This window comes from Pongo abelii, chromosome 18 (assembly GCF_028885655.2).
Source record: "Pongo abelii isolate AG06213 chromosome 18, NHGRI_mPonAbe1-v2.0_pri, whole genome shotgun sequence".
NCBI classification, from domain to species: domain Eukaryota; kingdom Metazoa; phylum Chordata; class Mammalia; order Primates; family Hominidae; genus Pongo; species Pongo abelii.
In genome coordinates this window covers 38,524,070-38,668,248 of record NC_072003.2, presented here as the reverse complement: position 1 = coordinate 38,668,248, position 144,179 = coordinate 38,524,070, and positions in this window count along the sequence as shown.

Here is a 144,179-nt window from a genome sequence, read left to right as displayed (position 1 = left end):
TTTCTTTTATTATTGTTATTATTATACTTTAGGTTTTATGGTACATGTGCGCAATGTGCAGGTAAGTTACATATGTATACATGTGCCATGCTGGTGCGCTGCACCCACCAACTCGTCATCTAGCGTTAGGTATATCTCCCAATGCTATCCCTCCCCCCTCCCCCCACCCCACAATAGTCCCCAGAGTGTGATGCTCCCCTTCCTGTGTCCATGTGTTCTCATTGTTCAATTCCCACCTATGCTCTTTCAAAAGAAGCGTTCAAGTCTGTGAGTTGAATGCACTCGTCACAAACAAGTTTCTGGGAATGCTTCTGTCTAGTCTCTATCTGAGGATGTTTCCTTTCCCAGCATTGGCCTCCAACAGCTCCAAATATGCATTTGCAGATTCTACAAAAAGAGAGTTTGAAAACTCTTCTACCAAAAAGAAGGTTCAACTCTGCGAGTAGAATGCACTCACAACAAAGAAGTTTCTGAGAATGCTTCTGTACAGTTTTTATTTGAAGATATTTCCTTTTCCAGCATAGGCCTCAGAGCGCTCCAAATAAACACTTGCAGATTTTACAAAAGGAGTGTTTCGAAACTGCTATATCAAAAGGAATGTTCAAGTCTGTGAGTTGAATGCACTCATCACACAGAAGTTTCTGAGAATGCTTCTGTCTACTTTTTAGGTGAAGATATTCCATTTCCCAGCGTAGGCCTCTAAGCATTCCAAATATCCACTTGCAGATTCTACAAAAAGAGTGTTTCAAAACTGCTCTTTCAAAAGGAAGGTTCAAGTCTGTGAGTTGAATGCACTCATCACAAAGAAGTTTCTCAGAATGCTTCTGTCTAGTTTTTAAGTGGAGACATTACATTTCCCAGCATAGGTCTCACAGCGCTCCAAATATACACTAGCAGATTCTACAAAAAGAGTGTTCCAAAACTGCTCTTTTAAAAGAAACGTTCAAGTCTGTGAGTTGAATGCACTCGTCACAAACAAGTTTCTGGGAATGCTTCTGTCTAGTCTCTATCTGAGGATGTTCCCTTTCCCAGCATTGGCCTCCAACAGCTCCAAATATGCACTTGCAGATTCTACAAAAAGAGAGTTTGAAAACTCTTCTATCAAAAAGAAGGTTCAACTCTGCGAGTAGAATGCACTCATCACAAAGAAGTTTCTGAGAATCCTTCTGTCTAGTTTTTATTTGAAGATATTTCCTTTTCCAGCATAGGCCTCAGAGCGCTCCAAATAAACACTTTCAGATTTTACAAAAGGAGTGTTTCCAAACTGCTCTATCAAAACGGATGTTCAAGTCTGTGAGTTGAATGCACTCATCACATAGAAGTTTCTGAGAATGCTTCTGTCTAGTTTTTAGGTGAATATATTTCATTTCCCAGCATAGGCCTCATAGCACTCCAAATATCCACTTGCAGATTCTACAAAAAGAGTGTTTCAAAACTGCTCTTTCAAAACGAAGGTTCAAGTCTGTGAGTTGAATGCACTCATCACAAAGAAGTTTCTGAGAATGCTTCTGTGTAGTTGTTATTTGAAGACATTTCCTTTTCCAGCATAGGCCTCAAAGCGCTCGAAATAAACACTTGCAGATCCTGCAGAAAGAGTATTTCAAAACTGTTCTATCAAAAGGAACGTTCAAGTCTGTGAGTTGAAAGCACTCATCACACAGAAGTTTCTGAGAATGCTTCTGTCTAGCTTTTAATTGGAGACATTACATTTCCCAGCATAGGCCTCACAGCGCTCCAAATATACCCTAGCAGATTATACAAAAAGAGTGTTCCAAAACTGCTCTTGCTTTTTTTTTTTTTTTCTTTTTTTATTTTCCAAGAATTTCCTTTTTTTTTTTTTTTTTTCTTTTATTATTATTATTATTATACTTTAGGTTTTATGGTACATGTGCGCAATGTGCAGGTAAGTTTCATATGTATACATGTGCCATGTTGGTGCGCTGCACCCACCAACTCGTCTTCTAGCATTAAGTATATCTCCCAATGTTATCCCTCCCCCCTCCCCCCACCCCACAATAGTCCCCAGAGTGTGATGTTCCCCTTCCTGTGTCCATGTGTTCTCATTGTTCAATTCCCACCTATGCTCTTTCAAAAGAAGCGTTCAAGTCTGTGAGTTGAATGCACTCGTCACAAACAAGTTTCTGGGAACGCTTCTGTCTAGTCTCTATCTGAGGATGTTTCCTTTCCCAGCATTGGCCTCCAACAGCTCCAAATATGCATTTGCAGATTCTACAAAAAGAGAGTTTGAAAACTCTTCTACCAAAAAGAAGGTTCAACTCTGCGAATAGAATGCACTCACAACAAAGAAGTTTCTGAGAATGCTTCTGTACAGTTTTTATTTGAAGATATTTCCTTTTCCAGCATAGGCCTCAGAGCGCTCCAAATAAACACTTGCAGATTTTACAAAAGGAGTGTTTCGAAACTGCTCTATCAAAAGGAATGTTCAAGTCTGTGAGTTGAATGCACTCATCACACAGAAGTTTCTGAGAATGCTTCTGTCTACTTTTTAGGTGAAGATATTCCATTTCCCAGCATAGGCCTCTAAGCATTCCAAATATCCACTTGCAGATTCTACAAAAAGAGTGTTTCAAAACTGCTCTTTCAAAAGGAAGGTTCAAGTCTGTGAGTTGAATGCACTCATCACAAAGAAGTTTCTGAGAATGCTTCTGTCTAGTTTTTAAGTGGAGACATTACATTTCCCAGCATAGGTCTCACAGCGCTCCAAATATACACTAGCAGATTCTACAAAAAGAGTGTTCCAAAACTGCTCTTTCAAAAGAAACGTTCAAGTCTGTGAGTTGAATGCACTCCTCACAAACAAGTTTCTGGGAATGCTTCTGTCTAGTCTCTATCTGAGGATGCTCCCTTTAGCAGCAATGGCCTCCAACAGCTCCAAATATGCACTTGCAGATTCTACAAAAAGAGAGTTTGAAAACTCTTCTATCAAAAAGAAGGTTCAACTCTGCGAGTAGAATGCACTCATCACAAAGATGTTTCTGAGAATGCTTCTGTCTAGTTTTTATTTGAAGATATTTCCTTTTCCAGCATAGGCCTCAGAGCGCTCCAAATAAACACTTGCAGATTTTACAAAAGGAGTGTTTCGAAACTGCTCTATCAAAAGGAATGTTCATGTCTGTGAGTTGAATGCACTCATCACACAGAAGTTCCTGAGAATGCTTCTGTCTAGTTTTTAGGTGAAGATATTTCATTTCCCAGCGTAGGCCAAATAGCGCTCCAAATATCCACTCGCAGATTCTACAGAAAGAGTGTTTCAAAACTGCTCTTCCAAAAGGAAGGTTCAAGTCTGTGAGTTGAATGCACTCATCACAAAAAGTTTCTGAGAATGCTTCTGTGTAGTTGTTATTTGAAGTCATTTACTTTTCCAGCACAGGCCTCAAAGCGCTCTAAATAAACACTTGCAGATACTGCAGAAGGAGTGTTTCAGAACTGTTCTATCAAAAGGAACGTTCAAGTCTGGGAGTTGAATGCACTCATCACACAGAAGTTTCTGAGAATGCTTCTGTCTAGTTTTTAGGTAAAGATATTTCATTTCCCAGCATAGGCCTCAAAGCGCTCCAAATATCTACTTGCAGATTCTACAAAAAGAGTGTTTCAAAACTGCTCTTTCAAAGGGAAGGTTCAAGTCTGTGAGTTGAATGCACTCATCACAAAGAAGTTTCTGAGAATGCTTCTGTGTAGTTGTTATTTGAAGACATTTCCTTTTCCATCATAGGCCTCAAAGCGCTCGAAATAAACACTTGCAGATTCTGCAGAAAGAGTGTCTCAAAACTGTTCTATCAAAAGGAACGTTCAAGTCTGTGAGTTGAAAGCACTCATCACACAGAAGTTTCTGAGAATGCTTCTGTCTAGTTTTTAAGTGGAGACATTACATTTCCCAGCATAGGCCTCACAGCGCTCCAAATATACCCTAGCAGATTCTACAAAAAGAGTGTTCCAAAACTGCTCTTTCTTTTTTTTTTTTTTCTTTTTTTATTTTCCAAGAATTTCCTTTTTTTTTTTTTTTTCTTTTATTATTGTTATTATTATACTTTAGGTTTTATGGTACATGTGCGCAATGTGCAGTTAAGTTACATATGTATACATGTGCCATGCTGGTGCGCTGCACCCACCAACTCGTCATCTAGCGTTAGGTATATCTCCCAATGCTATCCCTCCCCCCTCCCCCCACCCCACAATAGTCCCCAGAGTGTGATGCTCCCCTTCCTGTGTCCATGTGTTCTCATTGTTCAATTCCCACCTATGCTCTTTCAAAAGAAGCGTTCTAGTCTGTGAGTTGAATGCACTCGTCACAAACAAGTTTCTGGGAATGCTTCTGTCTAGTCTCTATCTGAGGATGTTTCCATTCCCAGCATTGGCCTCCAACAGCTCCAAATATGCATTTGCAGATTCTACAAAAAGAGAGTTTGAAAACTCTTCTACCAAAAAGAAGGTTCAACTCTGCGAGTAGAATGCACTCACAACAAAGAAGTTTCTGAGAATGCTTCTGTACAGTTTTTATTTGAAGATATTTCCTTTTCCAGCATAGGCCTCAGAGCGCTCCAAATAAACACTTGCAGATTTTACAAAAGGAGTGTTTCGAAACTGCTATATCAAAAGGAATGTTCAAGTCTGTGAGTTGAATGCACTCATCACACAGAAGTTTCTGAGAATGCTTCTGTCTACTTTTTAGGTGAAGATATTCCATTTCCCAGCGTAGGCCTCTAAGCATTCCAAATATCCACTTGCAGATTCTACAAAAAGAGTGTTTCAAAACTGCTCTTTCAAAAGGAAGGTTCAAGTCTGTGAGTTGAATGCACTCATCACAAAGAAGTTTCTCAGAATGCTTCTGTCTAGTTTTTAAGTGGAGACATTCCATTTCCCAGCATAGGTCTCACAGCGCTCCAAATATACACTAGCAGATTCTGCAAAAAGAGTGTTCCAAAACTGCTCTTTTAAAAGAAACGTTCAAGTCTGTGAGTTGAATGCACTCGTCACAAACAAGTTTCTGGGAATGCTTCTGTCTAGTCTCTATCTGAGGATGTTCCCTTTCCCAGCATTGGCCTCCAACAGCTCCAAATATGCACTTGCAGATTCTACAAAAAGAGAGTTTGAAAACTCTTCTATCAAAAAGAAGGTTCAACTCTGCGAGTAGAATGCACTCATCACAAAGAAGTTTCTGAGAATCCTTCTGTCTAGTTTTTATTTGAAGATATTTCCTTTTCCAGCATAGGCCTCAGAGCGCTCCAAATAAACACTTTCAGATTTTACAAAAGGAGTGTTTCCAAACTGCTCTATCAAAAGGGATGTTCAAGTCTGTGAGTTGAATGCACTCATCACATAGAAGTTTCTGAGAATGCTTCTGTCTAGTTTTTAGGTGAAGATATTTCATTTCCCAGCATAGGCCTCATAGCACTCCAAATATCCACTTGCAGATTCTACAAAAAGAGTGTTTCAAAACTGCTCTTTCAAAACGAAGGTTCAAGTCTGTGAGTTGAATGCACTCATCACAAAGAAGTTTCTGAGAATGCTTCTGTGTAGTTGTTATTTGAAGACATTTCCTTTTCCAGCATAGGCCTCAAAGCGCTCGAAATAAACACTTGCAGATTCTGCAGAAAGAGTGTTTAAAAACTGTTCTATCAAAAGGAACGTTCAAGTCTGTGAGTTGAAAGCACTCATCACACAGAAGTTTCTGAGAATGCTTCTGTCTAGTTTTTAAGTGGAGACATTACATTTCCTAGCATAGGCCTCACAGCGCTCCAAATATACCCTAGCAGATTCTACAAAAAGAGTGTTCCAAAACTGCTCTTTCTTTTTTTTTTTTTTCTTTTTTTATTTTCCAAGAATTTCCTTTTTTTTTTTTTTTTTTTTTTTCTTTTATTATTATTATTATTATACTTTAGTTTTTATGGTACATGTGCGCAATGTGCAGGTAAGTTACATATGTATACATGTGCCATGCTGGTGCGCTGCACCCAATAACTCGTCATCTAGCATTAGGTATATCTCCCAATGCTATCCCTCCCCCCTCCCCCAACCCCACAATAGTCCCCAGAGTGTGATGTTCCCCTTCCTGTGTCCATGTGTTCTCATTGTTCAATTCCCACCTATGCTCTTTCAAAAGAAGCGTTCACGTCTATGAGTTGAATGCACTCGTCACAAACAAGTTTCTGGGAATGCTTCTGTCTAGTCTCTATCTGAGGATGTTTCCTTTCCCAGCATTGGCCTCCAACAGCTCCAAATATGCATTTGCAGATTCTACAAAAAGAGAGTTTGAAAACTCTTCTACCAAAAAGAAGGTTCAACTCTGCGAGTAGAATGCACTCACAACAAAGAAGTTTCTGAGAATGCTTCTGTACAGTTTTTATTTGAAGATATTTCCTTTTCCAGCATAGGCCTCAGAGCGCTCCAAATAAACACTTGCAGATTTTACAAAAGGAGTGTTTCGAAACTGCTCTATCAAAAGGAATGTTCAAGTCTGTGAGTTGAATGCACTCATCACACAGAAGTTTCTGAGAATGCTTCTGTCTACTTTTTAGGTGAAGATATTCCATTTCCCAGCGTAGGCCTCTAAGCATTCCAATTATCCTCTTGCAGATTCTACAAAAAGAGTGTTTCAAAACTGCTCTTTCAAAAGGAAGGCTCAAGTCTGTGAGTTGAATGCACTCATCACAAAGAAGTTTCTGAGAATGCTTCTGTCTAGTTTTTAAGTGGAGACATTACATTTCCCAGCATACGTCTCACAGCGCTCCAAATATACACTAGCAGATTCTACAAAAAGAGTGTTCCAAAACTGCTCTTTCAAAAGAAACGTTCAAGTCTGTGAGTTGAATTCACTCGTCACAAACAAGTTTCTGGGAATGCTTCTGTCTAGTCTCTATCTGAGGATGCTCCCTTTCCCAGCATTGGCCTCCAACAGCTCCAAATATGCACTTGCAGATTCTACAAAAAGAGAGTTTGAAAACTCTTCTATCAAAAAGAAGGTTCAACTCTGCGAGTAGAATGCACTCATCACAAAGAAGTTTCTGAGAATCCTTCTGTCTTGTTTTTATTTGAAGATATTTCCTTTTCCAGCATAGGCCTCAGAGCGCTCCAAATAAACACTTACAGATTTTACAAAAGGAGTGTTTCGAAACAGCTCTATCAAAAGGGATGTTCAAGTCGGTCAGTTGAATGCACTCATCACATAGAAGTTTCTGAGAATGCTTCTGTCTAGTTTTTAGGTGAAGATATTTCATTTCCCAGCATAGGCCTCATAGCACTCCAAATATCCACTTGCAGATTCTACAAAAAGAGTGTTTCAAAACTGCTACATTGAAAAAAAGGTTAAACTCTGTGAGTTGAATGCACATATCCCACAGAAGTCTGTCAGAATGCTTCTGTCTTGTTTTTGTGTGAAGATGTCCCGTTTCCAACGAATTACTGTAAGCGGTCCAAATTTCCACGAGCACATTCTACAAAAAAAGTGTTTCGAAACTTCTCTGTCAAAAGGAATGCTCAAATCTGTGAATTTAATGCATGCACGAGAAAGAAGTTTCAGAGAATGCTTCTGCCTAGTTTTTATGTGAAGATATTTCTTTTCCACCACAGGCCTCAAGGCGCTCCAACTGTCCACTTGCAGATTGTAGAAAAGGAGTGTTTCAAAACTGCACCATCAAAAGAAAGGTTGAGCTCTGTGAGCTGCATGCTCACATCACACAGAAGTTTGTGAGAATGCTTCTGTCTAGATTTTCTGCGACGGTGTCCCGTTTCCAACGAATTCCAAGAAGCGGTCCAAATATCCACTTGCAGATGCCATAAAAAGAGTCTTTCAAAACTTCCCTGTCAAAAGGAATGTTCAAATCTGTGAGGTGAATGCACACACCACAAAGAAGTTTCAGAGAATGCTTCTGTCTACTTGTTATGTGAAGATATTTCCTTTCGAAAACAGGCCTCCAATCGCTCCAAATGTCCAATTGCATATTTTAGAAAAAGGTGGTTTCAAAACTGCTCTACCAAAACTAAGGTTCACATCTGTGAGTTGAGATCACACATCAGAAAGGAGCTTGTGGGAATGCTTCTGTCTCCTTTGTGTATGAGGATGTCTCGTTTCCATCAAATTGCTATAAGTGGTCCAAATATCCACATGGAGATTCTAGAAAAAGTGTGTTTCAAAACTGCTGTAACAAAAGGAATGTTCAACCCTGAGAGTTGAAGGCACACATCACAAAGTGGTTTCTGAGAATGCTTCTTTCTAGGTTTTATGTGAAGACATTTCGTTTTCCACAGCAGGCCTCAGAGCTCTCCAAACGTCCAATTGCAGATTATACAAAAAGAGTGTTTCGTGGCTGCTGTAACCAAAGGAATGTTCCGCTATGTGAATTGAATGCAAACAACACAGAGTCGTTGCTGAGAACGTTTCTTTCTAGGTTATATGTGAAGACGTTACCTTTTCGACCACAGGCCTCATAGCTTTCCGAATGACCACTTGCATCTACTGCAAAAGGAGTGTTTCCAAGCTAATCCAGTAAAAGACAGTTAAACTCTGTGAGTTGAATGCACACATCGCAGATAAGTTTGTGAGAAAGCTTTTCTCTAGTTTTTGTGAGAAGTTGTCCCGTTTCCAATGAATTCCTATAAACGGTCCAAGTTGCCACTTGCAGTTTCTACAAAAAGAGTGTTTCACAACTTCTCAGTCAAAAGGAATGTTCAACTCTGAGGGTGACTGCATGCACCACGAGGAAGTTTCAGAAAATGCATCTGTCTAGTTTTTTAGTGAAGATATTTCCTTTCCACCACAGGCCTAAAAGCGCTCCAAATGTCCACTTGCAGATTCTAGAAAAAGAGTGTTTCAAAACTGCCTTATCAAAAGAAAGGTTCAGCTCTGTGAGCTGAATGCTCACGTCAGAGAAGCATTTGTGAGAATCCTTCTGTCTAGTTTTTGTGTGAGGCTGTCCCGTTTCCAACGAATTCCTATAAGTGGTCCAAATATCCACTTGCAGATTCTATGAAAAGAGTGTTTCAAAACTTCTCTGTCAAAAGGAATGTTCAACTCTGTGAGCTGAATGCACACACCACAAAGAAGTTTCAGAGAATGCTTCTGTCTACTTGTTATGTGAAGATATTTCCTTTGCACCACAGGCCTCAAAGCGCTCCAAATGTCCACTTGCAGATTCTAGAAAATCAGTGTTTCAAAACTGCTCTAGCAAAAGAAGAGCTCAGCTCTTTGAGTTGAATGCACCCATAACACAGAAGTTTGTGAAAATGCTTCTGACTAGTTTTTGTGTGAGGGTGTCCCGTTTCCAATGAATTCCTCTAAGCGGTCCAAATATCCACTTGCAGATTCTACAAAAAAGAGTGTTTCAAAACGGCTACATGCAAACGAAGGTTCAACTCCGTGAGTTGAATGCACATATCACACAAAAGTTTGTCAGAGTGCTTGTCTATTTTTTGTGTGAAGGTGTCCGGTTTCCAACGAATTCCTATAAGCCTTCCAAATTTCCACTTGCAGATTCTACAAAACAAGTGTTTCAAAACTTCTCTGTCAAAAGGAATGTTCAACTCTGTGAATTTAATGCACGCACCACAAAGAAGTTTCAGAGAATGCTTCTGTCTAGTTTTTATGTGAAGATATTTCTTTTCCACCACAGGCCTCAAGGCACGCCAAATGTCCACTTGCAGATTCTAGAAAAAGAGTGTTGCAAAACTGCTCTATCAAAAGAAAGGTTCAACTCTGTGAGCTGAATGCTCACATCACAGAGAAGTTTCTGAGAATGCTTCTGTCTAGTTTTTGGGTGAGGGTGTCCCGTTTCCAATGCATTCCTATAACAGGTCCAAATATCCACTTGCAGATACTAGAAAAAGAGTGTTTCAAAACTGCTACATTGAAAAAAAGGTTAAACTCTGTGAGTTGAATGCACATATCCCACAGAAGTCTGTCAGAATGCTTCTGTCTTGTTTTTGTGTGAAGATGTCACGTTTCCAACGAATTACTGTAAGCGGTCCAAATTTCCACGAGCACATTCTACAAAAAAAGTGTTTCGAAACTTCTCTGTCAAAAAGAATGCTCAAATCTGTGAATTTAATGCACGCACGAGAAAGAAGTTTCAGAGAATGCTTCTGCCTAGTTTTTATGTGAAGATATTTCCTTTCCACCACAGGCCTCAAGGCGCTCCAACTGTCCACACGCAGATTGTAGAAAAGGAGTGTTTCAAAACTGCACCATCAAAAGAAAGGTTGAGCTCGGTGAGCTGCATGCTCACATCACACAGAAGTTTGTGAGAATGCTTCTGTCTAGATTTTCTGCGACGGTGTCCCGTTTCCAACGAATTCCAAGAAGCGGTCCAAATATCCACTTGCAGATGCAATAAAAAGAGTCTTTCAAAACTTCCCTGTCAAAAGGAATGTTCAAATCTGTGAGGTGAATGCACACACCACAAAGAAGTTTCAGAGAATGCTTCTGTCTACTTGTTATGTGAAGATATTTCCTTTCGAAAACAGGCCTCCAATCGCTCCAAATGTCCACTTGCATATTCTAGAAAAAGGTGGTTTCAAAACTGCTCTACCAAAAGTAAGGTTCACATCTGTGAGTTGAGATCACACATCAGAAAGGAGCTTGTGGGAATGCTTCTGTCTCCTTTGTGTATGAGGATGTCTCGTTTCCATCAAATTGCTATAAGTGGTCCAAATATCCACATGGAGATTCTAGAAAAAGTGTGTTTCAAAACTGCTGTAACAAAAGGAATGTTCAACCCTGAGAGTTGAAGGCACACATCACAAAGTGGTTTCTGAGAATGCTTCTTTCTAGGTTTTATGTGAAGACATTTCGTTTTCCACAGCAGGCCTCAGAGCTCTCCAAACGTCCAATTGCAGATTATACAAAAAGAGTGTTTCGTGGCTGCTGTAACCAAAGGAATGTTCCGCTATGTGAATTGAATGCAAACAACACAGAGTCGTTGCTGAGAACGCTTCTTTCTAGGTTATATGTGAAGACGTTACCTTTTTGACCACAGGCCTCATAGCTTTCCGAATGACCACTTGCATCTACTGCAAAAGGAGTGTTTCCAAGCTAATCCAGTAAAAGACAGTTAAACTGTGTGAGTTGAATGCACACATCGCAGATAAGTTTGTGAGAAAGCTTTTCTCTAGTTTTTGTGAGAAGTTGTCCCGTTTCCAATGAATTCCTATAAACGGTCCAAGTTGCCACTTGCAGTTTCTACAAAAAGAGTGTTTCACAACTTCTCAGTCAAAAGGAATGTTCAACTCTGAGGGTGACTGCATGCACCACGAGGAAGTTTCAGAAAATGCATCTGTCTAGTTTTTTAGTGAAGATATTTCCTTTCCACCACAGGCCTAAAAGCGCTCCAAATGTCCACTTGCAGATTCTAGAAAAAGAGTGTTTCAAAACTGCCTTATCAAAAGAAAGGTTCAGCTCTGTGAGCTGAATGCTCACGTCACAGAAGCATTTGTGAGAATCCTTCTGTCTAGTTTTTGTGTGAGGCTGTCCCGTTTCCAACGAATTCCTATAAGCGGTCCAAATATCCACTTGCAGATTCTATGAAAAGAGTGTTTCAAAACTTCTCTGTCAAAAGGAATGTTCAACTCTGTGAGCTGAATGCACACACCACAAAGAAGTTTCAGAGAATGCTTCTGTCTACTTGTTATGTGAAGATATTTCCTTTGCACCACAGGCCTCAAAGCGCTCCAAATGTCCACTTGCAGATTCTAGAAAATCAGTGTTTCAAAACTGCTCTAGCAAAAGAAGAGCTCAGCTCTTTGAGTTGAATGCACCCATAACACAGAAGTTTGTGAAAATGCTTCTGACTAGTTTTTGTGTGAGGGTGTCCCGTTTCCAATGAATTCCTCTAAGCGGTCCAAATATCCACTTGCAGATTCTACAAAAAAGAGTGTTTCAAAACGGCTACATGCAAACGAAGGTTCAACTCCGTGAGTTGAATGCACATATCACACAAAAGTTTGTCAGAGTGCTTGTCTATTTTTTGTGTGAAGGTGTCCGGTTTCCAACGAATTCCTATAAGCCTTCCAAATTTCCACTTGCAGATTCTACAAAACAAGTGTTTCAAAACTTCTCTGTCAAAAGGAATGTTCAACTCTGTGAATTTAATGCACGCACCACAAAGAAGTTTCAGAGAATGCTTCTGTCTAGTTTTTATGTGAAGATATTTCTTTTCCACCACAGGCCTCAAGGCACGCCAAATGTCCACTTGCAGATTCTAGAAAAAGAGTGTTGCAAAACTGCTCTATCAAAAGAAAGGTTCAACTCTGTGAGCTGAATGCTCACATCACAGAGAAGTTTCTGAGAATGCTTCTGTCTAGTTTTTGGGTGAGGGTGTCCCGTTTCCAATGCATTCCTATAACAGGTCCAAATATCCACTTGCAGATACTAGAAAAAGAGTGTTTCAAAACTGCTACATTGAAAAAAAGGTTAAACTCTGTGAGTTGAATGCACATATCCCACAGAAGTCTGTCAGAATGCTTCTGTCTTGTTTTTGTGTGAAGATGTCACGTTTCCAACGAATTACTGTAAGCGGTCCAAATTTCCACGAGCACATTCTACAAAAAAAGTGTTTCGAAACTTCTCTGTCAAAAGGAATGCTCAAATCTGTGAATTTAATGCACGCACGAGAAAGAAGTTTCAGAGAATGCTTCTGCCTTGTTTTTATGTGAAGATATTACCTTTCCACCACAGGCCTCAAGGCGCTCCAACTGTCCACTCGCAGATTGTAGAAAAGGAGTGTTTCAAAACTGCACCATCAAAAGAAAGGTTGAGCTCTGTGAGCTGCATGCTCACATCACACAGAAGTTTGTGAGAATTCTTCTGTCTAGATTTTCTGTGACGGTGTCCCGTTTCCAACGAATTCCAAGAAGCGGTCCAAATATCCACTTGCAGATGCCATAAAAAGAGTCTTTCAAAACTTCCCTGTCAAAAGGAATGTTCAAATCTTTGAGGTGAATGCACACACCACAAAGAAGTTTCAGAGAATGCTTCTGTCTACTTGTTATGTGAGGATATTTCCTTTCGAAAACAGGCCTCCAATCGCTCCAAATGTCCACTTGCATATTCTAGAAAAAGGTGGTTTCAAAACTGCTCTACCAAAAGTAAGGTTCACATCTGTGAGTTGAGATCACACATCAGAAAGGAGTTTGTGGGAATGCTTCTGTCTCCTTTGTGTATGAGGATGTCTCCTTTCCATCAAATTGCTATAAGTGGTCCAAATATCCACATGGAGATTCTAGAAAAAGTGTGTTTCAAAACTGCTGTAACAAAAGGAATGTTCAACCCTGAGAGTTGAAGGCACACATCACAAAGTGGTTTCTGAGAATGCTTCTTTCTAGGTTTTATGTGAAGACATTTCGTTTTCCACAGCAGGCCTCAGAGCTCTCCAAACGTCCAATTGCAGATTATACAAAAAGAGTGTTTCGTGGCTGCTGTAACCAAAGGAATGTTCCGCTATGTGAATTGAATGCAAACAACACAGAGTCGTTGCTGAGAACGCTTCTTTCTAGGTTATATGTGAAGACGTTACCTTTTCGACCACAGGCCTCATAGCTTTCCGAATGACCACTTGCATCTACTGCAAAAGGAGTGTTTCCAAGCTAATCCAGTAAAAGACATTTAAACTGTGTGAGTTGAATGCACACATCGCAGATAAGTTTGTGATAAAGCTTTTCTCTAGTTTTTGTGAGAAGTTGTCCCGTTTCCAATGAATTCCTATAAACGGTCCAAGTTGCCACTTGCAGTTTCTACAAAAAGAGTGTTTCACAACTTCTCAGTCAAAAGGAATGTTCAACTCTGAGGGTGACTGCATGCACCACGAGGAAGTTTCAGAAAATGCATCTGTCTAGTTTTTTAGTGAAGATATTTCCTTTCCACCACAGGCCTAAAAGCGCTCCAAATGTCCACTTGCAGATTCTAGAAAAAGAGTGTTTCAAAACTGCCTTATCAAAAGAAAGGTTCAGCTCTGTGAGCTGAATGCTCACGTCACAGAAGCATTTGTGAGAATCCTTCTGTCTAGTTTTTGTGTGAGGCTGTCCCGTTTCCAACGAATTCCTATAAGCGGTCCAAATATCCACTTGCAGATTCTATGAAAAGAGTGTTTCAAAACTTCTCTGTCAAAAGGAATGTTCAACTCTGTGAGCTGAATGCACACACCACAAAGAAGTTTCAGAGAATGCTTCTGTCTACTTGTTATGTGAAGATATTTCCTTTGCACCACAGGCCTCAAAGCGCTCCAAATGTCCACTTGCAGATTCTAGAAAATCAGTGTTTCAAAACTGCTCTAGCAAAAGAAGAGCTCAGCTCTTTGAGTTGAATGCACCCAAAACACAGAAGTTTGTGAAAATGCTTCTGACTAGTTTTTGTGTGAGGGTGTCCCATTTCCAATGAATTCCTCTAAGCGGTCCAAATATCCACTTGCAGATTCTACAAAAAAGAGTGTTTCAAAACGTCTACATGCAAACGAAGGTTCAACTCCGTGAGTTGAATGCACATATCACACAAAAGTTTGTCAGAGTGCTTGTCTATTTTTTGTGTGAAGGTGTCCGGTTTCCAACGAATTCCTATAAGCCTTCCAAATTTCCACTTGCAGATTCTACAAAACAAGTGTTTCAAAACTTCTCTGTCAAAAGGAATGTTCAACTCTGTGAATTTAATGCACGCACCACAAAGAAGTTTCAGAGAATGCTTCTGTCTAGTTTTTATGTGAAGATATTTCTTTTCCACCACAGGCCTCAAGGCACGCCAAATGTCCACTTGCAGATTCTAGAAAAAGAGTGTTGCAAAACTGCTCTATCAAAAGAAAGGTTCAACTCTGTGAGCTGAATGCTCACATCACAGAGAAGTTTCTGAGAATGCTTCTGTCTAGTTTTTGGGTGAGGGTGTCCCGTTTCCAATGCATTCCTATAACAGGTCCAAATATCCACTTGCAGATACTAGAAAAAGAGTGTTTCAAAACTGCTACATTGAAAAAAAGGTTAAACTCTGTGAGTTGAATGCACATATCCCACAGAAGTCTGTCAGAATGCTTCTGTCTTGTTTTTGTGTGAAGATGTCCCGTTTCCAACGAATTACTGTAAGCGGTCCAAATTTCCACGAGCACATTCTACAAAAAAAGTGTTTCGAAACTTCTCTGTCAAAAGGAATGCTCAAATCTGTGAATTTAATGCACGCACGAGAAAGAAGTTTCAGAGAATGCTTCTGCCTAGTTTTTATGTGAAGATATTTCCTTTCCACCACAGGCCTCAAGGCGCTCCAACTGTCCACTCGCAGATTGTAGAAAAGGAGTGTTTCAAAACTGCACCATCAAAAGAAAGGTTGAGCTCTGTGAGCTGCATGCTCACATCACACAGAAGTTTGTGAGAATTCTTCTGTCTAGATTTTCTGCGACGGTGTCCCGTTTCCAACGAATTCCAAGAAGCGGTCCAAATATCCACTTGCAGATGCCATAAAAAGAGTCTTTCAAAACTTCCCTGTCAAAAGGAATGTTCAAATCTTTGAGGTGAATGCAGACACCACAAAGAAGTTTCAGAGAATGCTTCTGTCTACTTGTTATGTGAGGATATTTCCTTTCGAAAACAGGCCTCCAATCGCTCCAAATGTCCACTTGCATATTCTAGAAAAAGGTGGTTTCAAAACTGCTCTACCAAAAGTAAGGTTCACATCTGTGAGTTGAGATCACACATCAGAAAGGAGTTTGTGGGAATGCTTCTGTCTCCTTTGTGTATGAGGATGTCTCGTTTCCATCAAATTGCTATAAGTGGTCCAAATATCCACATGGAGATTCTAGAAAAAGTGTGTTTCAAAACTGCTGTAACAAAAGGAATGTTCAACCCTGAGAGTTGAAGGCACACATCACAAAGTGGTTTCTGAGAATGCTTCTTTCTAGGTTTTATGTGAAGACATTTCGTTTTCCACAGCAGGCCTCAGAGCTCTCCAAACGTCCAATTGCAGATTATACAAAAAGAGTGTTTCGTGGCTGCTGTAACCAAAGGAATGTTCCGGTATGTGAATTGAATGCAAACAACACAGAGTCGTTGCTGAGAACGCTTCTTTCTAGGTTATATGTGAAGACGTTACCTTTTCGACCACAGGCCTCATAGCTTTCCGAATGACCACTTGCATCTACTGCAAAAGGAGTGTTTCCAAGCTAATCCAGTAAAAGACAGTTAAACTCTGTGAGTTGAATGCACACATCGCAGATAAGTTTGTGAGAAAGCTTTTCTCTAGTTTTTGTGAGAAGTTGTCCCGTTTCCAATGAATTCCTATAAACGGTCCAAGTTGCCACTTGCAGTTTCTACAAAAAGAGTGTTTCACAACTTCTCAGTCAAAAGGAATGTTCAACTCTGAGGGTGACTGCATGCACCACGAGGAAGTTTCAGAAAATGCATCTGTCTAGTTTTTTAGTGAAGATATTTCCTTTCCACCACAGGCCTAAAAGCGCTCCAAATGTCCACTTGCAGATTCTAGAAAAAGAGTGTTTCAAAACTGCCTTATCAAAAGAAAGGTTCAGCTCTGTGAGCTGAATGCTCACGTCACAGAAGCATTTGTGAGAATCCTTCTGTCTAGTTTTTGTGTGAGGCTGTCCCGTTTCCAACGAATTCCTATAAGCGGTCCAAATATCCACTTGCAGATTCTATGAAAAGAGTGTTTCAAAACTTCTCTGTCAAAAGGAATGTTCAACTCTGTGAGCTGAATGCACACACCACAAAGAAGTTTCAGAGAATGCTTCTGTCTACTTGTTATGTGAAGATATTTCCTTTGCACCACAGGCCTCAAAGCGCTCCAAATGTCCACTTGCAGATTCTAGAAAATCAGTGTTTCAAAACTGCTCTAGCAAAAGAAGAGCTCAGCTCTTTGAGTTGAATGCACCCATAACACAGAAGTTTGTGAAAATGCTTCTGACTAGTTTTTGTGTGAGGGTGTCCCGTTTCCAAAGAATTCCTCTAAGCGGTCCAAATATCCACTTGCAGATTCTACAAAAAAGAGTGTTTCAAAACGGCTACATGCAAACGAAGGTTCAACTCCGTGAGTTGAATGCACATATCACACAAAAGTTTGTCAGAGTGCTTGTCTATTTTTTGTGTGAAGGTGTCCGGTTTCCAACGAATTCCTATAAGCCTTCCAAATTTCCACTTGCAGATTCTACAAAACAAGTGTTTCAAAACTTCTCTGTCAAAAGGAATGTTCAACTCTGTGAATTTAATGCACGCACCACAAAGAAGTTTCAGAGAATGCTTCTATCTAGTTTTTATGTGAAGATATTTCTTTTCCACCACAGGCCTCAAGGCACGCCAAATGTCCACTTGCAGATTCTAGAAAAAGAGTGTTGCAAAACTGCTCTATCAAAAGAAAGGTTCAACTCTGTGAGCTGAATGCTCACATCACAGAGAAGTTTCTGAGAATGCTTCTGTCTAGTTTTTGGGTGAGGGTGTCCCGTTTCCAATGCATTCCTATAACAGGTCCAAATATCCACTTGCAGATACTAGAAAAAGAGTGTTTCAAAACTGCTACATTGAAAAAAAGGTTAAACTCTGTGAGTTGAATGCACATATCCCACAGAAGTCTGTCAGAATGCTTCTGTCTTGTTTTTGTGTGAAGATGTCCCGTTTCCAACGAATTACTGTAAGCGGTCCAAATTTCCACGAGCACATTCTACAAAAAAAGTGTTTCGAAACTTCTCTGTCAAAAGGAATGCTCAAATCTGTGAATTTAATGCACGCACGAGAAAGAAGTTTCAGAGAATGCTTCTGCCTAGTTTTTATGTGAAGATATTTCCTTTCCACCACAGGCCTCAAGGCGCTCCAACTGTCCACTCGCAGATTGTAGAAAAGGAGTGTTTCAAAACTGCACCATCAAAAGAAAGGTTGAGCTCTGTGAGCTGCATGCTCACATCACACAGAAGTTTGTGAGAATTCTTCTGTCTAGATTTTCTGCGACGGTGTCCCGTTTCCAACGAATTCCAAGAAGCGGTCCAAATATCCACTTGCAGATGCCATAAAAAGAGTCTTTCAAAACTTCCCTGTCAAAAGGAATGTTCAAATCTTTGAGGTGAATGCAGACACCACAAAGAAGTTTCAGAGAATGCTTCTGTCTACTTGTTATGTGAGGATATTTCCTTTCGAAAACAGGCCTCCAATCGCTCCAAATGTCCACTTGCATATTCTAGAAAAAGGTGGTTTCAAAACTGCTCTACCAAAAGTAAGGTTCACATCTGTGAGTTGAGATCACACATCAGAAAGGAGTTTGTGGGAATGCTTCTGTCTCCTTTGTGTATGAGGATGTCTCGTTTCCATCAAATTGCTATAAGTGGTCCAAATATCCACATGGAGATCCTAGAAAAAGTGTGTTTCAAAACTGCTGTAACAAAAGGAATGTTCAACCCTGAGAGTTGAAGGCACACATCACAAAGTGGTTTCTGAGAATGCTTCTTTCTAGGTTTTATGTGAAGACATTTCGTTTTCCACAGCAGGCCTCAGAGCTCTCCAAACGTCCAATTGCAGATTATACAAAAAGAGTGTTTCGTGGCTGCTGTAACCAAAGGAATGTTCCGCTATGTGAATTGAATGCAAACAACACAGAGTCGTTGCTGAGAACGCTTCTTTCTAGGTTATATGTGAAGACGTTACCTTTTCGACCACAGGCCTCATAGCTTTCCGAATGACCACTTGCATCTACTGCAAAAGGAGTGTTTCCAAGCTAATCCAGTAAAAGACAGTTAAACTCTGTGAGTTGAATGCACACATCGCAGATAAGTTTGTGAGAAAGCTTTTCTCTAGTTTTTGTGAGAAGTTGTCCCGTTTCCAATGAATTCCTATAAACGGTCCAAGTTGCCACTTGCAGTTTCTACAAAAAGAGTGTTTCACAACTTCTCAGTCAAAAGGAATGTTCAACTCTGAGGGTGACTGCATGCACCACGAGGAAGTTTCAGAAAATGCATCTGTCTAGTTTTTTAGTGAAGATATTTCCTTTCCACCACAGGCCTAAAAGCGCTCCAAATGTCCACTTGCAGATTCTAGAAAAAGAGTGTTTCAAAACTGCCTTATCAAAAGAAAGGTTCAGCTCTGTGAGCTGAATGCTCACGTCACAGAAGCATTTGTGAGAATCCTTCTGTCTAGTTTTTGTGTGAGGCTGTCCCGTTTCCAACGAATTCCTATAAGCGGTCCAAATATCCACTTGCAGATTCTACGAAAAGAGTGTTTCAAAACTTCTCTGTCAAAAGGAATGTTCAACTCTGTGAGCTGAATGCACACACCACAAAGAAGTTTCAGAGAATGCTTCTGTCTACTTGTTATGTGAAGATATTTCCTTTGCACCACAGGCCTCAAAGCGCTCCAAATGTCCACTTGCAGATTCTAGAAAATCAGTGTTTCAAAACTGCTCTAGCAAAAGAAGAGCTCAGCTCTTTGAGTTGAATGCACCCATAACACAGAAGTTTGTGAAAATGCTTCTGACTAGTTTTTGTGTGAGGGTGTCCCGTTTCCAATGAATTCCTCTAAGCGGTCCAAATATCCACTTGCAGATTCTACAAAAAAGAGTGTTTCAAAACGGCTACATGCAAACGAAGGTTCAACTCCGTGAGTTGAATGCACATATCACACAAAAGTTTGTCAGAGTGCTTGTCTATTTTTTGTGTGAAGGTGTCCGGTTTCCAACGAATTCCTATAAGCCTTCCAAATTTCCACTTGCAGATTCTACAAAACAAGTGTTTCAAAACTTCTCTGTCAAAAGGAATGTTCAACTCTGTGAATTTAATGCACGCACCACAAAGAAGTTTCAGAGAATGCTTCTGTCTAGTTTTTATGTGAAGATATTTCTTTTCCACCACAGGCCTCAAGGCACGCCAAATGTCCACTTGCAGATTCTAGAAAAAGAGTGTTGCAAAACTGCTCTATCAAAAGAAAGGTTCAACTCTGTGAGCTGAATGCTCACATCACAGAGAAGTTTCTGAGAATGCTTCTGTCTAGTTTTTGGGTGAGGGTGTCCGGTTTCCAATGCATTCCTATAACAGGTCCAAATATCCACTTGCAGATACTAGAAAAAGAGTGTTTCAAAACTGCTACATTGAAAAAAAGGTTAAACTCTGTGAGTTGAATGCACATATCCCACAGAAGTCTGTCAGAATGCTTCTGTCTTGTTTTTGTGTGAAGATGTCCCGTTTCCAACGAATTACTGTAAGCGGTCCAAATTTCCACGAGCACATTCTACAAAAAAAGTGTTTCGAAACTTCTCTGTCAAAAGGAATGCTCAAATCTGTGAATTTAATGCACGCACGAGAAAGAAGTTTCAGAGAATGCTTCTGCCTAGTTTTTATGTGAAGATATTTCCTTTCCACCACAGGCCTCAAGGCGCTCCAACTGTCCACTCGCAGATTGTAGAAAAGGAGTGTTTCAAAACTGCACCATCAAAGGAAAGGTTGAGCTCTGTGAGCTGCATGCTCACATCACACAGAAGTTTGTGAGAATGCTTCTGTCTAGATTTTCTGCGACGGTGTCCCGTTTCCAACGAATTCCAAGAAGCGGTCCGAATATCCACTTGCAGATGCCATAAAAAGAGTCTTTCAAAACTTCCCTGTCAAAAGGAATGTTCAAATCTGTGAGGTGAATGCACACACCACAAAGAAGTTTCAGAGAATGCTTCTGTCTACTTGTTATGTGAAGATATTTCCTTTCGAAAACAGGCCTCCAATCGCTCCAAATGTCCACTTGCATGTTCTAGAAAAGGGTGGTTTCAAAACTGCTCTACCAAAAGTAAGGTTCACATCTGTGAGTTGAGATCACACATCAGAAAGGAGTTTGTGGGAATGCTTCTGTCTCCTTTGTGTATGAGGATGTCTCGTTTCCATCAAATTGCTATAAGTGGTCCAAATATCCACATGGAGATTCTAGAAAAAGTGTGTTTCAAAACTGCTGTAACAAAAGGAATGTTCAACCCTGAGAGTTGAAGGCACACATCACAAAGTGGTTTCTGAGAATGCTTCTTTCTAGGTTTTATGTGAAGACATTTCGTTTTCCACAGCAGGCCTCAGAGCTCTCCAAATGTCCAATTGCAGATTATACAAAAAGAGTGTTTCGTGGCTGCTGTAACCAAAGGAATGTTCCGCTATGTGAATTGAATGCAAACAACACGGAATCGTTGCTGAGAACGCTTCTTCCTAGGTTATATGTGAAGATGTTACCTTTTCGACCACAGGCCTCATAGCTTTCCGAATGACCACTTGCATCTACTGCAAAAGGAGTGTTTCCAAACTAATCCAGTAAAAGACAGTTAAACTCTGTGAGTTGAATGCACACATCGCAGATAAGTTTGTGAGAAAGCTTTTCTCTAGTTTTTGTGAGAAGTTGTCCCGTTTCCAATGAATTCCTATAAACGGTCCAAGTTGCCACTTGCAGTTTCTACAAAAAGAGTGTTTCACAACTTCTCAGTCAAAAGGAATGTTCAACTCTGAGGGTGACTGCATGCACCACGAGGAAGTTTCAGAAAATGCATCTGTCTAGTTTTTTAGTGAAGATATTTCCTTTCCACCACAGGCCTAAAAGCGCTCCAAATGTCCACTTGCAGATTCTAGAAAAAGAGTGTTTCAAAACTGCCTTATCAAAAGAAAGGTTCAGCTCTGTGAGCTGAATGCTCACGTCACAGAAGCATTTGTGAGAATGCTTCTGTCTAGTTTTTGTGTGAGGCTGTCCCGTTTCCAACGAATTCCTATAAGCGGTCCAAATATCCACTTGCAGATTCTATGAAAAGAGTGTTTCAAAACTTCTCTGTCAAAAGGAATGTTCAACTCTGTGAGCTGCATGCACACACCACAAAGAAGTTTCAGAGAATGCTTCTGTCTACTTGTTATGTGAAGATATTTCCTTTGCACCACAGGCCTCAAAGCGCTCCAAATGTCCACTTGCAGATTCTAGAAAATCAGTGTTTCAAAACTGCTCTAGCAAAAGAAGAGCTCAGCTCTTTGAGTTGAACGCACCCGTAACACAGAAGTTTGTGAAAATGCTTCTGACTAGTTTTTGTGTGAGGGTGTCCCGTTTCCAATGAATTCCTCTAAGCGGTCCAAATATCCACTTGCAGATTCTACAAAAAAGAGTGTTTCAAAACGGCTACATGCAAACGAAGGTTCAACTCTGTGAGTTGAATGCACAGATCACACAAAAGTTTGTCAGAGTGCTTGTCTATTTTTTGTGTGAAGGTGTCCGGTTTCCAACGAATTCCTATAAGCCTTCCAAATTTCCACTTGCAGATTCTACAAAACAAGTGTTTCAAAACTTCTCTGTCAAAAGGAATGTTCAACTCTGTGAATTTAATGCACGCACCACAGAGAAGTTTCAGAGAATGCTTCTGTCTAGTTTTTATGTGAAGATATTTCTTTTCCACCACAGGCCTCAAGGCACGCCAAATGTCCACTTGCAGATTCTAGAAAAAGAGTGTTGCAAAACTGCTCTATCAAAACAAAGGTTCAACTCTGTGAGCTGAATGCTCACATCACAGAGAAGTTTCTGAGAACGCTTCTGTCTAGTTTTTGGGTGAGGGTGTCCCGTTTCCAATGCATTCCTATGACAGGTCCAAATATCCACTTGCAGATACTAGTAAAAGAGTGTTTCTAAACTGCTACATTGAAAAAAAGGTTAAACTCTGTGAGTTGAATGCACATATCCCACAGAAGTCTGTCAGAATGCTTCTGTCTTGTTTTTGTGTGAAGATGTCCCGTTTCCAACGAATTACTGTAAGCGGTCCAAATTTCCACGAGCACATTCTACAAAAAAAGTGTTTCGAAACTTCTCTGTCCAAAGGAATGCTCAAATCTGTGAATTTAATGCACGCACGAGAAAGAAGTTTCAGAGAATGCTTCTGCCTAGTTTTTATGTGAAGATATTTCCTTTCCACCACAGGCCTCAAGGCGCTCCAACTGTCCACTCGCAGATTGTAGAAAAGGAGTGTTTCAAAACTGCACCATCAAAGGAAAGGTTGAGCTCTGTGAGCTGCATGCTCACATCACACAGAAGTTTGTGAGAATGCTTCTGTCTAGATTTTCTGCGACGGTGTCCCGTTTCCAACGAATTCCAAGAAGCGGTCCGAATATCCACTTGCAGATGCCATAAAAAGAGTCTTTCAAAACTTCCCTGTCAAAAGGAATGTTCAAATCTGTGAGGTGAATGCACACACCACAAAGAAGTTTCAGAGAATGCTTCTGTCTACTTGTTATGTGAAGATATTTCCTTTCGAAAACAGGCCTCCAATCGCTCCAAATGTCCACTTGCATGTTCTAGAAAAAGGTGGTTTCAAAACTGCTCTACCAAAAGTAAGGTTCACATCTGTGAGTTGAGATCACACATCAGAAAGGAGTTTGTGGGAATGCTTCTGTCTCCTTTGTGTATGAGGATGTCTCGTTTCCATCAAATTGCTATAAGTGGTCCAAATATCCACATGGAGATTCTAGAAAAAGTGTGTTTCAAAACTGCTGTAACAAAAGGAATGTTCAACCCTGAGAGTTGAAGGCACACATCACAAAGTGGTTTCTGAGAATGCTTCTTTCTAGGTTTTATGTGAAGACATTTCGTTTTCCACAGCAGGCCTCAGAGCTCTCCAAATGTCCAATTGCAGATTATACAAAAAGAGTGTTTCGTGGCTGCTGTAACCAAAGGAATGTTCCGCTATGTGAATTGAATGCAAACAACACAGAGTCGTTGCTGAGAACGCTTCTTCCTAGGTTATATGTGAAGATGTTACCTTTTCGACCACAGGCCTCATAGCTTTCCGAATGACCACTTGCATCTACTGCAAAAGGAGTGTTTCCAAACTAATCCAGTAAAAGACAGTTAAACTCTGTGAGTTGAATGCACACATCGCAGATAAGTTTGTGAGAAAGCTTTTCTCTAGTTTTTGTGAGAAGTTGTCCCGTTTCCAATGAATTCCTATAAACGGTCCAAGTTGCCACTTGCAGTTTCTACAAAAAGAGTGTTTCACAACTTCTCAGTCAAAAGGAATGTTCAACTCTGAGGGTGACTGCATGCACCACGAGGAAGTTTCAGAAAATGCATCTGTCTAGTTTTTTAGTGAAGATATTTCCTTTCCACCACAGGCCTAAAAGCGCTCCAAATGTCCACTTGCAGATTCTAGAAAAAGAGTGTTTCAAAACTGCCTTATCAAAAGAAAGGTTCAGCTCTGTGAGCTGAATGCTCACGTCACAGAAGCATTTGTGAGAATGCTTCTGTCTAGTTTTTGTGTGAGGCTGTCCCGTTTCCAACGAATTCCTATAAGCGGTCCAAATATCCACTTGCAGATTCTATGAAAAGAGTGTTTCAAAACTTCTCTGTCAAAAGGAATGTTCAACTCTGTGAGCTGAATGCACACACCACAAAGAAGTTTCAGAGAATGCTTCTGTCTACTTGTTATGTGAAGATATTTCCTTTGCACCACAGGCCTCAAAGCGCTCCAAATGTCCACTTGCAGATTCTAGAAAATCAGTGTTTCAAAACTGCTCTAGCAAAAGAAGAGCTCAGCTCTTTGAGTTGAATGCACCCGTAACACAGAAGTTTGTGAAAATGCTTCTGACTAGTTTTTGTGTGAGGGTGTCCCGTTTCCAATGAATTCCTCTAAGCGGTCCAAATATCCACTTGCAGATTCTACAAAAAAGAGTGTTTCAAAACGGCTACATGCAAACGAAGGTTCAACTCTGTGAGTTGAATGCACATATCACACAAAAGTTTGTCAGAGTGCTTGTCTATTTTTTGTGTGAAGGTGTCCGGTTTCCAACGAATTCCTATAAGCCTTCCAAATTTCCACTTGCAGATTCTACAAAACAAGTGTTTCAAAACTTCTCTGTCAAAAGGAATGTTCAACTCTGTGAATTTAATGCACGCACCACAGAGAAGTTTCAGAGAATGCTTCTGTCTAGTTTTTATGTGAAGATATTTCTTTTCCACCACAGGCCTCAAGGCACGCCTAATGTCCACTTGCAGATTCTAGAAAAAGAGTGTTGCAAAACTGCTCTATCAAAAGAAAGGTTCAACTCTGTGAGCTGAATGCTCACATCACAGAGAAGTTTCTGAGAATGCTTCTGTCTAGTTTTTGGGTGAGGGTGTCCCGTTTCCAATGCATTCCTATGACAGGTCCAAATATCCACTTGCAGATACTAGTAAAAGAGTGTTTCAAAACTGCTACATTGAAAAAAAGGTTAAACTCTGTGAGTTGAATGCACATATCCCACAGAAGTCTGTCAGAATGCTTCTGTCTTGTTTTTGTGTGAAGATGTCCCGTTTCCAACGAATTACTGTAAGCGGTCCAAATTTCCACGAGCACATTCTACAAAAAAAGTGTTTCGAAACTTCTCTGTCAAAAGGAATGCTCAAATCTGTGAATTTAATGCACGCACGAGAAAGAAGTTTCAGAGAATGCTTCTGCCTAGTTTTTATGTGAAGATATTTCCTTTCCACCACAGGCCTCAAGGCGCTCCAACTGTCCACTCGCAGATTGTAGAAAAGGAGTGTTTCAAAACTGCACCATCAAAGGAAAGGTTGAGCTCTGTGAGCTGCATGCTCACATCACACAGAAGTTTGTGAGAATGCTTCTGTCTAGATTTTCTGCGACGGTGTCCCGTTTCCAACGAATTCCAAGAAGCGGTCCGAATATCCACTTGCAGATGCCATAAAAAGAGTCTTTCAAAACTTCCCTGTCAAAAGGAATGTTCAAATCTGTGAGGTGAATGCACACACCACAAAGAAGTTTCAGAGAATGCTTCTGTCTACTTGTTATGTGAAGATATTTCCTTTCGAAAACAGGCCTCCAATCGCTCCAAATGTCCACTTGCATGTTCTAGAAAAAGGTGGTTTCAAAACTGCTCTACCAAAAGTAAGGTTCACATCTGTGAGTTGAGATCACACATCAGAAAGGAGTTTGTGGGAATGCTTCTGTCTCCTTTGTGTATGAGGATGTCTCGTTTCCATCAAATTGCTATAAGTGGTCCAAATATCCACATGGAGATTCTAGAAAAAGTGTGTTTCAAAACTGCTGTAACAAAAGGAATGTTCAACCCTGAGAGTTGAAGGCACACATCACAAAGTGGTTTCTGAGAATGCTTCTTTCTAGGTTTTATGTGAAGACATTTCGTTTTCCACAGCAGGCCTCAGAGCTCTCCAAATGTCCAATTGCAGATTATACAAAAAGAGTGTTTCGTGGCTGCTGTAACCAAAGGAATGTTCCGCTATGTGAATTGAATGCAAACAACACAGAGTCGTTGCTGAGAACGCTTCTTCCTAGGTTATATGTGAAGATGTTACCTTTTCGACCACAGGCCTCATAGCTTTCCGAATGACCACTTGCATCTACTGCAAAAGGAGTGTTTCCAAACTAATCCAGTAAAAGACGGTTAAACTCTGTGAGTTGAATGCACACATCGCAGATAAGTTTGTGAGAAAGCTTTTCTCTAGTTTTTGTGAGAAGTTGTCCCGTTTCCAATGAATTCCTATAAACGGTCCAAGTTGCCACTTGCAGTTTCTACAAAAAGAGTGTTTCACAACTTCTCAGTCAAAAGGAATGTTCAACTCTGAGGGTGACTGCATGCACCACGAGGAAGTTTCAGAAAATGCATCTGTCTAGTTTTTTAGTGAAGATATTTCCTTTCCACCACAGGCCTAAAAGCGTTCCAAATGTCCACTTGCAGATTCTAGAAAAAGAGTGTTTCAAAACTGCCTTATCAAAAGAAAGGTTCAGCTCTGTGAGCTGAATGCTCACGTCACAGAAGCATTTGTGAGAATGCTTCTGTCTAGTTTTTGTGTGAGGCTGTCCCGTTTCCAACGAATTCCTATAAGCGGTCCAAATATCCACTTGCAGATTCTATGAAAAGAGTGTTTCAAAACTTCTCTGTCAAAAGGAATGTTCAACTCTGTGAGCTGAATGCACACACCACAAAGAAGTTTCAGAGAATGCTTCTGTCTACTTGTTATGTGAAGATATTTCCTTTGCACCACAGGCCTCAAAGCGCTCCAAATGTCCACTTGCAGATTCTAGAAAATCAGTGTTTCAAAACTGCTCTAGCAAAAGAAGAGCTCAGCTCTTTGAGTTGAACGCACCCGTAACACAGAAGTTTGTGAAAATGCTTCTGACTAGTTTTTGTGTGAGGGTGTCCCGTTTCCAATGAATTCCTCTAAGCGGTCCAAATATCCACTTGCAGATTCTACAAAAAAGAGTGTTTCAAAACGGCTACATGCAAACGAAGGTTCAACTCTGTGAGTTGAATGCACAGATCACACAAAAGTTTGTCAGAGTGCTTGTCTATTTTTTGTGTGAAGGTGTCCGGTTTCCAACGAATTCCTATAAGCCTTCCAAATTTCCACTTGCAGATTCTACAAAACAAGTGTTTCAAAACTTCTCTGTCAAAAGGAATGTTCAACTCTGTGAATTTAATGCACGCACCACAGAGAAGTTTCAGAGAATGCTTCTGTCTAGTTTTTATGTGAAGATATTTCTTTTCCACCACAGGCCTCAAGGCACGCCAAATGTCCACTTGCAGATTCTAGAAAAAGAGTGTTGCAAAACTGCTCTATCAAAAGAAAGGTTCAACTCTGTGAGCTGAATGCTCACATCACAGAGAAGTTTCTGAGAATGCTTCTGTCTAGTTTTTGGGTGAGGGTGTCCCGTTTCCAATGCATTCCTATGACAGGTCCAAATATCCACTTGCAGATACTAGTAAAAGAGTGTTTCAAAACTGCTACATTGAAAAAAAGGTTAAACTCTGTGAGTTGAATGCACATATCCCACAGAAGTCTGTCAGAATGCTTCTGTCTTGTTTTTGTGTGAAGATGTCCCGTTTCCAACGAATTACTGTAAGCGGTCCAAATTTCCACGAGCACATTCTACAAAAAAAGTGTTTCGAAACTTCTCTGTCAAAAGGAATGCTCAAATCTGTGAATTTAATGCACGCACGAGAAAGAAGTTTCAGAGAATGCTTCTGCCTAGTTTTTATGTGAAGATATTTCCTTTCCACCACAGGCCTCAAGGCGCTCCAACTGTCCACTCGCAGATTGTAGAAAAGGAGTGTTTCAAAACTGCACCATCAAAGGAAAGGTTGAGCTCTGTGAGCTGCATGCTCACATCACACAGAAGTTTGTGAGAATGCTTCTGTCTAGATTTTCTGCGACGGTGTCCCGTTTCCAACGAATTCCAAGAAGCGGTCCGAATATCCACTTGCAGATGCCATAAAAAGAGTCTTTCAAAACTTCCCTGTCAAAAGGAATGTTCAAATCTGTGAGGTGAATGCACACACCACAAAGAAGTTTCAGAGAATGCTTCTGTCTACTTGTTATGTGAAGATATTTCCTTTCGAAAACAGGCCTCCAATCGCTCCAAATGTCCACTTGCATGTTCTAGAAAAAGGTTGTTTCAAAACTGCTCTACCAAAAGTAAGGTTCACATCTGTGAGTTGAGATCACACATCAGAAAGGAGTTTGTGGGAATGCTTCTGTCTCCTTTGTGTATGAGGATGTCTCGTTTCCATCAAATTGCTATAAGTGGTCCAAATATCCACATGGAGATTCTAGAAAAAGTGTGTTTCAAAACTGCTGTAACAAAAGGAATGTTCAACCCTGAGAGTTGAAGGCACACATCACAAAGTGGTTTCTGAGAATGCTTCTTTCTAGGTTTTATGTGAAGACATTTCGTTTTCCACAGCAGGCCTCAGAGCTCTCCAAATGTCCAATTGCAGATTATACAAAAAGAGTGTTTCGTGGCTGCTGTAACCAAAGGAATGTTCCGCTATGTGAATTGAATGCAAACAACACAGAGTCGTTGCTGAGAACGCTTCTTCCTAGGTTATATGTGAAGATGTTACCTTTTCGACCACAGGCCTCATAGCTTTCCGAATGACCACTTGCATCTACTGCAAAAGGAGTGTTTCCAAACTAATCCAGTAAAAGACAGTTAAACTCTGTGAGTTGAATGCACACATCGCAGATAAGTTTGTGAGAAAGCTTTTCTCTAGTTTTTGTGAGAAGTTGTCCCGTTTCCAATGAATTCCTATAAACGGTCCAAGTTGCCACTTGCAGTTTCTACAAAAAGAGTGTTTCACAACTTCTCAGTCAAAAGGAATGTTCAACTCTGAGGGTGACTGCATGCACCACGAGGAAGTTTCAGAAAATGCATCTGTCTAGTTTTTTAGTGAAGATATTTCCTTTCCACCACAGGCCTAAAAGCGCTCCAAATGTCCACTTGCAGATTCTAGAAAAAGAGTGTTTCAAAACTGCCTTATCAAAAGAAAGGTTCAGCTCTGTGAGCTGAATGCTCACGTCACAGAAGCATTTTTGAGAATGCTTCTGTCTAGTTTTTGTGTGAGGCTGTCCCGTTTCCAACGAATTCCTATAAGCGGTCCAAATATCCACTTGCAGATTCTATGAAAAGAGTGTTTCAAAACTTCTCTGTCAAAAGGAATGTTCAACTCTGTGAGCTGAATGCACACACCACAAAGAAGTTTCAGAGAATGCTTCTGTCTACTTGTTATGTGAAGATATTTCCTTTGCACCACAGGCCTCAAAGCGCTCCAAATGTCCACTTGCAGATTCTAGAAAATCAGTGTTTCAAAACTGCTCTAGCAAAAGAAGAGCTCAGCTCTTTGAGTTGAACGCACCCGTAACACAGAAGTTTGTGAAAATGCTTCTGACTAGTTTTTGTGTGAGGGTGTCCCGTTTCCAATGAATTCCTCTAAGCGGTCCAAATATCCACTTGCAGATTCTACAAAAAAGAGTGTTTCAAAACGGCTACATGCAAACGAAGGTTCAACTCTGTGAGTTGAATGCACAGATCACACAAAAGTTTGTCAGAGTGCTTGTCTATTTTTTGTGTGAAGGTGTCCGGTTTCCAACGAATTCCTATAAGCCTTCCAAATTTCCACTTGCAGATTCTACAAAACAAGTGTTTCAAAACTTCTCTGTCAAAAGGAATGTTCAACTCTGTGAATTTAATGCACGCACCACAGAGAAGTTCAGAGAATGCTTCTGTCTAGTTTTTATGTGAAGATATTTCTTTTCCACCACAGGCCTCAAGGCACGCCAAATGTCCACTTGCAGATTCTAGAAAAAGAGTGTTGCAAAACTGCTCTATCAAAAGAAAGGTTCAACTCTGTGAGCTGAATGCTCACATCACAGAGAAGTTTCTGAGAATGCTTCTGTCTAGTTTTTGGGTGAGGGTGTCCCGTTTCCAATGCATTCCTATGACAGGTCCAAATATCCACTTGCAGATACTAGTAAAAGAGTGTTTCAAAACTGCTACATTGAAAAAAAGGTTAAACTCTGTGAGTTGAATGCACATATCCCACAGAAGTCTGTCAGAATGCTTCTGTCTTGTTTTTGTGTGAAGATGTCCCGTTTCCAACGAATTACTGTAAGCGGTCCAAATTTCCACGAGCACATTCTACAAAAAAAGTGTTTCGAAACTTCTCTGTCAAAAGGAATGCTCAAATCTGTGAATTTAATGCACGCACGAGAAAGAAGTTTCAGAGAATGCTTCTGCCTAGTTTTTATGTGAAGATATTTCCTTTCCACCACAGGCCTCAAGGCGCTCCAACTGTCCACTCGCAGATTGTAGAAAAGGAGTGTTTCAAAACTGCACCATCAAAGGAAAGGTTGAGCTCTGTGAGCTGCATGCTCACATCACACAGAAGTTTGTGAGAATGCTTCTGTCTAGATTTTCTGCGACGGTGTCCCGTTTCCAACGAATTCCAAGAAGCGGTCCGAATATCCACTTGCAGATGCCATAAAAAGAGTCTTTCAAAACTTCCCTGTCAAAAGGAATGTTCAAATCTGTGAGGTGAATGCACACACCACAAAGAAGTTTCAGAGAATGCTTCTGTCTACTTGTTATGTGAAGATATTTCCTTTCGAAAACAGGCCTCCAATCGCTCCAAATGTCCACTTGCATATTCTAGAAAAAGGTGGTTTCAAAACTGCTCTACCAAAAGTAAGGTTCACATCTGTGAGTTGAGATCACACATCAGAAAGGAGTTTGTGGGAATGCTTCTGTCTCCTTTGTGTATGAGGATGTCTCGTTTCCATCAAATTGCTATAAGTGGTCCAAATATCCACATGGAGATTCTAGAAAAAGTGTGTTTCAAAACTGCTGTAACAAAAGGAATGTTCAACCCTGAGAGTTGAAGGCACCCATCACAAAGTGGTTTCTGAGAATGCTTCTTTCTAGGTTTTATGTGAAGACATTTCGTTTTCCACAGCAGGCCTCAGAGCTCTCCAAATGTCCAATTGCAGATTATACAAAAAGAGTGTTTCGTGGCTGCTGTAACCAAAGGAATGTTCCGCTATGTGAATTGAATGCAAACAACACAGAGTCGTTGCTGAGAACGCTTCTTTCTAGGTTATATGTGAAGATGTTACCTTTTCGACCACAGGCCTCATAGCTTTCCGAATGACCACTTGCATCTACTGCAAAAGGAGTGTTTCCAAACTAATCCAGTAAAAGACGGTTAAACTCTGTGAGTTGAATGCACACATCGCAGATAAGTTTGTGAGAAAGCTTTTCTCTAGTTTTTGTGAGAAGTTGTCCCGTTTCCAATGAATTCCTATAAACGGTCCAAGTTGCCACTTGCAGTTTCTACAAAAAGAGTGTTTCACAACTTCTCAGTCAAAAGGAATGTTCAACTCTGAGGGTGACTGCATGCACCACGAGGAAGTTTCAGAAAATGCATCTGTCTAGTTTTTTAGTGAAGATATTTCCTTTCCACCACAGGCCTAAAAGCGCTCCAAATGTCCACTTGCAGATTCTAGAAAAAGAGTGTTTCAAAACTGCCTTATCAAAAGAAAGGTTCAGCTCTGTGAGCTGAATGCTCACGTCACAGAAGCATTTGTGAGAATACTTCTGTCTAGTTTTTGTGTGAGGCTGTCCCGTTTCCAACGAATTCCTATAAGCGGTCCAAATATCCACTTGCAGATTCTATGAAAAGAGTGTTTCAAAACTTCTCTGTCAAAAGGAATGTTCAACTCTGTGAGCTGAATGCACACACCACAAAGAAGTTTCAGAGAATGCTTCTGTCTACTTGTTATGTGAAGATATTTCCTTTGCACCACAGGCCTCAAAGCGCTCCAAATGTCCACTTGCAGATTCTAGAAAATCAGTGTTTCAAAACTGCTCTAGCAAAAGAAGAGCTCAGCTCTTTGAGTTGAACGCACCCGTAACACAGAAGTTTGTGAAAATGCTTCTGACTAGTTTTTGTGTGAGGGTGTCCCGTTTCCAATGAATTCCTCTAAGCGGTCCAAATATCCACTTGCAGATTCTACAAAAAAGAGTGTTTCAAAACGGCTACATGCAAACGAAGGTTCAACTCTGTGAGTTGAATGCACAGATCACACAAAAGTTTGTCAGAGTGCTTGTCTATTGTTTGTGTGAAGGTGTCCGGTTTCCAACGAATTCCTATAAGCCTTCCAAATTTCCACTTGCAGATTCTACAAAACAAGTGTTTCAAAACTTCTCTGTCAAAAGGAATGTTCAACTCTGTGAATTTAATGCACGCACCACAGAGAAGTTTCAGAGAATGCTTCTGTCTAGTTTTTATGTGAAGATATTTCTTTTCCACCACAGGCCTCAAGGCACGCCAAATGTCCACTTGCAGATTCTAGAAAAAGAGTGTTGCAAAACTGCTCTATCAAAACAAAGGTTCAACTCTGTGAGCTGAATGCTCACATCACAGAGAAGTTTCTGAGAACGCTTCTGTCTAGTTTTTGGGTGAGGGTGTCCCGTTTCCAATGCATTCCTATGACAGGTCCAAATATCCACTTGCAGATACTAGTAAAAGAGTGTTTCAAAACTGCTACATTGAAAAAAAGGTTAAACTCTGTGAGTTGAATGCACATATCCCACAGAAGTCTGTCAGAATGCTTCTGTCTTGTTTTTGTGTGAAGATGTCCCGTTTCCAACGAATTACTGTAAGCGGTCCAAATTTCCACGAGCACATTCTACAAAAAAAGTGTTTCGAAACTTCTCTGTCCAAAGGAATGCTCAAATCTGTGAATTTAATGCACGCACGAGAAAGAAGTTTCAGAGAATGCTTCTGCCTAGTTTTTATGTGAAGATATTTCCTTTCCACCACAGGCCTCAAGGCGCTCCAACTGTCCACTTGCAGATTGTAGAAAAGGAGTGTTTCAAAACTGCACCATCAAAGGAAAGGTTGAGCTCTGTGAGCTGCATGCTCACATCACACAGAAGTTTGCGAGAATGCTTCTGTCTAGATTTCTGCGACGGTGTCCCGTTTCCAACGAATTCCAAGAAGCGGTCCGAATATCCACTTGCAGATGCCATAAAAAGAGTCTTTCAAAACTTCCCTGTCAAAAGGAATGTTCAAATCTGTGAGGTGAATGCACACACCACAAAGAAGTTTCAGAGAATGCTTCTGTCTACTTGTTATGTGAAGATATTTCCTTTCGAAAACAGGCCTCCAATCGCTCCAAATGTCCACTTGCGTATTCTAGAAAAAGGTGGTTTCAAAACTGCTCTACCAAAAGTAAGGTTCACATCTGTGAGTTGAGATCACACATCAGAAAGGAGTTTGTGGGAATGCTTCTGTCTCCTTTGTGTATGAGGATGTCTCGTTTCCATCAAATTGCTATAAGTGGTCCAAATATCCACATGGAGATTCTAGAAAAAGTGTGTTTCAAAACTGCTGTAACAAAAGGAATGTTCAACCCTGAGAGTTGAAGGCACCCATCACAAAGTGGTTTCTGAGAATGCTTCTTTCTAGGTTTTATGTGAAGACATTTCGTTTTCCACAGCAGGCCTCAGAGCTCTCCAAATGTCCAATTGCAGATTATACAAAAAGAGTGTTTCGTGGCTGCTGTAACCAAAGGAATGTTCCGCTATGTGAATTGAATGCAAACAACACAGAGTCGTTGCTGAGAACGCTTCTTTCTAGGTTATATGTGAAGATGTTACCTTTTCGACCACAGGCCTCATAGCTTTCCGAATGACCACTTGCATCTACTGCAAAAGGAGTGTTTCCAAACTAATCCAGTAAAAGACGGTTAAACTCTGTGAGTTGAATGCACACATCGCAGATAAGTTTGTGAGAAAGCTTTTCTCTAGTTTTTGTGAGAAGTTGTCCCGTTTCCAATGAATTCCTATAAACGGTCCAAGTTGCCACTTGCAGTTTCTACAAAAAGAGTGTTTCACAACTTCTCAGTCAAAAGGAATGTTCAACTCTGAGGGTGACTGCATGCACCACGAGGAAGTTTCAGAAAATGCATCTGTCTAGTTTTTTAGTGAAGATATTTCCTTTCCACCACAGGCCTAAAAGCGCTCCAAATGTCCACTTGCAGATTCTAGAAAAAGAGTGTTTCAAAACTGCCTTATCAAAAGAAAGGTTCAGCTCTGTGAGCTGAATGCTCACGTCACAGAAGCATTTGTGAGAATGCTTCTGTCTAGTTTTTGTGTGAGGCTGTCCCGTTTCCAACGAATTCCTATAAGCGGTCCAAATATCCACTTGCAGATTCTATGAAAAGAGTGTTTCAAAACTTCTCTGTCAAAAGGAATGTTCAACTCTGTGAGCTGAATGCACACACCACAAAGAAGTTTCAGAGAATGCTTCTGTCTACTTGTTATGTGAAGATATTTCCTTTGCACCACAGGCCTCAAAGCGCTCCAAATGTCCACTTGCAGATTCTAGAAAATCAGTGTTTCAAAACTGCTCTAGCAAAAGAAGAGCTCAGCTCTTTGAGTTGAATGCACCCGTAACACAGAAGTTTGTGAAAATGCTTCTGACTAGTTTTTGTGTGAGGGTGTCCCGTTTCCAATGAATTCCTCTAAGCGGTCCAAATATCCACTTGCAGATTCTACAAAAAAGAGTGTTTCAAAACGGCTACATGCAAACGAAGGTTCAACTCTGTGAGTTGAATGCACAGATCACACAAAAGTTTGTCAGAGTGCTTGTCTATTTTTTGTGTGAAGGTGTCCGGTTTCCAACGAATTCCTATAAGCCTTCCAAATTTCCACTTGCAGATTCTACAAAACAAGTGTTTCAAAACTTCTCTGTCAAAAGGAATGTTCAACTCTGTGAATTTAATGCACGCACCACAGAGAAGTTTCAGAGAATGCTTCTGTCTAGTTTTTATGTGAAGATATTTCTTTTCCACCACAGGCCTCAAGGCACGCCAAATGTCCACTTGCAGATTCTAGAAAAAGAGTGTTGCAAAACTGCTCTATCAAAAGAAAGGTTCAACTCTGTGAGCTGAATGCTCACATCACAGAGAAGTTTCTGAGAATGCTTCTGTCTAGTTTTTGGGTGAGGGTGTCCCGTTTCCAATGCATTCCTATGACAGGTCCAAATATCCACTTGCAGATACTAGTAAAAGAGTGTTTCAAAACTGCTACATTGAAAAAAAGGTTAAACTCTGTGAGTTGAATGCACATATCCCACAGAAGTCTGTCAGAATGCTTCTGTCTTGTTTTTGTGTGAAGATGTCCCGTTTCCAACGAATTACTGTAAGCGGTCCAAATTTCCACGAGCACATTCTACAAAAAAAGTGTTTCGAAACTTCTCTGTCAAAAGGAATGCTCAAATCTGTGAATTTAATGCACGCACGAGAAAGAAGTTTCAGAGAATGCTTCTGCCTAGTTTTTATGTGAAGATATTTCCTTTCCACCACAGGCCTCAAGGCGCTCCAACTGTCCACTCGCAGATTGTAGAAAAGGAGTGTTTCAAAACTGCACCATCAAAGGAAAGGTTGAGCTCTGTGAGCTGCATGCTCACATCACACAGAAGTTTGTGAGAATGCTTCTGTCTAGATTTTCTGCGACGGTGTCCCGTTTCCAACGAATTCCAAGAAGCGGTCCGAATATCCACTTGCAGATGCCATAAAAAGAGTCTTTCAAAACTTCCCTGTCAAAAGGAATGTTCAAATCTGTGAGGTGAATGCACACACCACAAAGAAGTTTCAGAGAATGCTTCTGTCTACTTGTTATGTGAAGATATTTCCTTTCGAAAACAGGCCTCCAATCGCTCCAAATGTCCACTTGCATATTCTAGAAAAAGGTGGTTTCAAAACTGCTCTACCAAAAGTAAGGTTCACATCTGTGAGTTGAGATCACACATCAGAAAGGAGTTTGTGGGAATGCTTCTGTCTCCTTTGTGTATGAGGATGTCTCGTTTCCATCAAATTGCTATAAGTGGTCCAAATATCCACATGGAGATTCTAGAAAAAGTGTGTTTCAAAACTGCTGTAACAAAAGGAATGTTCAACCCTGAGAGTTGAAGGCACCCATCACAAAGTGGTTTCTGAGAATGCTTCTTTCTAGGTTTTATGTGAAGACATTTCGTTTTCCACAGCAGGCCTCAGAGCTCTCCAAATGTCCAATTGCAGATTATACAAAAAGAGTGTTTCGTGGCTGCTGTAACCAAAGGAATGTTCCGCTATGTGAATTGAATGCAAACAACACAGAGTCGTTGCTGAGAACGCTTCTTTCTAGGTTATATGTGAAGATGTTACCTTTTCGACCACAGGCCTCATAGCTTTCCGAATGACCACTTGCATCTACTGCAAAAGGAGTGTTTCCAAACTAATCCAGTAAAAGACGGTTAAACTCTGTGAGTTGAATGCACACATCGCAGATAAGTTTGTGAGAAAGCTTTTCTCTAGTTTTTGTGAGAAGTTGTCCCGTTTCCAATGAATTCCTATAAACGGTCCAAGTTGCCACTTGCAGTTTCTACAAAAAGAGTGTTTCACAACTTCTCAGTCAAAAGGAATGTTCAACTCTGAGGGTGACTGCATGCACCACGAGGAAGTTTCAGAAAATGCATCTGTCTAGTTTTTTAGTGAAGATATTTCCTTTCCACCACAGGCCTAAAAGCGCTCCAAATGTCCACTTGCAGATTCTAGAAAAAGAGTGTTTCAAAACTGCCTTATCAAAAGAAAGGTTCAGCTCTGTGAGCTGAATGCTCACGTCACAGAAGCATTTGTGAGAATGCTTCTGTCTAGTTTTTGTGTGAGGCTGTCCCGTTTCCAACGAATTCCTATAAGCGGTCCAAATATCCACTTGCAGATTCTATGAAAAGAGTGTTTCAAAACTTCTCTGTCAAAAGGAATGTTCAACTCTGTGAGCTGAATGCACACACCACAAAGAAGTTTCAGAGAATGCTTCTGTCTACTTGTTATGTGAAGATATTTCCTTTGCACCACAGGCCTCAAAGCGCTCCAAATGTCCACTTGCAGATTCTAGAAAATCAGTGTTTCAAAACTGCTCTAGCAAAAGAAGAGCTCAGCTCTTTGAGTTGAACGCACCCGTAACACAGAAGTTTGTGAAAATGCTTCTGACTAGTTTTTGTGTGAGGGTGTCCCGTTTCCAATGAATTCCTCTAAGCGGTCCAAATATCCACTTGCAGATTCTACAAAAAAGAGTGTTTCAAAACGGCTACATGCAAACGAAGGTTCAACTCTGTGAGTTGAATGCACAGATCACACAAAAGTTTGTCAGAGTGCTTGTCTATTGTTTGTGTGAAGGTGTCCGGTTTCCAACGAATTCCTATAAGCCTTCCAAATTTCCACTTGCAGATTCTACAAAACAAGTGTTTCAAAACTTCTCTGTCAAAAGGAATGTTCAACTCTGTGAATTTAATGCACGCACCACAGAGAAGTTTCAGAGAATGCTTCTGTCTAGTTTTTATGTGAAGATATTTCTTTTCCACCACAGGCCTCAAGGCACGCCAAATGTCCACTTGCAGATTCTAGAAAAAGAGTGTTGCAAAACTGCTCTATCAAAACAAAGGTTCAACTCTGTGAGCTGAATGCTCACATCACAGAGAAGTTTCTGAGAATGCTTCTGTCTAGTTTTTGGGTGAGGGTGTCCCGTTTCCAATGCATTCCTATGACAGGTCCAAATATCCACTTGCAGATACTAGTAAAAGAGTGTTTCAAAACTGCTACATTGAAAAAAAGGTTAAACTCTGTGAGTTGAATGCACATATCCCACAGAAGTCTGTCAGAATGCTTCTGTCTTGTTTTTGTGTGAAGATGTCCCGTTTCCAACGAATTACTGTAAGCGGTCCAAATTTCCACGAGCACATTCTACAAAAAAAGTGTTTCGAAACTTCTCTGTCAAAAGGAATGCTCAAATCTGTGAATTTAATGCACGCACGAGAAAGAAGTTTCCGAGAATGCTTCTGCCTAGTTTTTATGTGAAGATATTTCCTTTCCACCACAGGCCTCAAGGCGCTCCAACTGTCCACTCGCAGATTGTAGAAAAGGAGTGTTTCAAAACTGCACCATCAAAGGAAAGGTTGAGCTCTGTGAGCTGCATGCTCACATCACACAGAAGTTTGTGAGAATGCTTCTGTCTAGATTTTCTGCGACGGTGTCCCGTTTCCAACGAATTCCAAGAAGCGGTCCGAATATCCACTTGCAGATGCCATAAAAAGAGTCTTTCAAAACTTCCCTGTCAAAAGGAATGTTCAAATCTGTGAGGTGAATGCACACACCACAAAGAAGTTTCAGAGAATGCTTCTGTCTACTTGTTATGTGAAGATATATCCTTTCGAAAACAGGCCTCCAATCGCTCCAAATGTCCACTTGCATGTTCTAGAAAAAGGTGGTTTCAAAACTGCTCTACCAAAAGTAAGGTTCACATCTGTGAGTTGAGATCACACATCAGAAAGTAGTTTGTGGGAATGCTTCTGTCTCCTTTGTGTATGAGGATGTCTCGTTTCCATCAAATTGCTATAAGTGGTCCAAATATCCACATGGAGATTCTAGAAAAAGTGTGTTTCAAAACTGCTGTAACAAAAGGAATGTTCAACCCTGAGAGTTGAAGGCACACATCACAAAGTGGTTTCTGAGAATGCTTCTTTCTAGGTTTTATGTGAAGACATTTCGTTTTCCACAGCAGGCCTCAGAGCTCTCCAAATGTCCAATTGCAGATTATACAAAAAGAGTGTTTCGTGGCTGCTGTAACCAAAGGAATGTTCCGCTATGTGAATTGAATGCAAACAACACAGAGTCGTTGCTGAGAACGCTTCTTCCTAGGTTATATGTGAAGATGTTACCTTTTCGACCACAGGCCTCATAGCTTTCCGAATGACCACTTGCATCTACTGCAAAAGGAGTGTTTCCAAACTAATCCAGTAAAAGACGGTTAAACTCTGTGAGTTGAATGCACACATCGCAGATAAGTTTGTGAGAAAGCTTTTCTCTAGTTTTTGTGAGAAGTTGTCCCGTTTCCAATGAATTCCTATAAACGGTCCAAGTTGCCACTTGCAGTTTCTACAAAAAGAGTGTTTCACAACTTCTCAGTCAAAAGGAATGTTCAACTCTGAGGGTGACTGCATGCACCACGAGGAAGTTTCAGAAAATGCATCTGTCTAGTTTTTTAGTGAAGATATTTCCTTTCCACCACAGGCCTAAAAGCGCTCCAAATGTCCACTTGCAGATTCTAGAAAAAGAGTGTTTCAAAACTGCCTTATCAAAAGAAAGGTTCAGCTCTGTGAGCTGAATGCTCACGTCACAGAAGCATTTGTGAGAATGCTTCTGTCTAGTTTTTGTGTGAGGCTGTCCCGTTTCCAACGAATTCCTATAAGCGGTCCAAATATCCACTTGCAGATTCTATGAAAAGAGTGTTTCAAAACTTCTCTGTCAAAAGGAATGTTCAACTCTGTGAGCTGAATGCACACACCACAAAGAAGTTTCAGAGAATGCTTCTGTCTACTTGTTATGTGAAGATATTTCCTTTGCACCACAGGCCTCAAAGCGCTCCAAATGTCCACTTGCAGATTCTAGAAAATCAGTGTTTCAAAACTGCTCTAGCAAAAGAAGAGCTCAGCTCTTTGAGTTGAACGCACCCGTAACACAGAAGTTTGTGAAAATGCTTCTGACTAGTTTTTGTGTGAGGGTGTCCCGTTTCCAATGAATTCCTCTAAGCGGTCCAAATATCCACTTGCAGATTCTACAAAAAAGAGTGTTTCAAAACGGCTACATGCAAACGAAGGTTCAACTCTGTGAGTTGAATGCACAGATCACACAAAAGTTTGTCAGAGTGCTTGTCTATTGTTTGTGTGAAGGTGTCCGGTTTCCAACGAATTCCTATAAGCCTTCCAAATTTCCACTTGCAGATTCTACAAAACAAGTGTTTCAAAACTTCTCTGTCAAAAGGAATGTTCAACTCTGTGAATTTAATGCACGCACCACAGAGAAGTTTCAGAGAATGCTTCTGTCTAGTTTTTATGTGAAGATATTTCTTTTCCACCACAGGCCTCAAGGCACGCCAAATGTCCACTTGCAGATTCTAGAAAAAGAGTGTTGCAAAACTGCTCTATCAAAAGAAAGGTTCAACTCTGTGAGCTGAATGCTCACATCACAGAGAAGTTTCTGAGAATGCTTCTGTCTAGTTTTTGGGTGAGGGTGTCCCGTTTCCAATGCATTCCTATGACAGGTCCAAATATCCACTTGCAGATACTAGTAAAAGAGTGTTTCAAAACTGCTACATTGAAAAAAAGGTTAAACTCTGTGAGTTGAATGCACATATCCCACAGAAGTCTGTCAGAATGCTTCTGTCTTGTTTTTGTGTGAAGATGTCCCGTTTCCAACGAATTACTGTAAGCGGTCCAAATTTCCACGAGCACATTCTACAAAAAAAGTGTTTCGAAACTTCTCTGTCAAAAGGAATGCTCAAATCTGTGAATTTAATGCACGCACGAGAAAGAAGTTTCCGAGAATGCTTCTGCCTAGTTTTTATGTGAAGATATTTCCTTTCCACCACAGGCCTCAAGGCGCTCCAACTGTCCACTCGCAGATTGTAGAAAAGGAGTGTTTCAAAACTGCACCATCAAAGGAAAGGTTGAGCTCTGTGAGCTGCATGCTCACATCACACAGAAGTTTGTGAGAATGCTTCTGTCTAGATTTTCTGCGACGGTGTCCCGTTTCCAACGAATTCCAAGAAGCGGTCCGAATATCCACTTGCAGATGCCATAAAAAGAGTCTTTCAAAACTTCCCTGTCAAAAGGAATGTTCAAATCTGTGAGGTGAATGCACACACCACAAAGAAGTTTCAGAGAATGCTTCTGTCTACTTGTTATGTGAAGATATTTCCTTTCGAAAACAGGCCTCCAATCGCTCCAAATGTCCACTTGCATGTTCTAGAAAAAGGTGGTTTCAAAACTGCTCTACCAAAAGTAAGGTTCACATCTGTGAGTTGAGATCACACATCAGAAAGGAGTTTGTGGGAATGCTTCTGTCTCCTTTGTGTATGAGGATGTCTCGTTTCCATCAAATTGCTATAAGTGGTCCAAATATCCACATGGAGATTCTAGAAAAAGTGTGTTTCAAAACTGCTGTAACAAAAGGAATGTTCAACCCTGAGAGTTGAAGGCACACATCACAAAGTGGTTTCTGAGAATGCTTCTTTCTAGGTTTTATGTGAAGACATTTCGTTTTCCACAGCAGGCCTCAGAGCTCTCCAAATGTCCAATTGCAGATTATACAAAAAGAGTGTTTCGTGGCTGCTGTAACCAAAGGAATGTTCCGCTATGTGAATTGAATGCAAACAACACAGAGTCGTTGCTGAGAACGCTTCTTCCTAGGTTATATGTGAAGATGTTACCTTTTCGACCACAGGCCTCATAGCTTTCCGAATGACCACTTGCATCTACTGCAAAAGGAGTGTTTCCAAACTAATCCAGTAAAAGACGGTTAAACTCTGTGAGTTGAATGCACACATCGCAGATAAGTTTGTGAGAAAGCTTTTCTCTAGTTTTTGTGAGAAGTTGTCCCGTTTCCAATGAATTCCTATAAACGGTCCAAGTTGCCACTTGCAGTTTCTACAAAAAGAGTGTTTCACAACTTCTCAGTCAAAAGGAATGTTCAACTCTGAGGGTGACTGCATGCACCACGAGGAAGTTTCAGAAAATGCATCTGTCTAGTTTTTTAGTGAAGATATTTCCTTTCCACCACAGGCCTAAAAGCGCTCCAAATGTCCACTTGCAGATTCTAGAAAAAGAGTGTTTCAAAACTGCCTTATCAAAAGAAAGGTTCAGCTCTGTGAGCTGAATGCTCACGTCACAGAAGCATTTGTGAGAATGCTTCTGTCTAGTTTTTGTGTGAGGCTGTCCCGTTTCCAACGAATTCCTATAAGCGGTCCAAATATCCACTTGCAGATTCTATGAAAAGAGTGTTTCAAAACTTCTCTGTCAAAAGGAATGTTCAACTCTGTGAGCTGAATGCACACACCACAAAGAAGTTTCAGAGAATGCTTCTGTCTACTTGTTATGTGAAGATATTTCCTTTGCACCACAGGCCTCAAAGCGCTCCAAATGTCCACTTGCAGATTCTAGAAAATCAGTGTTTCAAAACTGCTCTAGCAAAAGAAGAGCTCAGCTCTTTGAGTTGAACGCACCCGTAACACAGAAGTTTGTGAAAATGCTTCTGACTAGTTTTTGTGTGAGGGTGTCCCGTTTCCAATGAATTCCTCTAAGCGGTCCAAATATCCACTTGCAGATTCTACAAAAAAGAGTGTTTCAAAACGGCTACATGCAAACGAAGGTTCAACTCTGTGAGTTGAATGCACAGATCACACAAAAGTTTGTCAGAGTGCTTGTCTATTTTTTGTGTGAAGGTGTCCGGTTTCCAACGAATTCCTATAAGCCTTCCAAATTTCCACTTGCAGATTCTACAAAACAAGTGTTTCAAAACTTCTCTGTCAAAAGGAATGTTCAACTCTGTGAATTTAATGCACGCACCACAGAGAAGTTTCAGAGAATGCTTCTGTCTAGTTTTTATGTGAAGATATTTCTTTTCCACCACAGGCCTCAAGGCACGCCAAATGTCCACTTGCAGATTCTAGAAAAAGAGTGTTGCAAAACTGCTCTATCAAAAGAAAGGTTCAACTCTGTGAGCTGAATGCTCACATCACAGAGAAGTTTCTGAGAATGCTTCTGTCTAGTTTTTGGGTGAGGGTGTCCCGTTTCCAATGCATTCCTATGACAGGTCCAAATATCCACTTGCAGATACTAGTAAAAGAGTGTTTCAAAACTGCTACATTGAAAAAAAGGTTAAACTCTGTGAGTTGAATGCACATATCCCACAGAAGTCTGTCAGAATGCTTCTGTCTTGTTTTTGTGTGAAGATGTCCCGTTTCCAACGAATTACTGTAAGCGGTCCAAATTTCCACGAGCACATTCTACAAAAAAAGTGTTTCGAAACTTCTCTGTCAAAAGGAATGCTCAAATCTGTGAATTTAATGCACGCACGAGAAAGAAGTTTCAGAGAATGCTTCTGCCTAGTTTTTATGTGAAGATATTTCCTTTCCACCACAGGCCTCAAGGCGCTCCAACTGTCCACTCGCAGATTGTAGAAAAGGAGTGTTTCAAAACTGCACCATCAAAGGAAAGGTTGAGCTCTGTGAGCTGCATGCTCACATCACACAGAAGTTTGTGAGAATGCTTCTGTCTAGATTTTCTGCGACGGTGTCCCGTTTCCAACGAATTCCAAGAAGCGGTCCGAATATCCACTTGCAGATGCCATAAAAAGAGTCTTTCAAAACTTCCCTGTCAAAAGGAATGTTCAAATCTGTGAGGTGAATGCACACACCACAAAGAAGTTTCAGAGAATGCTTCTGTCTACTTGTTATGTGAAGATATTTCCTTTCGAAAACAGGCCTCCAATCGCTCCAAATGTCCACTTGCATGTTCTAGAAAAAGGTGGTTTCAAAACTGCTCTACCAAAAGTAAGGTTCACATCTGTGAGTTGAGATCACACATCAGAAAGGAGTTTGTGGGAATGCTTCTGTCTCCTTTGTGTATGAGGATGTCTCGTTTCCATCAAATTGCTATAAGTGGTCCAAATATCCACATGGAGATTCTAGAAAAAGTGTGTTTCAAAACTGCTGTAACAAAAGGAATGTTCAACCCTGAGAGTTGAAGGCACACATCACAAAGTGGTTTCTGAGAATGCTTCTTTCTAGGTTTTATGTGAAGACATTTCGTTTTCCACAGCAGGCCTCAGAGCTCTCCAAATGTCCAATTGCAGATTATACAAAAAGAGTGTTTCGTGGCTGCTGTAACCAAAGGAATGTTCCGCTATGTGAATTGAATGCAAACAACACAGAGTCGTTGCTGAGAACGCTTCTTCCTAGGTTATATGTGAAGATGTTACCTTTTCGACCACAGGCCTCATAGCTTTCCGAATGACCACTTGCATCTACTGCAAAAGGAGTGTTTCCAAACTAATCCAGTAAAAGACAGTTAAACTCTGTGAGTTGAATGCACACATCGCAGATAAGTTTGTGAGAAAGCTTTTCTCTAGTTTTTGTGAGAAGTTGTCCCGTTTCCAATGAATTCCTATAAACGGTCCAAGTTGCCACTTGCAGTTTCTACAAAAAGAGTGTTTCACAACTTCTCAGTCAAAAGGAATGTTCAACTCTGAGGGTGACTGCATGCACCACGAGGAAGTTTCAGAAAATGCATCTGTCTAGTTTTTTAGTGAAGATATTTCCTTTCCACCACAGGCCTAAAAGCGCTCCAAATGTCCACTTGCAGATTCTAGAAAAAGAGTGTTTCAAAACTGCCTTATCAAAAGAAAGGTTCAGCTCTGTGAGCTGAATGCTCACGTCACAGAAGCATTTTTGAGAATGCTTCTGTCTAGTTTTTGTGTGAGGCTGTCCCGTTTCCAACGAATTCCTATAAGCGGTCCAAATATCCACTTGCAGATTCTATGAAAAGAGTGTTTCAAAACTTCTCTGTCAAAAGGAATGTTCAACTCTGTGAGCTGAATGCACACACCACAAAGAAGTTTCAGAGAATGCTTCTGTCTACTTGTTATGTGAAGATATTTCCTTTGCACCACAGGCCTCAAAGCGCTCCAAATGTCCACTTGCAGATTCTAGAAAATCAGTGTTTCAAAACTGCTCTAGCAAAAGAAGAGCTCAGCTCTTTGAGTTGAACGCACCCGTAACACAGAAGTTTGTGAAAATGCTTCTGACTAGTTTTTGTGTGAGGGTGTCCCGTTTCCAATGAATTCCTCTAAGCGGTCCAAATATCCACTTGCAGATTCTACAAAAAAGAGTGTTTCAAAACGGCTACATGCAAACGAAGGTTCAACTCTGTGAGTTGAATGCACAGATCACACAAAAGTTTGTCAGAGTGCTTGTCTATTTTTTGTGTGAAGGTGTCCGGTTTCCAACGAATTCCTATAAGCCTTCCAAATTTCCACTTGCAGATTCTACAAAACAAGTGTTTCAAAACTTCTCTGTCAAAAGGAATGTTCAACTCTGTGAATTTAATGCACGCACCACAGAGAAGTTCAGAGAATGCTTCTGTCTAGTTTTTATGTGAAGATATTTCTTTTCCACCACAGGCCTCAAGGCACGCCAAATGTCCACTTGCAGATTCTAGAAAAAGAGTGTTGCAAAACTGCTCTATCAAAAGAAAGGTTCAACTCTGTGAGCTGAATGCTCACATCACAGAGAAGTTTCTGAGAATGCTTCTGTCTAGTTTTTGGGTGAGGGTGTCCCGTTTCCAATGCATTCCTATGACAGGTCCAAATATCCACTTGCAGATACTAGTAAAAGAGTGTTTCAAAACTGCTACATTGAAAAAAAGGTTAAACTCTGTGAGTTGAATGCACATATCCCACAGAAGTCTGTCAGAATGCTTCTGTCTTGTTTTTGTGTGAAGATGTCCCGTTTCCAACGAATTACTGTAAGCGGTCCAAATTTCCACGAGCACATTCTACAAAAAAAGTGTTTCGAAACTTCTCTGTCAAAAGGAATGCTCAAATCTGTGAATTTAATGCACGCACGAGAAAGAAGTTTCAGAGAATGCTTCTGCCTAGTTTTTATGTGAAGATATTTCCTTTCCACCACAGGCCTCAAGGCGCTCCAACTGTCCACTCGCAGATTGTAGAAAAGGAGTGTTTCAAAACTGCACCATCAAAGGAAAGGTTGAGCTCTGTGAGCTGCATGCTCACATCACACAGAAGTTTGTGAGAATGCTTCTGTCTAGATTTTCTGCGACGGTGTCCCGTTTCCAACGAATTCCAAGAAGCGGTCCGAATATCCACTTGCAGATGCCATAAAAAGAGTCTTTCAAAACTTCCCTGTCAAAAGGAATGTTCAAATCTGTGAGGTGAATGCACACACCACAAAGAAGTTTCAGAGAATGCTTCTGTCTACTTGTTATGTGAAGATATTTCCTTTCGAAAACAGGCCTCCAATCGCTCCAAATGTCCACTTGCATATTCTAGAAAAAGGTGGTTTCAAAACTGCTCTACCAAAAGTAAGGTTCACATCTGTGAGTTGAGATCACACATCAGAAAGGAGTTTGTGGGAATGCTTCTGTCTCCTTTGTGTATGAGGATGTCTCGTTTCCATCAAATTGCTATAAGTGGTCCAAATATCCACATGGAGATTCTAGAAAAAGTGTGTTTCAAAACTGCTGTAACAAAAGGAATGTTCAACCCTGAGAGTTGAAGGCACCCATCACAAAGTGGTTTCTGAGAATGCTTCTTTCTAGGTTTTATGTGAAGACATTTCGTTTTCCACAGCAGGCCTCAGAGCTCTCCAAATGTCCAATTGCAGATTATACAAAAAGAGTGTTTCGTGGCTGCTGTAACCAAAGGAATGTTCCGCTATGTGAATTGAATGCAAACAACACAGAGTCGTTGCTGAGAACGCTTCTTTCTAGGTTATATGTGAAGATGTTACCTTTTCGACCACAGGCCTCATAGCTTTCCGAATGACCACTTGCATCTACTGCAAAAGGAGTGTTTCCAAACTAATCCAGTAAAAGACGGTTAAACTCTGTGAGTTGAATGCACACATCGCAGATAAGTTTGTGAGAAAGCTTTTCTCTAGTTTTTGTGAGAAGTTGTCCCGTTTCCAATGAATTCCTATAAACGGTCCAAGTTGCCACTTGCAGTTTCTACAAAAAGAGTGTTTCACAACTTCTCAGTCAAAAGGAATGTTCAACTCTGAGGGTGACTGCATGCACCACGAGGAAGTTTCAGAAAATGCATCTGTCTAGTTTTTTAGTGAAGATATTTCCTTTCCACCACAGGCCTAAAAGCGCTCCAAATGTCCACTTGCAGATTCTAGAAAAAGAGTGTTTCAAAACTGCCTTATCAAAAGAAAGGTTCAGCTCTGTGAGCTGAATGCTCACGTCACAGAAGCATTTGTGAGAATGCTTCTGTCTAGTTTTTGTGTGAGGCTGTCCCGTTTCCAACGAATTCCTATAAGCGGTCCAAATATCCACTTGCAGATTCTATGAAAAGAGTGTTTCAAAACTTCTCTGTCAAAAGGAATGTTCAACTCTGTGAGCTGAATGCACACACCACAAAGAAGTTTCAGAGAATGCTTCTGTCTACTTGTTATGTGAAGATATTTCCTTTGCACCACAGGCCTCAAAGCGCTCCAAATGTCCACTTGCAGATTCTAGAAAATCAGTGTTTCAAAACTGCTCTAGCAAAAGAAGAGCTCAGCTCTTTGAGTTGAACGCACCCGTAACACAGAAGTTTGTGAAAATGCTTCTGACTAGTTTTTGTGTGAGGGTGTCCCGTTTCCAATGAATTCCTCTAAGCGGTCCAAATATCCACTTGCAGATTCTACAAAAAAGAGTGTTTCAAAACGGCTACATGCAAACGAAGGTTCAACTCTGTGAGTTGAATGCACAGATCACACAAAAGTTTGTCAGAGTGCTTGTCTATTGTTTGTGTGAAGGTGTCCGGTTTCCAACGAATTCCTATAAGCCTTCCAAATTTCCACTTGCAGATTCTACAAAACAAGTGTTTCAAAACTTCTCTGTCAAAAGGAATGTTCAACTCTGTGAATTTAATGCACGCACCACAGAGAAGTTTCAGAGAATGCTTCTGTCTAGTTTTTATGTGAAGATATTTCTTTTCCACCACAGGCCTCAAGGCACGCCAAATGTCCACTTGCAGATTCTAGAAAAAGAGTGTTGCAAAACTGCTCTATCAAAACAAAGGTTCAACTCTGTGAGCTGAATGCTCACATCACAGAGAAGTTTCTGAGAACGCTTCTGTCTAGTTTTTGGGTGAGGGTGTCCCGTTTCCAATGCATTCCTATGACAGGTCCAAATATCCACTTGCAGATACTAGTAAAAGAGTGTTTCAAAACTGCTACATTGAAAAAAAGGTTAAACTCTGTGAGTTGAATGCACATATCCCACAGAAGTCTGTCAGAATGCTTCTGTCTTGTTTTTGTGTGAAGATGTCCCGTTTCCAACGAATTACTGTAAGCGGTCCAAATTTCCACGAGCACATTCTACAAAAAAAGTGTTTCGAAACTTCTCTGTCCAAAGGAATGCTCAAATCTGTGAATTTAATGCACGCACGAGAAAGAAGTTTCAGAGAATGCTTCTGCCTAGTTTTTATGTGAAGATATTTCCTTTCCACCACAGGCCTCAAGGCGCTCCAACTGTCCACTTGCAGATTGTAGAAAAGGAGTGTTTCAAAACTGCACCATCAAAGGAAAGGTTGAGCTCTGTGAGCTGCATGCTCACATCACACAGAAGTTTGTGAGAATGCTTCTGTCTAGATTTCTGCGACGGTGTCCCGTTTCCAACGAATTCCAAGAAGCGGTCCGAATATCCACTTGCAGATGCCATAAAAAGAGTCTTTCAAAACTTCCCTGTCAAAAGGAATGTTCAAATCTGTGAGGTGAATGCACACACCACAAAGAAGTTTCAGAGAATGCATCTGTCTACTTGTTATGTGAAGATATTTCCTTTCGAAAACAGGCCTCCAATCGCTCCAAATGTCCACTTGCGTATTCTAGAAAAAGGTGGTTTCAAAACTGCTCTACCAAAAGTAAGGTTCACATCTGTGAGTTGAGATCACACATCAGAAAGGAGTTTGTGGGAATGCTTCTGTCTCCTTTGTGTATGAGGATGTCTCGTTTCCATCAAATTGCTATAAGTGGTCCAAATATCCACATGGAGATTCTAGAAAAAGTGTGTTTCAAAACTGCTGTAACAAAAGGAATGTTCAACCCTGAGAGTTGAAGGCACCCATCACAAAGTGGTTTCTGAGAATGCTTCTTTCTAGGTTTTATGTGAAGACATTTCGTTTTCCACAGCAGGCCTCAGAGCTCTCCAAATGTCCAATTGCAGATTATACAAAAAGAGTGTTTCGTGGCTGCTGTAACCAAAGGAATGTTCCGCTATGTGAATTGAATGCAAACAACACAGAGTCGTTGCTGAGAACGCTTCTTTCTAGGTTATATGTGAAGATGTTACCTTTTCGACCACAGGCCTCATAGCTTTCCGAATGACCACTTGCATCTACTGCAAAAGGAGTGTTTCCAAACTAATCCAGTAAAAGACGGTTAAACTCTGTGAGTTGAATGCACACATCGCAGATAAGTTTGTGAGAAAGCTTTTCTCTAGTTTTTGTGAGAAGTTGTCCCGTTTCCAATGAATTCCTATAAACGGTCCAAGTTGCCACTTGCAGTTTCTACAAAAAGAGTGTTTCACAACTTCTCAGTCAAAAGGAATGTTCAACTCTGAGGGTGACTGCATGCACCACGAGGAAGTTTCAGAAAATGCATCTGTCTAGTTTTTTAGTGAAGATATTTCCTTTCCACCACAGGCCTAAAAGCGCTCCAAATGTCCACTTGCAGATTCTAGAAAAAGAGTGTTTCAAAACTGCCTTATCAAAAGAAAGGTTCAGCTCTGTGAGCTGAATGCTCACGTCACAGAAGCATTTGTGAGAATGCTTCTGTCTAGTTTTTGTGTGAGGCTGTCCCGTTTCCAACGAATTCCTATAAGCGGTCCAAATATCCACTTGCAGATTCTATGAAAAGAGTGTTTCAAAACTTCTCTGTCAAAAGGAATGTTCAACTCTGTGAGCTGAATGCACACACCACAAAGAAGTTTCAGAGAATGCTTCTGTCTACTTGTTATGTGAAGATATTTCCTTTGCACCACAGGCCTCAAAGCGCTCCAAATGTCCACTTGCAGATTCTAGAAAATCAGTGTTTCAAAACTGCTCTAGCAAAAGAAGAGCTCAGCTCTTTGAGTTGAATGCACCCGTAACACAGAAGTTTGTGAAAATGCTTCTGACTAGTTTTTGTGTGAGGGTGTCCCGTTTCCAATGAATTCCTCTAAGCGGTCCAAATATCCACTTGCAGATTCTACAAAAAAGAGTGTTTCAAAACGGCTACATGCAAACGAAGGTTCAACTCTGTGAGTTGAATGCACAGATCACACAAAAGTTTGTCAGAGTGCTTGTCTATTTTTTGTGTGAAGGTGTCCGGTTTCCAACGAATTCCTATAAGCCTTCCAAATTTCCACTTGCAGATTCTACAAAACAAGTGTTTCAAAACTTCTCTGTCAAAAGGAATGTTCAACTCTGTGAATTTAATGCACGCACCACAGAGAAGTTTCAGAGAATGCTTCTGTCTAGTTTTTATGTGAAGATATTTCTTTTCCACCACAGGCCTCAAGGCACGCCAAATGTCCACTTGCAGATTCTAGAAAAAGAGTGTTGCAAAACTGCTCTATCAAAAGAAAGGTTCAACTCTGTGAGCTGAATGCTCACATCACAGAGAAGTTTCTGAGAATGCTTCTGTCTAGTTTTTGGGTGAGGGTGTCCCGTTTCCAATGCATTCCTATGACAGGTCCAAATATCCACTTGCAGATACTAGTAAAAGAGTGTTTCAAAACTGCTACATTGAAAAAAAGGTTAAACTCTGTGAGTTGAATGCACATATCCCACAGAAGTCTGTCAGAATGCTTCTGTCTTGTTTTTGTGTGAAGATGTCCCGTTTCCAACGAATTACTGTAAGCGGTCCAAATTTCCACGAGCACATTCTACAAAAAAAGTGTTTCGAAACTTCTCTGTCAAAAGGAATGCTCAAATCTGTGAATTTAATGCACGCACGAGAAAGAAGTTTCAGAGAATGCTTCTGCCTAGTTTTTATGTGAAGATATTTCCTTTCCACCACAGGCCTCAAGGCGCTCCAACTGTCCACTCGCAGATTGTAGAAAAGGAGTGTTTCAAAACTGCACCATCAAAGGAAAGGTTGAGCTCTGTGAGCTGCATGCTCACATCACACAGAAGTTTGTGAGAATGCTTCTGTCTAGATTTTCTGCGACGGTGTCCCGTTTCCAACGAATTCCAAGAAGCGGTCCGAATATCCACTTGCAGATGCCATAAAAAGAGTCTTTCAAAACTTCCCTGTCAAAAGGAATGTTCAAATCTGTGAGGTGAATGCACACACCACAAAGAAGTTTCAGAGAATGCTTCTGTCTACTTGTTATGTGAAGATATTTCCTTTCGAAAACAGGCCTCCAATCGCTCCAAATGTCCACTTGCATATTCTAGAAAAAGGTGGTTTCAAAACTGCTCTACCAAAAGTAAGGTTCACATCTGTGAGTTGAGATCACACATCAGAAAGGAGTTTGTGGGAATGCTTCTGTCTCCTTTGTGTATGAGGATGTCTCGTTTCCATCAAATTGCTATAAGTGGTCCAAATATCCACATGGAGATTCTAGAAAAAGTGTGTTTCAAAACTGCTGTAACAAAAGGAATGTTCAACCCTGAGAGTTGAAGGCACCCATCACAAAGTGGTTTCTGAGAATGCTTCTTTCTAGGTTTTATGTGAAGACATTTCGTTTTCCACAGCAGGCCTCAGAGCTCTCCAAATGTCCAATTGCAGATTATACAAAAAGAGTGTTTCGTGGCTGCTGTAACCAAAGGAATGTTCCGCTATGTGAATTGAATGCAAACAACACAGAGTCGTTGCTGAGAACGCTTCTTTCTAGGTTATATGTGAAGATGTTACCTTTTCGACCACAGGCCTCATAGCTTTCCGAATGACCACTTGCATCTACTGCAAAAGGAGTGTTTCCAAACTAATCCAGTAAAAGACGGTTAAACTCTGTGAGTTGAATGCACACATCGCAGATAAGTTTGTGAGAAAGCTTTTCTCTAGTTTTTGTGAGAAGTTGTCCCGTTTCCAATGAATTCCTATAAACGGTCCAAGTTGCCACTTGCAGTTTCTACAAAAAGAGTGTTTCACAACTTCTCAGTCAAAAGGAATGTTCAACTCTGAGGGTGACTGCATGCACCACGAGGAAGTTTCAGAAAATGCATCTGTCTAGTTTTTTAGTGAAGATATTTCCTTTCCACCACAGGCCTAAAAGCGCTCCAAATGTCCACTTGCAGATTCTAGAAAAAGAGTGTTTCAAAACTGCCTTATCAAAAGAAAGGTTCAGCTCTGTGAGCTGAATGCTCACGTCACAGAAGCATTTGTGAGAATGCTTCTGTCTAGTTTTTGTGTGAGGCTGTCCCGTTTCCAACGAATTCCTATAAGCGGTCCAAATATCCACTTGCAGATTCTATGAAAAGAGTGTTTCAAAACTTCTCTGTCAAAAGGAATGTTCAACTCTGTGAGCTGAATGCACACACCACAAAGAAGTTTCAGAGAATGCTTCTGTCTACTTGTTATGTGAAGATATTTCCTTTGCACCACAGGCCTCAAAGCGCTCCAAATGTCCACTTGCAGATTCTAGAAAATCAGTGTTTCAAAACTGCTCTAGCAAAAGAAGAGCTCAGCTCTTTGAGTTGAACGCACCCGTAACACAGAAGTTTGTGAAAATGCTTCTGACTAGTTTTTGTGTGAGGGTGTCCCGTTTCCAATGAATTCCTCTAAGCGGTCCAAATATCCACTTGCAGATTCTACAAAAAAGAGTGTTTCAAAACGGCTACATGCAAACGAAGGTTCAACTCTGTGAGTTGAATGCACAGATCACACAAAAGTTTGTCAGAGTGCTTGTCTATTGTTTGTGTGAAGGTGTCCGGTTTCCAACGAATTCCTATAAGCCTTCCAAATTTCCACTTGCAGATTCTACAAAACAAGTGTTTCAAAACTTCTCTGTCAAAAGGAATGTTCAACTCTGTGAATTTAATGCACGCACCACAGAGAAGTTTCAGAGAATGCTTCTGTCTAGTTTTTATGTGAAGATATTTCTTTTCCACCACAGGCCTCAAGGCACGCCAAATGTCCACTTGCAGATTCTAGAAAAAGAGTGTTGCAAAACTGCTCTATCAAAACAAAGGTTCAACTCTGTGAGCTGAATGCTCACATCACAGAGAAGTTTCTGAGAATGCTTCTGTCTAGTTTTTGGGTGAGGGTGTCCCGTTTCCAATGCATTCCTATGACAGGTCCAAATATCCACTTGCAGATACTAGTAAAAGAGTGTTTCAAAACTGCTACATTGAAAAAAAGGTTAAACTCTGTGAGTTGAATGCACATATCCCACAGAAGTCTGTCAGAATGCTTCTGTCTTGTTTTTGTGTGAAGATGTCCCGTTTCCAACGAATTACTGTAAGCGGTCCAAATTTCCACGAGCACATTCTACAAAAAAAGTGTTTCGAAACTTCTCTGTCAAAAGGAATGCTCAAATCTGTGAATTTAATGCACGCACGAGAAAGAAGTTTCCGAGAATGCTTCTGCCTAGTTTTTATGTGAAGATATTTCCTTTCCACCACAGGCCTCAAGGCGCTCCAACTGTCCACTCGCAGATTGTAGAAAAGGAGTGTTTCAAAACTGCACCATCAAAGGAAAGGTTGAGCTCTGTGAGCTGCATGCTCACATCACACAGAAGTTTGTGAGAATGCTTCTGTCTAGATTTTCTGCGACGGTGTCCCGTTTCCAACGAATTCCAAGAAGCGGTCCGAATATCCACTTGCAGATGCCATAAAAAGAGTCTTTCAAAACTTCCCTGTCAAAAGGAATGTTCAAATCTGTGAGGTGAATGCACACACCACAAAGAAGTTTCAGAGAATGCTTCTGTCTACTTGTTATGTGAAGATATATCCTTTCGAAAACAGGCCTCCAATCGCTCCAAATGTCCACTTGCATGTTCTAGAAAAAGGTGGTTTCAAAACTGCTCTACCAAAAGTAAGGTTCACATCTGTGAGTTGAGATCACACATCAGAAAGGAGTTTGTGGGAATGCTTCTGTCTCCTTTGTGTATGAGGATGTCTCGTTTCCATCAAATTGCTATAAGTGGTCCAAATATCCACATGGAGATTCTAGAAAAAGTGTGTTTCAAAACTGCTGTAACAAAAGGAATGTTCAACCCTGAGAGTTGAAGGCACACATCACAAAGTGGTTTCTGAGAATGCTTCTTTCTAGGTTTTATGTGAAGACATTTCGTTTTCCACAGCAGGCCTCAGAGCTCTCCAAATGTCCAATTGCAGATTATACAAAAAGAGTGTTTCGTGGCTGCTGTAACCAAAGGAATGTTCCGCTATGTGAATTGAATGCAAACAACACAGAGTCGTTGCTGAGAACGCTTCTTCCTAGGTTATATGTGAAGATGTTACCTTTTCGACCACAGGCCTCATAGCTTTCCGAATGACCACTTGCATCTACTGCAAAAGGAGTGTTTCCAAACTAATCCAGTAAAAGACGGTTAAACTCTGTGAGTTGAATGCACACATCGCAGATAAGTTTGTGAGAAAGCTTTTCTCTAGTTTTTGTGAGAAGTTGTCCCGTTTCCAATGAATTCCTATAAACGGTCCAAGTTGCCACTTGCAGTTTCTACAAAAAGAGTGTTTCACAACTTCTCAGTCAAAAGGAATGTTCAACTCTGAGGGTGACTGCATGCACCACGAGGAAGTTTCAGAAAATGCATCTGTCTAGTTTTTTAGTGAAGATATTTCCTTTCCACCACAGGCCTAAAAGCGCTCCAAATGTCCACTTGCAGATTCTAGAAAAAGAGTGTTTCAAAACTGCCTTATCAAAAGAAAGGTTCAGCTCTGTGAGCTGAATGCTCACGTCACAGAAGCATTTGTGAGAATGCTTCTGTCTAGTTTTTGTGTGAGGCTGTCCCGTTTCCAACGAATTCCTATAAGCGGTCCAAATATCCACTTGCAGATTCTATGAAAAGAGTGTTTCAAAACTTCTCTGTCAAAAGGAATGTTCAACTCTGTGAGCTGAATGCACACACCACAAAGAAGTTTCAGAGAATGCTTCTGTCTACTTGTTATGTGAAGATATTTCCTTTGCACCACAGGCCTCAAAGCGCTCCAAATGTCCACTTGCAGATTCTAGAAAATCAGTGTTTCAAAACTGCTCTAGCAAAAGAAGAGCTCAGCTCTTTGAGTTGAACGCACCCGTAACACAGAAGTTTGTGAAAATGCTTCTGACTAGTTTTTGTGTGAGGGTGTCCCGTTTCCAATGAATTCCTCTAAGCGGTCCAAATATCCACTTGCAGATTCTACAAAAAAGAGTGTTTCAAAACGGCTACATGCAAACGAAGGTTCAACTCTGTGAGTTGAATGCACAGATCACACAAAAGTTTGTCAGAGTGCTTGTCTATTGTTTGTGTGAAGGTGTCCGGTTTCCAACGAATTCCTATAAGCCTTCCAAATTTCCACTTGCAGATTCTACAAAACAAGTGTTTCAAAACTTCTCTGTCAAAAGGAATGTTCAACTCTGTGAATTTAATGCACGCACCACAGAGAAGTTTCAGAGAATGCTTCTGTCTAGTTTTTATGTGAAGATATTTCTTTTCCACCACAGGCCTCAAGGCACGCCAAATGTCCACTTGCAGATTCTAGAAAAAGAGTGTTGCAAAACTGCTCTATCAAAACAAAGGTTCAACTCTGTGAGCTGAATGCTCACATCACAGAGAAGTTTCTGAGAATGCTTCTGTCTAGTTTTTGGGTGAGGGTGTCCCGTTTCCAATGCATTCCTATGACAGGTCCAAATATCCACTTGCAGATACTAGTAAAAGAGTGTTTCAAAACTGCTACATTGAAAAAAAGGTTAAACTCTGTGAGTTGAATGCACATATCCCACAGAAGTCTGTCAGAATGCTTCTGTCTTGTTTTTGTGTGAAGATGTCCCGTTTCCAACGAATTACTGTAAGCGGTCCAAATTTCCACGAGCACATTCTACAAAAAAAGTGTTTCGAAACTTCTCTGTCAAAAGGAATGCTCAAATCTGTGAATTTAATGCACGCACGAGAAAGAAGTTTCCGAGAATGCTTCTGCCTAGTTTTTATGTGAAGATATTTCCTTTCCACCACAGGCCTCAAGGCGCTCCAACTGTCCACTCGCAGATTGTAGAAAAGGAGTGTTTCAAAACTGCACCATCAAAGGAAAGGTTGAGCTCTGTGAGCTGCATGCTCACATCACACAGAAGTTTGTGAGAATGCTTCTGTCTAGATTTTCTGCGACGGTGTCCCGTTTCCAACGAATTCCAAGAAGCGGTCCGAATATCCACTTGCAGATGCCATAAAAAGAGTCTTTCAAAACTTCCCTGTCAAAAGGAATGTTCAAATCTGTGAGGTGAATGCACACACCACAAAGAAGTTTCAGAGAATGCTTCTGTCTACTTGTTATGTGAAGATATATCCTTTCGAAAACAGGCCTCCAATCGCTCCAAATGTCCACTTGCATGTTCTAGAAAAAGGTGGTTTCAAAACTGCTCTACCAAAAGTAAGGTTCACATCTGTGAGTTGAGATCACACATCAGAAAGGAGTTTGTGGGAATGCTTCTGTCTCCTTTGTGTATGAGGATGTCTCGTTTCCATCAAATTGCTATAAGTGGTCCAAATATCCACATGGAGATTCTAGAAAAAGTGTGTTTCAAAACTGCTGTAACAAAAGGAATGTTCAACCCTGAGAGTTGAAGGCACACATCACAAAGTGGTTTCTGAGAATGCTTCTTTCTAGGTTTTATGTGAAGACATTTCGTTTTCCACAGCAGGCCTCAGAGCTCTCCAAATGTCCAATTGCAGATTATACAAAAAGAGTGTTTCGTGGCTGCTGTAACCAAAGGAATGTTCCGCTATGTGAATTGAATGCAAACAACACAGAGTCGTTGCTGAGAACGCTTCTTCCTAGGTTATATGTGAAGATGTTACCTTTTCGACCACAGGCCTCATAGCTTTCCGAATGACCACTTGCATCTACTGCAAAAGGAGTGTTTCCAAACTAATCCAGTAAAAGACGGTTAAACTCTGTGAGTTGAATGCACACATCGCAGATAAGTTTGTGAGAAAGCTTTTCTCTAGTTTTTGTGAGAAGTTGTCCCGTTTCCAATGAATTCCTATAAACGGTCCAAGTTGCCACTTGCAGTTTCTACAAAAAGAGTGTTTCACAACTTCTCAGTCAAAAGGAATGTTCAACTCTGAGGGTGACTGCATGCACCACGAGGAAGTTTCAGAAAATGCATCTGTCTAGTTTTTTAGTGAAGATATTTCCTTTCCACCACAGGCCTAAAAGCGCTCCAAATGTCCACTTGCAGATTCTAGAAAAAGAGTGTTTCAAAACTGCCTTATCAAAAGAAAGGTTCAGCTCTGTGAGCTGAATGCTCACGTCACAGAAGCATTTGTGAGAATGCTTCTGTCTAGTTTTTGTGTGAGGCTGTCCCGTTTCCAACGAATTCCTATAAGCGGTCCAAATATCCACTTGCAGATTCTATGAAAAGAGTGTTTCAAAACTTCTCTGTCAAAAGGAATGTTCAACTCTGTGAGCTGAATGCACACACCACAAAGAAGTTTCAGAGAATGCTTCTGTCTACTTGTTATGTGAAGATATTTCCTTTGCACCACAGGCCTCAAAGCGCTCCAAATGTCCACTTGCAGATTCTAGAAAATCAGTGTTTCAAAACTGCTCTAGCAAAAGAAGAGCTCAGCTCTTTGAGTTGAACGCACCCGTAACACAGAAGTTTGTGAAAATGCTTCTGACTAGTTTTTGTGTGAGGGTGTCCCGTTTCCAATGAATTCCTCTAAGCGGTCCAAATATCCACTTGCAGATTCTACAAAAAAGAGTGTTTCAAAACGGCTACATGCAAACGAAGGTTCAACTCTGTGAGTTGAATGCACAGATCACACAAAAGTTTGTCAGAGTGCTTGTCTATTTTTTGTGTGAAGGTGTCCGGTTTCCAACGAATTCCTATAAGCCTTCCAAATTTCCACTTGCAGATTCTACAAAACAAGTGTTTCAAAACTTCTCTGTCAAAAGGAATGTTCAACTCTGTGAATTTAATGCACGCACCACAGAGAAGTTTCAGAGAATGCTTCTGTCTAGTTTTTATGTGAAGATATTTCTTTTCCACCACAGGCCTCAAGGCACGCCAAATGTCCACTTGCAGATTCTAGAAAAAGAGTGTTGCAAAACTGCTCTATCAAAACAAAGGTTCAACTCTGTGAGCTGAATGCTCACATCACAGAGAAGTTTCTGAGAACGCTTCTGTCTAGTTTTTGGGTGAGGGTGTCCCGTTTCCAATGCATTCCTATGACAGGTCCAAATATCCACTTGCAGATACTAGTAAAAGAGTGTTTCAAAACTGCTACATTGAAAAAAAGGTTAAACTCTGTGAGTTGAATGCACATATCCCACAGAAGTCTGTCAGAATGCTTCTGTCTTGTTTTTGTGTGAAGATGTCCCGTTTCCAACGAATTACTGTAAGCGGTCCAAATTTCCACGAGCACATTCTACAAAAAAAGTGTTTCGAAACTTCTCTGTCCAAAGGAATGCTCAAATCTGTGAATTTAATGCACGCACGAGAAAGAAGTTTCAGAGAATGCTTCTGCCTAGTTTTTATGTGAAGATATTTCCTTTCCACCACAGGCCTCAAGGCGCTCCAACTGTCCACTTGCAGATTGTAGAAAAGGAGTGTTTCAAAACTGCACCATCAAAGGAAAGGTTGAGCTCTGTGAGCTGCATGCTCACATCACACAGAAGTTTGTGAGAATGCTTCTGTCTAGATTTCTGCGACGGTGTCCCGTTTCCAACGAATTCCAAGAAGCGGTCCGAATATCCACTTGCAGATGCCATAAAAAGAGTCTTTCAAAACTTCCCTGTCAAAAGGAATGTTCAAATCTGTGAGGTGAATGCACACACCACAAAGAAGTTTCAGAGAATGCTTCTGTCTACTTGTTATGTGAAGATATTTCCTTTCGAAAACAGGCCTCCAATCGCTCCAAATGTCCACTTGCATATTCTAGAAAAAGGTGGTTTCAAAACTGCTCTACCAAAAGTAAGGTTCACATCTGTGAGTTGAGATCACACATCAGAAAGGAGTTTGTGGGAATGCTTCTATCTCCTTTGTGTATGAGGATGTCTCGTTTCCATCAAATTGCTATAAGTGGTCCAAATATCCACATGGAGATTCTAGAAAAAGTCTGTTTCAAAACTGCTGTAACAAAAGGAATGTTCAACCCTGAGAGTTGAAGGCACCCATCACAAAGTGGTTTCTGAGAATGCTTCTTTCTAGGTTTTATGTGAAGACATTTCGTTTTCCACAGCAGGCCTCAGAGCTCTCCAAATGTCCAATTGCAGATTATACAAAAAGAGTGTTTCGTGGCTGCTGTAACCAAAGGAATGTTCCACTATGTGAATTGAATGCAAACAACACAGAGTCGTTGCTGAGAACGCTTCTTTCTAGGTTATATGTGAAGATGTTACCTTTTCGACCACAGGCCTCATAGCTTTCCGAATGACCACTTGCATCTACTGCAAAAGGAGTGTTTCCAAACTAATCCAGTAAAAGACGGTTAAACTCTGTGAGTTGAATGCACACATCGCAGATAAGTTTGTGAGAAAGCTTTTCTCTAGTTTTTGTGAGAAGTTGTCCCGTTTCCAATGAATTCCTATAAACGGTCCAAGTTGCCACTTGCAGTTTCTACAAAAAGAGTGTTTCACAACTTCTCAGTCAAAAGGAATGTTCAACTCTGAGGGTGACTGCATGCACCACGAGGAAGTTTCAGAAAATGCATCTGTCTAGTTTTTTAGTGAAGATATTTCCTTTCCACCACAGGCCTAAAAGCGCTCCAAATGTCCACTTGCAGATTCTAGAAAAAGAGTGTTTCAAAACTGCCTTATCAAAAGAAAGGTTCAGCTCTGTGAGCTGAATGCTCACGTCACAGAAGCATTTGTGAGAATGCTTCTGTCTAGTTTTTGTGTGAGGCTGTCCCGTTTCCAACGAATTCCTATAAGCGGTCCAAATATCCACTTGCAGATTCTATGAAAAGAGTGTTTCAAAACTTCTCTGTCAAAAGGAATGTTCAACTCTGTGAGCTGAATGCACACACCACAAAGAAGTTTCAGAGAATGCTTCTGTCTACTTGTTATGTGAAGATATTTCCTTTGCACCACAGGCCTCAAAGCGCTCCAAATGTCCACTTGCAGATTCTAGAAAATCAGTGTTTCAAAACTGCACTAGCAAAAGAAGAGCTCAGCTCTTTGAGTTGAACGCACCCGTAACACAGAAGTTTGTGAAAATGCTTCTGACTAGTTTTTGTGTGAGGGTGTCCCGTTTCCAATGAATTCCTCTAAGCGGTCCAAATATCCACTTGCAGATTCTACAAAAAAGAGTGTTTCAAAACGGCTACATGCAAACGAAGGTTCAACTCTGTGAGTTGAATGCACAGATCACACAAAAGTTTGTCAGAGTGCTTGTCTATTTTTTGTGTGAAGGTGTCCGGTTTCCAAAGAATTCCTATAAGCCTTCCAAATTTCCACTTGCAGATTCTACAAAACAAGTGTTTCAAAACTTCTCTGTCAAAAGGAATGTTCAACTCTGTGAATTTAATGCACGCACCACAGAGAAGTTTCAGAGAATGCTTCTGTCTAGTTTTTATGTGAAGATATTTCTTTTCCACCACAGGCCTCAAGGCACGCCAAATGTCCACTTGCAGATTCTAGAAAAAGAGTGTTGCAAAACTGCTCTATCCAAAGAAAGGTTCAACTCTGTGAGCTGAATGCTCACATCACAGAGAAGTTTCTGAGAATGCTTCTGTCTAGTTTTTGGGTGAGGGTGTCCCGTTTCCAATGCATTCCTATGACAGGTCCAAATATCCACTTGCAGATACTAGTAAAAGAGTGTTTCAAAACTGCTACATTGAAAAAAAGGTTAAACTCTGTGAGTTGAATGCACATATCCCACAGAAGTCTGTCAGAATGCTTCTGTCTTGTTTTTGTGTGAAGCTGTCCCGTTTCCAACGAATTACTGTAAGCGGTCCAAATTTCCACGAGCACATTCTACAAAAAAAGTGTTTCGAAACTTCTCTGTCAAAAGGAATGCTCAAATCTGTGAATTTAATGCACGCACGAGAAAGAAGTTTCAGAGAATGCTTCTGCCTAGTTTTTATGTGAAGATATTTCCTTTCCACCACAGGCCTCAAGGCGCTCCAACTGTCCACTCGCAGATTGTAGAAAAGGAGTGTTTCAAAACTGCACCATCAAAGGAAAGGTTGAGCTCTGTGAGCTGCATGCTCTCATCACACAGAAGTTTGTGAGAATGCTTCTGTCTAGATTTTCTGCGACGGTGTCCCGTTTCCAACGAATTCCAAGAAGCGGTCCGAATATCCACTTGCAGATGCCATAAAAAGAGTCTTTCAAAACTTCCCTGTCAAAAGGAATGTTCAAATCTGTGAGGTGAATGCACACACCACAAAGAAGTTTCAGAGAATGCTTCTGTCTACTTGTTATGTGAAGATATTTCCTTTCGAAAACAGGCCTCCAATCGCTCCAAATGTCCACTTGCATATTCTAGAAAAAGGTGGTTTCAAAACTGCTCTACCAAAAGTAAGGTTCACATCTGTGAGTTGAGATCACACATCAGAAAGGAGCTTGTGGGAATGCTTCTGTCTCCTTTGTGTATGAGGATGTCTCGTTTCCATCAAATTGCTATAAGTGGTCCAAATATCCACATGGAGATTCTAGAAAAAGTGTGTTTCAAAACTGCTGTAACAAAAGGAATGTTCAACCCTGAGAGTTGAAGGCACCCATCACAAAGTGGTTTCTGAGAATGCTTCTTTCTAGGTTTTATGTGAAGACATTTCGTTTTCCACAGCAGGCCTCAGAGCTCTCCAAATGTCCAATTGCAGATTATACAAAAAGAGTGTTTCGTGGCTGCTGTAACCAAAGGAATGTTCCGCTATGTGAATTGAATGCAAACAACACAGAGTCGTTGCTGAGAACGCTTCTTTCTAGGTTATATGTGAAGATGTTACCTTTTCGACCACAGGCCTCATAGCTTTCCGAATGACCACTTGCATCTACTGCAAAAGGAGTGTTTCCAAACTAATCCAGTAAAAGACGGTTAAACTCTGTGAGTTGAATGCACACATCGCAGATAAGTTTGTGAGAAAGCTTTTCTCTAGTTTTTGTGAGAAGTTGTCCCGTTTCCAATGAATTCCTATAAACGGTCCAAGTTGCCACTTGCAGTTTCTACAAAAAGAGTGTTTCACAACTTCTCAGTCAAAAGGAATGTTCAACTCTGAGGGTGACTGCATGCACCACGAGGAAGTTTCAGAAAATGCATCTGTCTAGTTTTTTAGTGAAGATATTTCCTTTCCACCACAGGCCTAAAAGCGCTCCAAATGTCCACTTGCAGATTCTAGAAAAAGAGTGTTTCAAAACTGCCTTATCAAAAGAAAGGTTCAGCTCTGTGAGCTGAATGCTCACGTCACAGAAGCATTTGTGAGAATGCTTCTGTCTAGTTTTTGTGTGAGGCTGTCCCGTTTCCAACGAATTCCTATAAGCGGTCCAAATATCCACTTGCAGATTCTATGAAAAGAGTGTTTCAAAACTTCTCTGTCAAAAGGAATGTTCAACTCTGTGAGCTGAATGCACACACCACAAAGAAGTTTCAGAGAATGCTTCTGTCTACTTGTTATGTGAAGATATTTCCTTTGCACCACAGGCCTCAAAGCGCTCCAAATGTCCACTTGCAGATTCTAGAAAATCAGTGTTTCAAAACTGCTCTAGCAAAAGAAGAGCTCAGCTCTTTGAGTTGAACGCACCCGTAACACAGAAGTTTGTGAAAATGCTTCTGACTAGTTTTTGTGTGAGGGTGTCCCGTTTCCAATGAATTCCTCTAAGCGGTCCAAATATCCACTTGCAGATTCTACAAAAAAGAGTGTTTCAAAACGGCTACATGCAAACGAAGGTTCAACTCTGTGAGTTGAATGCACAGATCACACAAAAGTTTGTCAGAGTGCTTGTCTATTGTTTGTGTGAAGGTGTCCGGTTTCCAACGAATTCCTATAAGCCTTCCAAATTTCCACTTGCAGATTCTACAAAACAAGTGTTTCAAAACTTCTCTGTCAAAAGGAATGTTCAACTCTGTGAATTTAATGCACGCACCACAGAGAAGTTTCAGAGAATGCTTCTGTCTAGTTTTTATGTGAAGATATTTCTTTTCCACCACAGGCCTCAAGGCACGCCAAATGTCCACTTGCAGATTCTAGAAAAAGAGTGTTGCAAAACTGCTCTATCAAAAGAAAGGTTCAACTCTGTGAGCTGAATGCTCACATCACAGAGAAGTTTCTGAGAATGCTTCTGTCTAGTTTTTGGGTGAGGGTGTCCCGTTTCCAATGCATTCCTATGACAGGTCCAAATATCCACTTGCAGATACTAGTAAAAGAGTGTTTCAAAACTGCTACATTGAAAAAAAGGTTAAACTCTGTGAGTTGAATGCACATATCCCACAGAAGTCTGTCAGAATGCTTCTGTCTTGTTTTTGTGTGAAGATGTCCCGTTTCCAACGAATTACTGTAAGCGGTCCAAATTTCCACGAGCACATTCTACAAAAAAAGTGTTTCGAAACTTCTCTGTCAAAAGGAATGCTCAAATCTGTGAATTTAATGCACGCACGAGAAAGAAGTTTCAGAGAATGCTTCTGCCTAGTTTTTATGTGAAGATATTTCCTTTCCACCACAGGCCTCAAGGCGCTCCAACTGTCCACTCGCAGATTGTAGAAAAGGAGTGTTTCAAAACTGCACCATCAAAGGAAAGGTTGAGCTCTGTGAGCTGCATGCTCACATCACACAGAAGTTTGTGAGAATGCTTCTGTCTAGATTTTCTGCGACGGTGTCCCGTTTCCAACGAATTCCAAGAAGCGGTCCGAATATCCACTTGCAGATGCCATAAAAAGAGTCTTTCAAAACTTCCCTGTCAAAAGGAATGTTCAAATCTGTGAGGTGAATGCACACACCACAAAGAAGTTTCAGAGAATGCTTCTGTCTACTTGTTATGTGAAGATATTTCCTTTTGAAAACAGGCCTCCAATCGCTCCAAATGTCCACTCGCATGTTCTAGAAAAAGGTGGTTTCAAAACTGCTCTACCAAAAGGAAGGTTCACATCTGTGAGTTGAGATCACACATCAGAAAGGAGTTTGTGGGAATGCTTCTGTCTCCTTTGTGTATGAGGATGTCTCGTTTCCATCAAATTGCTATAAGTGGTCCAAATATCCACATGGAGATTCTAGAAAAAGTGTGTTTCAAAACTGCTGTAATAAAAGGAATGTTCAACCCTGAGAGTTGAAGGCACACATCACAAAGTGGTTTCTGAGAATGCTTCTTTCTAGGTTTTATGTGAAGACATTTCGTTTTCCACAGCAGGCCTCAGAGCTCTCCAAATGTCCAATTGCAGATTATACAAAAAGAGTGTTTCGTGGCTGCTGTAACCAAAGGAATGTTCCGCTATGTGAATTGAATGCAAACAACACAGAGTCGTTGCTGAGAACGCTTCTTCCTAGGTTATATGTGAAGATGTTACCTTTTCGACCACAGGCCTCATAGCTTTCCGAATGACCACTTGCATCTACTGCAAAAGGAGTGTTTCCAAACTAATCCAGTAAAAGACAGTTAAACTCTGTGAGTTGAATGCACACATCGCAGATAAGTTTGTGAGAAAGCTTTTCTCTAGTTTTTGTGAGAAGTTGTCCCGTTTCCAATGAATTCCTATAAACGGTCCAAGTTGCCACTTGCAGTTTCTACAAAAAGAGTGTTTCACAACTTCTCAGTCAAAAGGAATGTTCAACTCTGAGGGTGACTGCATGCACCACGAGGAAGTTTCAGAAAATGCATCTGTCTAGTTTTTTAGTGAAGATATTTCCTTTCCACCACAGGCCTAAAAGCGCTCCAAATGTCCACTTGCAGATTCTAGAAAAAGAGTGTTTCAAAACTGCCTTATCAAAAGAAAGGTTCAGCTCTGTGAGCTGAATGCTCACGTCACAGAAGCATTTGTGAGAATGCTTCTGTCTAGTTTTTGTGTGAGGCTGTCCCGTTTCCAACGAATTCCTATAAGCGGTCCAAATATCCACTTGCAGATTCTATGAAAAGAGTGTTTCAAAACTTCTCTGTCAAAAGGAATGTTCAACTCTGTGAGCTGAATGCACACACCACAAAGAAGTTTCAGAGAATGCTTCTGTCTACTTGTTATGTGAAGATATTTCCTTTGCACCACAGGCCTCAAAGCGCTCCAAATGTCCACTTGCAGATTCTAGAAAATCAGTGTTTCAAAACTGCTCTAGCAAAAGAAGAGCTCAGCTCTTTGAGTTGAACGCACCCGTAACAGAGAAGTTTGTGAAAATGCTTCTGACTAGTTTTTGTGTGAGGGTGTCCCGTTTCCAATGAATTCCTCTAAGCGGTCCAAATATCCACTTGCAGATTCTACAAAAAAGAGTGTTTCAAAACGGCTACATGCAAACGAAGGTTCAACTCTGTGAGTTGAATGCACAGATCACACAAAAGTTTGTCAGAGTGCTTGTCTATTGTTTGTGTGAAGGTGTCCGCTTTCCAACGAATTCCTATAAGCCTTCCAAATTTCCACTTGCAGATTCTACAAAACAAGTGTTTCAAAACTTCTCTGTCAAAAGGAATGTTCAACTCTGTGAATTTAATGCACGCACCACAGAGAAGTTTCAGAGAATGCTTCTGTCTAGTTTTTATGTGAAGATATTTCTTTTCCACCACAGGCCTCAAGGCACGCCAAATGTCCACTTGCAGATTCTAGAAAAAGAGTGTTGCAAAACTGCTCTATCAAAAGAAAGGTTCAACTCTGTGAGCTGAATGCTCACATCACAGAGAAGTTTCTGAGAATGCTTCTGTCTAGTTTTTGGGTGAGGGTGTCCCGTTTCCAATGCATTCCTATGACAGGTCCAAATATCCACTTGCAGATACTAGTAAAAGAGTGTTTCAAAACTGCTACATTGAAAAAAAGGTTAAACTCTGTGAGTTGAATGCACATATCCCACAGAAGTCTGTCAGAATGCTTCTGTCTTGTTTTTGTGTGAAGATGTCCCGTTTCCAACGAATTACTGTAAGCGGTCCAAATTTCCACGAGCACATTCTACAAAAAAAGTGTTTCGAAACTTCTCTGTCAAAAGGAATGCTCAAATCTGTGAATTTAATGCACGCACGAGAAAGAAGTTTCAGAGAATGCTTCTGCCTAGTTTTTATGTGAAGATATTTCCTTTCCACCACAGGCCTCAAGGCGCTCCAACTGTCCACTCGCAGATTGTAGAAAAGGAGTGTTTCAAAACTGCACCATCAAAGGAAAGGTTGAGCTCTGTGAGCTGCATGCTCACATCACACAGAAGTTTGTGAGAATGCTTCTGTCTAGATTTTCTGCGACGGTGTCCCGTTTCCAACGAATTCCAAGAAGCGGTCCGAATATCCACTTGCAGATGCCATAAAAAGAGTCTTTCAAAACTTCCCTGTCAAAAGGAATGTTCAAATCTGTGAGGTGAATGCACACACCACAAAGAAGTTTCAGAGAATGCTTCTGTCTACTTGTTATGTGAAGATATTTCCTTTCGAAAACAGGCCTCCAATCGCTCCAAATGTCCACTTGCATGTTCTAGAAAAAGGTGGTTTCAAAACTGCTCTACCAAAAGTAAGGTTCACATCTGTGAGTTGAGATCACACATCAGAAAGGAGTTTGTGGGAATGCTTCTGTCTCCTTTGTGTATGAGGATGTCTCGTTTCCATCAAATTGCTATAAGTGGTCCAAATATCCACATGGAGATTCTAGAAAAAGTGTGTTTCAAAACTGCTGTAATAAAAGGAATGTTCAACCCTGAGAGTTGAAGGCACACATCACAAAGTGGTTTCTGAGAATGCTTCTTTCTAGGTTTTATGTGAAGACATTTCGTTTTCCACAGCAGGCCTCAGAGCTCTCCAAATGTCCAATTGCAGATTATACAAAAAGAGTGTTTCGTGGCTGCTGTAACCAAAGGAATGTTCCGCTATGTGAATTGAATGCAAACAACACAGAGTCGTTGCTGAGAACGCTTCTTCCTAGGTTATATGTGAAGATGTTACCTTTTCGACCACAGGCCTCATAGCTTTCCGAATGACCACTTGCATCTACTGCAAAAGGAGTGTTTCCAAACTAATCCAGTAAAAGACAGTTAAACTCTGTGAGTTGAATGCACACATCGCAGATAAGTTTGTGAGAAAGCTTTTCTCTAGTTTTTGTGAGAAGTTGTCCCGTTTCCAATGAATTCCTATAAACGGTCCAAGTTGCCACTTGCAGTTTCTACAAAAAGAGTGTTTCACAACTTCTCAGTCAAAAGGAATGTTCAACTCTGAGGGTGACTGCATGCACCACGAGGAAGTTTCAGAAAATGCATCTGTCTAGTTTTTTAGTGAAGATATTTCCTTTCCACCACAGGCCTAAAAGCGCTCCAAATGTCCACTTGCAGATTCTAGAAAAAGAGTGTTTCAAAACTGCCTTATCAAAAGAAAGGTTCAGCTCTGTGAGCTGAATGCTCACGTCACAGAAGCATTTGTGAGAATGCTTCTGTCTAGTTTTTGTGTGAGGCTGTCCCGTTTCCAACGAATTCCTATAAGCGGTCCAAATATCCACTTGCAGATTCTATGAAAAGAGTGTTTCAAAACTTCTCTGTCAAAAGGAATGTTCAACTCTGTGAGCTGAATGCACACACCACAAAGAAGTTTCAGAGAATGCTTCTGTCTACTTGTTATGTGAAGATATTTCCTTTGCACCACAGGCCTCAAAGCGCTCCAAATGTCCACTTGCAGATTCTAGAAAATCAGTGTTTCAAAACTGCTCTAGCAAAAGAAGAGCTCAGCTCTTTGAGTTGAACGCACCCGTAACAGAGAAGTTTGTGAAAATGCTTCTGACTAGTTTTTGTGTGAGGGTGTCCCGTTTCCAATGAATTCCTCTAAGCGGTCCAAATATCCACTTGCAGATTCTACAAAAAAGAGTGTTTCAAAACGGCTACATGCAAACGAAGGTTCAACTCTGTGAGTTGAATGCACAGATCACACAAAAGTTTGTCAGAGTGCTTGTCTATTGTTTGTGTGAAGGTGTCCGGTTTCCAACGAATTCCTATAAGCCTTCCAAATTTCCACTTGCAGATTCTACAAAACAAGTGTTTCAAAACTTCTCTGTCAAAAGGAATGTTCAACTCTGTGAATTTAATGCACGCACCACAGAGAAGTTTCAGAGAATGCTTCTGTCTAGTTTTTATGTGAAGATATTTCTTTTCCACCACAGGCCTCAAGGCACGCCAAATGTCCACTTGCAGATTCTAGAAAAAGAGTGTTGCAAAACTGCTCTATCAAAAGAAAGGTTCAACTCTGTGAGCTGAATGCTCACATCACAGAGAAGTTTCTGAGAATGCTTCTGTCTAGTTTTTGGGTGAGGGTGTCCCGTTTCCAATGCATTCCTATGACAGGTCCAAATATCCACTTGCAGATACTAGTAAAAGAGTGTTTCAAAACTGCTACATTGAAAAAAAGGTTAAACTCTGTGAGTTGAATGCACATATCCCACAGAAGTCTGTCAGAATGCTTCTGTCTTGTTTTTGTGTGAAGATGTCCCGTTTCCAACGAATTACTGTAAGCGGTCCAAATTTCCACGAGCACATTCTACAAAAAAAGTGTTTCGAAACTTCTCTGTCAAAAGGAATGCTCAAATCTGTGAATTTAATGCACGCACAAGAAAGAAGTTTCAGAGAATGCTTCTGCCTAGTTTTTATGTGAAGATATTTCCTTTCCACCACAGGCCTCAAGGCGCTCCAACTGTCCACTCGCAGATTGTAGAAAAGGAGTGTTTCAAAACTGCACCATCAAAGGAAAGGTTGAGCTCTGTGAGCTGCATGCTCACATCACACAGAAGTTTGTGAGAATGCTTCTGTCTAGATTTTCTGCGACGGTGTCCCGTTTCCAACGAATTCCAAGAAGCGGTCCGAATATCCACTTGCAGATGCCATAAAAAGAGTCTTTCAAAACTTCCCTGTCAAAAGGAATGTTCAAATCTGTGAGGTGAATGCACACACCACAAAGAAGTTTCAGAGAATGCTTCTGTCTACTTGTTATGTGAAGATATTTCCTTTCGAAAACAGGCCTCCAATCGCTCCAAATGTCCACTTGCATGTTCTAGAAAAAGGTGGTTTCAAAACTGCTCTACCAAAAGTAAGGTTCACATCTGTGAGTTGAGATCACACATCAGAAAGGAGTTTGTGGGAATGCTTCTGTCTCCTTTGTGTATGAGGATGTCTCGTTTCCATCAAATTGCTATAAGTGGTCCAAATATCCACATGGAGATTCTAGAAAAAGTGTGTTTCAAAACTGCTGTAACAAAAGGAATGTTCAACCCTGAGAGTTGAAGGCACACATCACAAAGTGGTTTCTGAGAATGCTTCTTTCTAGGTTTTATGTGAAGACATTTCGTTTTCCACAGCAGGCCTCAGAGCTCTCCAAATGTCCAATTGCAGATTATACAAAAAGAGTGTTTCGTGGCTGCTGTAACCAAAGGAATGTTCCGCTATGTGAATTGAATGCAAACAACACAGAGTCGTTGCTGAGAACGCTTCTTCCTAGGTTATATGTGAAGATGTTACCTTTTCGACCACAGGCCTCATAGCTTTCCGAATGACCACTTGCATCTACTGCAAAAGGAGTGTTTCCAAACTAATCCAGTAAAAGACAGTTAAACTCTGTGAGTTGAATGCACACATCACAGATAAGTTTGTGAGAAAGCTTTTCTCTAGTTTTTGTGAGAAGTTCTCCCGTTTCCAATGAATTCCTATAAACGGTCCAAGTTGCCACTTGCAGTTTCTACAAAAAGAGTGTTTCACAACTTCTCAGTCAAAAGGAATGTTCAACTCTGAGGGTGACTGCATGCACCACGAGGAAGTTTCAGAAAATGCATCTGTCTAGTTTTTTAGTGAAGATATTTCCTTTCCACCACAGGCCTAAAAGCGCTCCAAATGTCCACTTGCAGATTCTAGAAAAAGAGTGTTTCAAAACTGCCTTATCAAAAGAAAGGTTCAGCTCTGTGAGCTGAATGCTCACGTCACAGAAGCATTTGTGAGAATGCTTCTGTCTAGTTTTTGTGTGAGGCTGTCCCGTTTCCAACGAATTCCTATAAGCGGTCCAAATATCCACTTGCAGATTCTATGAAAAGAGTGTTTCAAAACTTCTCTGTCAAAAGGAATGTTCAACTCTGTGAGCTGAATGCACACACCACAAAGAAGTTTCAGAGAATGCTTCTGTCTACTTGTTATGTGAAGATATTTCCTTTGCACCACAGGCCTCAAAGCGCTCCAAATGTCCACTTGCAGATTCTAGAAAATCAGTGTTTCAAAACTGCTCTAGCAAAAGAAGAGCTCAGCTCTTTGAGTTGAACGCACCCGTAACAGAGAAGTTTGTGAAAATGCTTCTGACTAGTTTTTGTGTGAGGGTGTCCCGTTTCCAATGAATTCCTCTAAGCGGTCCAAATATCCACTTGCAGATTCTACAAAAAAGAGTGTTTCAAAACGGCTACATGCAAACGAAGGTTCAACTCTGTGAGTTGAATGCACAGATCACACAAAAGTTTGTCAGAGTGCTTGTCTATTGTTTTTGTGAAGGTGTCCGGTTTCCAACGAATTCCTATAAGCCTTCCAAATTTCCACTTGCAGATTCTACAAAACAAGTGTTTCAAAACTTCTCTGTCAAAAGGAATGTTCAACTCTGTGAATTTAATGCACGCACCACAGAGAAGTTTCAGAGAATGCTTCTGTCTAGTTTTTATGTGAAGATATTTCTTTTCCACCACAGGCCTCAAGGCACACCAAATGTCCACTTGCAGATTCTAGAAAAAGAGTGTTGCAAAACTGCTCTATCAAAAGAAAGGTTCAACTCTGTGAGCTGAATGCTCACATCACAGAGAAGTTTCTGAGAATGCTTCTGTCTAGTTTTTGGGTGAGGGTGTCCCGTTTCCAATGCATTCCTATGACAGGTCCAAATATCCACTTGCAGATACTAGTAAAAGAGTGTTTCAAAACTGCTACATTGAAAAAAAGGTTAAACTCTGTGAGTTGAATGCACATATCCCACAGAAGTCTGTCAGAATGCTTCTGTCTTGTTTTTGTGTGAAGATGTCCCGTTTCCAACGAATTACTGTAAGCGGTCCAAATTTCCACGAGCACATTCTACAAAAAAAGTGTTTCGAAACTTCTCTGTCAAAAGGAATGCTCAAATCTGTGAATTTAATGCACGCACGAGAAAGAAGTTTCAGAGAATGCTTCTGCCTAGTTTTTATGTGAAGATATTTCCTTTCCACCACAGGCCTCAAGGCGCTCCAACTGTCCACTCGCAGATTGTAGAAAAGGAGTGTTTCAAAACTGCACCATCAAAGGAAAGGTTGAGCTCTGTGAGCTGCATGCTCACATCACACAGAAGTTTGTGAGAATGCTTCTGTCTAGATTTTCTGCGACGGTGTCCCGTTTCCAACGAATTCCAAGAAGCGGTCCGAATATCCACTTGCAGATGCCATAAAAAGAGTCTTTCAAAACTTCCCTGTCAAAAGGAATGTTCAAATCTGTGAGGTGAATGCACACACCACAAAGAAGTTTCAGAGAATGCTTCTGTCTACTTGTTATGTGAAGATATTTCCTTTCGAAAACAGGCCTCCAATCGCTCCAAATGTCCACTTGCATGTTCTAGAAAAAGGTGGTTTCAAAACTGCTCTACCAAAAGTAAGGTTCACATCTGTGAGTTGAGATCACACATCAGAAAGGAGTTTGTGGGAATGCTTCTGTCTCCTTTGTGTATGAGGATGTCTCGTTTCCATCAAATTGCTATAAGTGGTCCAAATATCCACATGGAGATTCTAGAAAAAGTGTGTTTCAAAACTGCTGTAACAAAAGGAATGTTCAACCCTGAGAGTTGAAGGCACACATCACAAAGTGGTTTCTGAGAATGCTTCTTTCTAGGTTTTATGTGAAGACATTTCGTTTTCCACAGCAGGCCTCAGAGCTCTCCAAATGTCCAATTGCAGATTATACAAAAAGAGTGTTTCATGGCTGCTGTAACCAAAGGAATGTTCCGCTATGTGAATTGAATGCAAACAACACAGAGTCGTTGCTGAGAACGCTTCTTTCTAGGTTATATGTGAAGATGTTACCTTTTCGACCACAGGCCTCATAGCTTTCCGAATGACCACTTGCATCTACTGCAAAAGGAGTGTTTCCAAACTAATCCAGTAAAAGACAGTTAAACTCTGTGAGTTGAATGCACACATCGCAGATAAGTTTGTGAGAAATCTTTTCTCTAGTTTTTGTGAGAAGATGTCCCGTTTCCAATGAATTCCTATAAACGGTCCAAGTTGCCACTTGCAGTTTCTACAAAAAGAGTGTTTCACAACTTCTCAGTCAAAAGGAATGTTCAACTCTGAGGGTGACTGCATGCACCACGAGGAAGTTTCAGAAAATGCATCTGTCTAGTTTTTTAGTGAAGATATTTCCTTTCCACCACAGGCCTAAAAGCGCTCCAAATGTCCACTTGCAGATTCTAGAAAAAGAGTGTTTCAAAACTGCCTTATCAAAAGAAAGGTTCAGCTCTGTGAGCTGAATGCTCACGTCACAGAAGCATTTGTGAGAATGCTTCTGTCTAGTTTTTGTGTGAGGCTGTCCCGTTTCCAACGAATTCCTATAAGCGGTCCAAATATCCACTTGCAGATTCTATGAAAAGAGTGTTTCAAAACTTCTCTGTCAAAAGGAATGTTCAACTCTGTGAGCTGAATGCACACACCACAAAGAAGTTTCAGAGAATGCTTCTGTCTACTTTTTATGTGAAGATATTTCCTTTGCACCACAGGCCTCAAAGCGCTCCAAATGTCCACTTGCAGATTCTAGAAAATCAGTGTTTCAAAACTGCTCTAGCAAAAGAAGAGCTCAGCTCTTTGAGTTGAACGTACCCGTAACAGAGAAGTTTGTGAAAATGCTTCTGACTAGTTTTTGTGTGAGGGTGTCCCGTTTCCAATGAATTCCTCTAAGCGGTCCAAATATCCACTTGCAGATTCTACAAAAAAGAGTGTTTCAAAACGGCTACATGCAAACGAAGGTTCAACTCTGTGAGTTGAATGCACAGATCACACAAAAGTTTGTCAGAGTGCTTGTCTATTGTTTGTGTGAAGGTGTCCGGTTTCCAACGAATTCCTATAAGCCTTCCAAATTTCCACTTGCAGATTCTACAAAACAAGTGTTTCAAAACTTCTCTGTCAAAAGGAATGTTCAACTCTGTGAATTTAATGCACGCACCACAGAGAAGTTTCAGAGAATGCTTCTGTCTAGTTTTTATGTGAAGATATTTCTTTTCCACCACAGGCCTCAAGGCACGCCAAATGTCCACTTGCAGATTCTAGAAAAAGAGTGTTGCAAAACTGCTCTATCAAAAGAAAGGTTCAACTCTGTGAGCTGAATGCTCACATCACAGAGAAGTTTCTGAGAATGCTTCTGTCTAGTTTTTGGGTGAGGGTGTCCCGTTTCCAATGCATTCCTATGACAGGTCCAAATATCCACTTGCAGATACTAGTAAAAGAGTGTTTCAAAACTGCTACATTGAAAAAAAGGTTAAACTCTGTGAGTTGAATGCACATATCCCACAGAAGTCTGTCAGAATGCTTCTGTCTTGTTTTTGTGTGAAGATGTCCCGTTTCCAACGAATTACTGTAAGCGGTCCAAATTTCCACGAGCACATTCTACAAAAAAAGTGTTTCAAAACTTCTCTGTCAAAAGGAATGCTCAAATCTGTGAATTTAATGCACGCACGAGAAAGAAGTTTCAGAGAATGCTTCTGCCTAGTTTTTATGTGAAGATATTTCCTTTCCACCACAGGCCTCAAGGCGCTCCAACTGTCCACTCGCAGATTGTAGAAAAGGAGTGTTTCAAAACTGCACCATCAAAGGAAAGGTTGAGCTCTGTGAGCTGCATGCTCACATCACACAGAAGTTTGTGAGAATGCTTCTGTCTAGATTTTCTGCGACGGTGTCCCGTTTCCAACGAATTCCAAGAAGCGGTCCGAATATCCACTTGCAGATGCCATAAAAAGAGTCTTTCAAAACTTCCCTGTCAAAAGGAATGTTCAAATCTGTGAGGTGAATGCACACACCACAAAGAAGTTTCAGAGAATGCTTCTGTCTACTTGTTATGTGAAGATATTTCCTTTCGAAAACAGGCCTGCAATCGCTCCAAATGTCCACTCGCATGTTCTAGAAAAAGGTGGTTTCAAAACTGCTCTACCAAAAGTAAGGTTCACATCTGTGAGTTGAGATCACACATCAGAAAGGAGTTTGTGGGAATGCTTCTGTCTCCTTTGTGTATGAGGATGTCTCGTTTCCATCAAATTGCTATAAGTGGTCCAAATATCCACATGGAGATTCTAGAAAAAGTGTGTTTCAAAACTGCTGTAACAAAAGGAATGTTCAACCCTGAGAGTTGAAGGCACACATCACAAAGTGGTTTCTGAGAATGCTTCTTTCTAGGTTTTATGTGAAGACATTTCGTTTTCCACAGCAGGCCTCAGAGCTCTCCAAATGTCCAATTGCAGATTATACAAAAAGAGTGTTTCGTGGCTGCTGTAACCAAAGGAATGTTCCGCTATGTGAATTGAATGCAAACAACACAGAGTCGTTGCTGAGAACGCTTCTTCCTAGGTTATATGTGAAGATGTTACCTTTTCGACCACAGGCCTCATAGCTTTCCGAATGACCACTTGCATCTACTGCAAAAGGAGTGTTTCCAAACTAATCCAGTAAAAGACAGTTAAACTCTGTGAGTTGAATGCACACATCGCAGATAAGTTTGTGAGAAAGCTTTTCTCTAGTTTTTGTGAGAAGTTGTCCCGTTTCCAATGAATTCCTATAAACGGTCCAAGTTGCCACTTGCAGTTTCTACAAAAAGAGTGTTTCACAACTTCTCAGTCAAAAGGAATGTTCAACCCTGAGGGTGACTGCATGCACCACGAGGAAGTTTCAGAAAATGCATCTGTCTAGTTTTTTAGTGAAGATATTTCCTTTCCACCACAGGCCTAAAAGCGCTCCAAATGTCCACTTGCAGATTCTAGAAAAAGAGTGTTTCAAAACTGCCTTATCAAAAGAAAGGTTCAGCTCTGTGAGCTGAATGCTCACGTCACAGAAGCATTTGTGAGAATGCTTCTGTCTAGTTTTTGTGTGAGGCTGTCCCGTTTCCAACGAATTCCTATAAGCGGTCCAAATATCCACTTGCAGATTCTATGGAAAGAGTGTTTCAAAACTTCTCTGTCAAAAGGAATGTTCAACTCTGTGAGCTGAATGCACACACCACAAAGAAGTTTCAGAGAATGCTTCTGTCTACTTGTTATGTGAAGATATTTCCTTTGCACCACAGGCCTCAAAGCGCTCCAAATGTCCACTTGCAGATTCTAGAAAATCAGTGTTTCAAAACTGCTCTAGCAAAAGAAGAGCTCAGCTCTTTGAGTTGAACGCACCCGTAACAGAGAAGTTTGTGAAAATGCTTCTGACTAGTTTTTGTGTGAGGGTGTCCCGTTTCCAATGAATTCCTCTAAGCGGTCCAAATATCCACTTGCAGATTCTACAAAAAAGAGTGTTTCAAAACGGCTACATGCAAACGAAGGTTCAACTCTGTGAGTTGAATGCACAGATCACACAAAAGTTTGTCAGAGTGCTTGTCTATTGTTTGTGTGAAGGTGTCCGCTTTCCAACGAATTCCTATAAGCCTTCCAAATTTCCACTTGCAGATTCTACAAAACAAGTGTTTCAAAACTTCTCTGTCAAAAGGAATGTTCAACTCTGTGAATTTAATGCACGCACCACAGAGAAGTTTCAGAGAATGCTTCTGTCTAGTTTTTATGTGAAGATATTTCTTTTCCACCACAGGCCTCAAGGCACGCCAAATGTCCACTTGCAGATTCTAGAAAAAGAGTGTTGCAAAACTGCTCTATCAAAAGAAAGGTTCAACTCTGTGAGCTGAATGCTCACATCACAGAGAAGTTTCTGAGAATGCTTCTGTCTAGTTTTTGGGTGAGGGTGTCCCGTTTCCAATGCATTCCTATGACAGGTCCAAATATCCACTTGCAGATACTAGTAAAAGAGTGTTTCAAAACTGCTACATTGATAAAAAGGTTAAACTCTGTGAGTTGAATGCACATATCCCACAGAAGTCTGTCAGAATGCTTCTGTCTTGTTTTTGTGTGAAGATGTCCCGTTTCCAACGAATTACTGTAAGCGGTCCAAATTTCCACGAGCACATTCTACAAAAAAAGTGTTTCGAAACTTCTCTGTCAAAAGGAATGCTCAAATCTGTGAATTTAATGCACGCACGAGAAAGAAGTTTCAGAGAATGCTTCTGCCTAGTTTTTATGTGAAGATATTTCCTTTCCACCACAGGCCTCAAGGCGCTCCAACTGTCCACTCGCAGATTGTAGAAAAGGAGTGTTTGAAAACTGCACCATCAAAGGAAAGGTTGAGCTCTGTGAGCTGCATGATCACATCACACAGAAGTTTGTGAGAATGCTTCTGTCTAGATTTTCTGCGACGGTGTCCCGTTTCCAACGAATTCCAAGAAGCGGTCCGAATATCCACTTGCAGATGCCATAAAAAGAGTCTTTCAAAACTTCCCTGTCAAAAGGAATGTTCAAATCTGTGAGGTGAATGCACACACCACAAAGAAGTTTCAGAGAATGCTTCTGTCTACTTGTTATGTGAAGATATTTCCTTTCGAAAACAGGCCTCCAATCGCTCCAAATGTCCACTTGCATGTTCTAGAAAAAGGTGGTTTCAAAACTGCTCTACCAAATGTAAGGTTCACATCTGTGAGTTGAGATCACACATCAGAAAGGAGTTTGTGGGAATGCTACTGTCTCCTTTGTGTATGAGGATGTCTCGTTTCCATCAAATTGCTATAAGTGGTCCAAATATCCACATGGAGATTCTAGAAAAAGTGTGTTTCAAAACTGCTGTAACAAAAGGAATGTTCAACCCTGAGAGTTGAAGGCACACATCACAAAGTGGTTTCTGAGAATGCTTCTTTCTAGGTTTTATGTGAAGACATTTCGTTTTCCACAGCAGGCCTCAGAGCTCTCCAAATGTCCAATTGCAGATTATACAAAAAGAGTGTTTCGTGGCTGCTGTAACCAAAGGAATGTTCCGCTATGTGAATTGAATGCAAACAACACAGAGTCGTTGCTGAGAACGCTTCTTCCTAGGTTATATGTGAAGATGTTACCTTTTCGACCACAGGCCTCATAGCTTTCCGAATGACCACTTGCATCTACTGCAAAAGGAGTGTTTCCAAACTAATCCAGTAAAAGACAGTTAAACTCTGTGAGTTGAATGCACACATCGCAGATAAGTTTGTGAGAAAGCTTTTCTCTAGTTTTTGTGAGAAGTTGTCCCGTTTCCAATGAATTCCTATAAACGGTCCAAGTTGCCACTTGCAGTTTCTACAAAAAGAGTGTTTCACAACTTCTCAGTCAAAAGGAATGTTCAACTCTGAGGGTGACTGCATGCACCACGAGGAAGTTTCAGAAAATGCATCTGTCTAGTTTTTTAGTGAAGATATTTCCTTTCCACCACAGGCCTAAAAGCGCTCCAAATGTCCACTTGCAGATTCTAGAAAAAGAGTGTTTCAAAACTGCCTTATCAAAAGAAAGGTTCAGCTCTGTGAGCTGAATGCTCACGTCACAGAAGCATTTGTGAGAATGCTTCTGTCTAGTTTTTGTGTGAGGCTGTCCCGTTTCCAACGAATTCCTATAAGCGGTCCAAATATCCACTTGCAGATTCTATGAAAAGAGTGTTTCAAAACTTCTCTGTCAAAAGGAATGTTCAACTCTGTGAGCTGAATGCACACACCACAAAGAAGTTTCAGAGAATGCTTCTGTCTACTTGTTATGTGAAGATATTTCCTTTGCACCACAGGCCTCAAAGCGCTCCAAATGTCCACTTGCAGATTCTAGAAAATCAGTGTTTCAAAACTGCTCTAGCAAAAGAAGAGCTCAGCTCTTTGAGTTGAACGCACCCGTAACAGAGAAGTTTGTGAAAATGCTTCTGACTAGTTTTTGTGTGAGGGTGTCCCGTTTCCAATGAATTCCTCTAAGCGGTCCAAATATCCACTTGCAGATTCTACAAAAAAGAGTGTTTCAAAACGGCTACATGCAAACGAAGGTTCAACTCTGTGAGTTGAATGCACAGATCACACAAAAGTTTGTCAGAGTGCTTGTCTATTGTTTGTGTGAAGGTGTCCGGTTTCCAACGAATTCCTATAAGCCTTCCAAATTTCCACTTGCAGATTCTACAAAACAAGTGTTTCAAAACTTCTCTGTCAAAAGGAATGTTCAACTCTGTGAATTTAATGCACGCACCACAGAGAAGTTTCAGAGAATGCTTCTGTCTAGTTTTTATGTGAAGATATTTCTTTTCCACCACAGGCCTCAAGGCACGCCAAATGTCCACTTGCAGATTCTAGAAAAAGAGTGTTGCAAAACTGCTCTATCAAAAGAAAGGTTCAACTCTGTGAGCTGAATGCTCACATCACAGAGAAGTTTCTGAGAATGCTTCTGTCTAGTTTTTGGGTGAGGGTGTCCCGTTTCCAATGCATTCCTATGACAGGTCCAAATATCCACTTGCAGATACTAGTAAAAGAGTGTTTCAAAACTGCTACATTGAAAAAAAGGTTAAACTCTGTGAGTTGAATGCACATATCCCACAGAAGTCTGTCAGAATGCTTCTGTCTTGTTTTTGTGTGAAGATGTCCCGTTTCCAACGAATTACTGTAAGCGGTCCAAATTTCCACGAGCACATTCTACAAAAAAAGTGTTTCGAAACTTCTCTGTCAAAAGGAATGCTCAAATCTGTGAATTTAATGCACGCACGAGAAAGAAGTTTCAGAGAATGCTTCTGCCTAGTTTTTATGTGAAGATATTTCCTTTCCACCACAGGCCTCAAGGCGCTCCAACTGTCCACTCGCAGATTGTAGAAAAGGAGTGTTTCAAAACTGCACCATCAAAGGAAAGGTTGAGCTCTGTGAGCTGCATGCTCACATCACACAGAAGTTTGTGAGAATGCTTCTGTCTAGATTTTCTGCGACGGTGTCCCGTTTCCAACGAATTCCAAGAAGCGGTCCGAATATCCACTTGCAGATGCCATAAAAAGAGTCTTTCAAAACTTCCCTGTCAAAAGGAATGTTCAAATCTGTGAGGTGAATGCACACACCACAAAGAAGTTTCAGAGAATGCTTCTGTCTACTTGTTATGTGAAGATATTTCCTTTCGAAAACAGGCCTCCAATCGCTCCAAATGTCCACTTGCATGTTCTAGAAAAAGGTGGTTTCAAAACTGCTCTACCAAAAGTAAGGTTCACATCTGTGAGTTGAGATCACACATCAGAAAGGAGTTTGTGGGAATGCTTCTGTCTCCTTTGTGTATGAGGATGTCTCGTTTCCATCAAATTGCTATAAGTGGTCCAAATATCCACATGGAGATTCTAGAAAAAGTGTGTTTCAAAACTGCTGTAACAAAAGGAATGTTCAACCCTGAGAGTTGAAGGCACACATCACAAAGTGGTTTCTGAGAATGCTTCTTTCTAGGTTTTATGTGAAGACATTTCGTTTTCCACAGCAGGCCTCAGAGCTCTCCAAATGTCCAATTGCAGATTATACAAAAAGAGTGTTTCATGGCTGCTGTAACCAAAGGAATGTTCCGCTATGTGAATTGAATGCAAACAACACAGAGTCGTTGCTGAGAACGCTTCTTTCTAGGTTATATGTGAAGATGTTACCTTTTCGACCACAGGCCTCATAGCTTTCCGAATGACCACTTGCATCTACTGCAAAAGGAGTGTTTCCAAACTAATCCAGTAAAAGACAGTTAAACTCTGTGAGTTGAATGCACACATCGCAGATAAGTTTGTGAGAAATCTTTTCTCTAGTTTTTGTGAGAAGATGTCCCGTTTCCAATGAATTCCTATAAACGGTCCAAGTTGCCACTTGCAGTTTCTACAAAAAGAGTGTTTCACAACTTCTCAGTCAAAAGGAATGTTCAACTCTGAGGGTGACTGCATGCACCACGAGGAAGTTTCAGAAAATGCATCTGTCTAGTTTTTTAGTGAAGATATTTCCTTTCCACCACAGGCCTAAAAGCGCTCCAAATGTCCACTTGCAGATTCTAGAAAAAGAGTGTTTCAAAACTGCCTTATCAAAAGAAAGGTTCAGCTCTGTGAGCTGAATGCTCACGTCACAGAAGCATTTGTGAGAATGCTTCTGTCTAGTTTTTGTGTGAGGCTGTCCCGTTTCCAACGAATTCCTATAAGCGGTCCAAATATCCACTTGCAGATTCTATGAAAAGAGTGTTTCAAAACTTCTCTGTCAAAAGGAATGTTCAACTCTGTGAGCTGAATGCACACACCACAAAGAAGTTTCAGAGAATGCTTCTGTCTACTTTTTATGTGAAGATATTTCCTTTGCACCACAGGCCTCAAAGCGCTCCAAATGTCCACTTGCAGATTCTAGAAAATCAGTGTTTCAAAACTGCTCTAGCAAAAGAAGAGCTCAGCTCTTTGAGTTGAACGTACCCGTAACAGAGAAGTTTGTGAAAATGCTTCTGACTAGTTTTTGTGTGAGGGTGTCCCGTTTCCAATGAATTCCTCTAAGCGGTCCAAATATCCACTTGCAGATTCTACAAAAAAGAGTGTTTCAAAACGGCTACATGCAAACGAAGGTTCAACTCTGTGAGTTGAATGCACAGATCACACAAAAGTTTGTCAGAGTGCTTGTCTATTGTTTGTGTGAAGGTGTCCGGTTTCCAACGAATTCCTATAAGCCTTCCAAATTTCCACTTGCAGATTCTACAAAACAAGTGTTTCAAAACTTCTCTGTCAAAAGGAATGTTCAACTCTGTGAATTTAATGCACGCACCACAGAGAAGTTTCAGAGAATGCTTCTGTCTAGTTTTTATGTGAAGATATTTCTTTTCCACCACAGGCCTCAAGGCACGCCAAATGTCCACTTGCAGATTCTAGAAAAAGAGTGTTGCAAAACTGCTCTATCAAAAGAAAGGTTCAACTCTGTGAGCTGAATGCTCACATCACAGAGAAGTTTCTGAGAATGCTTCTGTCTAGTTTTTGGGTGAGGGTGTCCCGTTTCCAATGCATTCCTATGACAGGTCCAAATATCCACTTGCAGATACTAGTAAAAGAGTGTTTCAAAACTGCTACATTGAAAAAAAGGTTAAACTCTGTGAGTTGAATGCACATATCCCACAGAAGTCTGTCAGAATGCTTCTGTCTTGTTTTTGTGTGAAGATGTCCCGTTTCCAACGAATTACTGTAAGCGGTCCAAATTTCCACGAGCACATTCTACAAAAAAAGTGTTTCAAAACTTCTCTGTCAAAAGGAATGCTCAAATCTGTGAATTTAATGCACGCACGAGAAAGAAGTTTCAGAGAATGCTTCTGCCTAGTTTTTATGTGAAGATATTTCCTTTCCACCACAGGCCTCAAGGCGCTCCAACTGTCCACTCGCAGATTGTAGAAAAGGAGTGTTTCAAAACTGCACCATCAAAGGAAAGGTTGAGCTCTGTGAGCTGCATGCTCACATCACACAGAAGTTTGTGAGAATGCTTCTGTCTAGATTTTCTGCGACGGTGTCCCGTTTCCAACGAATTCCAAGAAGCGGTCCGAATATCCACTTGCAGATGCCATAAAAAGAGTCTTTCAAAACTTCCCTGTCAAAAGGAATGTTCAAATCTGTGAGGTGAATGCACACACCACAAAGAAGTTTCAGAGAATGCTTCTGTCTACTTGTTATGTGAAGATATTTCCTTTCGAAAACAGGCCTGCAATCGCTCCAAATGTCCACTCGCATGTTCTAGAAAAAGGTGGTTTCAAAACTGCTCTACCAAAAGTAAGGTTCACATCTGTGAGTTGAGATCACACATCAGAAAGGAGTTTGTGGGAATGCTTCTGTCTCCTTTGTGTATGAGGATGTCTCGTTTCCATCAAATTGCTATAAGTGGTCCAAATATCCACATGGAGATTCTAGAAAAAGTGTGTTTCAAAACTGCTGTAACAAAAGGAATGTTCAACCCTGAGAGTTGAAGGCACACATCACAAAGTGGTTTCTGAGAATGCTTCTTTCTAGGTTTTATGTGAAGACATTTCGTTTTCCACAGCAGGCCTCAGAGCTCTCCAAATGTCCAATTGCAGATTATACAAAAAGAGTGTTTCGTGGCTGCTGTAACCAAAGGAATGTTCCGCTATGTGAATTGAATGCAAACAACACAGAGTCGTTGCTGAGAACGCTTCTTCCTAGGTTATATGTGAAGATGTTACCTTTTCGACCACAGGCCTCATAGCTTTCCGAATGACCACTTGCATCTACTGCAAAAGGAGTGTTTCCAAACTAATCCAGTAAAAGACAGTTAAACTCTGTGAGTTGAATGCACACATCGCAGATAAGTTTGTGAGAAAGCTTTTCTCTAGTTTTTGTGAGAAGTTGTCCCGTTTCCAATGAATTCCTATAAACGGTCCAAGTTGCCACTTGCAGTTTCTACAAAAAGAGTGTTTCACAACTTCTCAGTCAAAAGGAATGTTCAACCCTGAGGGTGACTGCATGCACCACGAGGAAGTTTCAGAAAATGCATCTGTCTAGTTTTTTAGTGAAGATATTTCCTTTCCACCACAGGCCTAAAAGCGCTCCAAATGTCCACTTGCAGATTCTAGAAAAAGAGTGTTTCAAAACTGCCTTATCAAAAGAAAGGTTCAGCTCTGTGAGCTGAATGCTCACGTCACAGAAGCATTTGTGAGAATGCTTCTGTCTAGTTTTTGTGTGAGGCTGTCCCGTTTCCAACGAATTCCTATAAGCGGTCCAAATATCCACTTGCAGATTCTATGGAAAGAGTGTTTCAAAACTTCTCTGTCAAAAGGAATGTTCAACTCTGTGAGCTGAATGCACACACCACAAAGAAGTTTCAGAGAATGCTTCTGTCTACTTGTTATGTGAAGATATTTCCTTTGCACCACAGGCCTCAAAGCGCTCCAAATGTCCACTTGCAGATTCTAGAAAATCAGTGTTTCAAAACTGCTCTAGCAAAAGAAGAGCTCAGCTCTTTGAGTTGAACGCACCCGTAACAGAGAAGTTTGTGAAAATGCTTCTGACTAGTTTTTGTGTGAGGGTGTCCCGTTTCCAATGAATTCCTCTAAGCGGTCCAAATATCCACTTGCAGATTCTACAAAAAAGAGTGTTTCAAAACGGCTACATGCAAACGAAGGTTCAACTCTGTGAGTTGAATGCACAGATCACACAAAAGTTTGTCAGAGTGCTTGTCTATTGTTTGTGTGAAGGTGTCCGCTTTCCAACGAATTCCTATAAGCCTTCCAAATTTCCACTTGCAGATTCTACAAAACAAGTGTTTCAAAACTTCTCTGTCAAAAGGAATGTTCAACTCTGTGAATTTAATGCACGCACCACAGAGAAGTTTCAGAGAATGCTTCTGTCTAGTTTTTATGTGAAGATATTTCTTTTCCACCACAGGCCTCAAGGCACGCCAAATGTCCACTTGCAGATTCTAGAAAAAGAGTGTTGCAAAACTGCTCTATCAAAAGAAAGGTTCAACTCTGTGAGCTGAATGCTCACATCACAGAGAAGTTTCTGAGAATGCTTCTGTCTAGTTTTTGGGTGAGGGTGTCCCGTTTCCAATGCATTCCTATGACAGGTCCAAATATCCACTTGCAGATACTAGTAAAAGAGTGTTTCAAAACTGCTACATTGATAAAAAGGTTAAACTCTGTGAGTTGAATGCACATATCCCACAGAAGTCTGTCAGAATGCTTCTGTCTTGTTTTTGTGTGAAGATGTCCCGTTTCCAACGAATTACTGTAAGCGGTCCAAATTTCCACGAGCACATTCTACAAAAAAAGTGTTTCGAAACTTCTCTGTCAAAAGGAATGCTCAAATCTGTGAATTTAATGCACGCACGAGAAAGAAGTTTCAGAGAATGCTTCTGCCTAGTTTTTATGTGAAGATATTTCCTTTCCACCACAGGCCTCAAGGCGCTCCAACTGTCCACTCGCAGATTGTAGAAAAGGAGTGTTTGAAAACTGCACCATCAAAGGAAAGGTTGAGCTCTGTGAGCTGCATGATCACATCACACAGAAGTTTGTGAGAATGCTTCTGTCTAGATTTTCTGCGACGGTGTCCCGTTTCCAACGAATTCCAAGAAGCGGTCCGAATATCCACTTGCAGATGCCATAAAAAGAGTCTTTCAAAACTTCCCTGTCAAAAGGAATGTTCAAATCTGTGAGGTGAATGCACACACCACAAAGAAGTTTCAGAGAATGCTTCTGTCTACTTGTTATGTGAAGATATTTCCTTTCGAAAACAGGCCTCCAATCGCTCCAAATGTCCACTTGCATGTTCTAGAAAAAGGTGGTTTCAAAACTGCTCTACCAAATGTAAGGTTCACATCTGTGAGTTGAGATCACACATCAGAAAGGAGTTTGTGGGAATGCTACTGTCTCCTTTGTGTATGAGGATGTCTCGTTTCCATCAAATTGCTATAAGTGGTCCAAATATCCACATGGAGATTCTAGAAAAAGTGTGTTTCAAAACTGCTGTAACAAAAGGAATGTTCAACCCTGAGAGTTGAAGGCACACATCACAAAGTGGTTTCTGAGAATGCTTCTTTCTAGGTTTTATGTGAAGACATTTCGTTTTCCACAGCAGGCCTCAGAGCTCTCCAAATGTCCAATTGCAGATTATACAAAAAGAGTGTTTCGTGGCTGCTGTAACCAAAGGAATGTTCCGCTATGTGAATTGAATGCAAACAACACAGAGTCGTTGCTGAGAACGCTTCTTCCTAGGTTATATGTGAAGATGTTACCTTTTCGACCACAGGCCTCATAGCTTTCCGAATGACCACTTGCATCTACTGCAAAAGGAGTGTTTCCAAACTAATCCAGTAAAAGACAGTTAAACTCTGTGAGTTGAATGCACACATCGCAGATAAGTTTGTGAGAAAGCTTTTCTCTAGTTTTTGTGAGAAGTTGTCCCGTTTCCAATGAATTCCTATAAACGGTCCAAGTTGCCACTTGCAGTTTCTACAAAAAGAGTGTTTCACAACTTCTCAGTCAAAAGGAATGTTCAACTCTGAGGGTGACTGCATGCACCACGAGGAAGTTTCAGAAAATGCATCTGTCTAGTTTTTTAGTGAAGATATTTCCTTTCCACCACAGGCCTAAAAGCGCTCCAAATGTCCACTTGCAGATTCTAGAAAAAGAGTGTTTCAAAACTGCCTTATCAAAAGAAAGGTTCAGCTCTGTGAGCTGAATGCTCACGTCACAGAAGCATTTGTGAGAATGCTTCTGTCTAGTTTTTGTGTGAGGCTGTCCCGTTTCCAACGAATTCCTATAAGCGGTCCAAATATCCACTTGCAGATTCTATGAAAAGAGTGTTTCAAAACTTCTCTGTCAAAAGGAATGTTCAACTCTGTGAGCTGAATGCACACACCACAAAGAAGTTTCAGAGAATGCTTCTGTCTACTTGTTATGTGAAGATATTTCCTTTGCACCACAGGCCTCAAAGCGCTCCAAATGTCCACTTGCAGATTCTAGAAAATCAGTGTTTCAAAACTGCTCTAGCAAAAGAAGAGCTCAGCTCTTTGAGTTGAACGCACCCGTAACAGAGAAGTTTGTGAAAATGCTTCTGACTAGTTTTTGTGTGAGGGTGTCCCGTTTCCAATGAATTCCTCTAAGCGGTCCAAATATCCACTTGCAGATTCTACAAAAAAGAGTGTTTCAAAACGGCTACATGCAAACGAAGGTTCAACTCTGTGAGTTGAATGCACAGATCACACAAAAGTTTGTCAGAGTGCTTGTCTATTGTTTGTGTGAAGGTGTCCGGTTTCCAACGAATTCCTATAAGCCTTCCAAATTTCCACTTGCAGATTCTACAAAACAAGTGTTTCAAAACTTCTCTGTCAAAAGGAATGTTCAACTCTGTGAATTTAATGCACGCACCACAGAGAAGTTTCAGAGAATGCTTCTGTCTAGTTTTTATGTGAAGATATTTCTTTTCCACCACAGGCCTCAAGGCACGCCAAATGTCCACTTGCAGATTCTAGAAAAAGAGTGTTGCAAAACTGCTCTATCAAAAGAAAGGTTCAACTCTGTGAGCTGAATGCTCACATCACAGAGAAGTTTCTGAGAATGCTTCTGTCTAGTTTTTGGGTGAGGGTGTCCCGTTTCCAATGCATTCCTATGACAGGTCCAAATATCCACTTGCAGATACTAGTAAAAGAGTGTTTCAAAACTGCTACATTGAAAAAAAGGTTAAACTCTGTGAGTTGAATGCACATATCCCACAGAAGTCTGTCAGAATGCTTCTGTCTTGTTTTTGTGTGAAGATGTCCCGTTTCCAACGAATTACTGTAAGCGGTCCAAATTTCCACGAGCACATTCTACAAAAAAAGTGTTTTGAAACTTCTCTGTCAAAAGGAATGCTCAAATCTGTGAATTTAATGCACGCACGAGAAAGAAGTTTCAGAGAATGCTTCTGCCTAGTTTTTATGTGAAGATATTTCCTTTCCACCACAGGCCTCAAGGTGCTCCAACTGTCCACTCGCAGATTGTAGAAAAGGAGTGTTTCAAAACTGCACCATCAAAGGAAAGGTTGAGCTCTGTGAGCTGCATGCTCACATCACACAGAAGTTTGTGAGAATGCTTCTGTCTAGATTTTCTGCGACGGTGTCCCGTTTCCAACGAATTCCAAGAAGCGGTCCGAATATCCACTTGCAGATGCCATAAAAAGAGTCTTTCAAAACTTCCCTGTCAAAAGGAATGTTCAAATCTGTGAGGTGAATGCACACACCACAAAGAAGTTTCAGAGAATGCTTCTGTCTACTTGTTATGTGAAGATATTTCCTTTCGAAAACAGGCCTCCAATCGCTCCAAATGTCCACTCGCATGTTCTAGAAAAAGGTGGTTTCAAAACTGCTCTACCAAATGTAAGGTTCACATCTGTGAGTTGAGATCACACATCAGAAAGGAGTTTGTGGGAATGCTTCTGTCTCCTTTGTGTATGAGGATGTCTCATTTCCATCAAATTGCTGTAAGTGGTCCAAATATCCACATGGAGATTCTAGAAAAAGTGTGTTTCAAAACTGCTGTAACAAAAGGAATGTTCAACCCTGAGAGTTGAAGGCACCCATCACAAAGTGGTTTCTGAGAATGCTTCTTTCTAGGTTTTATGTGAAGACATTTCGTTTTCCACAGCAGGCCTCAGAGCTCTCCAAATGTCCAATTGCAGATTATACAAAAAGAGTGTTTTGTGGCTGCTGTAACCAAAGGAATGTTCCGCTATGTGAATTGAATGCAAACAACACAGAGTCGTTGCTGAGAACGCTTCTTCCTAGGTTATATGTGAAGATGTTACCTTTTCGACCACAGGCCTCATAGCTTTCCGAATGACCACTTGCATCTACTGCAAAAGGAGTGTTTCCAAACTAATCCAGTAAAAGACAGTTAAACTCTGTGAGTTGAATGCACACATCGCAGATAAGTTTGTGAGAAAGCTTTTCTCTAGTTTTTGTGAGAAGTTGTCCCGTTTCCAATGAATTCCTATAAACGGTCCAAGTTGCCACTTGCAGTTTCTACAGAAAGAGTGTTTCACAACTTCTCAGTCAAAAGGAATGTTCAACTCTGAGGGTGACTGCATGCACCACGAGGAAGTTTCAGAAAATGCATCTGTCTAGTTTTTTAGTGAAGATATTTCCTTTCCACCACAGGCCTAAAAGCGCTCCAAATGTCCACTTGCAGATTCTAGAAAAAGAGTGTTTCAAAACTGCCTTATCAAAAGAAAGGTTCAGCTCTGTGAGCTGAATGCTCACGTCACAGAAGCATTTGTGAGAATGCTTCTGTCTAGTTTTTGTGTGAGGCTGTCCCGTTTCCAACGAATTCCTATAAGCGGTCCAAATATCCACTTGCAGATTCTATGAAAAGAGTGTTTCAAAACTTCTCTGTCAAAAGGAATGTTCAACTCTGTGAGCTGAATGCACACACCACAAAGAAGTTTCAGAGAATGCTTCTGTCTACTTGTTATGTGAAGATATTTCCTTTGCACCACAGGCCTCAAAGCGCTCCAAATGTCCACTTGCAGATTCTAGAAAATCAGTGTTTCAAAACTGCTCTAGCAAAAGAAGAGCTCAGCTCTTTGAGTTGAACGCACCCGTAACAGAGAAGTTTGTGAAAATGCTTCTGACTAGTTTTTGTGTGAGGGTGTCCCGTTTCCAATGAATTCCTCTAAGCGGTCCAAATATCCACTTGCAGATTCTACAAAAAAGAGTGTTTCAAAACGGCTACATGCAAACGAAGGTTCAACTCTGTGAGTTGAATGCACAGATCACACAAAAGTTTGTCAGAGTGCTTGTCTATTGTTTGTGTGAAGGTGTCCGGTTTCCAACGAATTCCTATAAGCCTTCCAAATTTCCACTTGCAGATTCTACAAAACAAGTGTTTCAAAACTTCTCTGTCAAAAGGAATGTTCAACTCTGTGAATTTAATGCACGCACCACAGAGAAGTTTCAGAGAATGCTTCTGTCTAGTTTTTATGTGAAGATATTTCTTTTCCACCACAGGCCTCAAGGCACGCCAAATGTCCACTTGCAGATTCTAGAAAAAGAGTGTTGCAAAACTGCTCTATCAAAAGAAAGGTTCAACTCTGTGAGCTGAATGCTCACATCACAGAGAAGTTTCTGAGAATGCTTCTGTCTAGTTTTTGGGTGAGGGTGTCCCGTTTCCAATGCATTCCTATGACAGGTCCAAATATCCACTTGCAGATACTAGTAAAAGAGTGTTTCAAAACTGCTACATTGAAAAAAAGGTTAAACTCTGTGAGTTGAATGCACATATCCCACAGAAGTCTGTCAGAATGCTTCTGTCTTGTTTTTGTGTGAAGATGTCCCGTTTCCAACGAATTACTGTAAGCGGTCCAAATTTCCACGAGCACATTCTACAAAAAAAGTGTTTCGAAACTTCTCTGTCAAAAGGAATGCTCAAATCTGTGAATTTAATGCACGCACGAGAAAGAAGTTTCAGAGAATGCTTCTGCCTAGTTTTTATGTGAAGATATTTCCTTTCCACCACAGGCCTCAAGGCGCTCCAACTGTCCACTCGCAGATTGTAGAAAAGGAGTGTTTCAAAACTGCACCATCAAAGGAAAGGTTGAGCTCTGTGAGCTGCATGCTCACATCACACAGAAGTTTGTGAGAATGCTTCTGTCTAGATTTTCTGCGACGGTGTCCCGTTTCCAACGAATTCCAAGAAGCGGTCCGAATATCCACTTGCAGATGCCATAAAAAGAGTCTTTCAAAACTTCCCTGTCAAAAGGAATGTTCAAATCTGTGAGGTGAATGCACACACCACAAAGAAGTTTCAGAGAATGCTTCTGTCTACTTGTTATGTGAAGATATTTCCTTTCGAAAACAGGCCTCCAATCGCTCCAAATGTCCACTTGCATGTTCTAGAAAAAGGTGGTTTCAAAACTGCTCTACCAAAAGTAAGGTTCACATCTGTGAGTTGAGATCACACATCAGAAAGGAGTTTGTGGGAATGCTTCTGTCTCCTTTGTGTATGAGGATGTCTCGTTTCCATCAAATTGCTATAAGTGGTCCAAATATCCACATGGAGATTCTAGAAAAAGTGTGTTTCAAAACTGCTGTAACAAAAGGAATGTTCAACCCTGAGAGTTGAAGGCACACATCACAAAGTGGTTTCTGAGAATGCTTCTTTCTAGGTTTTATGTGAAGACATTTCGTTTTCCACAGCAGGCCTCAGAGCTCTCCAAATGTCCAATTGCAGATTATACAAAAAGAGTGTTTCGTGGCTGCTGTAACCAAAGGAATGTTCCGCTATGTGAATTGAATGCAAACAACACAGAGTCGTTGCTGAGAACGCTTCTTCCTAGGTTATATGTGAAGATGTTACCTTTTCGACCACAGGCCTCATAGCTTTCCGAATGACCACTTGCATCTACTGCAAAAGGAGTGTTTCCAAACTAATCCAGTAAAAGACAGTTAAACTCTGTGAGTTGAATGCACACATCGCAGATAAGTTTGTGAGAAAGCTTTTCTCTAGTTTTTGTGAGAAGTTCTCCCGTTTCCAATGAATTCCTATAAACGGTCCAAGTTGCCACTTGCAGTTTCTACAAAAAGAGTGTTTCACAACTTCTCAGTCAAAAGGAATGTTCAACTCTGAGGGTGACTGCATGCACCACGAGGAAGTTTCAGAAAATGCATCTGTCTAGTTTTTTAGTGAAGATATTTCCTTTCCACCACAGGCCTAAAAGCGCTCCAAATGTCCACTTGCAGATTCTAGAAAAAGAGTGTTTCAAAACTGCCTTATCAAAAGAAAGGTTCAGCTCTGTGAGCTGAATGCTCACGTCACAGAAGCATTTGTGAGAATGCTTCTGTCTAGTTTTTGTGTGAGGCTGTCCCGTTTCCAACGAATTCCTATAAGCGGTCCAAATATCCACTTGCAGATTCTATGAAAAGAGTGTTTCAAAACTTCTCTGTCAAAAGGAATGTTCAACTCTGTGAGCTGAATGCACACACCACAAAGAAGTTTCAGAGAATGCTTCTGTCTACTTGTTATGTGAAGATATTTCCTTTGCACCACAGGCCTCAAAGCGCTCCAAATGTCCACTTGCAGATTCTAGAAAATCAGTGTTTCAAAACTGCTCTAGCAAAAGAAGAGCTCAGCTCTTTGAGTTGAACGCACCCGTAACAGAGAAGTTTGTGAAAATGCTTCTGACTAGTTTTTGTGTGAGGGTGTCCCGTTTCCAATGAATTCCTCTAAGCGGTCCAAATATCCACTTGCAGATTCTACAAAAAAGAGTGTTTCAAAACGGCTACATGCAAACGAAGGTTCAACTCTGTGAGTTGAATGCACAGATCACACAAAAGTTTGTCAGAGTGCTTGTCTATTGTTTGTGTGAAGGTGTCCGGTTTCCAACGAATTCCTATAAGCCTTCCAAATTTCCACTTGCAGATTCTACAAAACAAGTGTTTCAAAACTTCTCTGTCAAAAGGAATGTTCAACTCTGTGAATTTAATGCACGCACCACAGAGAAGTTTCAGAGAATGCTTCTGTCTAGTTTTTATGTGAAGATATTTCTTTTCCACCACAGGCCTCAAGGCACGCCAAATGTCCACTTGCAGATTCTAGAAAAAGAGTGTTGCAAAACTGCTCTATCAAAAGAAAGGTTCAACTCTGTGAGCTGAATGCTCACATCACAGAGAAGTTTCTGAGAATGCTTCTGTCTAGTTTTTGGGTGAGGGTGTCCCGTTTCCAATGCATTCCTATGACAGGTCCAAATATCCACTTGCAGATACTAGTAAAAGAGTGTTTCAAAACTGCTACATTGAAAAAAAGGTTAAACTCTGTGAGTTGAATGCACATATCCCACAGAAGTCTGTCAGAATGCTTCTGTCTTGTTTTTGTGTGAAGATGTCCCGTTTCCAACGAATTACTGTAAGCGGTCCAAATTTCCACGAGCACATTCTACAAAAAAAGTGTTTCGAAACTTCTCTGTCAAAAGGAATGCTCAAATCTGTGAATTTAATGCACGCACGAGAAAGAAGTTTCAGAGAATGCTTCTGCCTAGTTTTTATGTGAAGATATTTCCTTTCCACCACAGGCCTCAAGGTGCTCCAACTGTCCACTCGCAGATTGTAGAAAAGGAGTGTTTCAAAACTGCACCATCAAAGGAAAGGTTGAGCTCTGTGAGCTGCATGCTCACATCACACAGAAGTTTGTGAGAATGCTTCTGTCTAGATTTTCTGCGACGGTGTCCCGTTTCCAACGAATTCCAAGAAGCGGTCCGAATATCCACTTGCAGATGCCATAAAAAGAGTCTTTCAAAACTTCCCTGTCAAAAGGAATGTTCAAATCTGTGAGGTGAATGCACACACCACAAAGAAGTTTCAGAGAATGCTTCTGTCTACTTGTTATGTGAAGATATTTCCTTTCGAAAACAGGCCTCCAATCGCTCCAAATGTCCACTCGCATGTTCTAGAAAAAGGTGGTTTCAAAACTGCTCTACCAAATGTAAGGTTCACATCTGTGAGTTGAGATCACACATCAGAAAGGAGTTTGTGGGAATGCTTCTGTCTCCTTTGTGTATGAGGATGTCTCATTTCCATCAAATTGCTGTAAGTGGTCCAAATATCCACATGGAGATTCTAGAAAAAGTGTGTTTCAAAACTGCTGTAACAAAAGGAATGTTCAACCCTGAGAGTTGAAGGCACCCATCACAAAGTGGTTTCTGAGAATGCTTCTTTCTAGGTTTTATGTGAAGACATTTCGTTTTCCACAGCAGGCCTCAGAGCTCTCCAAATGTCCAATTGCAGATTATACAAAAAGAGTGTTTTGTGGCTGCTGTAACCAAAGGAATGTTCCGCTATGTGAATTGAATGCAAACAACACAGAGTCGTTGCTGAGAACGCTTCTTCCTAGGTTATATGTGAAGATGTTACCTTTTCGACCACAGGCCTCATAGCTTTCCGAATGACCACTTGCATCTACTGCAAAAGGAGTGTTTCCAAACTAATCCAGTAAAAGACAGTTAAACTCTGTGAGTTGAATGCACACATCGCAGATAAGTTTGTGAGAAAGCTTTTCTCTAGTTTTTGTGAGAAGTTGTCCCGTTTCCAATGAATTCCTATAAACGGTCCAAGTTGCCACTTGCAGTTTCTACAGAAAGAGTGTTTCACAACTTCTCAGTCAAAAGGAATGTTCAACTCTGAGGGTGACTGCATGCACCACGAGGAAGTTTCAGAAAATGCATCTGTCTAGTTTTTTAGTGAAGATATTTCCTTTCCACCACAGGCCTAAAAGCGCTCCAAATGTCCACTTGCAGATTCTAGAAAAAGAGTGTTTCAAAACTGCCTTATCAAAAGAAAGGTTCAGCTCTGTGAGCTGAATGCTCACGTCACAGAAGCATTTGTGAGAATGCTTCTGTCTAGTTTTTGTGTGAGGCTGTCCCGTTTCCAACGAATTCCTATAAGCGGTCCAAATATCCACTTGCAGATTCTATGAAAAGAGTGTTTCAAAACTTCTCTGTCAAAAGGAATGTTCAACTCTGTGAGCTGAATGCACACACCACAAAGAAGTTTCAGAGAATGCTTCTGTCTACTTGTTATGTGAAGATATTTCCTTTGCACCACAGGCCTCAAAGCGCTCCAAATGTCCACTTGCAGATTCTAGAAAATCAGTGTTTCAAAACTGCTCTAGCAAAAGAAGAGCTCAGCTCTTTGAGTTGAACGCACCCGTAACACAGAAGTTTGTGAAAATGCTTCTGACTAGTTTTTGTGTGAGGGTGTCCCGTTTCCAATGAATTCCTCTAAGCGGTCCAAATATCCACTTGCAGATTCTACAAAAAAGAGTGTTTCAAAACGGCTACATGCAAACGAAGGTTCAACTCTGTGAGTTGAATGCACAGATCACACAAAAGTTTGTCAGAGTTCTTGTCTATTGTTTGTGTGAAGGTGTCCGCTTTCCAACGAATTCCTATAAGCCTTCCAAATTTCCACTTGCAGATTCTACAAAACAAGTGTTTCAAAACTTCTCTGTCAAAAGGAATGTTCAACTCTGTGAATTTAATGCACGCACCACAGAGAAGTTTCAGAGAATGCTTCTGTCTAGTTTTTATGTGAAGATATTTCTTTTCCACCACAGGCCTCAAGGCACGCCAAATGTCCACTTGCAGATTCTAGAAAAAGAGTGTTGCAAAACTGCTCTATCAAAAGAAAGGTTCAACTCTGTGAGCTGAATGCTCACATCACAGAGAAGTTTCTGAGAATGCTTCTGTCTAGTTTTTGGGTGAGGGTGTCCCGTTTCCAATGCATTCCTATGACAGGTCCAAATATCCACTTGCAGATACTAGTAAAAGAGTGTTTCAAAACTGCTACATTGAAAAAAAGGTTAAACTCTGTGAGTTGAATGCACATATCCCACAGAAGTCTGTCAGAATGCTTCTGTCTTGTTTTTGTGTGAAGATGTCCCGTTTCCAACGAATTACTGTAAGCGGTCCAAATTTCCACGAGCACATTCTACAAAAAAAGTGTTTCGAAACTTCTCTGTCAAAAGGAATGCTCAAATCTGTGAATTTAATGCACGCACGAGAAAGAAGTTTCAGAGAATGCTTCTGCCTAGTTTTTATGTGAAGATATTTCCTTTCCACCACAGGCCTCAAGGCGCTCCAACTGTCCACTCGCAGATTGTAGAAAAGGAGTGTTTCAAAACTGCACCATCAAAGGAAAGGTTGAGCTCTGTGAGCTGCATGCTCACATCACACAGAAGTTTGTGAGAATGCTTCTGTCTAGATTTTCTGCGACGGTGTCCCGTTTCCAACGAATTCCAAGAAGCGGTCCGAATATCCACTTGCAGATGCCATAAAAAGAGTCTTTCAAAACTTCCCTGTCAAAAGGAATGTTCAAATCTGTGAGGTGAATGCACACACCACAAAGAAGTTTCAGAGAATGCTTCTGTCTACTTGTTATGTGAAGATATTTCCTTTCGAAAACAGGCCTCCAATCGCTCCAAATGTCCACTTGCATGTTCTAGAAAAAGGTGGTTTCAAAACTGCTCTACCAAAAGTAAGGTTCACATCTGTGAGTTGAGATCACACATCAGAAAGGAGTTTGTGGGAATGCTTCTGTCTCCTTTGTGTATGAGGATGTCTCGTTTCCATCAAATTGCTATAAGTGGTCCAAATATCCACATGGAGATTCTAGAAAAAGTGTGTTTCAAAACTGCTGTAACAAAAGGAATGTTCAACCCTGAGAGTTGAAGGCACACATCACAAAGTGGTTTCTGAGAATGCTTCTTTCTAGGTTTTATGTGAAGACATTTCGTTTTCCACAGCAGGCCTCAGAGCTCTCCAAATGTCCAATTGCAGATTATACAAAAAGAGTGTTTCGTGGCTGCTGTAACCAAAGGAATGTTCCGCTATGTGAATTGAATGCAAACAACACAGAGTCGTTGCTGAGAACGCTTCTTCCTAGGTTATATGTGAAGATGTTACCTTTTCGACCACAGGCCTCATAGCTTTCCGAATGACCACTTGCATCTACTGCAAAAGGAGTGTTTCCAAACTAATCCAGTAAAAGACAGTTAAACTCTGTGAGTTGAATGCACACATCGCAGATAAGTTTGTGAGAAAGCTTTTCTCTAGTTTTTGTGAGAAGTTCTCCCGTTTCCAATGAATTCCTATAAACGGTCCAAGTTGCCACTTGCAGTTTCTACAAAAAGAGTGTTTCACAACTTCTCAGTCAAAAGGAATGTTCAACTCTGAGGGTGACTGCATGCACCACGAGGAAGTTTCAGAAAATGCATCTGTCTAGTTTTTTAGTGAAGATATTTCCTTTCCACCACAGGCCTAAAAGCGCTCCAAATGTCCACTTGCAGATTCTAGAAAAAGAGTGTTTCAAAACTGCCTTATCAAAAGAAAGGTTCAGCTCTGTGAGCTGAATGCTCACGTCACAGAAGCATTTGTGAGAATGCTTCTGTCTAGTTTTTGTGTGAGGCTGTCCCGTTTCCAACGAATTCCTATAAGCGGTCCAAATATCCACTTGCAGATTCTATGAAAAGAGTGTTTCAAAACTTCTCTGTCAAAAGGAATGTTCAACTCTGTGAGCTGAATGCACACACCACAAAGAAGTTTCAGAGAATGCTTCTGTCTACTTGTTATGTGAAGATATTTCCTTTGCACCACAGGCCTCAAAGCGCTCCAAATGTCCACTTGCAGATTCTAGAAAATCAGTGTTTCAAAACTGCTCTAGCAAAAGAAGAGCTCAGCTCTTTGAGTTGAACGCACCCGTAACACAGAAGTTTGTGAAAATGCTTCTGACTAGTTTTTGTGTGAGGGTGTCCCGTTTCCAATGAATTCCTCTAAGCGGTCCAAATATCCACTTGCAGATTCTACAAAAAAGAGTGTTTCAAAACGGCTACATGCAAACGAAGGTTCAACTCTGTGAGTTGAATGCACAGATCACACAAAAGTTTGTCAGAGTGCTTGTCTATTTTTTGTGTGAAGGTGTCCGGTTTCCAACGAATTCCTATAAGCCTTCCAAATTTCCACTTGCAGATTCTACAAAACAAGTGTTTCAAAACTTCTCTGTCAAAAGGAATGTTCAACTCTGTGAATTTAATGCACGCACCACAGAGAAGTTTCAGAGAATGCTTCTGTCTAGTTTTTATGTGAAGATATTTCTTTTCCACCACAGGCCTCAAGGCACGCCAAATGTCCACTTGCAGATTCTAGAAAAAGAGTGTTGCAAAACTGCTCTATCAAAAGAAAGGTTCAACTCTGTGAGCTGAATGCTCACATCACAGAGAAGTTTCTGAGAATGCTTCTGTCTAGTTTTTGGGTGAGGGTGTCCCGTTTCCAATGCATTCCTATGACAGGTCCAAATATCCACTTGCAGATACTAGTAAAAGAGTGTTTCAAAACTGCTACATTGAAAAAAAGGTTAAACTCTGTGAGTTGAATGCACATATCCCACAGAAGTCTGTCAGAATGCTTCTGTCTTGTTTTTGTGTGAAGATGTCCCGTTTCCAACGAATTACTGTAAGCGGTCCAAATTTCCACGAGCACATTCTACAAAAAAAGTGTTTCGAAACTTCTCTGTCAAAAGGAATGCTCAAATCTGTGAATTTAATGCACGCACGAGAAAGAAGTTTCAGAGAATGCTTCTGCCTAGTTTTTATGTGAAGATATTTCCTTTCCACCACAGGCCTCAAGGCGCTCCAACTGTCCACTCGCAGATTGTAGAAAAGGAGTGTTTCAAAACTGCACCATCAAAGGAAAGGTTGAGCTCTGTGAGCTGCATGCTCACATCACACAGAAGTTTGTGAGAATGCTTCTGTCTAGATTTTCTGCGACGGTGTCCCGTTTCCAACGAATTCCAAGAAGCGGTCCGAATATCCACTTGCAGATGCCATAAAAAGAGTCTTTCAAAACTTCCCTGTCAAAAGGAATGTTCAAATCTGTGAGGTGAATGCACACACCACAAAGAAGTTTCAGAGAATGCTTCTGTCTACTTGTTATGTGAAGATATTTCCTTTTGAAAACAGGCCTCCCATCGCTCCAAATGTCCACTTGCATGTTCTAGAAAAAGGTGGTTTCAAAACTGCTCTACCAAAAGTAAGGTTCACATCTGTGAGTTGAGATCACACATCAGAAAGGAGTTTGTGGGAATGCTTCTGTCTCCTTTGTGTATGAGGATGTCTCGTTTCCATCAAATTGCTATAAGTGGTCCAAATATCCACATGGAGATTCTAGAAAAAGTGTGTTTCAAAACTGCTGTAACAAAAGGAATGTTCAACCCTGAGAGTTGAAGGCACCCATCACAAAGTGGTTTCTGAGAATGCTTCTTTCTAGGTTTTATGTGAAGACATTTCGTTTTCCACAGCAGGCCTCAGAGCTCTCCAAATGTCCAATTGCAGATTATACAAAAAGAGTGTTTCGTGGCTGCTGTAACCAAAGGAATGTTCCGCTATGTGAATTGAATGCAAACAACACAGAGTCGTTGCTGAGAACTCTTCTTCCTAGGTTATATGTGAAGATGTTACCTTTTCGACCACAGGCCTCATAGCTTTCCGAATGACCACTTGCATCTACTGCAAAAGGAGTGTTTCCAAACTAATCCAGTAAAAGACAGTTAAACTCTGTGAGTTGAATGCACACATCGCAGATAAGTTTGTGAGAAAGCTTTTCTCTAGTTTTTGTGAGAAGTTGTCCCGTTTCCAATGAATTCCTATAAACGGTCCAAGTTGCCACTTGCAGTTTCTACAGAAAGAGTGTTTCACAACTTCTCAGTCAAAAGGAATGTTCAACTCTGAGGGTGACTGCATGCACCACGAGGAAGTTTCAGAAAATGCATCTGTCTAGTTTTTTAGTGAAGATATTTCCTTTCCACCACAGGCCTAAAAGCGCTCCAAATGTCCACTTGCAGATTCTAGAAAAAGAGTGTTTCAAAACTGCCTTATCAAAAGAAAGGTTCAGCTCTGTGAGCTGAATGCTCACGTCACAGAAGCATTTGTGAGAATGCTTCTGTCTAGTTTTTGTGTGAGGCTGTCCCGTTTCCAACGAATTCCTATAAGCGGTCCAAATATCCACTTGCAGATTCTATGAAAAGAGTGTTTCAAAACTTCTCTGTCAAAAGGAATGTTCAACTCTGTGAGCTGAATGCACACACCACAAAGAAGTTTCAGAGAATGCTTCTGTCTACTTGTTATGTGAAGATATTTCCTTTGCACCACAGGCCTCAAAGCGCTCCAAATGTCCACTTGCAGATTCTAGAAAATCAGTGTTTCAAAACTGCTCTAGCAAAAGAAGAGCTCAGCTCTTTGAGTTGAACGCACCCGTAACACAGAAGTTTGTGAAAATGCTTCTGACTAGTTTTTGTGTGAGGGTGTCCCGTTTCCAATGAATTCCTCTAAGCGGTCCAAATATCCACTTGCAGATTCTACAAAAAAGAGTGTTTCAAAACGGCTACATGCAAACGAAGGTTCAACTCTGTGAGTTGAATGCACAGATCACACAAAAGTTTGTCAGAGTGCTTGTCTATTTTTTGTGTGAAGGTGTCCGGTTTCCAACGAATTCCTATAAGCCTTCCAAATTTCCACTTGCAGATTCTACAAAACAAGTGTTTCAAAACTTCTCTGTCAAAAGGAATGTTCAACTCTGTGAATTTAATGCACGCACCACAGAGAAGTTTCAGAGAATGCTTCTGTCTAGTTTTTATGTGAAGATATTTCTTTTCCACCACAGGCCTCAAGGCACGCCAAATGTCCACTTGCAGATTCTAGAAAAAGAGTGTTGCAAAACTGCTCTATCAAAAGAAAGGTTCAACTCTGTGAGCTGAATGCTCACATCACAGAGAAGTTTCTGAGAATGCTTCTGTCTAGTTTTTGGGTGAGGGTGTCCCGTTTCCAATGCATTCCTATGACAGTTCCAAATATCCACTTGCAGATACTAGTAAAAGAGTGTTTCAAAACTGCTACATTGAAAAAAAGGTTAAACTCTGTGAGTTGAATGCACATATCCCACAGAAGTCTGTCAGAATGCTTCTGTCTTGTTTTTGTGTGAAGATGTCCCGTTTCCAACGAATTACTGTAAGCGGTCCAAATTTCCACGAGCACATTCTACAAAAAATGTGTTTCGAAACTTCTCTGTCAAAAGGAATGCTCAAATCTGTGAATTTAATGCACGCACGAGAAAGAAGTTTCAGAGAATGCTTCTGCCTAGTTTTTATGTGAAGATATTTCCTTTCCAGCACAGGCCTCAAGGCGCTCCAACTGTCCACTCGCAGATTGTAGAAAAGGAGTGTTTCAAAACTGCACCATCAAAGGAAAGGTTGAGCTCTGTGAGCTGCATGCTCACATCACACAGAAGTTTGTGAGAATGCTTCTGTCTAGATTTTCTGCGACGGTGTCCCGTTTCCAACGAATTCCAAGAAGCGGTCCGAATATCCACTTGCAGATGCCATAAAAAGAGTCTTTCAAAACTTCCCTGTCAAAAGGAATGTTCAAATCTGTGAGGTGAATGCACACACCACAAAGAAGTTTCAGAGAATGCTTCTGTCTACTTGTTATGTGAAGATATTTCCTTTCGAAAACAGGCCTCCAATCGCTCCAAATGTCCACTTGCATGTTCTAGAAAAAGGTGGTTTCAAAACTGCTCTACCAAAAGTAAGGTTCACATCTGTGAGTTGAGATCACACATCAGAAAGGAGTTTGTGGGAATGCTTCTGTCTCCTTTGTGTATGAGGATGTCTCGTTTCCATCAAATTGCTATAAGTGGTCCAAATATCCACATGGAGATTCTAGAAAAAGTGTGTTTCAAAACTGCTGTAACAAAAGGAATGTTCAACCCTGAGAGTTGAAGGCACACATCACAAAGTGGTTTCTGAGAATGCTTCTTTCTAGGTTTTATGTGAAGACATTTCGTTTTCCACAGCAGGCCTCAGAGCTCTCCAAATGTCCAATTGCAGATTATACAAAAAGAGTGTTTCGTGGCTGCTGTAACCAAAGGAATGTTCCGCTATGTGAATTGAATGCAAACAACACAGAGTCGTTGCTGAGAACGCTTCTTCCTAGGTTATATGTGAAGATGTTACCTTTTCGACCACAGGCCTCATAGCTTTCCGAATGACCACTTGCATCTACTGCAAAAGGAGTGTTTCCAAACTAATCCAGTAAAAGACGGTTAAACTCTGTGAGTTGAATGCACACATCGCAGATAAGTTTGTGAGAAAGCTTTTCTCTAGTTTTTGTGAGAAGTTGTCCCGTTTCCAATGAATTCCTATAAACGGTCCAAGTTGCCACTTGCAGTTTCTACAAAAAGAGTGTTTCACAACTTCTCAGTCAAAAGGAATGTTCAACTCTGAGGGTGACTGCATGCACCACGAGGAAGTTTCAGAAAATGCATCTGTCTAGTTTTTTAGTGAAGATATTTCCTTTCCACCACAGGCCTAAAAGCGCTCCAAATGTCCACTTGCAGATTCTAGAAAAAGAGTGTTTCAAAACTGCCTTATCAAAAGAAAGGTTCAGCTCTGTGAGCTGAATGCTCACGTCACAGAAGCATTTGTGAGAATGCTTCTGTCTAGTTTTTGTGTGAGGCTGTCCCGTTTCCAACGAATTCCTATAAGCGGTCCAAATATCCACTTGCAGATTCTATGAAAAGAGTGTTTCAAAACTTCTCTGTCAAAAGGAATGTTCAACTCTGTGAGCTGAATGCACACACCACAAAGAAGTTTCAGAGAATGCTTCTGTCTACTTGTTATGTGAAGATATTTCCTTTGCACCACAGGCCTCAAAGCGCTCCAAATGTCCACTTGCAGATTCTAGAAAATCAGTGTTTCAAAACTGCTCTAGCAAAAGAAGAGCTCAGCTCTTTGAGTTGAACGCACCCGTAACACAGAAGTTTGTGAAAATGCTTCTGACTAGTTTTTGTGTGAGGGTGTCCCGTTTCCAATGAATTCCTCTAAGCGGTCCAAATATCCACTTGCAGATTCTACAAAAAAGAGTGTTTCAAAACGGCTACATGCAAACGAAGGTTCAACTCTGTGAGTTGAATGCACAGATCACACAAAAGTTTGTCAGAGTGCTTGTCTATTTTTTGTGTGAAGGTGTCCGGTTTCCAACGAATTCCTATAAGCCTTCCAAATTTCCACTTGCAGATTCTACAAAACAAGTGTTTCAAAACTTCTCTGTCAAAAGGAATGTTCAAGTCTGTGAATTTAATGCACGCACCACAGAGAAGTTTCAGAGAATGCTTCTGTCTAGTTTTTATGTGAAGATATTTCTTTTCCACCACAGGCCTCAAGGCACGCCAAATGTCCACTTGCAGATTCTAGAAAAAGAGTGTTGCAAAACTGCTCTATCCAAAGAAAGGTTCAACTCTGTGAGCTGAATGCTCACATCACAGAGAAGTTTCTGAGAATGCTTCTGTCTAGTTTTTGGGTGAGGGTGTCCCGTTTCCAATGCATTCCTATGACAGGTCCAAATATCCACTTGCAGATACTAGTAAAAGAGTGTTTCAAAACTGCTACATTGAAAAAAAGGTTAAACTCTGTGAGTTGAATGCACATATCCCACAGAAGTCTGTCAGAATGCTTCTGTCTTGTTTTTGTGTGAAGATGTCCCGTTTCCAACGAATTACTGTAAGCGGTCCAAATTTCCACGAGCACATTCTACAAAAAAAGTGTTTCGAAACTTCTCTGTCAAAAGGAATGCTCAAATCTGTGATTTTAATGCACGCACGAGAAAGAAGTTTCAGAGAATGCTTCTGCCTAGTTTTTATGTGAAGATATTTCCTTTCCACCACAGGCCTCAAGGCGCTCCAACTGTCCACTCGCAGATTGTAGAAAAGGAGTGTTTCAAAACTGCACCATCAAAGGAAAGGTTGAGCTCTGTGAGCTGCATGCTCACATCACACAGAAGTTTGTGAGAATGCTTCTGTCTAGATTTTCTGCGACGGTGTCCCGTTTCCAACGAATTCCAAGAAGCGGTCCGAATATCCACTTGCAGATGCCATAAAAAGAGTCTTTCAAAACTTCCCTGTCAAAAGGAATGTTCAAATCTGTGAGGTGAATGCACACACCACAAAGAAGTTTCAGAGAATGCTTCTGTCTACTTGTTATGTGAAGATATTTCCTTTCGAAAACAGGCCTCCAATCGCTCCAAATGTCCACTTGCATATTCTAGAAAAAGGTGGTTTCAAAACTGCTCTACCAAAAGTAAGGTTCACATCTGTGAGTTGAGATCACACATCAGAAAGGAGTTTGTGGGAATGCTTCTGTCTCCTTTGTGTATGAGGATGTCTCGTTTCCATCAAATTGCTATAAGTGGTCCAAATATCCACATGGAGATTCTAGAAAAAGTGTGTTTCAAAACTGCTGTAACAAAAGGAATGTTCAACCCTGAGAGTTGAAGGCACCCATCACAAAGTGGTTTCTGAGAATGCTTCTTTCTAGGTTTTATGTGAAGACATTTCGTTTTCCACAGCAGGCCTCAGAGCTCTCCAAATGTCCAATTGCAGATTATACAAAAAGAGTGTTTCGTGGCTGCTGTAACCAAAGGAATGTTCCGCTATGTGAATTGAATGCAAACAACACAGAGTCGTTGCTGAGAACGCTTCTTTCTAGGTTATATGTGAAGATGTTACCTTTTCGACCACAGGCCTCATAGCTTTCCGAATGACCACTTGCATCTACTGCAAAAGGAGTGTTTCCAAACTAATCCAGTAAAAGACGGTTAAACTCTGTGAGTCGAATGCACACATCGCAGATAAGTTTGTGAGAAAGCTTTTCTCTAGTTTTTGTGAGAAGTTGTCCCGTTTCCAATGAATTCCTATAAACGGTCCAAGTTGCCACTTGCAGTTTCTACAAAAAGAGTGTTTCACAACTTCTCAGTCAAAAGGAATGTTCAACTCTGAGGGTGACTGCATGCACCACGAGGAAGTTTCAGAAAATGCATCTGTCTAGTTTTTTAGTGAAGATATTTCCTTTCCACCACAGGCCTAAAAGCGCTCCAAATGTCCACTTGCAGATTCTAGAAAAAGAGTGTTTCAAAACTGCCTTATCAAAAGAAAGGTTCAGCTCTGTGAGCTGAATGCTCATGTCACAGAAGCATTTGTGAGAATGCTTCTGTCTAGTTTTTGTGTGAGGCTGTCCCGTTTCCAACGAATTCCTATAAGCGGTCCAAATATCCACTTGCAGATTCTATGAAAAGAGTGTTTCAAAACTTCTCTGTCAAAAGGAATGTTCAACTCTGTGAGCTGAATGCACACACCACAAAGAAGTTTCAGAGAATGCTTCTGTCTACTTGTTATGTGAAGATATTTCCTTTGCACCACAGGCCTCAAAGCTCTCCAAATGTCCACTTGCAGATTCTAGAAAATCAGTGTTTCAAAACTGCTCTAGCAAAAGAAGAGCTCAGCTCTTTGAGTTGAACGCACCCGTAACACAGAAGTTTGTGAAAATGCTTCTGACTAGTTTTTGTGTGAGGGTGTCCCGTTTCCAATGAATTCCTCTAAGCGGTCCAAATATCCACTTGCAGATTCTACAAAAAAGAGTGTTTCAAAACGGCTACATGCAAACGAAGGTTCAACTCTGTGAGTTGAATGCACAGATCACACAAAAGTTTGTCAGAGTGCTTGTCTATTGTTTGTGTGAAGGTGTCCGGTTTCCAACGAATTCCTATAAGCCTTCCAAATTTCCACTTGCAGGTTGTACAAAACAAGTGTTTCAAAACTTCTCTGTCAAAAGGAATGTTCAACTCTGTGAATTTAATGCACGCACCACAAAGAAGTTTCAGAGAATGCTTCTGTCTAGTTTTTATGTGAAGATATTTCTTTTCCACCACAGGCCTCAAGGCACGCCAAATGTCCACTTGCAGATTCTAGAAAAAGAGTGTTGCAAAACTGCTCTATCAAAAGAAAGGTTCAACTCTGTGAGCTGAATGCTCACATCACAGAGAAGTTTCTGAGAATGCTTCTGTCTAGTTTTTGGGTGAGGGTGTCCCGTTTCCAATGCATTCCTATGACAGGTCCAAATATCCACTTGCAGATACTAGTAAAAGAGTGTTTCAAAACTGCTACATTGAAAAAAAGGTTAAACTCTGTGAGTTGAATGCACATATCCCACAGAAGTCTGTCAGAATGCTTCTGTCTTGTTTTTGTGTGAAGATGTCCCGTTTCCAACGAATTACTGTAAGCGGTCCAAATTTCCACGAGCACATTCTACAAAAAAAGTGTTTCAAAACTTCTCTGTCAAAAGGAATGCTCAAATCTGTGAATTTAATGCACGCACGAGAAAGAAGTTTCAGAGAATGCTTCTGCCTAGTTTTCATGTGAAGATATTTCCTTTCCACCACAGGCCTCAAGGCGCTCCAACTGTCCACTCGCAGATTGTAGAAAAGGAGTGTTTCAAAACTGCACCATCAAAGGAAAGGTTGAGCTCTGTGAGCTGCATGCTCACATCACACAGAAGTTTGTGAGAATGCTTCTGTCTAGATTTTCTGCGACGGTGTCCCGTTTCCAACGAATTCCAAGAAGCGGTCCGAATATCCACTTGCAGATGCCATAAAAAGAGTCTTTCAAAACTTCCCTGTCAAAAGGAATGTTCAAATCTGTGAGGTGAATGCACACACCACAAAGAAGTTTCAGAGAATGCTTCTGTCTACTTGTTATGTGAAGATATTTCCTTTTGAAAACAGGCCTGCAATCGCTCCAAATGTCCACTCGCATGTTCTAGAAAAAGGTGGTTTCAAAACTGCTCTACCAAAAGTAAGGTTCACATCTGTGAGTTGAGATCACACATCAGAAAGGAGTTTGTGGGAATGCTTCTGTCTCCTTTGTGTATGAGGATGTCTCGTTTCCATCAAATTGCTATAAGTGGTCCAAATATCCACATGGAGATTCTAGAAAAAGTGTGTTTCAAAACTGCTGTAATAAAAGGAATGTTCAACCCTGAGAGTTGAAGGCACACATCACAAAGTGGTTTCTGAGAATGCTTCTTTCTAGGTTTTATGTGAAGACATTTCGTTTTCCACAGCAGGCCTCAGAGCTCTCCAAATGTCCAATTGCAGATTATACAAAAAGAGTGTTTCGTGGCTGCTGTAACCAAAGGAATGTTCCGCTATGTGAATTGAATGCAAACAACACAGAGTCGTTGCTGAGAACGCTTCTTCCTAGGTTATATGTGAAGATGTTACCTTTTCGACCACAGGCCTCATAGCTTTCCGAATGACCACTTGCATCTACTGCAAAAGGAGTGTTTCCAAACTAATCCAGTAAAAGACAGTTAAACTCTGTGAGTTGAATGCACACATCGCAGATAAGTTTGTGAGAAAGCTTTTCTCTAGTTTTTGTGAGAAGTTGTCCCGTTTCCAATGAATTCCTATAAACGGTCCAAGTTGCCACTTGCAGTTTCTACAAAAAGAGTGTTTCACAACTTCTCAGTCAAAAGGAATGTTCAACTCTGAGGGTGACTGCATGCACCACGAGGAAGTTTCAGAAAATGCATCTGTCTAGTTTTTTAGTGAAGATATTTCCTTTCCACCACAGGCCTAAAAGCGCTCCAAATGTCCACTTGCAGATTCTAGAAAAAGAGTGTTTCAAAACTGCCTTATCAAAAGAAAGGTTCAGCTCTGTGAGCTGAATGCTCACGTCACAGAAGCATTTGTGAGAATGCTTCTGTCTAGTTTTTGTGTGAGGCTGTCCCGTTTCCAACGAATTCCTATAAGCGGTCCAAATATCCACTTGCAGATTCTATGAAAAGAGTGTTTCAAAACTTCTCTGTCAAAAGGAATGTTCAACTCTGTGAGCTGAATGCACACACCACAAAGAAGTTTCAGAGAATGCTTCTGTCTACTTGTTATGTGAAGATATTTCCTTTGCACCACAGGCCTCAAAGCGCTCCAAATGTCCACTTGCAGATTCTAGAAAATCAGTGTTTCAAAACTGCTCTAGCAAAAGAAGAGCTCAGCTCTTTGAGTTGAATGCACCCGTAACAGAGAAGTTTGTGAAAATGCTTCTGACTAGTTTTTGTGTGAGGGTGTCCCGTTTCCAATGAATTCCTCTAAGCGGTCCAAATATCCACTTGCAGATTCTACAAAAAAGAGTGTTTCAAAACGGCTACATGCAAACGAAGGTTCAACTCTGTGAGTTGAATGCACAGATCACACAAAAGTTTGTCAGAGTGCTTGTCTATTGTTTGTGTGAAGGTGTCCGGTTTCCAACGAATTCCTATAAGCCTTCCAAATTTCCACTTGCAGATTCTACAAAACAAGTGTTTCAAAACTTCTCTGTCAAAAGGAATGTTCAACTCTGTGAATTTAATGCACGCACCACAGAGAAGTTTCAGAGAATGCTTCTGTCTAGTTTTTATGTGAAGATATTTCTTTTCCACCACAGGCCTCAAGGCACGCCAAATGTCCACTTGCAGATTCTAGAAAAAGAGTGTTGCAAAACTGCTCTATCAAAAGAAAGGTTCAACTCTGTGAGCTGAATGCTCACATCACAGAGAAGTTTCTGAGAATGCTTCTGTCTAGTTTTTGGGTGAGGGTGTCCCGTTTCCAATGCATTCCTATGACAGGTCCAAATATCCACTTGCAGATACTAGTAAAAGAGTGTTTCAAAACTGCTACATTGAAAAAAAGGTTAAACTCTGTGAGTTGAATGCACATATCCCACAGAAGTCTGTCAGAATGCTTCTGTCTTGTTTTTGTGTGAAGCTGTCCCGTTTCCAAGGAATTACTGTAAGCGGTCCAAATTTCCACGAGCAAATTCTACAAAAAAAGTGTTTCGAAACTTCTCTGTCAAAAGGAATGCTCAAATCTGTGAATTTAATGCACGCACGAGAAAGAAGTTTCAGAGAATGCTTCTGCCTAGTTTTTATGTGAAGATATTTCCTTTCCACCACAGGCCTCAAGGCGCTCCAACTGTCCACTCGCAGATTGTAGAAAAGGAGTGTTTCAAAACTGCACCATCAAAGGAAAGGTTGAGCTCTGTGAGCTGCATGCTCACATCACACAGAAGTTTGTGAGAATGCTTCTGTCTAGATTTTCTGCGACGGTGTCCCGTTTCCAACGAATTCCAAGAAGCGGTCCGAATATCCACTTGCAGATGCCATAAAAAGAGTCTTTCAAAACTTCCCTGTCAAAAGGAATGTTCAAATCTGTGAGGTGAATGCACACACCACAAAGAAGTTTCAGAGAATGCTTCTGTCTACTTGTTATGTGAAGATATTTCCTTTCGAAAACAGGCCTCCAATCGCTCCAAATGTCCACTTGCATATTCTAGAAAAAGGTGGTTTCAAAACTGCTCTACCAAAAGTAAGGTTCACATCTGTGAGTTGAGATCACACATCAGAAAGGAGTTTGTGGGAATGCTTCTGTCTCCTTTGTGTATGAGGATGTCTCGTTTCCATCAAATTGCTATAAGTGGTCCAAATATCCACATGGAGATTCTAGAAAAAGTGTGTTTCAAAACTGCTGTAACAAAAGGAATGTTCAACCCTGAGAGTTGAAGGCACCCATCACAAAGTGGTTTCTGAGAATGCTTCTTTCTAGGTTTTATGTGAAGACATTTCGTTTTCCACAGCAGGCCTCAGAGCTCTCCAAATGTCCAATTGCAGATTATACAAAAAGAGTGTTTCGTGGCTGCTGTAACCAAAGGAATGTTCCGCTATGTGAATTGAATGCAAACAACACAGAGTCGTTGCTGAGAACGCTTCTTTCTAGGTTATATGTGAAGATGTTACCTTTTCGACCACAGGCCTCATAGCTTTCCGAATGACCACTTGCATCTACTGCAAAAGGAGTGTTTCCAAACTAATCCAGTAAAAGACGGTTAAACTCTGTGAGTCGAATGCACACATCGCAGATAAGTTTGTGAGAAAGCTTTTCTCTAGTTTTTGTGAGAAGTTGTCCCGTTTCCAATGAATTCCTATAAACGGTCCAAGTTGCCACTTGCAGTTTCTACAAAAAGAGTGTTTCACAACTTCTCAGTCAAAAGGAATGTTCAACTCTGAGGGTGACTGCATGCACCACGAGGAAGTTTCAGAAAATGCATCTGTCTAGTTTTTTAGTGAAGATATTTCCTTTCCACCACAGGCCTAAAAGCGCTCCAAATGTCCACTTGCAGATTCTAGAAAAAGAGTGTTTCAAAACTGCCTTATCAAAAGAAAGGTTCAGCTCTGTGAGCTGAATGCTCACGTCACAGAAGCATTTGTGAGAATGCTTCTGTCTAGTTTTTGTGTGAGGCTGTCCCGTTTCCAACGAATTCCTATAAGCGGTCCAAATATCCACTTGCAGATTCTATGAAAAGAGTGTTTCAAAACTTCTCTGTCAAAAGGAATGTTCAACTCTGTGAGCTGAATGCACACACCACAAAGAAGTTTCAGAGAATGCTTCTGTCTACTTGTTATGTGAAGATATTTCCTTTGCACCACAGGCCTCAAAGCGCTCCAAATGTCCACTTGCAGATTCTAGAAAATCAGTGTTTCAAAACTGCTCTAGCAAAAGAAGAGCTCAGCTCTTTGAGTTGAACGCACCCGTAACACAGAAGTTTGTGAAAATGCTTCTGACTAGTTTTTGTGTGACGGTGTCCCGTTTCCAATGAATTCCTCTAAGCGGTCCAAATATCCACTTGCAGATTCTACAAAAAAGAGTGTTTCAAAACGGCTACATGCAAACGAAGGTTCAACTCTGTGAGTTGAATGCACAGATCACACAAAAGTTTGTCAGAGTGCTTGTCTATTTTTTGTGTGAAGGTGTCCGTTTTCCAAAGAATTCCTATAAGCCTTCCAAATTTCCACTTGCAGATTCTACAAAACAAGTGTTTCAAAACTTCTCTGTCAAAAGGAATGTTCAACTCTGTGAATTTAATGCACGCACCACAGAGAAGTTTCAGAGAATGCTTCTGTCTAGTTTTTATGTGAAGATATTTCTTTTCCACCACAGGCCTCAAGGCACGCCAAATGTCCGCTTGCAGATTCTAGAAAAAGAGTGTTGCAAAACTGCTCTATCCAAAGAAAGGTTCAACTCTGTGAGCTGAATGCTCACATCACAGAGAAGTTTCTGAGAATGCTTCTGTCTAGTTTTTGGGTGAGGGTGTCCCGTTTCCAATGCATTCCTATGACAGGTCCAAATATCCACTTGCAGATACTAGTAAAAGAGTGTTTCAAAACTGCTACATTGAAAAAAAGGTTAAACTCTGTGAGTTGAATGCACATATCCCACAGAAGTCTGTCAGAATGCTTCTGTCTTGTTTTTGTGTGAAGCTGTCCCGTTTCCAACGAATTACTGTAAGCGGTCCAAATTTCCACGAGCACATTCTACAAAAAAAGTGTTTCGAAACTTCTCTGTCAAAAGGAATGCTCAAATCTGTGAATTTAATGCACGCACGAGAAAGAAGTTTCAGAGAATGCTTCTGCCTAGTTTTTATGTGAAGATATTTCCTTTCCACCACAGGCCTCAAGGCGCTCCAACTGTCCACTCGCAGATTGTAGAAAAGGAGTGTTTCAAAACTGCACCATCAAAGGAAAGGTTGAGCTCTGTGAGCTGCATGCTCTCATCACACAGAAGTTTGTGAGAATGCTTCTGTCTAGATTTTCTGCGACGGTGTCCCGTTTCCAACGAATTCCAAGAAGCGGTCCGAATATCCACTTGCAGATGCCATAAAAAGAGTCTTTCAAAACTTCCCTGTCAAAAGGAATGTTCAAATCTGTGAGGTGAATGCACACACCACAAAGAAGTTTCAGAGAATGCTTCTGTCTACTTGTTATGTGAAGATATTTCCTTTCGAAAACAGGCCTCCAATCGCTCCAAATGTCCACTTGCATATTCTAGAAAAAGGTGGTTTCAAAACTGCTCTACCAAAAGTAAGGTTCACATCTGTGAGTTGAGATCACACATCAGAAAGGAGCTTGTGGGAATGCTTCTGTCTCCTTTGTGTATGAGGATGTCTCGTTTCCATCAAATTGCTATAAGTGGTCCAAATATCCACATGGAGATTCTAGAAAAAGTATGTTTCAAAACTGCTGTAACAAAAGGAATGTTCAACCCTGAGAGTTGAAGGCACCCATCACAAAGTGGTTTCTGAGAATGCTTCTTTCTAGGTTTTATGTGAAGACATTTCGTTTTCCACAGCAGGCCTCAGAGCTCTCCAAATGTCCAATTGCAGATTATACAAAAAGAGTGTTTCGTGGCTGCTGTAACCAAAGGAATGTTCCGCTATGTGAATTGAATGCAAACAACACAGAGTCGTTGCTGAGAACGCTTCTTTCTAGGTTATATGTGAAGATGTTACCTTTTCGACCACAGGCCTCATAGCTTTCCGAATGACCACTTGCATCTACTGCAAAAGGAGTGTTTCCAAACTAATCCAGTAAAAGACGGTTAAACTCTGTGAGTTGAATGCACACATCGCAGATAAGTTTGTGAGAAAGCTTTTCTCTAGTTTTTGTGAGAAGTTGTCCCGTTTCCAATGAATTCCTATAAACGGTCCAAGTTGCCACTTGCAGTTTCTACAAAAAGAGTGTTTCACAACTTCTCAGTCAAAAGGAATGTTCAACTCTGAGGGTGACTGCATGCACCACGAGGAAGTTTCAGAAAATGCATCTGTCTAGTTTTTTAGTGAAGATATTTCCTTTCCACCACAGGCCTAAAAGCGCTCCAAATGTCCACTTGCAGATTCTAGAAAAAGAGTGTTTCAAAACTGCCTTATCAAAAGAAAGGTTCAGCTCTGTGAGCTGAATGCTCACGTCACAGAAGCATTTGTGAGAATGCTTCTGTCTAGTTTTTGTGTGAGGCTGTCCCGTTTCCAACGAATTCCTATAAGCGGTCCAAATATCCACTTGCAGATTCTATGAAAAGAGTGTTTCAAAACTTCTCTGTCAAAAGGAATGTTCAACTCTGTGAGCTGAATGCACACACCACAAAGAAGTTTCAGAGAATGCTTCTGTCTACTTGTTATGTGAAGATATTTCCTTTGCACCACAGGCCTCAAAGCGCTCCAAATGTCCACTTGCAGATTCTAGAAAATCAGTGTTTCAAAACTGCTCTAGCAAAAGAAGAGCTCAGCTCTTTGAGTTGAACGCACCCGTAACACAGAAGTTTGTGAAAATGCTTCTGACTAGTTTTTGTGTGAGGGTGTCCCGTTTCCAATGAATTCCTCTAAGCGGTCCAAATATCCACTTGCAGATTCTACAAAAAAGAGTGTTTCAAAACGGCTACATGCAAACGAAGGTTCAACTCTGTGAGTTGAATGCACAGATCACACAAAAGTTTGTCAGAGTGCTTGTCTATTTTTTGTGTGAAGGTGTCCGGTTTCCAACGAATTCCTATAAGCCTTCCAAATTTCCACTTGCAGATTCTACAAAACAAGTGTTTCAAAACTTCTCTGTCAAAAGGAATGTTCAACTCTGTGAATTTAATGCACGCACCACAGAGAAGTTTCAGAGAATGCTTCTGTCTAGTTTTTATGTGAAGATATTTCTTTTCCACCACAGGCCTCAAGGCACGCCAAATGTCCACTTGCAGATTCTAGAAAAAGAGTGTTGCAAAACTGCTCTATCAAAAGAAAGGTTCAACTCTGTGAGCTGAATGCTCACATCACAGAGAAGTTTCTGAGAATGCTTCTGTCTAGTTTTTGGGTGAGGGTGTCCCGTTTCCAATGCATTCCTATGACAGGTCCAAATATCCACTTGCAGATACTAGTAAAAGAGTGTTTCAAAACTGCTACATTGAAAAAAAGGTTAAACTCTGTGAGTTGAATGCACATATCCCACAGAAGTCTGTCAGAATGCTTCTGTCTTGTTTTTGTGTGAAGCTGTCCCGTTTCCAACGAATTACTGTAAGCGGTCCAAATTTCCATGAGCACATTCTACAAAAAAAGTGTTTCGAAACTTCTCTGTCAAAAGGAATGCTCAAATCTGTGAATTTAATGCACGCACGAGAAAGAAGTTTCAGAGAATGCTTCTGCCTAGTTTTTATGTGAAGATATTTCCTTTCCACCACAGGCCTCAAGGCGCTCCAACTGTCCACTCGCAGATTGTAGAAAAGGAGTGTTTCAAAACTGCACCATCAAAGGAAAGGTTGAGCTCTGTGAGCTGCATGCTCACATCACACAGAAGTTTGTGAGAATGCTTCTGTCTAGATTTTCTGCGACGGTGTCCCGTTTCCAACGAATTCCAAGAAGCGGTCCGAATATCCACTTGCAGATGCCATAAAAAGAGTCTTTCAAAACTTCCCTGTCAAAAGGAATGTTCAAATCTGTGAGGTGAATGCACACACCACAAAGAAGTTTCAGAGAATGCTTCTGTCTACTTGTTATGTGAAGATATTTCCTTTCGAAAACAGGCCTCCAATCGCTCCAAATGTCCACTTGCATATTCTAGAAAAAGGTGGTTTCAAAACTGCTCTACCAAAAGTAAGGTTCACATCTGTGAGTTGAGATCACACATCAGAAAGGAGTTTGTGGGAATGCTTCTGTCTCCTTTGTGTATGAGGATGTCTCGTTTCCATCAAATTGCTATAAGTGGTCCAAATATCCACATGGAGATTCTAGAAAAAGTGTGTTTCAAAACTGCTGTAACAAAAGGAATGTTCAACCCTGAGAGTTGAAGGCACACATCACAAAGTGGTTTCTGAGAATGCTTCTTTCTAGGTTTTATGTGAAGACATTTCGTTTTCCACAGCAGGCCTCAGAGCTCTCCAAATGTCCAATTGCAGATTATACAAAAAGAGTGTTTCGTGGCTGCTGTAACCAAAGGAATGTTCCGCTATGTGAATTGAATGCAAACAACACAGAGTCGTTGCTGAGAACGCTTCTTCCTAGGTTATATGTGAAGATGTTACCTTTTCGACCACAGGCCTCATAGCTTTCCGAATGACCACTTGCATCTACTGCAAAAGGAGTGTTTCCAAACTAATCCAGTAAAAGACGGTTAAACTCTGTGAGTTGAATGCACACATCGCAGATAAGTTTGTGAGAAAGCTTTTCTCTAGTTTTTGTGAGAAGTTGTCCCGTTTCCAATGAATTCCTATAAACGGTCCAAGTTGCCACTTGCAGTTTCTACAAAAAGAGTGTTTCACAACTTCTCAGTCAAAAGGAATGTTCAACTCTGAGGGTGACTGCATGCACCACGAGGAAGTTTCAGAAAATGCATCTGTCTAGTTTTTTAGTGAAGATATTTCCTTTCCACCACAGGCCTGAAAGCGCTCCAAATGTCCACTTGCAGATTCTAGAAAAAGAGTGTTTCAAAACTGCCTTATCAAAAGAAAGGTTCAGCTCTGTGAGCTGAATGCTCACGTCACAGAAGCATTTGTGAGAATGCTTCTGTCTAGTTTTTGTGTGAGGCTGTCCCGTTTCCAACGAATTCCTATAAGCGGTCCAAATATCCACTTGCAGATTCTATGAAAAGAGTGTTTCAAAACTTCTCTGTCAAAAGGAATGTTCAACTCTGTGAGCTGAATGCACACACCACAAAGAAGTTTCAGAGAATGCTTCTGTCTACTTGTTATGTGAAGATATTTCCTTTGCACCACAGGCCTCAAAGCGCTCCAAATGTCCACTTGCAGATTCTAGAAAATCAGTGTTTCAAAACTGCTCTAGCAAAAGAAGAGCTCAGCTCTTTGAGTTGAACGCACCCGTAACACAGAAGTTTGTGAAAATGCTTCTGACTAGTTTTTGTGTGAGGGTGTCCCGTTTCCAATGAATTCCTCTAAGCGGTCCAAATATCCACTTGCAGATTCTACAAAAAAGAGTGTTTCAAAACGGCTACATGCAAACGAAGGTTCAACTCTGTGAGTTGAATGCACAGATCACACAAAAGTTTGTCAGAGTGCTTGTCTATTGTTTGTGTGAAGGTGTCCGGTTTCCAACGAATTCCTATAAGCCTTCCAAATTTCCACTTGCAGATTGTACAAAACAAGTGTTTCAAAACTTCTCTGTCAAAAGGAATGTTCAACTCTGTGAATTTAATGCACGCACCACAAAGAAGTTTCAGAGAATGCTTCTGTCTAGTTTTTATGTGAAGATATTTCTTTTCCACCACAGGCCTCAAGGCACGCCAAATGTCCACTTGCAGATTCTAGAAAAAGAGTGTTGCAAAACTGCTCTATCAAAAGAAAGGTTCAACTCTGTGAGCTGAATGCTCACATCACAGAGAAGTTTCTGAGAATGCTTCTGTCTAGTTTTTGGGTGAGGGTGTCCCGTTTCCAATGCATTCCTATGACAGGTCCAAATATCCACTTGCAGATACTAGTAAAAGAGTGTTTCAAAACTGCTACATTGAAAAAAAGGTTAAACTCTGTGAGTTGAATGCACATATCCCACAGAAGTCTGTCAGAATGCTTCTGTCTTGTTTTTGTGTGAAGATGTCCCGTTTCCAACGAATTACTGTAAGCGGTCCAAATTTCCACGAGCACATTCTACAAAAAAAGTGTTTCGAAACTTCTCTGTCAAAAGGAATGCTCAAATCTGTGAATTTAATGCACGCACGAGAAAGAAGTTTCAGAGAATGCTTCTGCCTAGTTTTTATGTGAAGATATTTCCTTTCCACCACAGGCCTCAAGGCGCTCCAACTGTCCACTCGCAGATTGTAGAAAAGGAGTGTTTCAAAACTGCACCATCAAAGGAAAGGTTGAGCTCTGTGAGCTGCATGCTCTCATCACACAGAAGTTTGTGAGAATGCTTCTGTCTAGATTTTCTGCGACGGTGTCCCGTTTCCAACGAATTCCAAGAAGCGGTCCGAATATCCACTTGCAGATGCCATAAAAAGAGTCTTTCAAAACTTCCCTGTCAAAAGGAATGTTCAAATCTGTGAGGTGAATGCACACACCACAAAGAAGTTTCAGAGAATGCTTCTGTCTACTTGTTATGTGAAGATATTTCCTTTCGAAAACAGGCCTCCAATCGCTCCAAATGTCCACTCGCATATTCTAGAAAAAGGTGGTTTCAAAACTGCTCTACCAAAAGTAAGGTTCACATCTGTGAGTTGAGATCACACATCAGAAAGGAGCTTGTGGGAATGCTTCTGTCTCCTTTGTGTATGAGGATGTCTCGTTTCCATCAAATTGCTATAAGTGGTCCAAATATCCACATGGAGATTCTAGAAAAAGTGTGTTTCAAAACTGCTGTAACAAAAGGAATGTTCAACCCTGAGAGTTGAAGGCACCCATCACAAAGTGGTTTCTGAGAATGCTTCTTTCTAGGTTTTATGTGAAGACATTTCGTTTTCCACAGCAGGCCTCAGAGCTCTCCAAATGTCCAATTGCAGATTATACAAAAAGAGTGTTTCGTGGCTGCTGTAACCAAAGGAATGTTCCGCTATGTGAATTGAATGCAAACAACACAGAGTCGTTGCTGAGAACGCTTCTTTCTAGGTTATATGTGAAGATGTTACCTTTTCGACCACAGGCCTCATAGCTTTCCGAATGACCACTTGCATCTACTGCAAAAGGAGTGTTTCCAAACTAATCCAGTAAAAGACGGTTAAACTCTGTGAGTCGAATGCACACATCGCAGATAAGTTTGTGAGAAAGCTTTTCTCTAGTTTTTGTGAGAAGTTGTCCCGTTTCCAATGAATTCCTATAAACGGTCCAAGTTGCCACTTGCAGTTTCTACAAAAAGAGTGTTTCACAACTTCTCAGTCAAAAGGAATGTTCAACTCTGAGGGTGACTGCATGCACCACGAGGAAGTTTCAGAAAATGCATCTGTCTAGTTTTTTAGTGAAGATATTTCCTTTCCACCACAGGCCTAAAAGCGCTCCAAATGTCCACTTGCAGATTCTAGAAAAAGAGTGTTTCAAAACTGCCTTATCAAAAGAAAGGTTCAGCTCTGTGAGCTGAATGCTCACGTCACAGAAGCATTTGTGAGAATGCTTCTGTCTAGTTTTTGTGTGAGGCTGTCCCGTTTCCAACGAATTCCTATAAGCGGTCCAAATATCCACTTGCAGATTCTATGAAAAGAGTGTTTCAAAACTTCTCTGTCAAAAGGAATGTTCAACTCTGTGAGCTGAATGCACACACCACAAAGAAGTTTCAGAGAATGCTTCTGTCTACTTGTTATGTGAAGATATTTCCTTTGCACCACAGGCCTCAAAGCGCTCCAAATGTCCACTTGCAGATTCTAGAAAATCAGTGTTTCAAAACTGCTCTAGCAAAAGAAGAGCTCAGCTCTTTGAGTTGAACGCACCCGTAACACAGAAGTTTGTGAAAATGCTTCTGACTAGTTTTTGTGTGAGGGTGTCCCGTTTCCAATGAATTCCTCTAAGCGGTCCAAATATCCACTTGCAGATTCTACAAAAAAGAGTGTTTCAAAACGGCTACATGCAAACGAAGGTTCAACTCTGTGAGTTGAATGCACAGATCACACAAAAGTTTGTCAGAGTGCTTGTCTATTTTTTGTGTGAAGGTGTCCGGTTTCCAACGAATTCCTATAAGCCTTCCAAATTTCCACTTGCAGATTCTACAAAACAAGTGTTTCAAAACTTCTCTGTCAAAAGGAATGTTCAACTCTGTGAATTTAATGCACGCACCACAGAGAAGTTTCAGAGAATGCTTCTGTCTAGTTTTTATGTGAAGATATTTCTTTTCCACCACAGGCCTCAAGGCACGCCAAATGTCCACTTGCAGATTCTAGAAAAAGAGTGTTGCAAAACTGCTCTATCCAAAGAAAGGTTCAACTCTGTGAGCTGAATGCTCACATCACAGAGAAGTTTCTGAGAATGCTTCTGTCTAGTTTTTGGGTGAGGGTGTCCCGTTTCCAATGCATTCCTATGACAGGTCCAAATATCCACTTGCAGATACTAGTAAAAGAGTGTTTCAAAACTGCTACATTGAAAAAAAGGTTAAACTCTGTGAGTTGAATGCACATATCCCACAGAAGTCTGTCAGAATGCTTCTGTCTTGTTTTTGTGTGAAGCTGTCCCGTTTCCAGGGAATTACTGTAAGCGGTCCAAATTTCCACGAGCACATTCTACAAAAAAAGTGTTTCGAAACTTCTCTGTCAAAAGGAATGCTCAAATCTGTGAATTTAATGCACGCACGAGAAAGAAGTTTCAGAGAATGCTTCTGCCTAGTTTTTATGTGAAGATATTTCCTTTCCACCACAGGCCTCAAGGCGCTCCAACTGTCCACTCGCAGATTGTAGAAAAGGAGTGTTTCAAAACTGCACCATCAAAGGAAAGGTTGAGCTCTGTGAGCTGCATGCTCACATCACACAGAAGTTTGTGAGAATGCTTCTGTCTAGATTTTCTGCGACGGTGTCCCGTTTCCAACGAATTCCAAGAAGCGGTCCGAATATCCACTTGCAGATGCCATAAAAAGAGTCTTTCAAAACTTCCCTGTCAAAAGGAATGTTCAAATCTGTGAGGTGAATGCACACACCACAAAGAAGTTTCAGAGAATGCTTCTGTCTACTTGTTATGTGAAGATATTTCCTTTCGAAAACAGGCCTCCAATCGCTCCAAATGTCCACTTGCATATTCTAGAAAAAGGTGGTTTCAAAACTGCTCTACCAAAAGTAAGGTTCACATCTGTGAGTTGAGATCACACATCAGAAAGGAGTTTGTGGGAATGCTTCTGTCTCCTTTGTGTATGAGGATGTCTCGTTTCCATCAAATTGCTATAAGTGGTCCAAATATCCACATGGAGATTCTAGAAAAAGTGTGTTTCAAAACTGCTGTAACAAAAGGAATGTTCAACCCTGAGAGTTGAAGGCACCCATCACAAAGTGGTTTCTGAGAATGCTTCTTTCTAGGTTTTATGTGAAGACATTTCGTTTTCCACAGCAGGCCTCAGAGCTCTCCAAATGTCCAATTGCAGATTATACAAAAAGAGTGTTTCGTGGCTGCTGTAACCAAAGGAATGTTCCGCTATGTGAATTGAATGCAAACAACACAGAGTCGTTGCTGAGAACGCTTCTTTCTAGGTTATATGTGAAGATGTTACCTTTTCGACCACAGGCCTCATAGCTTTCCGAATGACCACTTGCATCTACTGCAAAAGGAGTGTTTCCAAACTAATCCAGTAAAAGACGGTTAAACTCTGTGAGTCGAATGCACACATCGCAGATAAGTTTGTGAGAAAGCTTTTCTCTAGTTTTTGTGAGAAGTTGTCCCGTTTCCAATGAATTCCTATAAACGGTCCAAGTTGCCACTTGCAGTTTCTACAAAAAGAGTGTTTCACAACTTCTCAGTCAAAAGGAATGTTCAACTCTGAGGGTGACTGCATGCACCACGAGGAAGTTTCAGAAAATGCATCTGTCTAGTTTTTTAGTGAAGATATTTCCTTTCCACCACAGGCCTAAAAGCGCTCCAAATGTCCACTTGCAGATTCTAGAAAAAGAGTGTTTCAAAACTGCCTTATCAAAAGAAAGGTTCAGCTCTGTGAGCTGAATGCTCACGTCACAGAAGCATTTGTGAGAATGCTTCTGTCTAGTTTTTGTGTGAGGCTGTCCCGTTTCCAACGAATTCCTATAAGCGGTCCAAATATCCACTTGCAGATTCTATGAAAAGAGTGTTTCAAAACTTCTCTGTCAAAAGGAATGTTCAACTCTGTGAGCTGAATGCACACACCACAAAGAAGTTTCAGAGAATGCTTCTGTCTACTTGTTATGTGAAGATATTTCCTTTGCACCACAGGCCTCAAAGCGCTCCAAATGTCCACTTGCAGATTCTAGAAAATCAGTGTTTCAAAACTGCTCTAGCAAAAGAAGAGCTCAGCTCTTTGAGTTGAACGCACCCGTAACACAGAAGTTTGTGAAAATGCTTCTGACTAGTTTTTGTGTGAGGGTGTCCCGTTTCCAATGAATTCCTCTAAGCGGTCCAAATATCCACTTGCAGATTCTACAAAAAAGAGTGTTTCAAAACGGCTACATGCAAACGAAGGTTCAACTCTGTGAGTTGAATGCACAGATCACACAAAAGTTTGTCAGAGTGCTTGTCTATTTTTTGTGTGAAGGTGTCCGGTTTCCAACGAATTCCTATAAGCCTTCCAAATTTCCACTTGCAGATTCTACAAAACAAGTGTTTCAAAACTTCTCTGTCAAAAGGAATGTTCAACTCTGTGAATTTAATGCACGCACCACAGAGAAGTTTCAGAGAATGCTTCTGTCTAGTTTTTATGTGAAGATATTTCTTTTCCACCACAGGCCTCAAGGCACGCCAAATGTCCACTTGCAGATTCTAGAAAAAGAGTGTTGCAAAACTGCTCTATCAAAAGAAAGGTTCAACTCTGTGAGCTGAATGCTCACATCACAGAGAAGTTTCTGAGAATGCTTCTGTCTAGTTTTTGGGTGAGGGTGTCCCGTTTCCAATGCATTCCTATGACAGGTCCAAATATCCACTTGCAGATACTAGTAAAAGAGTGTTTCAAAACTGCTACATTGAAAAAAAGGTTAAACTCTGTGAGTTGAATGCACATATCCCACAGAAGTCTGTCAGAATGCTTCTGTCTTGTTTTTGTGTGAAGATGTCCCGTTTCCAACGAATTACTGTAAGCGGTCCAAATTTCCACGAGCACATTCTACAAAAAAAGTGTTTCGAAACTTCTCTGTCAAAAGGAATGCTCAAATCTGTGAATTTAATGCACGCACGAGAAAGAAGTTTCAGAGAATGCTTCTGCCTAGTTTTTATGTGAAGATATTTCCTTTCCAGCACAGGCCTCAAGGCGCTCCAACTGTCCACTCACAGATTGTAGAAAAGGAGTGTTTCAAAACTGCACCATCAAAGGAAAGGTTGAGCTCTGTGAGCTGCATGCTCACATCACACAGAAGTTTGTGAGAATGCTTCTGTCTAGATTTTCTGCGACGGTGTCCCGTTTCCAACGAATTCCAAGAAGCGGTCCGAATATCCACTTGCAGATGCCATAAAAAGAGTCTTTCAAAACTTCCCTGTCAAAAGGAATGTTCAAATCTGTGAGGTGAATGCACACACCACAAAGAAGTTTCAGAGAATGCTTCTGTCTACTTGTTATGTGAAGATATTTCCTTTCGAAAACAGGCCTCCAATCGCTCCAAATGTCCACTCGCATGTTCTAGAAAAAGGTGGTTTCAAAACTGCTCTACCAAAAGTAAGGTTCACATCTGTGAGTTGAGATCACACATCAGAAAGGAGTTTGTGGGAATGCTTCTATCTCCTTTGTGTATGAGGATGTCTCGTTTCCATCAAATTGCTATAAGTGGTCCAAATATCCACATGGAGATTCTAGAAAAAGTCTGTTTCAAAACTGCTGTAACAAAAGGAATGTTCAACCCTGAGAGTTGAAGGCACCCATCACAAAGTGGTTTCTGAGAATGCTTCTTTCTAGGTTTTATGTGAAGACATTTCGTTTTCCACAGCAGGCCTCAGAGCTCTCCAAATGTCCAATTGCAGATTATACAAAAAGAGTGTTTCGTGGCTGCTGTAACCAAAGGAATGTTCCGCTATGTGAATTGAATGCAAACAACACAGAGTCGTTGCTGAGAACGCTTCTTTCTAGGTTATATGTGAAGATGTTACCTTTTCGACCACAGGCCTCATAGCTTTCCGAATGACCACTTGCATCTACTGCAAAAGGAGTGTTTCCAAACTAATCCAGTAAAAGACGGTTAAACTCTGTGAGTTGAATGCACACATCGCAGATAAGTTTGTGAGAAAGCTTTTCTCTAGTTTTTGTGAGAAGTTGTCCCGTTTCCAATGAATTCCTATAAACGGTCCAAGTTGCCACTTGCAGTTTCTACAAAAAGAGTGTTTCACAACTTCTCAGTCAAAAGGAATGTTCAACTCTGAGGGTGACTGCATGCACCACGAGGAAGTTTCAGAAAATGCATCTGTCTAGTTTTTTAGTGAAGATATTTCCTTTCCACCACAGGCCTAAAAGCGCTCCAAATGTCCACTTGCAGATTCTAGAAAAAGAGTGTTTCAAAACTGCCTTATCAAAAGAAAGGTTCAGCTCTGTGAGCTGAATGCTCACGTCACAGAAGCATTTGTGAGAATGCTTCTGTCTAGTTTTTGTGTGAGGCTGTCCCGTTTCCAACGAATTCCTATAAGCGGTCCAAATATCCACTTGCAGATTCTATGAAAAGAGTGTTTCAAAACTTCTCTGTCAAAAGGAATGTTCAACTCTGTGAGCTGAATGCACACACCGCAAAGAAGTTTCAGAGAATGCTTCTGTCTACTTGTTATGTGAAGATATTTCCTTTGCACCACAGGCCTCAAAGCGCTCCAAATGTCCACTTGCAGATTCTAGAAAATCAGTGTTTCAAAACTGCTCTAGCAAAAGAAGAGCTCAGCTCTTTGAGTTGAACGCACCCGTAACACAGAAGTTTGTGAAAATGCTTCTGACTAGTTTTTGTGTGAGGGTGTCCCGTTTCCAATGAATTCCTCTAAGCGGTCCAAATATCCACTTGCAGATTCTACAAAAAAGAGTGTTTCAAAACGGCTACATGCAAACGAAGGTTCAACTCTGTGAGTTGAATGCACAGATCACACAAAAGTTTGTCAGAGTGCTTGTCTATTTTTTGTGTGAAGGTGTCCGGTTTCCAAAGAATTCCTATAAGCCTTCCAAATTTCCACTTGCAGATTCTACAAAACAAGTGTTTCAAAACTTCTCTGTCAAAAGGAATGTTCAACTCTGTGAATTTAATGCATGCACCACAGAGAAGTTTCAGAGAATGCTTCTGTCTAGTTTTTATGTGAAGATATTTCTTTTCCACCACAGGCCTCAAGGCACGCCAAATGTCCACTTGCAGATTCTAGAAAAAGAGTGTTGCAAAACTGCTCTATCCAAAGAAAGGTTCAACTCTGTGAGCTGAATGCTCACATCACAGAGAAGTTTCTGAGAATGCTTCTGTCTAGTTTTTGGGTGAGGGTGTCCCGTTTCCAATGCATTCCTATGACAGGTCCAAATATCCACTTGCAGATACTAGTAAAAGAGTGTTTCAAAACTGCTACATTGAAAAAAAGGTTAAACTCTGTGAGTTGAATGCACATATCCCACAGAAGTCTGTCAGAATGCTTCTGTCTTGTTTTTGTGTGAAGCTGTCCCGTTTCCAACGAATTACTGTAAGCGGTCCAAATTTCCACGAGCACATTCTACAAAAAAAGTGTTTCGAAACTTCTCTGTCAAAAGGAATGCTCAAATCTGTGAATTTAATGCACGCACGAGAAAGAAGTTTCAGAGAATGCTTCTGCCTAGTTTTTATGTGAAGATATTTCCTTTCCACCACAGGCCTCAAGGCGCTCCAACTGTCCACTCGCAGATTGTAGAAAAGGAGTGTTTCAAAACTGCACCATCAAAGGAAAGGTTGAGCTCTGTGAGCTGCATGCTCTCATCACACAGAAGTTTGTGAGAATGCTTCTGTCTAGATTTTCTGCGACGGTGTCCCGTTTCCAACGAATTCCAAGAAGCGGTCCGAATATCCACTTGCAGATGCCATAAAAAGAGTCTTTCAAAACTTCCCTGTCAAAAGGAATGTTCAAATCTGTGAGGTGAATGCACACACCACAAAGAAGTTTCAGAGAATGCTTCTGTCTACTTGTTATGTGAAGATATTTCCTTTCGAAAACAGGCCTCCAATCGCTCCAAATGTCCACTTGCATATTCTAGAAAAAGGTGGTTTCAAAACTGCTCTACCAAAAGTAAGGTTCACATCTGTGAGTTGAGATCACACATCAGAAAGGAGCTTGTGGGAATGCTTCTGTCTCCTTTGTGTATGAGGATGTCTCGTTTCCATCAAATTGCTATAAGTGGTCCAAATATCCACATGGAGATTCTAGAAAAAGTGTGTTTCAAAACTGCTGTAACAAAAGGAATGTTCAACCCTGAGAGTTGAAGGCACCCATCACAAAGTGGTTTCTGAGAATGCTTCTTTCTAGGTTTTATGTGAAGACATTTCGTTTTCCACAGCAGGCCTCAGAGCTCTCCAAATGTCCAATTGCAGATTATACAAAAAGAGTGTTTCGTGGCTGCTGTAACCAAAGGAATGTTCCGCTATGTGAATTGAATGCAAACAACACAGAGTCGTTGCTGAGAACGCTTCTTTCTAGGTTATATGTGAAGATGTTACCTTTTCGACCACAGGCCTCATAGCTTTCCGAATGACCACTTGCATCTACTGCAAAAGGAGTGTTTCCAAACTAATCCAGTAAAAGACGGTTAAACTCTGTGAGTTGAATGCACACATCGCAGATAAGTTTGTGAGAAAGCTTTTCTCTAGTTTTTGTGAGAAGTTGTCCCGTTTCCAATGAATTCCTATAAACGGTCCAAGTTGCCACTTGCAGTTTCTACAAAAAGAGTGTTTCACAACTTCTCAGTCAAAAGGAATGTTCAACTCTGAGGGTGACTGCATGCACCACGAGGAAGTTTCAGAAAATGCATCTGTCTAGTTTTTTAGTGAAGATATTTCCTTTCCACCACAGGCCTAAAAGCGCTCCAAATGTCCACTTGCAGATTCTAGAAAAAGAGTGTTTCAAAACTGCCTTATCAAAAGAAAGGTTCAGCTCTGTGAGCTGAATGCTCACGTCACAGAAGCATTTGTGAGAATGCTTCTGTCTAGTTTTTGTGTGAGGCTGTCCCGTTTCCAACGAATTCCTATAAGCGGTCCAAATATCCACTTGCAGATTCCATGAAAAGAGTGTTTCAAAACTTCTCTGTCAAAAGGAATGTTCAACTCTGTGAGCTGAATGCACACACCGCAAAGAAGTTTCAGAGAATGCTTCTGTCTACTTGTTATGTGAAGATATTTCCTTTGCACCACAGGCCTCAAAGCGCTCCAAATGTCCACTTGCAGATTCTAGAAAATCAGTGTTTCAAAACTGCTCTAGCAAAAGAAGAGCTCAGCTCTTTGAGTTGAACGCACCCGTAACACAGAAGTTTGTGAAAATGCTTCTGACTAGTTTTTGTGTGAGGGTGTCCCGTTTCCAATGAATTCCTCTAAGCGGTCCAAATATCCACTTGCAGATTCTACAAAAAAGAGTGTTTCAAAACGGCTACATGCAAACGAAGGTTCAACTCTGTGAGTTGAATGCACAGATCACACAAAAGTTTGTCAGAGTGCTTGTCTATTTTTTGTGTGAAGGTGTCCGGTTTCCAACGAATTCCTATAAGCCTTCCAAATTTCCACTTGCAGATTCTACAAAACAAGTGTTTCAAAACTTCTCTGTCAAAAGGAATGTTCAACTCTGTGAATTTAATGCATGCACCACAGAGAAGTTTCAGAGAATGCTTCTGTCTAGTTTTTATGTGAAGATATTTCTTTTCCACCACAGGCCTCAAGGCACGCCAAATGTCCACTTGCAGATTCTAGAAAAAGAGTGTTGCAAAACTGCTCTATCCAAAGAAAGGTTCAACTCTGTGAGCTGAATGCTCACATCACAGAGAAGTTTCTGAGAATGCTTCTGTCTAGTTTTTGGGTGAGGGTGTCCCGTTTCCAATGCATTCCTATGACAGGTCCAAATATCCACTTGCAGATACTAGTAAAAGAGTGTTTCAAAACTGCTACATTGAAAAAAAGGTTAAACTCTGTGAGTTGAATGCACATATCCCACAGAAGTCTGTCAGAATGCTTCTGTCTTGTTTTTGTGTGAAGCTGTCCCGTTTCCAACGAATTACTGTAAGCGGTCCAAATTTCCACGAGCACATTCTACAAAAAAAGTGTTTCGAAACTTCTCTGTCAAAAGGAATGCTCAAATCTGTGAATTTAATGCACGCACGAGAAAGAAGTTTCAGAGAATGCTTCTGCCTAGTTTTTATGTGAAGATATTTCCTTTCCACCACAGGCCTCAAGGCGCTCCAACTGTCCACTCGCAGATTGTAGAAAAGGAGTGTTTCAAAACTGCACCATCAAAGGAAAGGTTGAGCTCTGTGAGCTGCATGCTCTCATCACACAGAAGTTTGTGAGAATGCTTCTGTCTAGATTTTCTGCGACGGTGTCCCGTTTCCAACGAATTCCAAGAAGCGGTCCGAATATCCACTTGCAGATGCCATAAAAAGAGTCTTTCAAAACTTCCCTGTCAAAAGGAATGTTCAAATCTGTGAGGTGAATGCACACACCACAAAGAAGTTTCAGAGAATGCTTCTGTCTACTTGTTATGTGAAGATATTTCCTTTCGAAAACAGGCCTCCAATCGCTCCAAATGTCCACTTGCATATTCTAGAAAAAGGTGGTTTCAAAACTGCTCTACCAAAAGTAAGGTTCACATCTGTGAGTTGAGATCACACATCAGAAAGGAGCTTGTGGGAATGCTTCTGTCTCCTTTGTGTATGAGGATGTCTCGTTTCCATCAAATTGCTATAAGTGGTCCAAATATCCACATGGAGATTCTAGAAAAAGTGTGTTTCAAAACTGCTGTAACAAAAGGAATGTTCAACCCTGAGAGTTGAAGGCACCCATCACAAAGTGGTTTCTGAGAATGCTTCTTTCTAGGTTTTATGTGAAGACATTTCGTTTTCCACAGCAGGCCTCAGAGCTCTCCAAATGTCCAATTGCAGATTATACAAAAAGAGTGTTTCGTGGCTGCTGTAACCAAAGGAATGTTCCGCTATGTGAATTGAATGCAAACAACACAGAGTCGTTGCTGAGAACGCTTCTTTCTAGGTTATATGTGAAGATGTTACCTTTTCGACCACAGGCCTCATAGCTTTCCGAATGACCACTTGCATCTACTGCAAAAGGAGTGTTTCCAAACTAATCCAGTAAAAGACGGTTAAACTCTGTGAGTTGAATGCACACATCGCAGATAAGTTTGTGAGAAAGCTTTTCTCTAGTTTTTGTGAGAAGTTGTCCCGTTTCCAATGAATTCCTATAAACGGTCCAAGTTGCCACTTGCAGTTTCTACAAAAAGAGTGTTTCACAACTTCTCAGTCAAAAGGAATGTTCAACTCTGAGGGTGACTGCATGCACCACGAGGAAGTTTCAGAAAATGCATCTGTCTAGTTTTTTAGTGAAGATATTTCCTTTCCACCACAGGCCTAAAAGCGCTCCAAATGTCCACTTGCAGATTCTAGAAAAAGAGTGTTTCAAAACTGCCTTATCAAAAGAAAGGTTCAGCTCTGTGAGCTGAATGCTCACGTCACAGAAGCATTTGTGAGAATGCTTCTGTCTAGTTTTTGTGTGAGGCTGTCCCGTTTCCAACGAATTCCTATAAGCGGTCCAAATATCCACTTGCAGATTCCATGAAAAGAGTGTTTCAAAACTTCTCTGTCAAAAGGAATGTTCAACTCTGTGAGCTGAATGCACACACCACAAAGAAGTTTCAGAGAATGCTTCTGTCTACTTGTTATGTGAAGATATTTCCTTTGCACCACAGGCCTCAAAGCGCTCCAAATGTCCACTTGCAGATTCTAGAAAATCAGTGTTTCAAAACTGCTCTAGCAAAAGAAGAGCTCAGCTCTTTGAGTTGAACGCACCCGTAACACAGAAGTTTGTGAAAATGCTTCTGACTAGTTTTTGTGTGAGGGTGTCCCGTTTCCAATGAATTCCTCTAAGCGGTCCAAATATCCACTTGCAGATTCTACAAAAAAGAGTGTTTCAAAACGGCTACATGCAAACGAAGGTTCAACTCTGTGAGTTGAATGCACAGATCACACAAAAGTTTGTCAGAGTGCTTGTCTATTTTTTGTGTGAAGGTGTCCGGTTTCCAACGAATTCCTATAAGCCTTCCAAATTTCCACTTGCAGATTCTACAAAACAAGTGTTTCAAAACTTCTCTGTCAAAAGGAATGTTCAACTCTGTGAATTTAATGCACGCACCACAGAGAAGTTTCAGAGAATGCTTCTGTCTAGTTTTTATGTGAAGATATTTCTTTTCCACCACAGGCCTCAAGGCACGCCAAATGTCCACTTGCAGATTCTAGAAAAAGAGTGTTGCAAAACTGCTCTATCAAAAGAAAGGTTCAACTCTGTGAGCTGAATGCTCACATCACAGAGAAGTTTCTGAGAATGCTTCTGTCTAGTTTTTGGGTGAGGGTGTCCCGTTTCCAATGCATTCCTATGACAGGTCCAAATATCCACTTGCAGATACTAGTAAAAGAGTGTTTCAAAACTGCTACATTGAAAAAAAGGTTAAACTCTGTGAGTTGAATGCACATATCCCACAGAAGTCTGTCAGAATGCTTCTGTCTTGTTTTTGTGTGAAGCTGTCCCGTTTCCAACGAATTACTGTAAGCGGTCCAAATTTCCACGAGCACATTCTACAAAAAAAGTGTTTCGAAACTTCTCTGTCAAAAGGAATGCTCAAATCTGTGAATTTAATGCACGCACGAGAAAGAAGTTTCAGAGAATGCTTCTGCCTAGTTTTTATGTGAAGATATTTCCTTTCCACCACAGGCCTCAAGGCGCTCCAACTGTCCACTCGCAGATTGTAGAAAAGGAGTGTTTCAAAACTGCACCATCAAAGGAAAGGTTGAGCTCTGTGAGCTGCATGCTCACATCACACAGAAGTTTGTGAGAATGCTTCTGTCTAGATTTTCTGCGACGGTGTCCCGTTTCCAACGAATTCCAAGAAGCGGTCCGAATATCCACTTGCAGATGCCATAAAAAGAGTCTTTCAAAACTTCCCTGTCAAAAGGAATGTTCAAATCTGTGAGGTGAATGCACACACCACAAAGAAGTTTCAGAGAATGCTTCTGTCTACTTGTTATGTGAAGATATTTCCTTTCGAAAACAGGCCTCCAATCGCTCCAAATGTCCACTTGCATATTCTAGAAAAAGGTGGTTTCAAAACTGCTCTACCAAAAGTAAGGTTCACATCTGTGAGTTGAGATCACACATCAGAAAGGAGTTTGTGGGAATGCTTCTATCTCCTTTGTGTATGAGGATGTCTCGTTTCCATCAAATTGCTATAAGTGGTCCAAATATCCACATGGAGACTCTAGAAAAAGTCTGTTTCAAAACTGCTGTAACAAAAGGAATGTTCAACCCTGAGAGTTGAAGGCACCCATCACAAAGTGGTTTCTGAGAATGCTTCTTTCTAGGTTTTATGTGAAGACATTTCGTTTTCCACAGCAGGCCTCAGAGCTCTCCAAATGTCCAATTGCAGATTATACAAAAAGAGTGTTTCGTGGCTGCTGTAACCAAAGGAATGTTCCACTATGTGAATTGAATGCAAACAACACAGAGTCGTTGCTGAGAACGCTTCTTTCTAGGTTATATGTGAAGATGTTACCTTTTCGACCACAGGCCTCATAGCTTTCCGAATGACCACTTGCATCTACTGCAAAAGGAGTGTTTCCAAACTAATCCAGTAAAAGACGGTTAAACTCTGTGAGTCGAATGCACACATCGCAGATAAGTTTGTGAGAAAGCTTTTCTCTAGTTTTTGTGAGAAGTTGTCCCGTTTCCAATGAATTCCTATAAACGGTCCAAGTTGCCACTTGCAGTTTCTACAAAAAGAGTGTTTCACAACTTCTCAGTCAAAAGGAATGTTCAACTCTGAGGGTGACTGCATGCACCACGAGGAAGTTTCAGAAAATGCATCTGTCTAGTTTTTTAGTGAAGATATTTCCTTTCCACCACAGGCCTAAAAGCGCTCCAAATGTCCACTTGCAGATTCTAGAAAAAGAGTGTTTCAAAACTGCCTTATCAAAAGAAAGGTTCAGCTCTGTGAGCTGAATGCTCACGTCACAGAAGCATTTGTGAGAATGCTTCTGTCTAGTTTTTGTGTGAGGCTGTCCCGTTTCCAACGAATTCCTATAAGCGGTCCAAATATCCACTTGCAGATTCTATGAAAAGAGTGTTTCAAAACTTCTCTGTCAAAAGGAATGTTCAACTCTGTGAGCTGAATGCACACACCACAAAGAAGTTTCAGAGAATGCTTCTGTCTACTTGTTATGTGAAGATATTTCCTTTGCACCACAGGCCTCAAAGCGCTCCAAATGTCCACTTGCAGATTCTAGAAAATCAGTGTTTCAAAACTGCTCTAGCAAAAGAAGAGCTCAGCTCTTTGAGTTGAACGCACCCGTAACACAGAAGTTTGTGAAAATGCTTCTGACTAGTTTTTGTGTGAGGGTGTCCCGTTTCCAATGAATTCCTCTAAGCGGTCCAAATATCCACTTGCAGATTCTACAAAAAAGAGTGTTTCAAAACGGCTACATGCAAACGAAGGTTCAACTCTGTGAGTTGAATGCACAGATCACACAAAAGTTTGTCAGAGTGCTTGTCTATTGTTTGTGTGAAGGTGTCCGGTTTCCAAAGAATTCCTATAAGCCTTCCAAATTTCCACTTGCAGATTCTACAAAACAAGTGTTTCAAAACTTCTCTGTCAAAAGGAATGTTCAACTCTGTGAATTTAATGCACGCACCACAGAGAAGTTTCAGAGAATGCTTCTGTCTAGTTTTTATGTGAAGATATTTCTTTTCCACCACAGGCCTCAAGGCACGCCAAATGTCCGCTTGCAGATTCTAGAAAAAGAGTGTTGCAAAACTGCTCTATCCAAAGAAAGGTTCAACTCTGTGAGCTGAATGCTCACATCACAGAGAAGTTTCTGAGAATGCTTCTGTCTAGTTTTTGGGTGAGGGTGTCCCGTTTCCAATGCATTCCTATGACAGGTCCAAATATCCACTTGCAGATACTAGTAAAAGAGTGTTTCAAAACTGCTACATTGAAAAAAAGGTTAAACTCTGTGAGTTGAATGCACATATCCCACAGAAGTCTGTCAGAATGCTTCTGTCTTGTTTTTGTGTGAAGCTGTCCCGTTTCCAACGAATTACTGTAAGCGGTCCAAATTTCCACGAGCACATTCTACAAAAAAAGTGTTTCGAAACTTCTCTGTCAAAAGGAATGCTCAAATCTGTGAATTTAATGCACGCACGAGAAAGAAGTTTCAGAGAATGCTTCTGCCTAGTTTTTATGTGAAGATATTTCCTTTCCACCACAGGCCTCAAGGCGCTCCAACTGTCCACTCGCAGATTGTAGAAAAGGAGTGTTTCAAAACTGCACCATCAAAGGAAAGGTTGAGCTCTGTGAGCTGCATGCTCTCATCACACAGAAGTTTGTGAGAATGCTTCTGTCTAGATTTTCTGCGACGGTGTCCCGTTTCCAACGAATTCCAAGAAGCGGTCCGAATATCCACTTGCAGATGCCATAAAAAGAGTCTTTCAAAACTTCCCTGTCAAAAGGAATGTTCAAATCTGTGAGGTGAATGCACACACCACAAAGAAGTTTCAGAGAATGCTTCTGTCTACTTGTTATGTGAAGATATTTCCTTTCGAAAACAGGCCTCCAATCGCTCCAAATGTCCACTTGCATATTCTAGAAAAAGGTGGTTTCAAAACTGCTCTACCAAAAGTAAGGTTCACATCTGTGAGTTGAGATCACACATCAGAAAGGAGTTTGTGGGAATGCTTCTATCTCCTTTGTGTATGAGGATGTCTCGTTTCCATCAAATTGCTATAAGTGGTCCAAATATCCACATGGAGATTCTAGAAAAAGTCTGTTTCAAAACTGCTGTAACAAAAGGAATGTTCAACCCTGAGAGTTGAAGGCACCCATCACAAAGTGGTTTCTGAGAATGCTTCTTTCTAGGTTTTATGTGAAGACATTTCGTTTTCCACAGCAGGCCTCAGAGCTCTCCAAATGTCCAATTGCAGATTATACAAAAAGAGTGTTTCGTGGCTGCTGTAACCAAAGGAATGTTCCGCTATGTGAATTGAATGCAAACAACACAGAGTCGTTGCTGAGAACGCTTCTTTCTAGGTTATATGTGAAGATGTTACCTTTTCGACCACAGGCCTCATAGCTTTCCGAATGACCACTTGCATCTACTGCAAAAGGAGTGTTTCCAAACTAATCCAGTAAAAGACGGTTAAACTCTGTGAGTCGAATGCACACATCGCAGATAAGTTTGTGAGAAAGCTTTTCTCTAGTTTTTGTGAGAAGTTGTCCCGTTTCCAATGAATTCCTATAAACGGTCCAAGTTGCCACTTGCAGTTTCTACAAAAAGAGTGTTTCACAACTTCTCAGTCAAAAGGAATGTTCAACTCTGAGGGTGACTGCATGCACCACGAGGAAGTTTCAGAAAATGCATCTGTCTAGTTTTTTAGTGAAGATATTTCCTTTCCACCACAGGCCTAAAAGCGCTCCAAATGTCCACTTGCAGATTCTAGAAAAAGAGTGTTTCAAAACTGCCTTATCAAAAGAAAGGTTCAGCTCTGTGAGCTGAATGCTCACGTCACAGAAGCATTTGTGAGAATGCTTCTGTCTAGTTTTTGTGTGAGGCTGTCCCGTTTCCAACGAATTCCTATAAGCGGTCCAAATATCCACTTGCAGATTCTATGAAAAGAGTGTTTCAAAACTTCTCTGTCAAAAGGAATGTTCAACTCTGTGAGCTGAATGCACACACCACAAAGAAGTTTCAGAGAATGCTTCTGTCTACTTGTTATGTGAAGATATTTCCTTTGCACCACAGGCCTCAAAGCGCTCCAAATGTCCACTTGCAGATTCTAGAAAATCAGTGTTTCAAAACTGCTCTAGCAAAAGAAGAGCTCAGCTCTTTGAGTTGAACGCACCCGTAACACAGAAGTTTGTGAAAATGCTTCTGACTAGTTTTTGTGTGACGGTGTCCCGTTTCCAATGAATTCCTCTAAGCGGTCCAAATATCCACTTGCAGATTCTACAAAAAAGAGTGTTTCAAAACGGCTACATGCAAACGAAGGTTCAACTCTGTGAGTTGAATGCACAGATCACACAAAAGTTTGTCAGAGTGCTTGTCTATTTTTTGTGTGAAGGTGTCCGGTTTCCAAAGAATTCCTATAAGCCTTCCAAATTTCCACTTGCAGATTCTACAAAACAAGTGTTTCAAAACTTCTCTGTCAAAAGGAATGTTCAACTCTGTGAATTTAATGCACGCACCACAGAGAAGTTTCAGAGAATGCTTCTGTCTAGTTTTTATGTGAAGATATTTCTTTTCCACCACAGGCCTCAAGGCACGCCAAATGTCCGCTTGCAGATTCTAGAAAAAGAGTGTTGCAAAACTGCTCTATCCAAAGAAAGGTTCAACTCTGTGAGCTGAATGCTCACATCACAGAGAAGTTTCTGAGAATGCTTCTGTCTAGTTTTTGGGTGAGGGTGTCCCGTTTCCAATGCATTCCTATGACAGGTCCAAATATCCACTTGCAGATACTAGTAAAAGAGTGTTTCAAAACTGCTACATTGAAAAAAAGGTTAAACTCTGTGAGTTGAATGCACATATCCCACAGAAGTCTGTCAGAATGCTTCTGTCTTGTTTTTGTGTGAAGCTGTCCCGTTTCCAACGAATTACTGTAAGCGGTCCAAATTTCCACGAGCACATTCTACAAAAAAAGTGTTTCGAAACTTCTCTGTCAAAAGGAATGCTCAAATCTGTGAATTTAATGCACGCACGAGAAAGAAGTTTCAGAGAATGCTTCTGCCTAGTTTTTATGTGAAGATATTTCCTTTCCACCACAGGCCTCAAGGCGCTCCAACTGTCCACTCGCAGATTGTAGAAAAGGAGTGTTTCAAAACTGCACCATCAAAGGAAAGGTTGAGCTCTGTGAGCTGCATGCTCTCATCACACAGAAGTTTGTGAGAATGCTTCTGTCTAGATTTTCTGCGACGGTGTCCCGTTTCCAACGAATTCCAAGAAGCGGTCCGAATATCCACTTGCAGATGCCATAAAAAGAGTCTTTCAAAACTTCCCTGTCAAAAGGAATGTTCAAATCTGTGAGGTGAATGCACACACCACAAAGAAGTTTCAGAGAATGCTTCTGTCTACTTGTTATGTGAAGATATTTCCTTTCGAAAACAGGCCTCCAATCGCTCCAAATGTCCACTTGCATATTCTAGAAAAAGGTGGTTTCAAAACTGCTCTACCAAAAGTAAGGTTCACATCTGTGAGTTGAGATCACACATCAGAAAGGAGCTTGTGGGAATGCTTCTGTCTCCTTTGTGTATGAGGATGTCTCGTTTCCATCAAATTGCTATAAGTGGTCCAAATATCCACATGGAGATTCTAGAAAAAGTGTGTTTCAAAACTGCTGTAACAAAAGGAATGTTCAACCCTGAGAGTTGAAGGCACCCATCACAAAGTGGTTTCTGAGAATGCTTCTTTCTAGGTTTTATGTGAAGACATTTCGTTTTCCACAGCAGGCCTCAGAGCTCTCCAAATGTCCAATTGCAGATTATACAAAAAGAGTGTTTCGTGGCTGCTGTAACCAAAGGAATGTTCCGCTATGTGAATTGAATGCAAACAACACAGAGTCGTTGCTGAGAACGCTTCTTTCTAGGTTATATGTGAAGATGTTACCTTTTCGACCACAGGCCTCATAGCTTTCCGAATGACCACTTGCATCTACTGCAAAAGGAGTGTTTCCAAACTAATCCAGTAAAAGACGGTTAAACTCTGTGAGTTGAATGCACACATCGCAGATAAGTTTGTGAGAAAGCTTTTCTCTAGTTTTTGTGAGAAGTTGTCCCGTTTCCAATGAATTCCTATAAACGGTCCAAGTTGCCACTTGCAGTTTCTACAAAAAGAGTGTTTCACAACTTCTCAGTCAAAAGGAATGTTCAACTCTGAGGGTGACTGCATGCACCACGAGGAAGTTTCAGAAAATGCATCTGTCTAGTTTTTTAGTGAAGATATTTCCTTTCCACCACAGGCCTAAAAGCGCTCCAAATGTCCACTTGCAGATTCTAGAAAAAGAGTGTTTCAAAACTGCCTTATCAAAAGAAAGGTTCAGCTCTGTGAGCTGAATGCTCACGTCACAGAAGCATTTGTGAGAATGCTTCTGTCTAGTTTTGGTGTGAGGCTGTCCCGTTTCCAACGAATTCCTATAAGCGGTCCAAATATCCACTTGCAGATTCTATGAAAAGAGTGTTTCAAAACTTCTCTGTCAAAAGGAATGTTCAACTCTGTGAGCTGAATGCACACACCACAAAGAAGTTTCAGAGAATGCTTCTGTCTACTTGTTATGTGAAGATATTTCCTTTGCACCACAGGCCTCAAAGCGCTCCAAATGTCCACTTGCAGATTCTAGAAAATCAGTGTTTCAAAACTGCTCTAGCAAAAGAAGAGCTCAGCTCTTTGAGTTGAACGCACCCGTAACACAGAAGTTTGTGAAAATGCTTCTGACTAGTTTTTGTGTGAGGGTGTCCCGTTTCCAATGAATTCCTCTAAGCGGTCCAAATATCCACTTGCAGATTCTACAAAAAAGAGTGTTTCAAAACGGCTACATGCAAACGAAGGTTCAACTCTGTGAGTTGAATGCACAGATCACACAAAAGTTTGTCAGAGTGCTTGTCTATTTTTTGTGTGAAGGTGTCCGGTTTCCAACGAATTCCTATAAGCCTTCCAAATTTCCACTTGCAGGTTCTACAAAACAAGTGTTTCAAAACTTCTCTGTCAAAAGGAATGTTCAACTCTGTGAATTTAATGCACGCACCACAGAGAAGTTTCAGAGAATGCTTCTGTCTAGTTTTTATGTGAAGATATTTCTTTTCCACCACAGGCCTCAAGGCACGCCAAATGTCCACTTGCAGATTCTAGAAAAAGAGTGTTGCAAAACTGCTCTATCAAAAGAAAGGTTCAACTCTGTGAGCTGAATGCTCACATCACAGAGAAGTTTCTGAGAATGCTTCTGTCTAGTTTTTGGGTGAGGGTGTCCCGTTTCCAATGCATTCCTATGACAGGTCCAAATATCCACTTGCAGATACTAGTAAAAGAGTGTTTCAAAACTGCTACATTGAAAAAAAGGTTAAACTCTGTGAGTTGAATGCACATATCCCACAGAAGTCTGTCAGAATGCTTCTGTCTTGTTTTTGTGTGAAGCTGTCCCGTTTCCAACGAATTACTGTAAGCGGTCCAAATTTCCACGAGCACATTCTACAAAAAAAGTGTTTCGAAACTTCTCTGTCAAAAGGAATGCTCAAATCTGTGAATTTAATGCACGCACGAGAAAGAAGTTTCAGAGAATGCTTCTGCCTAGTTTTTATGTGAAGATATTTCCTTTCCACCACAGGCCTCAAGGCGCTCCAACTGTCCACTCGCAGATTGTAGAAAAGGAGTGTTTGAAAACTGCACCATCAAAGGAAAGGTTGAGCTCTGTGAGCTGCATGCTCACATCACACAGAAGTTTGTGAGAATGCTTCTGTCTAGATTTTCTGCGACGGTGTCCCGTTTCCAACGAATTCCAAGAAGCGGTCCGAATATCCACTTGCAGATGCCATAAAAAGAGTCTTTCAAAACTTCCCTGTCAAAAGGAATGTTCAAATCTGTGAGGTGAATGCACACACCACAAAGAAGTTTCAGAGAATGCTTCTGTCTACTTGTTATGTGAAGATATTTCCTTTTGAAAACAGGCCTGCAATCGCTCCAAATGTCCACTCGCATGTTCTAGAAAAAGGTGGTTTCAAAACTGCTCTACCAAAAGTAAGGTTCACATCTGTGAGTTGAGATCACACATCAGAAAGGAGTTTGTGGGAATGCTTCTGTCTCCTTTGTGTATGAGGATGTCTCGTTTCCATCAAATTGCTATAAGTGGTCCAAATATCCACATGGAGATTCTAGAAAAAGTGTGTTTCAAAACTGCTGTAATAAAAGGAATGTTCAACCCTGAGAGTTGAAGGCACACATCACAAAGTGGTTTCTGAGAATGCTTCTTTCTAGGTTTTATGTGAAGACATTTCGTTTTCCACAGCAGGCCTCAGAGCTCTCCAAATGTCCAATTGCAGATTATACAAAAAGAGTGTTTCGTGGCTGCTGTAACCAAAGGAATGTTCCGCTATGTGAATTGAATGCAAACAACACAGAGTCGTTGCTGAGAACGCTTCTTCCTAGGTTATATGTGAAGATGTTACCTTTTCGACCACAGGCCTCATAGCTTTCCGAATGACCACTTGCATCTACTGCAAAAGGAGTGTTTCCAAACTAATCCAGTAAAAGACAGTTAAACTCTGTGAGTTGAATGCACACATCGCAGATAAGTTTGTGAGAAAGCTTTTCTCTAGTTTTTGTGAGAAGTTGTCCCGTTTCCAATGAATTCCTATAAACGGTCCAAGTTGCCACTTGCAGTTTCTACAAAAAGAGTGTTTCACAACTTCTCAGTCAAAAGGAATGTTCAACTCTGAGGGTGACTGCATGCACCACGAGGAAGTTTCAGAAAATGCATCTGTCTAGTTTTTTAGTGAAGATATTTCCTTTCCACCACAGGCCTAAAAGCGCTCCAAATGTCCACTTGCAGATTCTAGAAAAAGAGTGTTTCAAAACTGCCTTATCAAAAGAAAGGTTCAGCTCTGTGAGCTGAATGCTCACGTCACAGAAGCATTTGTGAGAATGCTTCTGTCTAGTTTTTGTGTGAGGCTGTCCCGTTTCCAACGAATTCCTATAAGCGGTCCAAATATCCACTTGCAGATTCTATGAAAAGAGTGTTTCAAAACTTCTCTGTCAAAAGGAATGTTCAACTCTGTGAGCTGAATGCACACACCACAAAGAAGTTTCAGAGAATGCTTCTGTCTACTTGTTATGTGAAGATATTTCCTTTGCACCACAGGCCTCAAAGCGCTCCAAATGTCCACTTGCAGATTCTAGAAAATCAGTGTTTCAAAACTGCTCTAGCAAAAGAAGAGCTCAGCTCTTTGAGTTGAATGCACCCGTAACAGAGAAGTTTGTGAAAATGCTTCTGACTAGTTTTTGTGTGAGGGTGTCCCGTTTCCAATGAATTCCTCTAAGCGGTCCAAATATCCACTTGCAGATTCTACAAAAAAGAGTGTTTCAAAACGGCTACATGCAAACGAAGGTTCAACTCTGTGAGTTGAATGCACAGATCACACAAAAGTTTGTCAGAGTGCTTGTCTATTGTTTGTGTGAAGGTGTCCGGTTTCCAACGAATTCCTATAAGCCTTCCAAATTTCCACTTGCAGATTCTACAAAACAAGTGTTTCAAAACTTCTCTGTCAAAAGGAATGTTCAACTCTGTGAATTTAATGCACGCACCACAGAGAAGTTTCAGAGAATGCTTCTGTCTAGTTTTTATGTGAAGATATTTCTTTTCCACCACAGGCCTCAAGGCACGCCAAATGTCCACTTGCAGATTCTAGAAAAAGAGTGTTGCAAAACTGCTCTATCCAAAGAAAGGTTCAACTCTGTGAGCTGAATGCTCACATCACAGAGAAGTTTCTGAGAATGCTTCTGTCTAGTTTTTGGGTGAGGGTGTCCCGTTTCCAATGCATTCCTATGACAGGTCCAAATATCCACTTGCAGATACTAGTAAAAGAGTGTTTCAAAACTGCTACATTGAAAAAAAGGTTAAACTCTGTGAGTTGAATGCACATATCCCACAGAAGTCTGTCAGAATGCTTCTGTCTTGTTTTTGTGTGAAGATGTCCCGTTTCCAACGAATTACTGCAAGCGGTCCAAATTTCCACGAGCACATTCTACAAAAAAAGTGTTTCGAAACTTCTCTGTCAAAAGGAATGCTCAAATCTGTGAATTTAATGCACGCACGAGAAAGAAGTTTCAGAGAATGCTTCTGCCTAGTTTTTATGTGAAGATATTTCCTTTCCACCACAGGCCTCAAGGCGCTCCAACTGTCCACTCGCAGATTGTAGAAAAGGAGTGTTTCAAAACTGCACCATCAAAGGAAAGGTTGAGCTCTGTGAGCTGCATGCTCACATCACACAGAAGTTTGTGAGAATGCTTCTGTCTAGATTTTCTGCGACGGTGTCCCGTTTCCAACGATTTCCAAGAAGCGGTCCGAATATCCACTTGCAGATGCCATAAAAAGAGTCTTTCAAAACTTCCCTGTCAAAAGGAATGTTCAAATCTGTGAGGTGAATGCACACACCACAAAGAAGTTTCAGAGAATGCTTCTGTCTACTTGTTATGTGAAGATATTTCCTTTTGAAAACAGGCCTGCAATCGCTCCAAATGTCCACTCGCATGTTCTAGAAAAAGGTGGTTTCAAAACTGCTCTACCAAAAGTAAGGTTCACATCTGTGAGTTGAGATCACACATCAGAAAGGAGTTTGTGGGAATGCTTCTGTCTCCTTTGTGTATGAGGATGTCTCGTTTCCATCAAATTGCTATAAGTGGTCCAAATATCCACATGGAGATTCTAGAAAAAGTGTGTTTCAAAACTGCTGTAATAAAAGGAATGTTCAGCCCTGAGAGTTGAAGGCACACATCACAAAGTGGTTTCTGAGAATGCTTCTTTCTAGGTTTTATGTGAAGACATTTCGTTTTCCACAGCAGGCCTCAGAGCTCTCCAAATGTCCAATTGCAGATTATACAAAAAGAGTGTTTCGTGGCTGCTGTAACCAAAGGAATGTTCCGCTATGTGAATTGAATGCAAACAACACAGAGTCGTTGCTGAGAACGCTTCTTTCTAGGTTATATGTGAAGATGTTACCTTTTCGACCACAGGCCTCATAGCTTTCCGAATGACCACTTGCATCTACTGCAAAAGGAGTGTTTCCAAACTAATCCAGTAAAAGACGGTTAAACTCTGTGAGTTGAATGCACACATCGCAGATAAGTTTGTGAGAAATCTTTTCTCTAGTTTTTGTGAGAAGATGTCCCGTTTCCAATGAATTCCTATAAACGGTCCAAGTTGCCACTTGCAGTTTCTACAAAAAGAGTGTTTCACAACTTCTCAGTCAAAAGGAATGTTCAACTCTGAGGGTGACTGCATGCACCACGAGGAAGTTTCAGAAAATGCATCTGTCTAGTTTTTTAGTGAAGATATTTCCTTTCCACCACAGGCCTAAAAGCGCTCCAAATGTCCACTTGCAGATTCTAGAAAAAGAGTGTTTCAAAACTGCCTTATCAAAAGAAAGGTTCAGCTCTGTGAGCTGAATGCTCACGTCACAGAAGCATTTGTGAGAATGCTTCTGTCTAGTTTTTGTGTGAGGCTGTCCCGTTTCCAACGAATTCCTATAAGCGGTCCAAATATCCACTTGCAGATTCTATGAAAAGAGTGTTTCAAAACTTCTCTGTCAAAAGGAATGTTCAACTCTGTGAGCTGAATGCACACACCACAAAGAAGTTTCAGAGAATGCTTCTGTCTACTTGTTATGTGAAGATATTTCCTTTGCACCACAGGCCTCAAAGCGCTCCAAATGTCCACTTGCAGATTCTAGAAAATCAGTGTTTCAAAACTGCTCTAGCAAAAGAAGAGCTCAGCTCTTTGAGTTGAACGCACCCGTAACAGAGAAGTTTGTGAAAATGCTTCTGACTAGTTTTTGTGTGAGGGTGTCCCGTTTCCAATGAATTCCTCTAAGCGGTCCAAATATCCACTTGCAGATTCTACAAAAAAGAGTGTTTCAAAACGGCTACATGCAAACGAAGGTTCAACTCTGTGAGTTGAATGCACAGATCACACAAAAGTTTGTCAGAGTGCTTGTCTATTGTTTGTGTGAAGGTGTCCGGTTTCCAACGAATTCCTATAAGCCTTCCAAATTTCCACTTGCAGATTCTACAAAACAAGTGTTTCAAAACTTCTCTGTCAAAAGGAATGTTCAACTCTGTGAATTTAATGCACGCACCACAGAGAAGTTTCAGAGAATGCTTCTGTCTAGTTTTTATGTGAAGATATTTCTTTTCCACCACAGGCCTCAAGGCACGCCAAATGTCCACTTGCAGATTCTAGAAAAAGAGTGTTGCAAAACTGCTCTATCAAAAGAAAGGTTCAACTCTGTGAGCTGAATGCTCACATCACAGAGAAGTTTCTGAGAATGCTTCTGTCTAGTTTTTGGGTGAGGGTGTCCCGTTTCCAATGCATTCCTATGACAGGTCCAAATATCCACTTGCAGATACTAGTAAAAGAGTGTTTCAAAACTGCTACATTGAAAAAAAGGTTAAACTCTGTGAGTTGAATGCACATATCCCACAGAAGTCTGTCAGAATGCTTCTGTCTTGTTTTTGTGTGAAGATGTCCCGTTTCCAACGAATTACTGCAAGCGGTCCAAATTTCCACGAGCACATTCTACAAAAAAAGTGTTTCGAAACTTCTCTGTCAAAAGGAATGCTCAAATCTGTGAATTTAATGCACGCACGAGAAAGAAGTTTCAGAGAATGCTTCTGCCTAGTTTTTATGTGAAGATATTTCCTTTCCACCACAGGCCTCAAGGCGCTCCAACTGTCCACTCGCAGATTGTAGAAAAGGAGTGTTTCAAAACTGCACCATCAAAGGAAAGGTTGAGCTCTGTGAGCTGCATGCTCACATCACACAGAAGTTTGTGAGAATGCTTCTGTCTAGATTTTCTGCGACGGTGTCCCGTTTCCAACGATTTCCAAGAAGCGGTCCGAATATCCACTTGCAGATGCCATAAAAAGAGTCTTTCAAAACTTCCCTGTCAAAAGGAATGTTCAAATCTGTGAGGTGAATGCACACACCACAAAGAAGTTTCAGAGAATGCTTCTGTCTACTTGTTATGTGAAGATATTTCCTTTTGAAAACAGGCCTGCAATCGCTCCAAATGTCCACTCGCATGTTCTAGAAAAAGGTGGTTTCAAAACTGCTCTACCAAAAGTAAGGTTCACATCTGTGAGTTGAGATCACACATCAGAAAGGAGTTTGTGGGAATGCTTCTGTCTCCTTTGTGTATGAGGATGTCTCGTTTCCATCAAATTGCTATAAGTGGTCCAAATATCCACATGGAGATTCTAGAAAAAGTGTGTTTCAAAACTGCTGTAATAAAAGGAATGTTCAACCCTGAGAGTTGAAGGCACACATCACAAAGTGGTTTCTGAGAATGCTTCTTTCTAGGTTTTATGTGAAGACATTTCGTTTTCCACAGCAGGCCTCAGAGCTCTCCAAATGTCCAATTGCAGATTATACAAAAAGAGTGTTTCGTGGCTGCTGTAACCAAAGGAATGTTCCGCTATGTGAATTGAATGCAAACAACACAGAGTCGTTGCTGAGAACGCTTCTTCCTAGGTTATATGTGAAGATGTTACCTTTTCGACCACAGGCCTCATAGCTTTCCGAATGACCACTTGCATCTACTGCAAAAGGAGTGTTTCCAAACTAATCCAGTAAAAGACGGTTAAACTCTGTGAGTTGAATGCACACATCGCAGATAAGTTTGTGAGAAAGCTTTTCTCTAGTTTTTGTGAGAAGTTGTCCCGTTTCCAATGAATTCCTATAAACGGTCCAAGTTGCCACTTGCAGTTTCTACAAAAAGAGTGTTTCACAACTTCTCAGTCAAAAGGAATGTTCAACTCTGAGGGTGACTGCATGCACCACGAGGAAGTTTTAGAAAATGCATCTGTCTAGTTTTTTAGTGAAGATATTTCCTTTCCACCACAGGCCTAAAAGCGCTCCAAATGTCCACTTGCAGATTCTAGAAAAAGAGTGTTTCAAAACTGCCTTATCAAAAGAAAAGTTCAGCTCTGTGAGCTGAATGCTCACGTCACAGAAGCATTTGTGAGAATGCTTCTGTCTAGTTTTTGTGTGAGGCTGTCCCGTTTCCAACGAATTCCTATAAGCGGTCCAAATATCCACTTGCAGATTCTATGAAAAGAGTGTTTCAAAACTTCTCTGTCAAAAGGAATGTTCAACTCTGTGAGCTGAATGCACACACCACAAAGAAGTTTCAGAGAATGCTTCTGTCTACTTGTTATGTGAAGATATTTCCTTTGCACCACAGGCCTCAAAGCGCTCCAAATGTCCACTTGCAGATTCTAGAAAATCAGTGTTTCAAAACTGCTCTAGCAAAAGAAGAGCTCAGCTCTTTGAGTTGAACGCACCCGTAACACAGAAGTTTGTGAAAATGCTTCTGACTAGTTTTTGTGTGAGGGTGTCCCGTTTCCAATGAATTCCTCTAAGCGGTCCAAATATCCACTTGCAGATTCTACAAAAAAGAGTGTTTCAAAACGGCTACATGCAAACGAAGGTTCAACTCTGTGAGTTGAATGCACAGATCACACAAAAGTTTGTCAGAGTGCTTGTCTATTTTTTGTGTGAAGGTGTCCGTTTTCCAAAGAATTCCTATAAGCCTTCCAAATTTCCACTTGCAGATTCTACAAAACAAGTGTTTCAAAACTTCTCTGTCAAAAGGAATGTTCAACTCTGTGAATTTAATGCACGCACCACAGAGAAGTTTCAGAGAATGCTTCTGTCTAGTTTTTATGTGAAGATATTTCTTTTCCACCACAGGCCTCAAGGCACGCCAAATGTCCACTTGCAGATTCTAGAAAAAGAGTGTTGCAAAACTGCTCTATCAAAAGAAAGGTTCAACTCTGTGAGCTGAATGCTCACATCACAGAGAAGTTTCTGAGAATGCTTCTGTCTAGTTTTTGGGTGAGGGTGTCCCGTTTCCAATGCATTCCTATGACAGGTCCAAATATCCACTTGCAGATACTAGAAAAAGAGTGTTTCAAAACTGCTACATTGAAAAAAAGGTTAAACTCTGTGAGTTGAATGCACATATCCCACAGAAGTCTGTCAGAATGCTTCTGTCTTGTTTTTGTGTGAAGCTGTCCCGTTTCCAACGAATTACTGTAAGCGGTCCAAATTTCCACGAGCACATTCTACAAAAAAAGTGTTTCGAAACTTCTCTGTCAAAAGGAATGCTCAAATCTGTGAATTTAATGCACGCACGAGAAAGAAGTTTCAGAGAATGCTTCTGCCTAGTTTTTATGTGAAGATATTTCCTTTCCACCACAGGCCTCAAGGCGCTCCAACTGTCCACTCGCAGATTGTAGAAAAGGAGTGTTTCAAAACTGCACCATCAAAGGAAAGGTTGAGCTCTGTGAGCTGCATGCTCACATCACACAGAAGTTTGTGAGAATGCTTCTGTCTAGATTTTCTGCGACGGTGTCCCGTTTCCAACGATTTCCAAGAAGCGGTCCGAATATCCACTTGCAGATGCCATAAAAAGAGTCTTTCAAAACTTCCCTGTCAAAAGGAATGTTCAAATCTGTGAGGTGAATGCACACACCACAAAGAAGTTTCAGAGAATGCTTCTGTCTACTTGTTATGTGAAGATATTTCCTTTCGAAAACAGGCCTGCAATCGCTCCAAATGTCCACTCGCATGTTCTAGAAAAAGGTGGTTTCAAAACTGCTCTACCAAAAGTAAGGTTCACATCTGTGAGTTGAGATCACACATCAGAAAGGAGTTTGTGGGAATGCTTCTGTCTCCTTTGTGTATGAGGATGTCTCGTTTCCATCAAATTGCTATAAGTGGTCCAAATATCCACATGGAGATTCTAGAAAAAGTGTGTTTCAAAACTGCTGTAACAAAAGGAATGTTCAACCCTGAGAGTTGAAGGCACACATCACAAAGTGGTTTCTGAGAATGCTTCTTTCTAGGTTTTATGTGAAGACATTTCGTTTTCCACAGCAGGCCTCAGAGCTCTCCAAATGTCCAATTGCAGATTATACAAAAAGAGTGTTTCGTGGCTGCTGTAACCAAAGGAATGTTCCGCTATGTGAATTGAATGCAAACAACACAGAGTCGTTGCTGAGAACGCTTCTTCCTAGGTTATATGTGAAGATGTTACCTTTTCGACCACAGGCCTCATAGCTTTCCGAATGACCACTTGCATCTACTGCAAAAGGAGTGTTTCCAAACTAATCCAGTAAAAGACGGTTAAACTCTGTGAGTCGAATGCACACATCGCAGATAAGTTTGTGAGAAAGCTTTTCTCTAGTTTTTGTGAGAAGTTGTCCCGTTTCCAATGAATTCCTATAAACGGTCCAAGTTGCCACTTGCAGTTTCTACAAAAAGAGTGTTTCACAACTTCTCAGTCAAAAGGAATGTTCAACTCTGAGGGTGACTGCATGCACCACGAGGAAGTTTCAGAAAATGCATCTGTCTAGTTTTTTAGTGAAGATATTTCCTTTCCACCACAGGCCTAAAAGCGCTCCAAATGTCCACTTGCAGATTCTAGAAAAAGAGTGTTTCAAAACTGCCTTATCAAAAGAAAGGTTCAGCTCTGTGAGCTGAATGCTCACGTCACAGAAGCATTTGTGAGAATGCTTCTGTCTAGTTTTTGTGTGAGGCTGTCCCGTTTCCAACGAATTCCTATAAGCGGTCCAAATATCCACTTGCAGATTCTATGAAAAGAGTGTTTCAAAACTTCTCTGTCAAAAGGAATGTTCAACTCTGTGAGCAGAATGCACACACCACAAAGAAGTTTCAGAGAATGCTTCTGTCTACTTG